The sequence below is a fragment of the Scyliorhinus torazame genome, chromosome 18, assembly GCF_047496885.1.
Source record: "Scyliorhinus torazame isolate Kashiwa2021f chromosome 18, sScyTor2.1, whole genome shotgun sequence".
Lineage (NCBI taxonomy): Eukaryota > Metazoa > Chordata > Chondrichthyes > Carcharhiniformes > Scyliorhinidae > Scyliorhinus > Scyliorhinus torazame.
Window position 1 is genome coordinate 19,880,957 of NC_092724.1, and position 136,482 is coordinate 20,017,438.

At 53.1% G+C, this 136,482-nt stretch overlaps 1 protein-coding gene and 1 long non-coding RNA gene across 3 annotated transcripts; one reads left to right on the forward strand and one right to left on the reverse strand.

The window, feature by feature from the left end:
- The first annotated feature begins 23,962 nt into the window (after positions 1 to 23,962).
- Positions 23,963 to 91,149, forward strand: LOC140395011 (uncharacterized). Of its 2 annotated transcripts, none has more exons than XM_072482322.1 (7): positions 23,963 to 24,211; positions 55,197 to 55,319; positions 63,087 to 63,212; positions 79,726 to 79,792; positions 85,553 to 85,622; positions 87,099 to 87,215; positions 89,314 to 91,149. In XM_072482322.1, exons 1-6 carry the CDS (start codon positions 23,978 to 23,980, stop codon positions 87,211 to 87,213), a joined length of 735 nt encoding a protein of 244 aa, XP_072338423.1. In that variant the 5' UTR covers positions 23,963 to 23,977; the 3' UTR covers positions 87,214 to 87,215; positions 89,314 to 91,149. The 2 variants fall into 2 exon arrangements, with proteins under 2 accessions (XP_072338423.1, XP_072338424.1); XM_072482323.1 differs by lacking the exon at positions 23,963 to 24,211 and adding an exon at positions 40,466 to 40,667.
- LOC140395013 (uncharacterized) lies at positions 81,610 to 112,584 on the reverse strand. The gene is made up of 3 exons (XR_011936094.1): positions 112,236 to 112,584; positions 85,530 to 85,557; positions 81,610 to 82,044 (listed from the first exon to the last, which is right to left on the reverse strand). It is a non-coding gene; the product is annotated as an uncharacterized lncRNA (long non-coding RNA).
- Positions 112,585 to 136,482: the final 23,898 nt, after the last annotated feature.

The window sequence follows — 136,482 nt, forward strand, 5'->3', positions numbered from 1 at the left end:
GTGACCAGCAGCCGATAAGGAGGGTAGGGTGGGGCAAACCAGACAAAAGAAGAAGAAATGAGAGTGCGGGGATAGGAGCAGAGATAAGGGAGACGCCACCCAGAGTACAGGGGATGTAGGGCAGGGGAACCGAACGGTACTGAGGGAAAGAAAACCCTTGGGGTTGGGCTTGGTAGCCTCAAACACACCCCTGGTATGTTCTTACCATGGGGCAAGATGTGGATGGTTAAACAGTACGGTTCTGGTGATCGATTATTGGGAGCCATTATTTCAGAACGCTGAGAAGAGGGCAGAATTCTCAGGTCTTTATGTTGCTGAACCTTAAAATTGCAAGTCTGTTTCTTTATCGTGTTCGGACAAGTCATTCTGGCAACTTGGACAATAGTTTTGATATCTCCTTATTCACTGGAAAATAAAAACATTCAGCAAGAGAACAGGCACCTGCCGGTGGTGGAAGCGATGGCAGAAACTCTGGGCAACCTGTTCCGCGACAGCCGCAAGGAGGCGGTGAGACACATGGCAGGATGGCGGCAGGGAGAGCAGGCACCATGTTCAAGGCAGGGTGTGTTTAACTTGAGCCCAATGTTAGAGAGAGAATAAAGAGAGAAAACCTGCTTCGCTCACCTCATTCTGCTTTAACGATCAGTTTTGACACCCCCAGAGAGGAACAGAGGGAGTGCTGTACTGTCAGAGGGTCAGTACTGAGGGAGTGCTGCACTGTCAGAGGGTGAGTGCTGAGGGAGTGCTGCACTGTCAGAGGGTCAGTACTGAGGGAGTGCTGCACTGTCAGAGGGTCAGTACTGAGGGACTGCTGCACTGTCAGAGGGTCAGTGCTGAGGGACTGCTGCACTGTCAGAGTGTCAGTGCTGAGGGGGTGCTGCACTGTCAGAGGGTCAGTACTGAGGAAGTGCTGCACTGTCAGAGGGTCAGTACTGAGGGAGTGCTGCACTGTCAGAGGGTCAGTACTGAGGGACTGCTGCACTGTCAGAGGGTCAGTACTGAGGGAGCGCTGCACTGTCAGAGGGTCAGTACTGAGGGACTGCTGCACTGTCAGAGTGTCAGTGCTGAGGGGGTGCTGCACTGTCAGAGGGTCAGTACTGAGGGAGTGCTGCACTGTCAGAGGGTCAGTACTGAGGGACTGCTGCACTGTCAGAGGGTCAGTGCTGAGGGAGTGCTGCACTGTCAGAGGGTCAGTACTGAGGGAGTGCTGCACTGTCAGAGGGTCAGTATTGAGGGAGTGCTGCACTGTCAGAGGGTCAGTGCTGAGGGAGTGCTGTACTGTCAGAGGGTCAGTACTGAGGAAGTGCTGCACTGTCAGAGGGTCAGTGCTGAGGGAGTGCTGCACTGTCAGAGGGTCAGTGCTGAGGGAGTGCTGCACTGTCAGAGGGTCAGTATTGAGGGAGCGCTGCACTGTGAGAGGGTCAGTATAGAGGGAGTGCTGTACTGTCAGAGGGTCAGTACTGAGGGAGTGCTGCACTGTCAGAGGGTCAGTACTGAGGGAGCGCTGCACTGTGACAGGGTCAGTATTGAGGGAGCGCTGCACTGTGAGAGGGTCAGTATTGAGGGAGTGCTGTACTGTCGGATGCTCAGTACTGAGGGAGTGCTGCACTGTCAGAGGGTCAGTGCTGAGGGAGTGCTGTACTGTCAGAGGGTCAGTACTGAGGGAGTGGTGCACTGTCAGAGGGTCAGTATTGAGGGAGTGCTGTACTGTCGGATGCTCAGTACTGAGGGAGTGGTGCACTGACAGAAGGTCAGTACTGAGGGAGTGCTGCACTGACAGAAGGTCAGTACTGAGGGAGTGCTGCACTGTCAGAGGGTCAGTACTGAGGGAGTGCTGCACTGACAGTGGGACAGTACTGAGGGAGCGCTGCACTAATCGAGGGTCAGTACTGAGGGAGTGCTGCACTAATCGAGGGTCAGTACTGAGGGAGTGCCGCACTGTCAGAGGGTCAGTACTGAGGGAGTGCTGCACTAATCGAGGGTCAGTACTGAGGGAGTGCTGCACTGACAGTGGGTCAGTAGTGAGGGAGTGCTGCACTGTCAGAGGGTCAGTGCTGAAGGAGTGTTGCACTGTCAGAGGATCAGTAATGAGGGAGTGCTGCACTGTCAGAGGGTCAGTACTTAGGGAGTGCTGTACTGTCGGATGGTCAGTACTGAGGGAATGCTGCACTGTCAGAGAGTCTGTACTGAGGGACTGCTGCACTGTCAGAGTGTCAGTACTGAGGGAGTGCTGCACTGTCAGAGGGTCAGTACTGAGGGAGTGCTGCACTGACAGTGGGACAGTACTGAGGGAGCGCTGCACTAATCGAGGGTCAGTACTGAGGGAGTGCTGCACTAATCGAGGGTCAGTACTGAGTGAGTGCCGCACTGTCAGAGGGTCAGTACTGAGGGAGTGCTGCACTAATCGAGGGTCAGTACTGAGGGAGTGCTGCACTGACAGTGGGTCAGTAGTGAGGGAGTGCTGCACTGTCAGAGGGTCAGTGCTGAAGGAGTGTTGCACTGTCAGAGGATCAGTAATGAGGGAGTGCTGCACTGTCAGAGGGTCAGTACTTAGGGAGTGCTGTACTGTCGGATGGTCAGTACTGAGGGAATGCTGCACTGTCAGAGAGTCTGTACTGAGGGACTGCTGCACTGTCAGAGTGTCAGTACTGAGGGAGTGCTGTACTGTCAAAGGGTCAGTGCTGAGGGAGTGCCGCGCTGTCAGAAAGCAAGTATTGAGGGAGTGCAGCACTGTTGGATGGTTCGTACCGATAAACTGCTGCACTGTCAGATGGTCAGTACTGAGGGAGTGCTAGACTGTCGGATGGTCAGTACTGTGTGAGTGCTGGACTGTCGGAGGATCAGTACTGAGGGAGTGCTGCACTGTCAGAGGGTCAGCACTGAGGGAGTGCTACACTGTCAGAGGGTCAGTACTGAGGGAGTGCTGCACTAATCGAGGGTCAGTACTGAGGGAGTGCTGCACTGTCAGAGGGTCAGTACTTCGGGAGTGCTACACAGTCAGAGGGTCAGTACTGAGAGAGTGCTGCCATGTCAGAGGGTCAGTTCTGAGAGAGCACTGCACTGTCAGGGGGTCAGTACTGAGGGAGCGCTGCACTGTCAGAGGGTCAGTACTGAGGGAGTGCTGCACTGTCAGAGGGTCAGTACTGAGGGAGTGCTGTACTGTCGGATGGTCAGTACTGAGGGAATGCTGCACTGTCAGATGGTCAGTGCTGAGGGTGTGCTGCACTGTCAGAGGGTCAGTACTCAGAGAGTGCTGCCCTGTCGGAGGATCAGTACTGAGGGAGTGCTGCACTGCCAGAGGATCAGTACTGAGGGAGTGCTGCACTGTCGGATCGTCAGTACTGAGTGAGTGCTGCACTGTCGGATGTTCAGTACTGAGGGAGTGCTGCACTGTCGGATCATCAGTACTAAGGGACCGCCATACTGTCCGAAGGTCAGTACTGAGGGAGTGCTGGACTGTCGGAGGATCAGTACTGAGGGAGTGCTGCACTGTCAGAGGGTCAGTACTGAGGGAGTGCTGTACTGTCGGATGGTCAGTACTGAGGGAATGCTGCACTGTCAGAGAGTCTGTACTGAGGGACTGCTGCACTGTCAGAGGTTCAGTACTGAGGGAGTCCTCACTGTCAGGGGGCCAGTACTGAGGGAGTGCTGGAGTGTCGGAAGTTTGGCACTGAGGGAGCAGAGGGACCATCGTTCAAACGAGACACATCCTGTAAGGGCTTCCTGTTCCACCTTATTTTTTTTAATAAACATTTTATTGAGGTTTTTTTGGTGTTACAACAACAACAAAATAAACAATGTACATGAATCTATAAATATAGCCAGCTTCCTCCCTCACAGGTCCCACCTTTCCTAACCCCCCTACTCTAAACTAAACTAAACCCCCCCCCCCCCCCGCCACTTCTGCTGACGTTTAATTTCCTGCATAGAAGCCGACGAACGGTTGCCACTTCCGGGTGAACCCTAACAGTGACCCTCTCAAGGCGACCTTGTTTTTCACCAAACAGAGAAAGCTAGCCATGTCAGACAGCCAGGTCTCCGACTTCGGGGACTTTGAGTCCCTCCAAGCTAATAGAATCCGTCTCCGGGCTACCAGGGAAGCAAAGGCCAGAACGTCTGCCTCTTTCTCCTCCTGGATTCCCGGGTCTTCCGACACCCCCCGAAAATCGCCCCCTCTGGACTCAGTGCCACCCTCGTTTTTAACCCCATGGACATGATGTCCGCAAAACCCCTGCCAAAATCCCCTAAGCTTCGGACATGCCCAAAACATATGAACATGGTTCGCTGGCCCCCGCACACCTTGCACACCTGTCCTCAACCCCAAAGACCCTGCTCATCCGGGCAGCTGTCATGTGAGCCCGGTGAACGACCTTGAATTGTATCAGGCTGAGGCTGGAGCATGTTTTTTTTAAATAAATGTTTTATTAAAGTTTTTCCAATGAGCGTTTTTACATAACAAAAATAGAAATACAGATAATAAAAAATAACAATCAACATATCCCAAAGCTTACAGTGAAACTACTTACACAACAGAAAAGTTTTTCCTTTTCTTTAAGCAGAACAAGGTGGGTTTTGTCTCAATGCCCAACTCACATTATATCAACAGTACCCCCACCTGAACCCCCCCCCCCCCCCCCCCAGGATGCTGCTGCTGCTGACACTTACTGCTCCCCTAGAAAGTCAAGGAAAGGTTGCCACTGCCGGGAGAACCCCATCAAGGATCCTCTCGAGGTGAACTTTATTCGCTCCAGGCTGAGGAACCCCGCCATATCACTAACCCAGGTCTCCACACCCGGGGGATTCGAGTCCCTCCACATTAGCAAGGTCCATCTCCGGGCTACCAGGGAGGCAAAGGCCAGCATCTCGGCCTCTTTCGCTTCCTGCACTCCCGGATCCTCCGACACCCCAAATATCGCTACTGTTGGACTCGCCTTCACCGGCGTGTCTAAAATCCTAGACATCACCCTCGCAAACCCCTGCCAGAATTCTTTAAGTGCCGGGCATGCCCAAAACATATGGGCATGGTTCGCCGGACTCCCTGCACATCTCGGGCATCTGTCCTCCACCCCAAAAAACTTACTCATTCTTGCCGCCGTTATATGCGCCCGATGCACCACCTTAAACTGAATTATACTGAGCCTGGCACATGATGAGGAGGAGTTCACCCTGCCCTGGGCGTCGGCCCACAGGCCCTCATCCAGCTCCTCACCCAGCTCCTCCTCCCACTTTCCCTTCAACTCCTCCACTGAGGCTTCCTCCACCTCCTGCAGCTCCTGATATATGTCCGACACCTTCCCCTCCCCTACCCAGATGCCAGACACCACCCTGTCCTGGATCCTACGTGGGGGCAGCAGGGGAAATGTCCCCACCTGTTTTCTAACAAAGTCCCAAACCTGTAGGTACCCGAACGCATTCCCCGGGGGTAGGCCGAACTTCTCCAGCGCCTGCATGCGAGGGAAAGTCCCATCTATTAACAGGTCCCCCATCCTCCTAATACCTGCCCTATACCAGCCTTGGTATCCCCCATCCAACCTACCCGGAGCAAATCTGTGGTTATTCCGTATCGGGGTCCACACCAAGGCCCCCTCCTCTCCCCTGTGTCTCCTCCACTGCCCCCAGATCCTCAGTGCCGCCGTCACCACCGGACTAGTGGTGTATCGCGTCGGCGAGAACGGCAGCGGAGCCATAACAAGTGCCCCTAGACTGGTGCCTCTACAAGTCGCCGCCTCCAACCGCCCCCACGCCGCCCCCTCCTCCACTATCCATTTCCTGATCATGGCCACATTGGCCGCCCAGTAATAACTGCAGAAGTTCGGCAGAGCCAGTCCTCCCCCACCCCCTCCGGCTACGCTCCAAGAATACCCTTTTGACTTGCGGGGTTTTATTCGTCCACACAAATCCCGTAACAATTCTATTCACCCGCTTAAGGAAGGACTTGGGGATGAAAATGGGGAGGCACTGAAATACGAAGATGAACCTGGGGAGAACCATCATCTTCACAGTCTGCACCCGTCCCACCAAGGAAAGCGGGAGCATATCCCACCTTTTAAACTCTCCCTCCATCTGCTCCACTAGCCGGGTTAAGTTGAGCCTGTGCAGGGCATCCCAGTTCCTGGCCACTTGTATCCCCAAGTGCCGAAAGCTCCTCTCCACTATCCTGAGCGGGAGCTCCCTCAGTCTCTCCTCCTGGCCCCTACCATGGACCACGAACAGCTCACTCTTCCCCATGTTCAACTTATACCCCGAGAACCTCCCGAAGTCCCCCAGGATCCGCATGACCTCCCCCATCCCCTCTAACGGGTCCGAAATATACAACAGCAGGTCATCCGCGTAGAGGCAGACCCGGTGCTCCTCCCCTCCGCGCACCAGTCCCCTCCAATCCCCCGAAGTCCTGAGCGCAATGGCCAACAGCTCGATTGCCAGGGCAAACAGCAACGGGGACAGGGGACACCCCTGTCTCGTCCCCGATGCAGCCTGAAATATTCCGACCTTAGTCGGTTTGTGGACACACTCGCTACAGGGGCCTGATACAGCAGCTTGACCCACCCTATAAATCCCTCCCCAAATCCAAACCTGCCTAGCGCCTCCCACAGATACACCCACTCCACCCTGTCAAAGGCCTTCTCCGCGTCCATCGCAGCCACCACCTCCACCTCCCACCCCTCCGAGGGCATCATAATAATATTCAGGAGCCTCCTTGTGGTGAATGTATAATTACTGATAATTCACCAGTGCACTGTGTTATGTTATTAACCCTGTGGGCTCTACCTATGGGCCATTGTGTGGCTTCACCCACAGGGGATATGCTGGGGCATGTACGGGCTCCGCCCATGGCTCCACCCCCCTTACAGGAAGTATGAGAACTGCTGACCTGCGGGGCCGCCTTCAGTGTTGTACCGGTCACAGGCAGGCTCAGTTCTAAGCTGATTTACTTCTCCACGTGTCTTCGAGTGAATTGATGGTCGCATCAATTTAATCAGCTTAAAATACTACGATGGAATCAGCCCTCAAACCTGACAGACTGGAACTCGATCCACAGGCCGCGGAGGCGAAAGACATTTTTTCACACTGGCTTTGATGCTTCAAGGCCTATCTCACCGCGTCGTTAACGCCATCCGTCACTGACGAACAGAAGCTGAGCCTCCTCCACGCACAGGTGAGCCATCGCATTTCTGTCCAGCTCGACGAAACCGCTTCCTATACAGAGGCCCTCGCACTACTCGAACGGCTCTATGTGCGGCCTGTGAACGAGGTCTACGCGCGACACATCTTCACCACTCGCCGCCAGCGCCCCGGGGAGTCGCTAGATGATTACCTACGCGACCTCAAAGCCCTCGCGCGCAACTGTAACTACCAGGCCGTTACGGCCACTCAGCATATGGAGCTCGCCGTCCGAGACGTTTACGTGGCGGGGGTCCGATCGAACTATGTGAGACAGCACCTGCTCGAAAAAGGGGCCCAGGACCTGGACGACACGGTAAAACTGGCTACCCCTCTGGAGGCCGCTTTTCAAAGACTTTCTGCGTTCCCGGCTGATCACGCGACCCCCCCTCGTCGGCCCCCGACCTGAGACTACCCCAGGCCTGTGCTGCGTGGCCGCCTGCCCATCTTGGGGGGCTACCCCGCTACTTTTGCGGCCCCGACTGCACTGCCCGGCCCGCAACGCGAACTGCAGCAGCTGTGTGCGAAAAGGACACTTCGCCAAGGTCTGCCCGGCCAGGTCTAATAACTCGAACTCACAGACCCGATCCACAGACTCACAGGCCCGCAGACCCCGCAAGGTGGCAGCGTGTCTGCCGACTCCGCCTCCACATACCATGTGCGACTCATGGGGGCTGCCATCTTGGCCATCCTCCCCTTCGTGGCCAGCCACGTGCGATCCATGGGGGCCGCCACCTTGGACGCATCTTCCTCACCGCCCGCCACGCTCGACCAACGGGGGCCGCCATCTTGGCCACCATCTGCTACGCCGCTCGACGCGTACGACCTACACGGACAGCCATCACAGGGCCGCCCCAGCACCTCCGTTCCGCCCCCAGTCGCAGGTCTATCCAGTGCGGGGCATGGTCCAAGACCGCAATGGCCGAGTATTCTACCCCCTCCACCCTCGGGATTAACGCCCTACTCAACACAAAGAAGTCTATTTGCGAATAGACTCGAGGACATGGGAGAAAAAGGAAAACTCCTTCGTCCTTGTGTAGCCACTTAAAATGGCCAACTCCCGATTTAAAATGGCGAATGGCAAAGACTGATGGGAAAATCAGCCAACAGGACAAAAACGAGCAGCTGCAGGTTGACTGTGTATTTACCTCTGGAAAGGCCAGACAAGATCGATACCGGCAACCATCAGCATAACAAAACACCAGGCACCTGCATATTAATGAGAAATCCCCGGGAACAACGAGCAACATTTAGACACACAAAGCCAAACCAGACTCCTCGGCGCCAGCAGAAGCCTACACAATGGGAGGTGAACGACCACCTCAAGACCGCCCATCGATCAGGGAACCGCTCCAGTATTGGAGAAAATCAAACCAAGCAATTGGGACAAAGTCCAATCACTTGGGACCAGGTACAGGGTCCGCCCCGGAAGGTGGGAAGCCCCTGGGGACTATAAGAATAGAGTCCCAAGTTCAAGGCGCTCTCTTCACCGCTTCTCCAGCTCTTCACTCTTCAACAGCCGCTCAAAACTGTAAGTCTTACTTCAACGCTCGCTACGAGATAGGCGCTCCTAGCTACCAATCTGTACCAACTTCGAATCCCGCAGGCTCAGAACCCGAACGAAAGGCCATTTGTTTCCCTGACCTGGTGGGCCAGTTCCAAGTTAAGTATTGGCCTGTTAGCTGTAGAAGTAGTTTAGACGTAGAAGTTGTACATGAGTAGTGATTACTGTGTATAATAAATGTGCTTTGATTTAAATCTTACTAAGCGGTGTATTGGATTATTGATCATTACTCGGACTTGAACCACGTGGCGGTATCATAAAGATACCTGGCGACTCAAGAGCAAAGGTGTTAAAACATAGCAATTAAACTAAGGCAAAGTTAGCAACATTTGGCCGCAGAAACCTCCAGGGGTCCACTCCCCCCATCTGGCCCATGAACTCCCACAAGGCTCTGGCCACCGCCGGCCACTTTCCCGTTCTGGACTTGGAACGATCCAAGCTCGGATCCAGGACCGTATTAATGTCCCCTCCCATAGTCAGGTGACTTATCTCCAAGTCTGGGATCCTACCCAACACTCGCCTCAAAAGTCCGCATCGTCCCAGTTCGGGGCATATACATTCACTAACACCACCCAGGCCCCCTGCAGCGTTCCACTCACCATTATATACCTGCCCCCCTTATCCGCCACGATGCTCCCCGCCTCAAATGCCACTCGTTTACTGACCAAAATAGCCAACTCCTCTGGCGTTTGAGTCTAACCCCGAGTGAAACACCTGTCCCACCCATCCTTTCCTTAGCCTCGTCTGGTCCGCGAGCTTTAAGTGCGTCTCTTGCAACATGGCCCCGTCCGCCTTCACCCCCTTTAAATGCGAGAACACGCGGGACCGCTTGACCGGCCCATTCAGGCCCCTCACGTTCCACGTGATCAGCCTGGTCGGACGGGTAACCACCCCCCCCCCCCCCCCCCCCCCCCCCCATCCCGCCGACTAGCCATCTCCCTTTTTCGGCCAACCGCGTGCCCCCGCCTCCCTCCTCCAGCTCTCCCCCCGGCGGCCCCCTTGCCCGACTCTCCATCCATAGCCCTCACCTGGCTCCCCTTCAGTCAGCAAAGCAGCACCCCCCCCCAAACCCCCCCCCCCCCCCCCCCGCCAAGCATTGGCTTAGCTCTGGTTTCCCCCCCATTGTGCTTCCGTGAGTCAGCTCACCCATGCTGACTCCGGCCGCTCCCGCCTCTATATACTAACCCTTAACTTGTTGCCTCCTTCGGGCCTCCCTCCCCCCCCTCCCCCGCAGGGTAGAGGGGCAAGCGCCATCTGGGACCTCCCCCGTGCGCCGGACAGCCCGTCCCAGGCGTTTCCCACCCCCTAGCACCGAACACCTGGAAAACAAGTAAAACAAACAACAAAACCCCCAACCAAACGAGGGCAGACATGCCCATAAACTTATGCTTTACCCGCCGTCCTACATTTCACCCCCATACAACAGTCCCTTAGTTGAGGTCCAGCTTCTCCTGCCTGATGAACGACCACGCCTCGTCTGGGGTATCAAAATAGTGGTGCCTGTCCTGGTATGTTACCCACAGTCTCGCCGGGTGCAGGAGCCCAAACTTCACCCCTTTACAGTGGAGGACCGCCTTCGCCCGGTTAAAACCTGCACGCCTCCTCGCCAGCTCAGCTCCCAGGTCCTGGTAAATTCGGATATCGCCATTCTCCCACTTACTGCTCCGCTCTTTCTTCGCCCACCGCATGACTCGCTCCCGGTCTGCCAAGCGCTGAAACCGTATCACCATCGCCCTCGGTGGCTCGCTTACCCTCGGCTTTCTGGCGAGAACCCTGTGCGCCCCATCCAGCTCCAAGGGCCGCGGGAAGGCCCCCACGCCCATCAGCGTCCCCAACATTGTGGCCACGTACGTGCTCGAGTCCGCCCCCTCCGCTCCTTCAGGAAGGCCCAGGATCCGCAGATTGTGGCTCCGAGATCTGCACTCCAGGTTATCCAGCCTCTCCTGCCATCTCTGATGGAGCGCCTCGTGCGCTTCCACTTTCACCGCCAGGCCCAGGACCTCGTCCTCGTTCTCCGCCACCTTCCTCCTCACCTCCTTGATCTCCTTCTCCTGCGCCTTCTGGGTCACCACAACTCTCTCCATGGAGGCCAGCATCTCCGTTTTCAGCTCCATGAAGCAGTTTTTCAGGAGCTCCTGCTGTTCTCTGGCCCACTGGGCCCACACATCCTGATCCTCTCCGGCCGCCATTTTGTCCTCCCGGACCTTCTCGACCTTCGTCCCCGCGGTCGCGCATCTGTCGGCTCCGCTCCTGATCCTCCCCATCCACCAGCAGGGGGGTGGGGGGGGGCTCTCCCACGACTGTTCCCACACTGGTCCCTCCTGTTAACTGCCGCCACTCCTTTTAGCGTCTCGAAACACCGATCCCGGTGGGAGCTGCCATTCGCGTGACGTAACAGGTCATGGCCACTACCGGAAGTCCGAGCCTGGCGCATATTGTGGACGCGTTGACTCTACTCAACGCCTCTGCCCAGAGACCATCGTCTATCTCTCCTCCTAACTCCTCCTCCCACTTGCGCTTCAGCTCCTCAGTCTGCGTGTCCTTTGACCCCTTGAGCTCCTTATAGATGTCGGAGACCTTCCCTTCTCCCACCCACACTCTGGCAACTACCCTATCCTGTATCTGCCTTGGGGTAGGAGCGGGAAAGTTGAGACCTTCCTGCGTAGGAAGTCCCGGGCCTGTAGGTACCTAAATTTGTTTCCCCTCGCCAATCCAAATTTCTCCTCCAGCTCCCTCAAGCTAAGAAAGCTCCCGTCCATAAACATATCCCCCATCCTCTCAATCCCTGCCCTCTGCCATCTCCGAAACCCCCCCTCCATCCTTCCCGAGGCAAACCGATGGTTGTTACAGATTGGAGACCAGACCGATGCTCCCTCCACCCCCACGTGCTTCCTCCATTGCCCCCCAGACTCTCAGGGCTGCCACCACTACAGGGCTGGTGGAGTACCGTGCCGGCAGGAACGGCAGAGGCGCCGTTATCAACGCCCCCAAGCTGGTGCCCTTACATGAAGCCGCCTCCATACGCTCCCATGCCGACCCTCCCCCACCACCCACTTCCTGATCATGGCTATGTTTGCCGCCCAATAATAGTTACTGAGTTTGGCAGTGCCAGCCCGCCCTCTCCCCGACTCCGCTCAATCATCCCCTTTTTTACTCGCGGGGTCTTGCCCGCCCATATAAAGCCCGTGATAACTTTGTTAACCTGTTTAAAAAAGGTCCGCAGAATGAAGATGGGGAGGCCCTGGAACACAAACAGGAATCTCGGAAGGACCGTCATCTTCACGGCCTGGACCCTCCCAGCTACTGACAACGGGAGCGCATCCCACCTCCGAAAATTGTCCTTCATTTGGTCCACCAGACGGGCCAGATTAAGCTTGTGCAGCCATTCCCATTCCCGCGCCACTTGGATGCCTAGATACCAAAAACTTCCCCCTACCACTCTAAACGGCAGCTCCCCCAGTTGTCTCTCCTGTACCCTTGCCTGGATCGCAAACATCTCACTTTTCCCCATATTTAGTTTGTATCCCGAAAACCGGCCAAATTCACCCAGAATCCTCATGATTTCTTCCATCCCCTCTGCTGGGTCCGATACATACAGGAGCAGGTTGTCTGCGTAAAGTGAGACTGTGTGGTCCACTCCCCCCGGACCAGTCCCCTCCAGCCCCTTGAGGCTCTCAGCGCAGTTGCCAGCGGCTCTATAGCTAGCGCGAACAACAGTGGTGAGAGGGGGCATCCCTGTCTCGTCCCCCGATGCAGCCTAAAATAGTCCGATGTCGTCCTATTCGTCCATACGCTGGCCACAGTAGCCTGATACAGCAACCTGACCCAGTCAATAAAGCCCCGCCCAAATTCGAACCGTCCCAGTACCTCCCACAGATATTCCCATTCTACTCGATCAAAAGTCTTCTCTGCGTCCATTGCGACCACTACCTCCACCTCCCTACCTTCTGGGGGCATCATGATCGCATTCAGCAACCTTCTTACATTGGACACCAACTGCCTTCCCTTAACGAACCCCGTCTGGTCCTCCCCAATCACGTCTGGAACACAGTCTTCAATCCTAGAGGACAAGGTTTTGGCCTACAGTTTGGCGGCCACATTCAATAGGGATATCGGCCTGTAGGACCCACACAGCTCCGGATCCTTATCCCGCTTCAGAATCTGCGAGATCATGGCCTGTGACATCATCGTGGGAAGCACCCCTCTCTCCCTTGCCTCATTGAATGTCCTCATCAACAGCGGCCCCAATATCCCAGCGAACCTTTTATTGAACTCCGCTGGGTACCCATCCGGCCCTGTGGCTTTACCCGACTGCATGGCCTTCAGTCCCTCCGCTATCTCTTCGATCCCGATCGGGGCCCCCAGTCCTTCTACCAGCTCCCCGTCCACCTTTGGGGAATTCAGCCCCCCGAGGAAGTGCCTCATCCCCTCTGGCCCCGGTGGAGGTTCCGACCCATACAGCCTACTATAAAACTCCTTATTCACCCCTGCTGAGTCTCCCACCAGGTTCCTGTCTCCATCCTTTACTTTCCCTATCTCCGTGGCTGCCTACCTCTTTCTAAGCTGCTGTGCAAGCATTCTGCTGGCCTTCTCTCCATGCTCATAAATCGCCTCCTCTCGCCTTTCTCAGCTGCTCCACCGCCCTCCCTGTGGTTAACAAGCCGAACTCCGCCTGTAGCCTCCACTGCTCCCTTAAAAGCCCTGCCTCTGTGGTCCCCGCATATCTCCTGTCGACCTGTAGTATCTCCTTTACCAGTCGGTCCGTCCCTGTCCTGTCTACCTTCTCCCTGTGGGCCCTGTATCGAGATCAGCTCCCCTCTAACCACCGTCTTCAGTGCATCCCAGACCACCACTGCCGAAATTTCCCCCGTGTCACTGACCTCCAGGTAATTCTGAATACATTTTCTCAACCGCCCGCACACCTCCTCGTCCGCTAAAAGCCCCATGTCTAACCGCCAGTGCGGGTGCTGGTTACTGTCTTTACTAACCTGTCGGTCAACCCAGTGCGGGGCATGGTCTGAGATTGTAATCGCCGAGTACCCCGTGTCCACCACCCCCGTCAGTAGAGCTGTGCTCAGAATAAAGAAATCAATCCGGGTGCACACTTTATGCACGTGTGAGAAGAAGGAGAACTCCTTCACCCTCGGCTGCCCAAACCTCCATGGGTCCACCCCCCTCCACCTGCTCCATGAACCCTTTTAGTTCCTTTGCCATTGCTGGCACCCTGCCCGTTTTTGAGCTTGACCGGTCTAACCCAGGGTCAATAACTGTTGAAGTCCCCTCCCATGACCAACCTGTGCGAGTCCAGGTCTGGTATCTTCCCCAGCATCCTCTTTATAAACTCCACATCATCCCAGTTTGGCACGTATACATTTACCAGTACCACCTGCACCCCCTCCAGTTTCCCACTGACCATAATGTACTGGCCTCCCCCATCCAAAACTATTCTTCCCGCCTCAAACTCCACCCGCTTGTTGATCAGGATCGCGATCCCTCCGGTCTTCGAGTCCAGTCCCGAGTGAGAAACCTGTCCGACCCAACCTTTCCTTAACATAATCTGGTCAGTTACTCTAAGGTGTGTGTCCTGCAGCATTACCACGTCCGCCTTCAGTCCTCTCAAATGCGCGAACACGCGTGCCCTCTTGACCGGCCCATTGAGCCCTCTTACATTCCAGGTGATCAGCCTAGTTCGGGGGCTCATTGCCCCACCCCCCCTTCGCTGATCAACCCCCCCGCCCCCCCTCTTGGGACAGTTGCCAGCCCGCGTCCCACACCTCCACCGGCCCGCCCCCAGGCAGCCTCCACCCCGACCTCCTCACTGTCCCTCAGCAAAAGTCCCTCCCTCGTCAGCAGAATATCATACATACATATTCAAATGAAAAACAATCCCAGCACAATTGTCTGACAGAGATAACAAAAAAAAAACAAGTTGAACACAACAAAAAAAACAAAGATCAAGCAAAAGATCCAGCATCTAACAAACTCACCTCCATCCCCCAACAGTGCAAATGCAAACTTTACCTCACTCAGCTCTGCAGCTGGCCCCAGATCCATACAGCAGGCATAACAAATAGCATCTGAAAAAGCAAAAACACAAAACCTTTTTTTATTTTTTTGAAAAACATAAACACTACAGCAAAATTCAGAGTTCAAAGCTCTCAGTCCGACACCAGTCCTTTCCTTTTCGCGAAGTCCAGCGCTTCCTCAAGCGACTCGAAATAAAAATGTTGCTCCTCATGTGTGACCCAGAGGCGGGCCGGATACAACAGCCCAAACTTCACATTTTTCTTGAAAAGGGTCGACCTGATCTGGTTAAACCCCGCTCTTCTCCTGGCCACCTCCGCACTCAGGTCTTGATAGATCCGCAGGATACTGTTGTCCCATTTGCAGTTCCATGTCTGCTTGGCCCACTGTAAAACGCACTCCTTATCCAGATATCTGTGGAATCTCACCACCATTGCCCTCGGGGGGTCTCCCATTCGCGGCTTCCTCGCGAACGCTCTGTGAGCCCTGTCCACCTCCAAGGGTCGGGGGAATGCCCCATCCCCCAGCAGCTTCTCGAACATGGCCGCTATGTATGCCCCAACGTTCGCTCATTCGGATCCCTCCGGGAGCCCAATGATCCTCAAGTTCTGCCGACGGGATCTATTCTCTAGGTCCTCCACCTTCTCCAGGGGCCTTTTCTGCTGGTCACTCAGCATCCCCACCTCCAACTCTACCGCTGTTTGATGTTCCTCCTGGTCAGCCAGCGCCTTCTCTACTTTCTGGATCGCCCAATCTTGGGCATCCAATCTAAATTCCAGCCACGAAATTGCCTCTTTAATCGTGTCCAAGCAGTCCCGCTTCTGCTTGGCGAAGCCCTCCTGGATAACTTGCATCAACTGCTCTGTTGACCGCTGGGTCGACAAGCCAGAGATCCGGTCCTCTGCCATGCTGTCTCCCCCGGCAGCTTCAGCCCAAGGCTTCTCTGTCCTTCTGTTTCTGCCTTTGCGAGCATTTCTAGTCCTTCTCTCCATGCACCAATGTGAGAATTCAGTTCGCAATTGCCTCTGTCATCAATTTTACAAATCAAGTCCGGTAAAAACTCGGGGAAAAAGGTCCAAATGTCCGACCCGAGCGGGAGCCACCAAATGTGCGACTTACTCCTTCATAGCCGCCACCGGAAGTCTCCTGTTCCCCCTTATGATCATTTTTGGACCTCAGAAATTACAGAACAAAATGAGGTGGTGCTGGAGTTCTTCAGTGTATATATGAAGATTAACACTGTGCCTTGGGATGATGTTGGCAAGGGGCAGCGTGGAGACGGATATTGGAGGGGCCAAGGATAGATTCTTGGGAGAACCCAGAGTTTACGGTGCAGGAACAGGAAGAAAAACCATTGCAAATGATTCTCTGATGACAATTAGATAAGATTGGAACGAGCTGGGCGCCTGTGGAGAGAGATTGAAGGAGGGTGGTGTGTCAAACCATGGCAAAGACTGCAGACAGGTTGTGACAGAGCGGGAGGGAATGTTTACCTTTGTCACAGTCACAGTGACTTTGACAAGAGCTGTTCTGATACTGTGGCAGGGCCAGAGACCTGGGGCTGGATTCTCCGTCTCGCCGTGCCAGATTTCTGGTGCTGGGCGCCGGCGGGATGCTCCATTACGCCGGCTGGTCAATGGGGTTTCCCATTGTGGGGCAGCCCCACGCCGTTGGGAAACCCCCGGGGGCTGCCGGCAAAACGGAGCGTCCCGATGGCGGAGGTTCCAGCCCCTGATTGGTGGGATTCAAACATGGGCCAGAATTCTCTATCCATTCATGTCGGCGGGAATCTCTGGTCCCACAGAGTGAATGCTGTCTTGGCTGCGCGCCAAATTCTCCGTTCTCATTGGCAGCGTTGGCGGGACGAACACGGATCACAGAATCCCGGCCATGGGTTTCTAGGTAAGATGGGAACAGGCGAGAACACATCCAAAGACTTTGGACAGGAAAGGGAGGACAGAGAATCATAGAATCCCTATAGTGCAGAAGGAGGCCATTTGGCCCATCAAGTCTGTAATACCCTCCTACAGAGCACCCAACTTAGACCCACTCCCCCCTCCATCCCTGTAATCCCACCTAAGCTTTCGACAATCAGGTGTTACAGATGCCTAGTCAGCTCTCAAAAATGGCTGAGAGACTGTGCCAGACATGTAATGTTTCTTTAATTTTAAGACTTTGCAGAAAGATTGATTCATTCTAGGAGTGATAATATAAGAAATAGGGCTTTGCTATCTTTTTAAAAAAACTTTATGAAAACAAAAGAACGATAAAAGACAATACTTGAACTTTTAAAACTTTAAAACTAACCAGAACAGTTTGCATGTAGTTTCTTAACCTTAACACACTAGTTCCCATTAAACCACCACACTCAAACATGATCATGTAGTTCTAATTCCACTTGTGAACGCAGGCATAGATGATACTGGCATCTAAGAATCAATTTTCTGCTGTTAGTCAAGTTCCTTTAGAACGCTTTTCAAAAGCCTGTCTCAGGAACAGCTTTTGTGGCTTTTGTCATGACCTCTTCCATGGCTGTTCACATCCTTCTGCCTAAACCTGTTAAAAATTGATTTCTTTCTCTCTCTCGTGCTGGGCTCTTCCCAGCCCCTCAAACAAATGTTCTCTGCTGTTTCCAGAGTTAAATTCATCATATGTGTTTGGCTGCTTAATTGCCCAATCCTGTTTACACAAAAAAACAGAGCCATGCTATTGATAGTAAATTAACCTCCCAGTGATGGGCAAAGAGGCCATCAGACTCTGTGATGGGCTAATGGGTGGTCAAACAAGTGTACCAAAAGACAATGGATCTCAAGTGAATCACACTGTATTTCCACTAACGTGTTGAACTCTGAATGGGACCAAGTGATTCAGCCAGGTGTGGGCGTATTGTTGCTCTCTTTGGTTGACTCTGAATATGGCGGCCAATATGGTCGCCTTCCTTAATTCTAATTACGTTTGCTCTAGAGTTGCCAGGTATCTTTTGATACCGCCACAAGGTTCAAAACCGAATACTGATCAAAGACTCGATACACCAGTTAGTTAGTTCAAAGTCAATGCTTATTTATTTACACACACAGTTAAATATACTCATGCACGAAACGCTACAGACTAAACTATCACTGCTGCTAAAGCCTATACTTAGCTTCGGGCGCCCACTCAGTCAGAGGAACAATGGCTGTTGTTCGGATTTGAGGCTGCTGGGGTCAAAGTGGTGAAGGAGAACAGCTAAGGTCGTCCGTCTGGTAGCGAGCGTTGACCTTGGACTTACTTGCTTCTGTTGCAGCTGGTGGACGGGTCTCTCCGCTTTGAGAGCCGAGTCCAAGAGAGCGATTCTCTCTCGGGGCCTTCTTCTTATACCCAAAGGGGCTTCGCGCTCTTTTGGGCGGGCCTTGAACTTGGCCCCAATCAATTGGGCCGTTACTTGATCATTCCTATTGATTTCATCCAATAAAGGGGTGGGTGCCCTGATGGCTGGGCCTGTCCTAGGTGGCCATTGGCCTGCTTTGTTTAGGTCTCCTCTGGCGCCGGGGTGTCTGCCTTAGTATCAGTTACTCAAATGTTACTCTTTTGTTCCCGGAGATGGGCCATTAGTATGCTAATGGGCCTACAGTTTTGATCTTGTCTGGGTGCTGCGGCTCCAATATACAGACAAGCTCTGAACCTGCTTGTTTTCTCAGCATTGTCCATTTTCCCTGCAATCTTTGCAAAGTGTCCATTTTGTAATCGGGAAGTGGCCATCCCAGATGGCTGCACTCCCTCCTTGTGATCCTCAATGCGAAGCGTGAAGGATCACATTACCGCGTCGTCTTCATTCTCTGACCAAGCTGGCCACCCATAAGCACTTCACAGGCTCTTCACTGCCCTGTCCTATGAATTGCAACTTTTACCTAAAATCATTTTATATACATACATCATTATAAAACTCTATGGGGCGCTATGACATTCAGGCATGCATTACAAAATAAAAAAACTGGAACCTCTAACTATCCTCAATAAACTATCCTCACTTAAACAATCAAAAATAGTCAACAACATTTTAAACTGTACAAATAGCAGCAACACAGGTCTCTCTGGCTTGGCAGTCAAGCACAGAGGTTTACATTTCTTTATTAAACGAACAAAACACACACAAAAAAAGGATGCATTTTAATTCACTTAAAGCAGCTGGGGGGGTTTGTTGGAGTCCGAAGATAGGGGATCTAAATGTGTATACCGGAGTGCGGTTGCGGGAGGCTCTCCTCCGCCATTTTCTGAGTCTATGTGTCTGCACGACACTGCAGAGTATCGCCAGTACTAAGAGTGCTTCTATGATGTAATGATGTGGAGATGCCGGCGTTGGACTGGGGTGAGCACAGTACGAAGTCTTACAACACCAGGTTAAAGTCCAACAGGCTTGTTTCGATGTCACTAGCTTTCGGAGCGCTGCTCACCTGAGGAAGGAGCAGCGCTCCGAAAGCTAGTGACATCGAAACGAACCTGTTGGACTTTAACCTGGTGTTGTAAGACTTTGTTCTATGATGTAAGATAGTGAATACCAGGTGATAAACTTGTCACACCAGGTCGGGGTGGCGGTAACTGTCTCGGGGTAACTATCTCGGGGTACAGTGTATGGCAGGGGTGGGAATCATTCACGGCCTGTGTGGTAGGGATCAGGGGGGTAGCGTCTGCGCGCAACTGAAGGGATCCCGCTAAGATCCAGGTGAAAAATATGAAGGTTGCCTTCATCTTCCCTTTTTCTGTCTTCTTCTTTTTCTTCCTCTGGGGTTCCTGAGGTTCCGGAGTTCTGTGGACACAAGCATAATATCTGTTATTATCTTGCTTAAGATCTCGTCTGTCTGTCCTTTGTTGCCAATTCCCCATTATAATTGGTCACCATCTGTGACTACCTCATTTAAAAAAAAACCCGAATATTTGGACAAGACATCCAAGAAAAATACTGACACAGTGCGCGCCGTCTCACAGCCTGTGTGATCTACCATCCTAGTGTTTGAGGATGTAAATAGCATACGGAAGCAACCTAAGGGTCGCCAGAAACAAACAAAAAAGTTTTGAACTAAAAGTGCCAAAATGGGGTGCGTATGGGCGGCGGCGGGTAAGAATGGGTAGAATCCCCGGGTAGGACGGTGATCAGTGCCGTCTGTGCTCAACCGAGCGTAGCTGACCAGAGGGGGGTCCTCAGGCAGGGTGGGGACCAATGCCGTTTCTCCACTGCCTGAGCATCCAGCAAGAATGGGTAAGAATGTGGTCGTCGTGGGGGCTGCCTCTTGTGATCAAATCAGAAGAGTAGCTGTGATCGCGTGTCTGCTGCCAAACTAGTTCCTCTGAACGGTTGTCTGTCGACAAACTTGTTCCATTAACTGCCAGTGGGCGTTAAAAGAGTGGTGGCGTGGGGCCATGAAAACTTTTAAAATCACAAACAACATTTAACATTAAACGAACAAACATATGACAAACATGGTGCAGGTTCCATCAGAAAGGACACCGTATCTCTCCATCGGTTCCTTTTTACCATCATGTGGACACCTCATTGCTCAGTAGCGAACAGGGTCACAAAGGGATTCGTTTGGTGGGAGTCAGACTCTATGTCATCATCTTATCCAGACTGCCATACTCTTGACTGGAGTAGTTTGGCTAAAGCTGCTTGGGGCGAATTAGGGTCCATCTCATCATTCTGGATGAGCCTGAACGAATTGACTCGGTGCCAGAATCGTGTGTCGAGGTTGGAGCTACTAGGTTTCAATCCGTAATTGTCGGGCGGTGGGTCTGGGTCAGGGGCTTTGATGTAAGTGATTTTGATGGGGTCACTGGAATCATGCTCGGATTCGCTGGGAGTGGGGCCTGGTGCAGGGGTGTAGTCATAACGTGGTGTGCTGTGGCTGTCGTCATTGCTATCGCTATCACTGTCGCTGCTGGTTGAAGGAAGGGAGAGGCGGAGTCGTGCCTCTGGGGGTGGAGTTGAAGATCTGTCTGAGGACGGGCTGGACTGGCTGGGGGAGGGTAGGAATGAGTCATCTGTGGGCGGGGCGTGCTCGTCTGTTGCTGCGAGCGAGATGTGGTCCGCATGGTTGTTCTGCGAGCCATAAGCTGGTTTATGTGAAACCACGCAGACTTGCCATTGGGATATGTGATCTTGTATACCGAGGGGCTGACTTTGTCTGAAATGGAGTATGGTCCGGAAAATTTGGGGGGAAGGAATGAACTGGGGTTGTATAGGGAAAGCATCACTTGCTGCCCACTACAAACCTGGTGGCATGTACCGTTTTATAGAAACAAGCTTTGCTTTGTTTCCTCCTGGTCCCAAGTCTCACAGCTGCTGCGAGCTGGGCTGCCTTTATATTCTCAATAAGCTGCTGAGGTTGGTGACTGCGGGGCTGGCCAAATCCAGTCCTAATAAATACTCTGTCCCTTTCATGGGGCGTCCGGTCATGAGGGTGTGGGGGGTGTATCCTGTGGACGTGGATACCGTGTTTCGTAAGAACATTAAATCAAATGGGAGAACTGAATCCCAGGTGCTGTTGTTCTGTTGCACCATTTTCCTGACAGTGGCTTTTAGAGTTCTGTTCATCCTCTCGACAATGCCGCTTGACTGGGGGTGGTAGGCTATGTGAAACTTCTGCCTAATTCCGAAATTGTGAGGACGTTTTTCATTACTCGTCCTGTAAAATGGGAGCCTTGATCGGACTCTATACCGCGTGGGAGGCCCCATCTTGTAAAGATGTGCTGTGTTAGTATTTTAGCTGTCGTTTTGGCCGTATCCGTTCTGGATGGAAAAGCTTCCACCCATTTTGTGAAGGTGTCGATGACCACCAACACATACTTAAAACCATTTCTGCAGGGGGGGTAGGGGTCCTATGTAATCTATTTGTAAATTTGTCCCGGGGCCATTAATGGGGCGGGTGTGACTAAGCTGAGCCTGTCTTGCATACCTGTCCAGATTGTTCTGGGCACAGATCAAGCAATTTTCGATGTAATGGGTTACATCAGCTTTTAAATCAGGCCACCAGCAGAGAGGTCTGAGGTGGGTTAGGGTGGGTTCAATGCCTTGGTGTCCATGATTGTCATGGAACTGACAAATAATCTGGTTCCTGTCCTGGCTGGGAACTACTTAAATGCCGTCTTTCAAAATCACCCCGTCATGCGTGGTTATTGCGTTCTTAAACTTATCGTACGGAGCTGGGAAGGCTCCTTTTAAAACTTCTCTGAGCTTTTCATCTTCCTTCTGGGCTTTTGCTAGATCCTGAATGTTGGTCTGTGAGACCTGAACCGTGTGTACTGGGGTGATCTCGGGGGGGGGGGTTCCAAAAGTAACCATGTCTGGAACCTGCCTTCGCTAGGGCGTCTGCTTTAATGTTACCGGGGGGGAAGAACGGTGATGATTGCGAACCTTAATGATACCATATTTCCTATCTTTAGCTGTCTCTAGGATGTGCCGGAGTAATGGGGCTGACGGTAGGGGCTTTCCGGTTGCGGAAACAAATCCTCTAGTTTCCCACAAGGGTAGGAATTCTGTTAAACTATTGCAGACATATAAACAGTCCTACTATATGTCTGCTGGGGTCGGAAACGAGTCAGGTTGATCAACAATGTAAGCTATGGCTGCCAGTTCTGCTGCCTGTGAGCCTAGATGTCCTGGCAACTTTAGTGAAATCTCTTCAAGGGTGCGTCCCTGCGCGTCCTCTACGTAAATGCCGCAACCGGTGATTCTCTTTCCATTCAAAACTGTGGAGGAGCCATCCACATAAATTTTCAGGGGTGCGCACGTGTCTTATGGGGAAGGGGCAATTTGACGATCGAGTCAATTCTCTTTTGCTCGATCTCGCGTTTACCATGAGTGATTACTGTACCCAAGTAAATCACTTTTTCCTGCAAAATCTGGGCCTTCTTGGGGTTGACTTTACATCCAATCTGTTTTTGGAGTCCTAGGAGTTCGGCGAGAAGTGAAATGTGCTCTCCCTTTGTGTCTGTCTGTAGTCGCAAGTCATCTACATACTGGACCAAACAATCGGGGCGGGAAAAATTTGCTAATCCATTTGCCAGCTGTCGGTGGAAAATGGAGGGGGAGTTGTGGAAGCCTTGTGGAAGGCATGTCCGCGTATATTGTTGTCTCTGGAATGTGAATGCGAATTTGTATTGGCACGCTTTATCCAATGGAATGGACCAACAGTCGTTGCTAATGTCCAAAACCGAAAAATATTTTGACTGTAGTCCCTGTTTGAGCATGGTCTCGGGACTCATGGCTACGGTGGGGGCTGCTACTGGGATTACTTTGTTCAGTTCCCGGTGATCAATGGTCAGTCGCCATGATCCATCGGGTTTCCTGACGGGTCAAATCGGTGCATTATTCGTGGAGGCTACAGATCGGAGTACGCCTTGATCAAGCAAACTCTGTATTACTTTTGAGATTTCTCCCTCTGCTTCTTGGGGAAAACCGTACTGCGTTTGGGGTCTGGTGTCGGGACCTGTAATATTCACTAAGTCAGCTATCTTGCCACAGTCGTGCTTGTGCTGTGCAAATGCTGCTTTGTGTTGCTGCAGGACTTCCCTAACCTGTTTGTCCTGACCAATGGCTCGAGGGTCAAACCAGAAGGCTTCTACTGCGCTGATTCTGTTTTGTTCCGGTCTCCTCTGGCGCCGGGGTGCCTGCCTTAGTATCGGTTACTCAAATGTTACTCTTTGGTTCCCGGAGATGGGCCATTAGTATGCTAATGGGCCTACAGTTTTGGTCTTGTCTGGGAGCTGCGGCTCCAATATACAGACAGGCTCTGAACCTGCTTGTTTTCTCAGCATTGTCCATTTTCCCTGCAATCTTTGCAAAGTGTCCATTTTGTAATCGGGAAGTGGCCATCCCAGATGGCTGCAATGTCCCTTTGGCTCCAAGCTAATAGTATTTTCCTTCAGTCTGTTTAACCCCTAGCGTGCCTGCTGTATCTTCGATGCAATTTCTGTACCCAAGTTCCTAATATCACCAGGTATTAGCATTTTCTGCATTTCCTGTTTTACCTGTTTATAATCCCCTGTGAGTGATCCTTGCTGAGCCAATCAGGTGCAATTCTGAACATCTTGTTGTTTCCAGAGACTTGGTGTTGACATGGTGAAACAGAAACAGCACCGTATTACATTTCCTCACAGAAAAGGAAGTGAAACTTCTCTCAAGCATCAACCTTGGGCTTGACTGGCCTCTGATCATTTCCCTGTTGCTCTCCGAACCCGAGCAGACAGAACGGCAGAATGTTTAGATCTTTATTAGCCTTCACTAGAAAAGACCCTTTCATAATCGCTTTTTTCATCATCACGGCCGAAATGATATGTTTTGTCATATGGGTATATTCCATTTCAGAGCAAGACAACAGACTTCTCCAGGAACAGAATGTTCACCAGCAGGAACCTGTGGAGAAGATGGAGGGGAATACAAAAGCTCAGGCCAATCAGCTTCAAGAGGTCCCGGAAAAGCACAAGGAGTCGGTGAGTCACAAGCAGGTTGTTGGAGGAAGTGGCGGACAGTCAGGATCAGTACTGTAGGAGTGCGGCACTGTCAGAGGGTCACTTTGTGGGAGTGCTGCACTGGCAGAGGGTCAGTACTGAGGGAGCGCTGCACTGTCAGAGGGTCAGTACTGAGGGAGTGCTGCACTGTCAGAGGGTCAGTACTGAGGGAGTGCTGCACTGTCAGAGGGTCAGTGCTGAGGGAGTGCTGCACTGTCAGAGGGTCAGTACTGAGGGAGTGCTGCACTGTCAGAGGGTCAGTACTGAGGGAGTGTTGCACTGTCAGAGCGTCAGTACTGAGGGAGCGCTGCACTATCAGAAGGTCAGTACTGAGGGAGTGCTGCACTGTCAGAGGATCAGTACTGAGGGAGTGCTGCACTGTCAGAGGATCAGTACTGAGGGAGCGCTGCTCTGTCAGAGGGCCAGTACTGAGGGAGTGCTGCACTGTCAGAGGATCAGTACTGAGGGAGTGCTGCACTGTCAGAAGGTCAGTACTGAGGGAGTGCTGCACTGTCAGAGGGTCAGTGGTGAGGGAGTGCTGCACTGTCAGAGGGTCAGTACTGAGGGAGTGCTGCACTGTCAGAGGATCAGTACTGAGGGAATACAGCACTGTCAGAGGGTCAGTACTGACGGAGTGCTGCACTGTCAGAGGGTCAGTACTGAGGGAGTGCTGCACTGTCAGAGGGTCAGGACTGAGGGAGTGCTGCACTGTCAGAGGGTCACTTTGTGGGAGTGCTGCACTGTCAGAGGGTCAGTTCTGAGGGAGTGCTGCACTGTCAGAGAGTCAGTTCTGAGGGAGTGATGCACTGTCAGAGGGTCAGTTCTGAGGGAGTGCTGCACTGTCCGAGGGTCAGTACTGAGGGAGTCATGCACTGCCAGAGGGTCAGTACTGAGGGAGTGCTGCACTGTCAGAGGGTCAGGACTGAGGGAGTGCTGCACTGTCAGAGGGTCAGTTCTGAGGGAGTGCTGCACTGTCAGAGGGTCACTTTGTGGGAGTGCTGCACTGTTAGAGGGTCAGTTCTGAGGGAGTGCTGCACTGTCAGAGGGTCAGTACTGAGGGAGTGATGCACTGTCAGAGGGTCAGTTCTGAGGGAGTGCTGCACTGTCAAAGGGTCAGTTCTGAGGGAGTGCTGCACTGTCAGAGGGTCAGTACTGAGGGAGTGATGCACTGTCAGAGGGTCAGTACTGAGGGAGTGCTGCACTGTCAGAGGGTCAGTACTGAGGGAGTGATGCACTGTCGTAGGGCCAGTACTGAGGGAGTGCCGGACTGTCAGAGTGTGTGTGAGATAGTGAGTGTGTGTGAGATAGTGAGTGTGTGTGAGATAGTGAGTGTGTGTGAGATAGTGAGTGTGTGTGACTGTGAGTGTGTGTGAGATAGTGTGTGTGAGATAGTGAGTGTGTGTGCGAGAGTGAGTGTGTGTGAGATAGTGAGTGTGTGTGAGATAGTGAGTGTGTGTGTGAGTGTGTGTGAGATAGTGAGTGTGTGTGTGTGAGTGTGTGTGTGTGAGTGTGTGTGAGATAGTGAATGTGTGAGATAGTGAGTGTGTGTGAGATAGTGAGTGTGTGTGAGAGAGTGAGTGTGTGAGACAGTGAGCGTGTGTGAGAGAGTGAGTGTGTGTGAGATAGTGAGTGTGTGTGTGTGTATGAGATAGTGTGTTTGTGTGAGATAGTGAGTGTGTGTGAGAGTGAGTGAGTGTGTGATAGTGAGTGTGAGAGAATGAGTGTGTGTGAGACAGTGAGTGTGTGTGAGATAGTGAGTGTGTATGTGTGAGAGAGTGTGTGTGTGTGAGTGTGTGTGAGATTGTGAGATAGTGTGTGAGAGCGGAAGTGTGTGAGTGAGAGAGTGAGTGTGTGTGAGAGAGTGAGTGTGTGAGAGAGTGTGTGTGTGAGTGATAGAGAGAGTGTGTGTGAGATAGTGAGTGTGTGTGAGATAGTGAGTGTGAGAGCGGTAGTGTGTGTGAGTGAGAGAGTGAGTGTGTGTGTGAGTGAGTGTGTGAGAGAGTGTGAGTGAGTGAGTGCGTGTGAGATAGTGAGTGTGTGTGAGAGAGTGAGTGTGTGTGAGATAGTTAGTATGTGTGAAATAGTGTGTGTGAGAGAGTGAGTGTGTGTGAGATAGTGAGTGTGTGTGTGAGAGAGTGTGAGTGTGTGTGAGATAGTGTGAGTGTGTGAGATAGAGAGTGTGTGTGAGATAGTGAGTGTGTGTAAGATAGTCAGTGTGTGAGAGAGTGAGTGAGTGTGTGTGTGTGAGATAGTGAGTGTGTGTGAGATAGTGAGTGTGTTTGAGATAGTGAGTGTGTGTGAGATAGTGAGTGTGTGTGAGAGAGTGAGTGTGTGTGTGTAAGATAGTGAGTGTGTGTGACAGTGAGTGTGTGTGAGATAGTGTGTGTGAGAAAGTGAGTGTGTGTGAGAAAGTGAGTGTGTGTGAGAGAGTGAATGTGTGTTTGTGTGTGAGATAGTGTGTGTGTGTGTGAGGTAGTGAGTGTGTGTGAGATAGTGAGTGTGTGTGTGTGTGTATGAGATAGTGAGTGTGTGTGAGATAGTGAGTGTGTGTGAGATAGTGAGTGTGTGTGAGAGAGTGAGTGTGTGAGGTAGTGAGTGTGTGTGAGATAGTGAGTGTGTGTGTGTGTGTGTATGAGATAGTGAGTGTGTATGAGATAGTGAGTGTGTGTGAGATAGTGAGTGTGTGTGAGAGAGTGTGTGAGATAGTGAGTGTGTGTGAGATAGTGAGTGTGTGTGTGTGAGATAGTGAGTGTGTGTGAGATAGTGAGTGTGTGTGAGATAGTGTGTGTGAGAGAGTGTGTGAGAGTGAGAGTGTGAGAGTGTGTATGTGTGAGAGATAGTGTATATGTGTGTGTGAGAGAGTGAGTGTGTGAGAGAGTGAGTGAGTGAGAGTGAGTGTGTGAGAGAGAGTGTGTGAGAGTGTGAGAGTGTGTATGTGTGTGAGAGAGAGTGTATATGTGTGTGTGAGAGAGAGTGAGTGTGTGAGAGAGTGTGCATGTGTGTGTGAGAGAGAGTGATTGTGAGAGTGAGTGTGTGAGAGAGTGAGTGTGTGATAGAGTGTGTGTGTGAGTGTGTGAGAGAGTGAGTGTGTGAGAGTGTGTATGTGTGTGTGAGAGAGTGTGAGTGTGTGAGAGAGTGTGCATGTGTGTGTGAGAGAGTGAGTTTGTGAAAGGGTGTGTATGTGTGCGTGAGAGAGAGTGAGTGTGTGAGAGTGAGTGTGTGAGAGTGAGTGTGTGAGAGAGTGTGTGAGAGAGGAAGTGTGTGTGTGAGGGTGAGTGTGTGTGAGAAAGAGAGTGTGTGAGAGTGTGTATGTGTGTGTAAGAGAGAGTGTGTGTGAGAGAGTGAGTGTGTGAGAGTGAGTGTGTGATAGAGAGAGTGTGTGTGAGAGTGTGTGAGAGAGAGTGAGTGTGTGAGAGAGTGTGCATGTGTGTGTGAGAGAGAGTGAGTGTGAGAGAGTGAGTGTGTGATAGAGAGAGTGTGTGTGTGAGAGTGTGAGAGAGAGAGTGAGTGTGTGAGAGGGTGTATGTGTGTGAGAGAGTGTGTGTGTGAGAGAGTGTGAGTGTGTGAGAGAGTGTGCATGTGTGTGTGAGAGAGAGTGAGTTTTATCAAAGAGTGTGTATGTGTGTGTGAGAGAGAGTGAGTTTGTGAGTGTGTATGTGTGTGTGAGAGAGAGTGTGTGTGAGAGTGAGAGTGTGAGAGAGGAAGTGTGTGTGAGAGAGTGAGAGTGTGTATGTGTGTGAGAGAGAGTGAGTGTGAGAGAGTGAGTGTGTGAGAGAGTGTGCATGTGTGTGAGAGAGAGTGAATGTGTGAGAGAGTGAGTGTGTGAGAGAGTGTGCATGTGTGTGAGAGAGAGTGGGTGTGTGAGAGAGTGAGTGTGTGAGAGAGTGTGCATGTGTGTGTGAGAGAGAGTGAGTGTGAGAGTGAGTGTGTCAGAGAGGAAGTGTGTGTGTGTAAGAGTGTGTGTGTGAGAGAGTGTGAGTGTGTGAGAGAGTGTGCATGTGTGTGTGAGAGAGAGTGAGTTTGTCAAAGAGTGTGTATGTGTGTGTGAGAGAGAGTGAGTTTGTGAGTGTGTATGTGTGTGTGAGAGAGAGTGTGTGTGAGAGTGAGAGTGTGAGAGAGGAAGTGTGTGTGAGAGAGTGAGAGTGTGTATGTGTGTGAGAGAGAGTGAGTGTGAGAGAGTGAGTGTGTGAGAGAGTGTGCATGTGTGTGAGAGAGAGTGAATGTGTGAGAGAGTGAGTGTGTGAGAGAGTGTGCATGTGTGTGAGAGAGAGTGGGTGTGTGAGAGAGTGAGTGTGAGAGTGAGTGTGTCAGAGAGGAAGTGTGTGTGTGTAAGAGTGAGTGTGTGTGAGAAAGTGAGTGTGTGAGAGAGTGTGTGTGAGAGACTGAGTGTGTGTGAGATAGTGAGTGTGTATGAGATAGTGGGCGTCATTCTCCGACCCCCCAGCGGGTCGGAGAATGGCCGTTGGCCGCCGTGAATCCCGCCCCCGCCCGTTGCCAAGTCTCCGAAGGGAGAAAAGTCGGCGGGGCGTTAATGTCGCCGCTGCCGTCGGAGAATAGGCTGGGCTCCGGGGGAGTGCCGGGGAGGGGGATGGGGGGGCCGTGCCGGGGAGGGGGATGGGGGGGTCCGTGCCGGGGAGGAGGATGGGGGTGGTCCGTGCAGGGGAGGGGGATGGGGGGTCCGTGCCGGGGTGGAGGTTGGGGGGGGGGGTCCGTGTCGGGGTGGAGGTTGGGGGGGGGGGTCCGTGCCGGGGAGAGGGATGGGGGGTCCGTGCCGGGGTGGAGGTTGGGGGGGGGGGTCCGTGCCGGGGTGGAGGTTGAGGGGGGGTTCCTGCAGGGGAGGGAGATGGGGGCTCCGTGCCGGGGTAGAGGTTGGGGGGGTCCGTGCCGGGGTGGAGGTTGGGGGGGGTCCGTGCCGGGGTGGCGGTTGGGGGGGAGGGGTCCGTGCCGGGGAGGGGGATGGGGGATCCGTGCCGGGGTGGAGGTTGGGGGGGGGGTCCATGCTGGGGTGGAGGTTGTGGGGGGGTGGTCCATGCCGGGGAGGGGGATGGGGGGTCCGTGCCGGTGTGGAGATTGGGGGGGGGTCCGTGCCGGAGTGGAGGTTGGGGGGGGTCCATGCCGGGGTGGAGGTTGGGGGGGGGGTCCGTGCCGGGGAGGGGGATGGGGGCTCCGTGCCGGGGTGGAGGTTGGGGGGGGTCCGTGCCGGGAAGGGGGATGGGGGGTCCGTGCCGGGGAGGGGGATGGGGGGGGTCCATGTCGGGGAGGGGGATGGGGGGGGGTCCGTGCCGGGGAGGGGGATGGGGGCTCCGTGCCGGGGTGGAGGTTGGGGGGGGGTCCGTGCCGGGGTGGAGGTTGGGGGGGGGTCTGTGCCGGGGTGGAGGTTGGGGGGGTGTCCGTGCCGGGGAGGGGGATGGGGGGTCCGTGCCGGGGTGGAGGTTGGGGGGGGTTCCGTGCCGGGGAGGGGGATGGGGGCTCCGTGCCGGGGTGGAGGTTGGGGGGGGGTCCGTGCCGGGAAGGGGGATGGGGGGTCCGTGCCGGGGAGGGGGATGGGGGGGTCCGTGTCGGGGAGGGGGATGGGGGGGGGGGGTCCGTGCCGGGGAGGGGGATGGGGGCTCCGTGCCGGGGTGGAGGTTGGGGGGGGTCCGTGCCGGGGTGGAGGTTGGGGGGGGGGGGTCTGTGCCGGGGTGGAGGTTGGGGGATGTCCGTGCCGGGGAGGGGGATGGGGGGTCCGTGCCGGGGTGGAGGTTGGGGGGGGTTCCGTGCCGGGGAGGGGGATGGGGGCTCCGTGCCGGGGTGGAGGTTGGGGGGGGTCCGTGCCGGGAAGGGGGATGGGGGGTCCGTGCCGGGGAGGGGGATGGGGGGGTCCGTGTCGGGGAGGGGGATGGGGGGGGTCCGTGCCGGGGAGGGGGGTGGGGGCTCCGTGCCGGGGTGGAGGTTGGGGGGGGTCCGTGCCGGGGTGGAGGTTGGGGGGGGGGGGTCTGTGCCGGGGTGGAGGTTGGGGGGGTGTCCATGCCGGGGAGGGGGATGGGGGGTCCGTGCCGGGGTGGAGGTTGGGGGGGGTTCCGTGCCGGGGAGGGGGATGGGGGCTCCGTGCCGGGGTGGAGGTTGGGGGGGTTCCATGCCGGGGTGGAGGTTGGGGGGGGGGGGGGTCCATGCCGGGGTGGAGGTTGGGGAGGGGGGTCCGTGCCGGGGAGGGGGATGGGGGGTCCGTGCCGGGGTGGAGGTTGTGGGGGGGTCCGTGCCGGGGAGGGGGCTGGGGGGTCCATGCCGGGGTGGAGGTTGGGGGGGGTCCGTGCAGGGGTGGAGGTTGGGGGGGGGTCCGTGCCGGGGAGGAGGATGGGGGGTCCATGCCGGGGTGGAGGTTGGGGGGGGTCCGTGCCGGGGTGGAGGTTGGGGGGGGGGTCCGTGCCAGGGAGTGGGATGGGGGGGGGTCCGTGCCGGGGAGGGGGTGGGGGGGGTCCGTGCCGGGGAGGGGGATGGGGGGGGGTCCGTGCCGGGGAGGGGGATGGGGGGTCCGTGCCGGGGTGGAGGTTGGGGGGGGGTCCGTGCCGGGGTGGAGCTTGGGGGGGGGGTCCGTGCCGGGGAGGGGGATGGGGGTCCGTGCCGGGGTGGAAGTTGGGGGTGGGTCCGTGCCGGGGTGGAGATTGGGGGGGTGTCCGTGCCGGGGTGGAGTTTGGGGGGGGGGGTCTGTGCCGGGGTGGAGGTTGGGGGGGGTCCGTGCCGGGGTGGAGGTTGGGGGGGGGTCCGTGCCGGGGAGGAGGTTGGGGGAGGGGTCCGTGCCGGGGAGGGGGATGGGGGATCCGTGCCGGGGTGGAGGTTGGGGGGGGGCCCGTGCCGGGGTGGAGGTTGGGGAGGTGTCCGTGCCGGGGATGGGGATGCGAGGGCAAGTGAGTTGGTCCACCTGGCCAGGTGCCAGCCTCCAACAGTTGGACCCATGCGGTCCATGCCACCTGGCTCGGGGGAGGAGGGGATATGGGCAATGATGACATGTCGTCGTTCCCCTCCCCCCCACCAGGCCGTCATGTTTTCCGATCATCCAGCGATGTTGGCCGCCGTGGCGGCAGCCGCTCATGTCTATGTTGCCCTGGATGAGGAGGAGGAGGAGGAGCGTGCCAGAGAGGCGGCGCAGGCTGCCGCAGAGGGGCAGGCGGCAGCCGCCCAGGCTGGAGGGACACCTGACCGACAGGACGAGGAGGGGGAGGAGGACGTCGCGGCCCCACGGCAACGGAGGCACCCGAGGGCGCCCCGTGTGTACCGGCCCCGGCAGTCATACCAGGACCTCACGGACCGGGAATGCAGGAGGAGACTCCGGATGAGGCGGGAAACCGTGGCACACATCTGCCACCTGCTGGCACACCTGTCACCGCGTGGCACTGGCGGGGGACACCCTCTCCCCGCGTCCGTCAAGGTTACGGTGGCCCTGAACCTTTATGCAACGGGGTCATTCCAGGCACCGAGTGGGGACCTGTCCGGCATATCGCAGACATCGGCGCATCGGTGCATCCGGGCAGTGACAGATGCCCTATATGCCATGGTGCACCGCTACATCCGCTTCCCCGTGGACCGGGCCGGCCAAGATGCCCGGGCCGTGGGTTTCTCTGCCGTTGCCGGGTTCCCCATGGTCCAGGGCGCGATCGATGGGATGCACGTCGCCGTGCGGCCACCTGCAGATAACAGGGCCGTGTTCAGCAATAGGAAGGGGACCTATTCGATGAACATACAGGTGGTCTGCGACCACCGCATGATGATCCTGCACGTCTGCGCCCGTTACCCAGGCAGTGTACACGACTCATACGTGTTGTCGCGGTCATCCATCCCCGGCATGTACGAGGGACGCCATCCCCGGCTGAGGGGCTGGTTGCTGGGCGACAGGGGCTACCCATTGCGATCGTGGCTGATGACGCCTATACGGAGGCCACGCAATGAGGCGGAGAACCGCTACAATGATGCCCATGTAGCGACAAGGGGAGTGATCGAGAGGTGCTTTGGCGTGCTGAAGATGCGTTTCAGGTGCCTGGACCTCTCTGGGGGCGCCCTCCAGTATCGGTCAGATAGGGTCGGCCGCATCATTGTGGTGTGCTGCGTCCTGCACAACATAGCCCAGCAGAGGGGCGATGTGCCGCAGGCAGAGGAGGGCGGAGTGGAGGAGCAGCAGGAAGAGGCGCAGTCCTCCCCAGATGAGGGGAATGGGGGTAATGGTCAGGGCAGACGGGGTAGACACAGGCGGGTGGCTGACCACCGTTACCGGCTGGCCCAGCGGGCACGGGACAGACTGATAGCCGCCTGCTTCACTGACTAGGTGGGCGTGGGAATCGGGTAGTATGGCCACAGACCGCACACCATGGCAACAGCCGACCACCCACACCCCCCACCCATCCACCCACCCAGCACCCTCACCCCCCTCCCCAACCCCACACACCCCACCCGCATGCACACCACCCCCCCCCAATGCCGATCCACCTGCGGCACAATGGGCCGGGCTCACACAGATGCGGGTGGACGCGTGTCTATTGCAGGCCATGGAAGATGATGACAACCCGCCCTGCGGTGAGCTCCTGGCTCTACATCGTTGGACTATGTCTGACCCATGGCCACAGTACCACCATCCACCCGGACCATCCCTGCATGCGGCTGTGACACTGCAGCGCACGGTCCCGTCCTCTGCCCGGGGGATGTTGATGGCGGCCCAGGGGGAAGGGGGCAGACTCACCTGGGGCTGAGGTAAGACCACCCCTCACACACACACTTGCGCTCAACGTACATGACACCCCCGCACGCTTTGGACAGAGCACAAAGGCAGCTTCTGTACGTGTAACATTGACTTTAATAACCAAAGGAGTTCATGCACGTGCCCTAGCCCCTAAAACTCATCTGTGCCCTGCACCCGTGCCAACTTACTCAGTGTCTAATTGTTTGGCCTTACGGGCCCTTTGACTACGTCTACGTGGTTCCCCAGACGGTACAGCAGAACTGGAGGTGGACTCCTGTGATTCCTGCCCTCTGACACTGGATCCCTTTGGCGGCCGTTTCCTGGGGCGTCCTGGCCTAGATGGGCCAGGCTGCGGCCCGGGCGACTGGGATGGCGAGCTGCCAGCCTGTCCTGCCCGTTGCCCACCCGATGCACCTGGGATGGAAGGGGGGGGAGTCCGAGGTGTCGCGGTGTACCGGGACCTCCCCTACAGGGGGAGCCGGGATGGACCACACCACCTCCTCCTCCCGCGGGGTGCCCGATGGCCCCCAGGCCTCTACATGGGTGGGGGATGCGAACGGACTGGCCATCCGACGCGCCCCCGACATCTGGCGCTGCCAGTCCTGGAGGCCCGTGCTGGTATCGACAGGGGTCTGCAGGTTTGCAGCCATGGAGCCCAGGGGGTTGGCAAACCCTGTCTGTGTCAGTGCGACTCCGGCTCGCACATGGCCACTGGCGCCGATGCCCTCAGCGATGGCCTGCAGAGACTGGGCCATGGCCTGCTGAGACTGGGCCATGGCCTGCTGAGACTGGGCCATGGCCTGCTGAGACTGGGCCATGGCCTGCAGAGACTGGGCTATGGCGTTGAGCGCCTCTGCCATCTGGCGCTGGCACTGGCTCATGGCCTCCTGTGTGAGGGCAGCCATTTCCTGGGCCACAGACGCCGCCTGCACGGAAAGCCCCAGGCCTCGCAAACCGTTCCCCATGTCTGACACCGTCGCACCCATTGCCTCCACCGCGGACGCCACCCGTGCGGTGTCAACTTGGGTGGCACGCATGACCGGCACCAGTCCCAGCTCCTGGACGCGGGTGGACTCCTCCACCTGCGACTGCAGCCGCCGCAAGCCGCCCGTCACCCTCTTCGCTCATCTCCGGGTCGGTGGTTGCATCGGATCTATGTGTGGGTGTGGTAACTCCAGGAACCCGGGATCCATCTGGGCGGCAGATGTTCGCTTGGGCTGGGCTGCCCTCCGACCGCCCGGCCCCTCTGCTGCTCCTACCTCCACCTGCTGTACCGGGACGGCTGTGTTGTGCGCACCAGTGAGTGTACCAGATGCCTCATCACTAAAGTGCCCAACCGAGGTGAGTGTTTCTGCGATGGTGGAGGGTGTTGGTGACAGCAGTGGCGTTGTGTCGTGCTCTTCGTCCCACTCTGAGTCCATGGCACTTTGGGGTGGGGGTTCGTCTCCACCCATCCACTCTGAGTCACTGTCCGGTATTTCGTCTTCCTGGGTAGTGCTGTCCCGGGCAGGGGTGTCCTGGGCAGTGCTGTCCCGGGTAGTGGTGTCCCGGGTAGTGGTGTCCTGGGTAGTGGTGTCTTGGCTCGGATGTGACGGGGGCCTGTGGCTGCCCCCCTCGTCGCTGGGTGGTCACTCCCGCACGTGACGGGGGTGTCGTCTCCCTGTTGCTCCAGGTCTCTCCGTCTCCCGTGGTGTGCGAGGGGCATCCTGCGGGCGTCGCATGCTGGAGGGTGCGGGTCTCTCCGTCTCCCGTGGTGTGCGAGGGGCATCCTGCAGGCGTCGCATGCTGGAGGGTGCGGGTCTCTCCGTCTCCCGTGGTCTCCGAGGGGCATCCTGCGGGCGTCGCATGCTGGAGGGTCCGGGTCTCTCCGTCTCCCGTGGTCTCCGAGGGGCATCCTGCGGGCGTCGCATGCTGGAGGGTGCGGGTCTCTCCGTCTCCCGTGGTGTGCGAGGGGCATCCTGTGGGCGTCGCATGCTGGAGGGTCCGGGTCTCTCCGTCTCCCGTGGCCTCCGAGGGGCATCCTGCGGGCGTCGCATGCTGGAGGGTCCGGGTCTCTCCGTCTCCCGTGGCCTCCGATGGGCATCCTGCGGGCGTCGCATGCTGGAGGGTCCGGGTCTCTCCGTCTCCCGTGGTCTCCGAGGGGCATCCTGCGGGCGGTCTGCATCTGCGGGGATGGGTGCCTGGACGTTTGGTCCTGCGATACACAATGAAGCATGCATGGTTAGACATCAGGCAGTGATCAGGTGATATGGGGGAGGGGGATATAGGGGAGGGGGGATATGGGGACGGGCTGTCGGTGGCTCACTTGCTACAACGCCCCCGACCTCTGCATCAGCAACCTCCCGGTCGTCAGGTCCGCCAGCCAGTTCCAGGGCCCTTTCCTCGTGTACGGTCAGTGGCCTCTCATCAGCGGGGCCTCCTCCAGTCCTCACATGCTCCCTATTGTTGTGTGCGCGCTTATCCTGTGGGGGGGGGGGTGGCAGGGGTAAAAGGCAACAGTGTTAGGCAGGTATATGAATGCACGCCATCGGTTGCGCGTGCATTGCAGAGGTTAAGGTTAGGGCTGGATTCACTTGGGGATATGGGGGATATGGGGAAGGGGGGATATGGGGGAGGGGGGGATACGGGGGATATGGGGGAGGGGGGATAGGGGGGATATGGGGAGGGGGGATATGGGGGAGGGGGGATATGGGGGAGGGGGGATATGGGGGAGGTGGGATATGGGGGTATGGGGGAGGGGGGATATGGGGGAGGGGGGATATGGGGTATGGGGGATATGGGGGAGGGGGGAATATGGGGGAGGGGGATATGGGGGAGGGAGGGATATGGGGAGGGGGGATATGGGGGAGGGGGGATATGGGGAGGGGGGATATGGGGGAGGGGGATATGGGGGAGAAGGGATATGGGGGAGGGGGGATATGGGGGAGGGGGGATATGGGGGAGGGGGGATATGGGGGAGGGGGGATATGGGGGAGGCTCACCCTGCCTGCTCTGACGAGGTCATTCACCTTCTTGTGAAGTGTGTGTGAGTGAGAGAGTGAGTGTGTGTGAGAGAGTGAGTGTGTGGAGTGAGTGTGTGATAGAGAGAGTGTGTGTGTGAGACTGTGTGAGAGAGTGAGTGTGTGAGAGAGTGTGCATGTGTGTGTGAGAGAGAGTGACTTTGTGAAAGAGTGTGTATGTGTGTGTGAGAGAGAGTGAGTGTGCGAGAGAGTGTGTGAGAGAGGAAGTGTGTGTGTGAGAGTGAGTGTGTGTGAGAAAGTGAGTGTGTGAGAGAGTGTGTATGTGTGTGTGAGAGAGTGTGTGTGAGAGAGTGAGTGTGTGAGAGTGAGTGTGTGATAGAGAGAGTGTGTGTGTGAGTGTGTGAGAGAGAGTGAGTGTGTGAGAGAGTGTGCATTTGTGTGTGAGAGAGTGAGTGTGAGAGTGAGTGTGTGAGAGAGTGAGTGTGTGATAGAGAGAGAGTGTGTGTGAGAGTGTGAGAGAGAGTGAGTGTGTGAGAGCGTGTGTGTGTGAGAGAGTGTGCGTGTGAGAGAGTGTGAGTGTGTGAGAGAGTGTGCATGTGTGTGAGAGAGAGTGAGTTTGTGAAAGAGTGTGTATGTGTGTGTGAGAGAGAGTGGGTGTGTGAGAGTGAGTGTGTGTGAGAGTGTGAGTGCGTGTGAGAAAGTGAGTGTGTGAGAGAGTCTGTATGTGTGTGTGAGAGAGAGTTAGTGTGTGAGAGTGTGTGTGAGAGAGTGTATGTGTGTGAGAGAGTGTGTGTGAGAGAGAGTGAGTGTGTGAGAGAGAGTGCATGTGTGTGTGAGAGAGAGTGAGTTTGTGAAAGAGTGTGTATGTGTGTGTGAGAGAGAGTGAGTGTGTGAGTAAGTGTGAGAGAGTGAGTGTGCGAGAGAGTGTGTGTGAGAGAGTGTGTATGTGTGTGAGATAGTGAGTGTGTGTGAGATAGTGAGTGTGTGTGTGTGTATGAGATCGTGAGTGTGTGGGAGATAGTGAGTGTGTGTGAGATAGTGTGTGTGAGAGAGTGAGTGTGTGTGAGATAGTGAGTGTGTGTGAGATAGTGTGTGTGAGAGAGTGAGTGTGTGTGAGATAGTGTGTGTGAGACTGAGTGTGTGTGAGATAGTGAGTGTGTGTGAGAGTGTGTGTGTGTGTGTGAGATAGTGACTGTGTGTGATAGTGAGTGTGTATGAGATAGTGTGTGTGAGATAGTGAGTGTGTGTAAGATAGTGGGTGTGTGTGAGAGAGTGACTGTGTGTGTGAGTGTGTGTGAGATAGTGAGTGTGTGTGAGATAGTGAGTGTGTGTGACAGTGAGTGTGTGTGCGATATTGTGTGTGAGATAGTGAGTGTGTGTGAGATAGTGAGTGTGTGTGCGAGAGTGAGTGTGTGTGTGACAGTGAGTGTGTGTGAGATAGTGAGTGTGTGTGAGGTAGTGTTTGTGTGTGAGAGTGTGTGTGAGATAGTGAGTGTGTGTGAGATAGTGAGTGTGTGTGACAGTGAGTGTGTGTGAGATATTGTGTGTGAGATAGTGAGTGTGTGTGAGATAGTGAGTGTGTGTGTGAGAGTCAGTGTGTGTGTGACAGTGAGTGTGTGTGAGATAGTGAGTGTGTGTGAGATCTGAGTGTGTGTGTGTGAGAGATAGTGAGTGTGTGTGTGTGAGTGTGTGTGAGAAAGTGAGTGTGTGAGAGAGTCTGTATGTGTGTGTGAGAGAGAGTGAGTGTATGAGAGTGTGTGTGAGAGAGTGTTTGTGTGTGAGACTGTGTGAGATAGAGTGAGTGTGTGAGAGAGAGTGCATGTGTGTGTGAGAGAGAGTGAGTTTGTGAAAGAGTGTGTATGTGTGTGTGAGAGAGAGTGAGTGTGTGAGTGAGTGTGAGAGAGTGAGTGTGCGAGAGAGTGTGTGAGAGAGTGAGTGTGCGAGAGAGTGTGTGTGAGAGTGTGTATGTGTGTGAGATAGTGAGTGTGTGTGAGATAGTGAGTGTGTGTGTGTGTATGAGATCGTGAGTGTGTGGGAGATAGTGAGTGTGTGTTAGATAGTGTGTGTGAGAGAGTGAGTGTGTGTAAGATAGTGTGTGTGTGTGAGAGAGTGAGTGTGTGTGAGATAGTGAGTGTGTTTGAGATAGTGAGTGTGTGTGAGAGAGTGAGTGTGTGTGAGATAGTGAGTGTGTTTGAGATAGTGTGTGTGTGAGTGTGTGTGAGATAGTGAGTGTGTGTGAGATAGTGTGTGTGAGTGTGTGTGAGATAATGAGTGTGTGTGAGATAGTGAGTGTGTGTGACAGTGAGTGTGTGTGAGATATTGTGTGTGAGATAGTGAGTGTGTGTGAGATAGTGAGTGTGTGTGCGAGAGTGAGTGTGTGTGTGACAGTGAGTGTGTGTGAGATAGTGAGTGTGTGTGAGATCTGAGTGCGTGTGTGTGAGTGTGTGTGTGTGAGATAGTGAATATGTGTGTGTGTGTGTGTGTGTGAGATAGTGAATATGTGTGTGTGTGTGTGAGATAGTGAGTGTATGTGAGATAGTGAGTGTGTGTGTGTGAGATTGTGAGATAGTGTGTGAGAGCGGAAGTGTGTGTGTGTGAGAGAGTGAGTGTGTGTGAGAGAGTGAGTGTGTGAGAGAGTGTGTGTGTGAGCGAGAGAGTGAGTGTGTGTGAGAGAGTGAGTGTGTGTGAGATAGTGAGTGTGTGTGAGATAGTGAGTGTGAGAGCAGAAGTGTGTGTGAGTGAGAGAGTGAGTGTGTGTGAGAGTGAGTGTGTGTGAGATAGTTAGTGTGTGTGAGATAGTGTGTGTGAGAGAGTGAGTGTGTGTGAGATAGTGAGTGTGTGTGAGAGAGTGTGTGTGTGTGTGAGTGTGTGTGAGATAGTGAGTGTGTGTGAGATAGTGAGTGTGTGGGAGAGAGTGAGTGTGTGAGATAGTGAGTGTGTGTGAGATAGTGAGGGTGTGTGAGAGAGTGAGTGTGTGTGTGTATGAGATAGTGAGTGTGTGTGAGATAGTGAGTGTGTGTGAGAGAGTGAGTGTGTGTGAGATAGTGAGTGTGTGTGAGAGAGTGTGTGTGTGAGTGTGTGTGAGATAGTGAGTGTGTGTGAGAGAGTGAGTGTGTGAGATAGTGGGTGTGTGTGAGATAGTGAGGGTGTGTGAGAGAGTGAGTGTGTGTGTGTATGTGATGGTGAGTGTGTGTGAGAGAGTGAGTGAGTGTGTGAGATAGTGAGTGTGTGTGAGATAGTGAGTGTGAGAGCAGAAGTGTGTGTGAGTGAGAGAGTGAGTGTGTGTGAGAGTGAGTGTGTGTGAGATAGTTAGTGTGTGTGAGATAGTGTGTGTGAGAGAGTGAGTGTGTGTGAGATAGTGAGTGTGTGTGAGATAGTGAGGGTGTGTGAGAGAGTGAGTGTGTGTGTGTATGAGATAGTGAGTGTGTGTGAGATAGTGAGTGTGTGTGAGAGAGTGAGTGTGTGTGAGATAGTGAGTGTGTGTGAGAGAGTGTGTGTGTGAGTGTGTGTGAGATAGTGAGTGTGTGTGAGAGAGTGAGTGTGTGAGATAGTGGGTGTGTGTGAGATAGTGAGGGTGTGTGAGAGAGTGAGTGTGTGTGTGTATGTGATGGTGAGTGTGTGTGAGATAGTGAGTCTGTGTGAGAGAGTGAGTGAGTGTGTGAGATAGTGAGTGTGTGTGAGATAGTGAGTGTGTGTGTGTTTTTGAGATAGTGAGTGTGTGTGAGAGAGTGAGTGAGTGTGTGTGAGATAATGAGTGTGTGTGAGTATGTGAGACAGTGAGTGTGTGTATGTGTGAGACAGTGAGTGTGTGTGTGTGAGATAGTGAGTGCCTGTGAGATAGCGAGTGTGTGTGTGGGTAAGTGTGTGTGTGAGAGTATGGAGAGAAAGTGAGTGTGTGAGACAGTGAGCATGTGTGAGTGAGTGTGTGTATGAGTGAGTGTTTGTGTGAGAGTGAGTGTGTGTGAGACTGAGTGTGTCTGAGAGAGAGAGTGTGCGTGTGAGAGAGAGTGTGTGTGTATGAGAGTGTGCGTGTGTGAGAGAGAGAGTGAATGTGAGTGTGTGTGTCTGAGAGTGTGCGTTTGAGAGAGTGAGTGTGTGTGTGTGAGAGTGAGTGAGTGTGTGTGTGAGAGTGAGTAGTGTGTGAGAGTGAGTGTGTGTGTGAGAAAGCAAGTGTGTGTGTTTGTGAGAGAGTGAGTGTATGTGTGAGAGAGTGTGTGTGTAAGAGAGTGAGTTTGTGTGTGTCTTTGTGAGAGAGTGGATGTGTGTGTGTGAGAGAGAGTGAGTGTGTGTGTGAGAGATACTGTGGGCGGGATTCTCTGAAAATGGGACTAATTCCCCAGGCCGGTGGGAAAACCGGCAGCAATGACTCCAGCGTCAATGGCCCCCCAAGGTGAGGAATTCTCACCCTTCTTCGGGGGCTGGGTTGCCGCTGGAGAGGTCCCCGCAGCTCCAGCCGGTGCAGAACAGCTGGCACGAGTACACACATGCACGGAACAGCCGGCGTGATCTTGTGCATGCACGGAACGGCCGGCGTATTTCCGCGCATGCGCGGAGGTTCTCTTCTCCGTGCTGGCCCGCGGGCAATATGGTGGAGCCCTACAGCAGCCCGGCGTGGTGGAAAGAGGGCCCCCACGGAAACAGCCCGCCCGCAGGATTGGTAGGCCCTGACCGCGGGCCAGGCTACCGTGGGCAACGCCCCCGGGTAGGATCCTCCCGCGTCCCCCCAGGACTGCACCCGCATACTTACCTGCCAGGTCCCGCTGTGCGTGAGGTGAGTAAATCACGCCAGCGGGACTGGCCAAAACTGGACGGCCCACTTGGTCCATCGGGGCCCAGAGAATCGCCGGGGTGAGCTGCTGTCAATGGCTTGGAGGGAATCCCGAAAAACAAAGCCGGAGAATAGGGCAGCCAGCCTCGGGGCGGTGGAACGGGATTCGCGCCTCCCCCCGGGAATTCTCCCACCCGGCAGGGGGTCGGAGAATCCCGGCCTGTGTTTGTGAGAGAGTGAGTGTGTGAGAGAGTGAGTGTGTGAGAGAGTGAGTGTGTGAGAGAGTGAGTGTGTGAGAGCAGAAGTGTGTGGGAGTGAGAGAGTAAGTGTGTGTGAGTGAGTGTGTGAGAGAGAGTGTATGTGTGTGTGAGAGAGAGTGTATGTGTGTGTGAGAGAGAGTGAGTGTGAGAGAGTGAGTGTGTGAGAGAGAGAGTGTGTGAGAGAGAGTGTATGTGTGTGTGAGAGAGTGTGTATGTGTGTGTGAGAGAGAGTGAGTGTGAGAGAGTGAGTGTGTGAGAGAGAGAGTGTGTGAGAGTGTATGTGTGTGTGAGAGAGAGTGAGTGTGAGAGAGTGAGTGTGTGAGAGAGTGTGTGAGAGAGTGAGTGTGTGAGAGAGTGTGTATGTGTGTGTGAGAGTGAGTGTGTGACAGAGTGAGTGTGTGAGAGAGAGTGTATGTGTGTGTGAGAGAGTGTGTATGTGTGTGTGAGAGAGAGTGAGTGTGAGAGAGTGAGTGTGTGAGAGAGTGAGTGTGTGAGAGAGTGTGTATGTGTGTGTGAGAGAGAGTGAGTGTGAGAGAGTGAGTGTGTGAGAGAGTGTGTGAGAGAGTAAGTGTGTGTGAGAGAGTGAGTGTGTGAGAGAGTGTGTATGTGTGTGTGAGAGAGAGAGTGAGTGAGAGAGTGAGTGTGTGAGAGAGTGAGTGTGTGAGAGCAGAGTGTGTGGGAGTGAGAGAGTGAGTGTGTGAGAGAGTGAGTGTGTGAGAGAGAGTGTATGTGTGTGTGAGAGAGTGTGTATGTGTGTGTGAGAGAGAGTGAGTGTGAAAGAGTGAGTGTGTGAGAGAGTGTGTGAGAGAGTGAATGTGTGACAGAGTGAGTGTGTGAGAGCGGAAGTGTGTGTGAGTGAGAGAGTGAGTGTGTGTGAGAGAGTGAGTGTGTGAGAGAGTGTGTACGTGTGTGAGAGAGTGTGTATGTGTGTGTGAGAGAGAGTGAGTGTGAGAGAGTGAGTGTGTGAGAGAGTGTGTGAGAGAGAGAGTGCGTGTGAGACTGAGTGTATGTGTGTGTGAGAGAGTGCGTGTGAGGGAGTGATTGTGTGAGAGTGTGCATGGGCGAAATTCTCCCCCAACGGCGGGATGCCCGCCGACTGGCGCCAAAGCCGGCGCAAATCAGACGGGCATCGCGCCGGCAAAAAGGTGCGGAAGTCTCCGCATCTTTGGCGGCCTAGCCCCAACATTGAGGGGCTAGGCCGACGCCGGAGGGATTTCCGCCCCGCCAGCTGGCGGAAATGGCGTTTGTTGCCCCGCCAGCTGGCGCGGAAATGCGGCGCATGCGCGGGAGCGTCAGCGGCCGCTGTCAGTTTCCCCGCGCATGCGCGGGAGCGTCAGCGGCCGCCGAAAGTTTCCCGCGCATGCGCAGTGGGGAGAGTCTCTTCCGCCTCCGCCATGGTGGAGGCCGTAGCGGAGGCGGAAGGGAAAGAGTGCCCCCACGGCACAGGCCCGCCCGCGGATCGGTGGGCCCCGATCGCGGGCCAGGCCACCGTGGGGGCACCCCCCGGGGTCAGATCGCCCCGCGCCCCCCCCCAGGACCCCGGAGCCCGCCCACGCCGCCTGGTCCCGCCGGTAAATACCAGGTTTGATTTACGTCGGCGGGACAGGCAATTCCTGGGCGGGACTTCGGCCCATCCGGGCCGGAGAATCCAGCGGGGGGTCCCGCCAACCGGCGCGGCTGGATTCCCGCCCCCGCCCAATCTCCGGGAGCGGAGACTTCGGCGGGGGCGGGGGCGGGATTCACGGCGGCCAACGGCCATTCTCCGACCCGGCGGGGGGTCGGAGAATGACGCCCCATGTGTGTGAGAGAGAGTGTATATGTGTGTGTGAGAGAGAGTGAGTGTGTGAGAGAGTGAGTGTGTGAGAGAGTGTGTGAGAGATTGTGCATGTGTGTGAGAGAGTGTGAGTGTGCAAGAGAGTGAGTGTGTGAGAGAGTGTGCATGTGTGTGATAGAGAGTGTGTGTGTGAGAGTGTGTGAGAGAGAGTGAGTGTGTGAGAGAGTGTGCATGTGTGTGTGAGAGAGAGTGAGTGTGAGAGAGTGAGTGTGTGAGAGAGTGTGCATGTGTGTGTGAGAGAGAGTGAGTTTGTGAAAGAGTGTGTATGTGTGTGAGAGAGAGTGAGTGTGTGAGAGTGAGTGTGTGAGAGTGAGTGTGCGAGAGAGTGTGTGAGAGAGGAAGTGTGTGTGTGAGAGTGAGTGTGTGTGAGAAAGTGAGTGTGTGAGAGAGTGTGTATGTGTGTGTGAGAGAGAGTGAGTGTGTGCGAGAGAGTGAGTGTGTGAGAGAGTGTGTATGTGTGTGTGAGAGAGAGTGAGTGTGTGAGAGAGTGTGTATGTGTGTGTGAGAGAGAGTGAGTGTGAGAGAGTGAGTGTGTGAGAGAGTGTGTGAGAGAGAGAGTGCGTGTGAGAGTATGTGTGCGTGAGAAAGTGCGTGTGAGAGTGATTGTGTGAGAGAGTGTGCATGTGTGTGTGAGAGAGAGTGAGTTTGTGAGTGTGTATGTGTGTGTGAGAGAGTGAGTGTGTGAGAGTGAGTGTGTGAGAGAGTGAGTGTGTGTGAGAGAGTGTGTGAGAGAGTGTATGTGTGTGAGAGAGTGTATGTGTGTGAGAGAGAGTGTATATGTGTGTGTGAGAGAGAGTGAGTGTGTGAGAGAGAGTGTGTGAGAGATTGTGCATGTGTGTGAGAAAGTGTGAGTGTGCAAGAGAGTGAGTGTGTGAGAGAGTGTGCATGTGTGTGATAGAGAGTGTGTGTGTGAGAGTGTGAGAGAGAGTGAGTGTGTGAGAGAGTGTGCATGTGTGTGTGAGAGAGAGTGAGTGTGCGAGAGAGTGAGTGTGTGATAGAGAGAGCGTGTGTGTGTGAGTGTGTGAGAGAGAGTGAGTGTGTGAGAGTGTGTATGTGTGTGTGAGAGAGTGTGAGTGTGTGGGAGAGTGTGCATGTGTGTGTGAGAGAGAGTGAGTTTGTGAGAGTGAGTGTGCGAGAGAGTGTGTGTGAGAGAGGAAGTGTGTGTGTGAGAGTGTGAGTGTGTGTGAGAAAGTGAGTGTGTGAGAGAGTGTATGTGTGTGTGAGAGAGTGTGTGTGAGAGAGTGAGTGTGTGAGAGAGTGTGTATGTGTGTGAGAGAGTGTGTGTGAGAGAGAGTGAGTGTGTGAGAGAGTGTGCATGTGTGTGTGAGAGAGAGTGTGTGAGAGTGAGTGTGAGAGAGTGAGTGTGCGAGAGTGTGTGTGAGAGAGGAAGTGTGTGTGTGTGAGAGTGAGTGTGTGTGAGAGTGTGTGTGAGAGAGTGAGTGTGTGAGAGAGTGTGTATGTGTGTGTGAGAGAGAGTGAGAGTGAGTGTGTGAGAGAGTGAGTGTGTGATAGAGAGAGCGTGTGTGTGAGTGTGTGAGAGAGAGTGAGTGTGTGAGAGTGTGTATGTGTGTGTGAGAGAGTGTGCGTGTGAGAGAGTGTGAGTGTGTGAGAGAGTGTGCATGTGTGTGTGAGAGAGAGTGAGTTTGTGAAAGAGTGTGTATGTGTGTGAGAGAGAGTGAATGTGTGAGAGTGAGTGTGCAAGAGAGTGTGTGTGAGAGAGGAAGTGTGTGTGTGTGAGTGTGAGTGTGTGTGAGATAGTGAGTGTGTGAGAGAATGTGTGTGTGTGTGAGAGAGAGTGTGTGTGAGAGTGAGTGTGTGAGAGAGTGTGTATGTGTGTGAGAGAGTGTGTGTGTGAGAGAGTGAGTGTGTGAGAGTGTGCATGTGTGTGTGAGAGAGTGAGTTTGTGAAAGAGTGTGTGTGTGTGTGTGAGAGAGAGTGAGTGTGTGAGAGTGAGTGTGAGAGAGTGAGTGTGCAAGTGGAAGTGTGTGTGTGAGAGAGTGAGTGTGTGAGAGAGTGTGTATGTGTGTGTGAGAGTGTGTGTGAGAGAGTGTGTATGTGTGTGAGAGAGAGAGTGTGTGAGTGAGTGTGTGATAGAGAGAGTGTGTGTGAGAGAGTGTGTGAGAGAGAGTGAGTGTGTGAGAGAGTGTGCGTGTGAGAGAGTGAGTGTGTGAGAGTGTGCATTTGTGTGTGAGAGAGTGAGTTTGTGAAAGAGCGTGCATGTGTGTGTGAGAGAGAGTGAGTGTGTGAGAGATGTGTGTGTGTGAGAGAGTGTGTGAGAGTGTGTATGTGTGTGTGAGAGAGAGTGTGTATGTGTGTATGAGAGAGTGAGTGTGTGAGTGAAAGGGAGTTAAACTCATCCTGGGATTAAATGTGACATTCAGGTTGTGAACAGGTTGACTTTGTTTTAGACTGTTTGTTTTAGACTGTTGCCAGGGAGAAGGATGGAGTCGGGAGCTCGGAACAGAATTTGGAGCAGGAACCAGTACAATGGTTTCAGATTCCCCAGTAATTAATTAGAGGAAATTTACGCTCGTCCAGTGCTGGATGTTGGATAAACAGTCAGATAAGTTAGCAACAGTGGAGGAGTCGGGAGAGGTGGTGGTGAGGGAGAGCTGGGGCTCCTCAGTGTACATGTGAAGATTAACACTGTGCCTTGGGATGGTGTTGACGAGGGGAAGAGTGGAGACGGGATATTGGAGGGGCCAAGGATAGATTCTTCGGAGATCCCAGAGTTTACGGTGGAGGAAGAGGAAGCGAAGCCATTGCAAATGAGTCACTGACTACGCTTAGATAGATGAGATTGGACCAAGCTGGGCGCCTGTTGGGAGAGGTTGAGGGAATGTGGTGTGGTCAAACCATGGCAAAGACTGCAGACAGATTGTGACGGAGCGGGAGGGAATGTTTACCTTTGTCACAATCACAGGGAATGTCATTGTGACTTTGATAAGAGCTGTTCTGATACTGTGGCAGGGTCAGAAACCTGATTGGTGGGATTCAAATACGTGCGGGAATTCTCTGTCCGTTCGCGTTGTCGGGATTCTCCGGTCCCGCGGAGGAATGGTGTTTTGGCTGTGCGCCAAATTCTCCGCTCTCATTGGCAGCTGTGGCGGGATGAACTCGGATCACAGAATCCCGCCATAGATTTCCATGGAAGGGGAGAATACATCCGAGGACTTTGGAGAGGAAAAGGACAGAGAATCATAGAATCCCGATAGTGCAGAAGGAGGCCATTTGGCCCATCGAGTCTGCACCGATCTTCCCACCCTACCTAGGGCCACTTCCCAGCCCTAGTCCCGTAACCCCACCTAACCTTTGGACACTAAGGGGCAATTTAGCATGGCCAATCCACCTAACCTGCACGTCTTTGGACTGTCGGAGGAAACTGGAGCACCCGGAGGAAACCCACGTAGACACGGGGAGAACGTGCAAACTCCACACAGTCACCCGAGGCCCGAACCGAACCCAGGTCCCTGCCGCTGTGAGGCAGCAGTGCTAACCACTGTGCCACCGTGGCTTAACAGATCTGGAAGTCGTTTCTGAGCGCACTTTGGTTAAAGTGCGATTGTTTTCAAGGAGAGGGGTGATGATGGCAGGTTTAAAGAACAGAGAAAAACACCTGAAGAGAAAGAACCATTATACGTTATCGGGGTCCAGGAGGGATAACTGAGTGGTCAGCAGTGATTCATTTAGAGAGAGTGGAGGGATTAAGAGAGAGGTGTTGATGAGGTAGAGCTGTGTTGTTCATCCTAAAATTAAATAAAACTCACTCCCTCTGCCTCAGGCATCAGCAGAGAGAAATAAAAATGTGTTTTTCGGTTTACATTCTAGAAGTTTCGCAAGAGTTCGGTAAACCAGGGGCGTCATTCTCCGACCCCCCCGCCGGGTCGGAGAATGGCCGTTGGCCGCCGTGAATCCCGCCCCCGCCCCCGCCGAAGTCTCCGAAGGGAGAAAAGTCGGCGGGGCGTTAATGGCGCCGCTGCCGCGGAGAATGTCACGGGTCTGCGCAAGGCAGCCGATTTTCGGCCTGCCGATATTCTCCCTTCCGGATGGGCCGAAGTCCCGTCGACGTGATGACCGTTCACGTCGACGTGAATTAAACCTCCTTTTCATCGGCGTGACCCGGTGCTCCAGGCTCACGCTGACCAGCGAGGAGGTGAGTGACGGCCTGGGGGGTTGGCTCTGGGCAGGAAATGGCGTGGCCGCAGACTGATTGCATGAGGAGAGGTGTGTCTCGGCTTGTGTGTGTGTGCGGCGGGGGGGGTGGGGTGGTTAGAGTAGGCTGGGCTCCGGGGGAGTGCCGGGAGGGGGTCCGTGCTGGGGTGGAGGTTGGGGGTTGGGGGGGGTCCGTGCTGGGGTGGAGGTTGGGGGTTGGGGAGGGGGTCCGTGCCGGGGTGGAGGTTGGGGGTTGGGGGGGTCCGTGCCGGGGTGGAGGTTGGGGGTTGGGGGGTCCGTGCCGGGGTGGAGGTTGGGGGGGGGGTCCGTGCTGGGGTGGAGGTTGGGGGTTGGGGAGGGGGTCCGTGCCGGGGTGGAGGTTGGGGGGGGGTCCGTGCTGGGGTGGAGGTTGGGGGTTGGGGGGGGTCCGTGCCGGGGTGGAGGTTGGGGGGGGGGTCCGTGCTGGGGTGGAGGTTGGGGGGGGGGTCCGTGCTGGGGTGGAGGTTGGGGGTTGGGGGGTCCGTGCCGGGGTGGAGGTTGGGGGGGGGGTCCGTGCTGGGGTGGAGGTTGGGGGTTGGGGAGGGGGTCCGTGCCGGGGTGGAGGTTGGGGGGGGGTCCGTGCTGGGGTGGAGGTTGGGGGTTGGGGAGGGGGTCCGTGCCGGGGTGGAGGTCGGGGGGGGGGGGGGGGGTCCGTGCTGGGGTGGAGGTTGGGGAGGGGGTCCGTGCCGGGGTGGGTGATGGGAGGGCAAATGAGTTGGTCCATCTGGCCAGGTGCCAGCCTCCAACAGTTGGACCCATGCGGTCCATGCCACCTGGCTGGGGGGAGGAGGGGATATGGGCAATGATGACATGGCGTCGTTCCCCTCCCCCCACCAGGCCGTCATGTTTTCAGATCATCCAGCGATGTTGGCCGCCGTGGTGGCAGCCGCTCATGTCTATGTTGCCCTGGATGAGGAGGAGGAGGAGGAGGAGGAGGAGGAGCGTGCCAGAGAGGCGGCGCAGGCTACCGCAGAGGGGCAGGCGGCAGCCGCCCAGGCTGGAGGGACACCTGACCGACAGGACCAGGAGGGGGAGGAAGACGTCGCGGCCCTACGGCAACGGAGGCACCCGAGGGCGCCCCGTGTGTACCGGCCCCGGCAGTCATACCAGGACCTCACGGACCGGGAATGCAGGAGGAGACTCCGGATGAGCCGGGAAACCGTGGCACACATCTGCCACCTGCTGGCACACCTGTCACCGCGTGGCACTGGCGGGGGACACCCTCTCCCCGTGTCCGTCAAGGTTACGGTGGCCCTGAACTTTTATGCAACGGGGTCATTCCAGGCACTGAGTGGGGACCTGTCCGGCATATCGCAGACATCGGTGCACCGGTGCATCCGGGCAGTGACAGATGCCCTTTATGCCATGGCGCACCGCTACATCCGCTTCCCCGTGGACCGGGCCAGCCAAGATGCCCGGGCCGTGGGCTTCTCTGCCGTTGCCGGGTTCCCCATGGTCCAGGGCGCGATCGATGGGATGCACGTCGCCGTGCGGCCACCTGCAGATAACAGGGCCGTGTTCACTAATAGGAAGGGGACCTATTCGATGAACGTACAGGTGGTCTGCGACCACCGCATGATGATCCTGCACGTCTGCGCCCGTCACCCAGGCAGTGTACACGACTCATTCGTGTTGTCGCGGTCATCCATCCCCGGCATGTACGAGGGACGCCATCCCCGGCTGAGGGGCTGGTTGCTGGGCGACAGGGGCTACCCATTGCGATCGTGGCTGATGACGCCTATACGGAGGCCACGCAATGAGGTGGAGAACCGCTACAATGATGCCCATGTAGCGACAAGGGGAGTGATCGAGAGGTGCTTTGGCGTGCTGAAGATGCGTTTCAGGTGCCTGGACCTCTCTGGGGGCGCCCTCCAGTATCGGTCAGATAGGGTCGGCCGCATCATTGTGGTGTGCTGCGTCCTGCACAACATAGCCCAGCAGAGGGGCGATGTGCCGCAGGCAGAGGAGGGTGGAGTGGAGGAGCAGCAGGAAGAGGCGCAGTCCTCCCCAAATGAGGGGGATGGGGGCAATGGTCAGGGCAGACGGGGTAGACACAGGCGGGTGGCTGTCCACCGTTACCGGCTGGCCCAGCGGGCACGGGACAGACTGAGAGACGCCCGCTTCACTGACTAGATGGGCGTGGGAATCGGGTAGTATGGCCACAGACCGCACACCATGGCAACAGCCGACCACCCACACCCCCCACCCATCCACCCACCCAGCACCCTCACCCCCCTCCCCAACCCCACACACCCCACCCGCATGCACACCACCCCCCCCCCATTGCCGATCCACCTGCGGCACAACGGGCCGGGCTCACACAGTTGCGGGTGGATGCGTGTCTATTGCAGGCCATGGAAGATGATGACAACCCGCCCTGCGGTGAGCTCCTGGCTCTACATCGTTGGACTATGTCTGACCCATGGCCACAGTACCACCATCCACCCGGACCATCCCTGCATGCGGCTGTGACACTGCAGCGCACGGTCCCGTCCTCTGCCCGGGGGATGTTGATGGCGGCCCAGGGGGAAGGGGGCAGACTCACCTGGGGCTGAGGTCTCACACACACTTGCGCTCAACGTACATGACACCCCCGCACGCTTTGGACAGAGCACAAAGGCAGCTTCTGTACGTGTAACATTGACTTTAATAACCAAAGGAGTTCATGCACGTGCCCTAGCCCCTAAAACTCATCTGTGCCCTGCACCCGTGCCAACTTACTCAGTGTCTAATTGTTTGGCCTTACGGGCCCTTTGACTACGTCTACGTGGTTCCCCAGACGGTACAGCAGAACTGGAGGTGGACTCCTGTGATTCCTGCCCTCTGACACTGGATCCCTTTGGCGGCCGTTTCCTGGGGCGTCCTGGCCTAGATGGGCCAGGCTGCGGCCCGGGCGACTGGGATGGCGAGCTGCCAGCCTGTCCTGCCCGTTGCCCACCCGATGCACCTGGGACGGAAGGGGGGGAGTCCGAGGTGTCGCGGTGTACCGGGACCTCCCCTACAGAGGGAGCCGGGACGGACCACACCACCTCCTCCTCCCTCGGGGTGCCCGATGGCCCCCAGGCCTCTACATGGGTGGGGGATGCGAACGGACTGGCCATCCGACGCGCCCCCGACATCTGGCGCTGCCAGTCCTGGAGGCCCGTGCTGGTATCGACAGGGGTCTGCAGGTTTGCAGCCATGGAGCCCAGGGGGTTGTCAAACCCTGTCTGTGACAGTGCGACGCTGGCTCGCACATGGCCACTGGCGCCGATGCCCTCAGCGATGGCCTGCTGAGACTGGGCCATGGCCTGCTGAGACTGGGCCATGGCCTGCTGAGATTGGGCCATGGCCTGCAGAGACTGGGCCATGGCCTGCAGAGACTGGGCTATGGCCTGCTGAGACTGGGCCATGGCCTGCTGCGACTGGGCTATGGCGTTGAGCGCTTCTGCCATCTGGCGCTGGCACTGGCTCATGGCCTCCTGTGAGAGGGCAGCCATTTCCTGGGCCACAGACGCCGCCTGCACGGAAGGCCCCAGGCCTCGCAAACCGTTCCCCGTGTCTGACACCGTCGCACCCATTGCCTCCACCGCGGACGCCACCCGTGCGGTGTCAGCCTGGGTGGCACGCATGACCGGGACCACTCCCAGCTCCTGGACGCGGGTGGACTCCTCCACCTGCGACCGCAGCCGCCGCAAGCCACCCGTCACCCTATTCGCTCGTCTCCGTGTCGGTGGTTGCATCGGATCTATGTGTGGGTGTGGTAACTGCAGGAACCCGGGATCCATCTGGGCGGCAGATGTTCGCTTGGCCTGGTCTGCCCTCCGACCGCCCGGTCCCTCTGCTGCTCCTACCTCCACCTGCTGTACCGGGACGGCTGTGTTGTGCGCACCAGTGAGTGTACCAGACGCCTCATCACTAAAGTGTCCAACCGAGGTGAGTGTTTCTGCGATGGTGGAGGGTGTTGGTGACAGCAGTGGCGTTGTGTCGTGCTCTTCGTCCCACTCTGACTCCATGGCACTTTGAGGTGGGGGTTCGTCTCCACCCATCCACTCTGAGTCACTGTCCGGTATTTCGTCTTCCCGGGTAGGGGTGTCCTGGGTAGTGCTGTCCCGGGTAGTGGTGTCCCGGGTAGTGCTGTCCCGGGTAGGGGTGTCCTGGGTAGTGGTGTCCCGGGTAGGGGTGTCCTGGGTAGTGGTGTCCCGGGTAGGGGTGTCCTGGGTAGTGGTGTCCCGGGTAGGGGTGTCCTGGATAGTCGTGTCCTGGGTAGTGGTGTCCTGGCTCGGATGTGACGGGGGCCTGTGGCTGCCCCCCTCATCGCTGGGTGGTCGCTCCCGCACGTGACGGGGGTGTCGTCTCCCTGTTGCTCCAGGTCTCTCCGTCTCCCGTGGTCTCCGAGGGGCATCCTGCGGGCGTCGCATGCTGGAGGGTCCGGGTCTCTCCGTCTCCCGTGGTCTCCGAGGGGCATCCTGCAGGCGTCGCATGCTGGAGGGTCCGGGTCTCTCCGTCTCCCGTGGTCTCCGAGGGGCATCCTGCGGGCGTCGCATGCTGGAGGGTCCGGGTCTCTCCGTCTCCCGTGGTCTCCAAGGCGCATCCTGCGGGCGTCGCATGCTGGAGGGTGCGGGTCTCTCCGTCTCCTGTGGTCTCCAAGGGGCATCCTGCGGGCGGTGTGCATCTGCGGGGATGGGTGCCTGGACATTTGGTCCTGCGATACACAATGAAGCATGCATGGTTAGACATCAGGCAGTGATCAGGTGATACGGGGGAGGGGGATATAGGGGAGGGGGGATATGGGGACGGGCTGTTGGTGGCTCACTTGCTCGTGGGCCCCCGACCTCTGCATCAGCAAACTCCCGGTCCTCAGGTCCGCCAGCCAGTTCCAGGGCCCTTTCCTGGTGTTCGGTCAGTGGCCTCTCATCAGCGGGGCCTCCTCCAGTCCTCACATGCTCCCTATTGTTGTGTGCGCGCTTCTCCTGTGGGGGGGGGGGGGGGGGGGGTGGTGGCAGGGGTAAAAGGCAACAGTGTTAGGCAGGTATATGAATGCACGCCATCGGTTGCGCGTGCATTGCAGAGGTTAAGGTTAGGGCTGGATTCACTTGGGGATATGGGGGAGGGGGCGATATGGGGGAGGGGGGATATGGGGGAGGGGGGGATATGGGGGAGGGGGGATATGGGGGATATGGGGGAGGGGGATATGGGGGAGGGGGGATATGGGGGATATGGGGGAGGGGGGATATGGGGGAGGGGGGATATGGGGGAGGGGGATATGGGGGAGGGGGGATACGGGGGAGGGGGGATATGGGGGAGGGGGGATATGGGGGAGGGGGGATATGGGGGAGGGGGGATATGGGGGAGGGGGGATATGGGGGAGGGGATATGGGGGAGGGGGGGATATGGGGGAGGGGGGATATGGCGGAGGGGGGATATGGGGAGGGGGGATATGGGGGAGGGGGGATATGGGGGAGGGGGGATATGGGGAGGGGGGATATGGGGGAGGGGGATATGGGGGAGGGGGGGATATGGGGGAGGGGGGGATATGGGGAGGCTCACCCTGCCTGCTCTGACGAGGTCGTTCACCTTCTTGTGGCACTGGGTGCCTGTCCGTGGTGTCAGGGCCACAGCGGTGACAGCCTCTGCCACTTCCCTCCACAGACGCCGGCTGTGGCGTGGGGCAACTCTGCGGCCGTGCCCGGGATACAGGGCGTCCCTCCTCTGCTCCACCGCGTCCAGGAGCGCCTCCACATCGCGTGACTCGAACCTCGGGGCTGAGCGACGGCCAGCCATCCAGTCGGGTGTTGCAGTCGGGTGTTCCGGTCGGGTGGGGGGGAGCTGCGCGGCCTTATGAGCCGTCACGCCGTGCGGCGCGTATGACGCTGCACGGCGTGAACCACTGCGCAAGCGCGGATCCCGTTACGTCGCTGCTAGCCCATTTCGGGCCGGAGACTATCGGCCCATTTTTATGACGTGACGCAAGTGGGATTTGCGCCCTTTTTTGCTCCGATCGGCGGACTTTCCGCCGATAACGGAGAATTTCGCCCCAGATTTGTCTCCTCCGCTGATCAGAAACTGAATGAGCAACAGAGGGAGCTGAAATCGCTTTCATTTCCTGAGCTCACAGGCTCAGTTTCAGTTTCATTTCCCGTCTCCGTGATTTCAGTCTCTGCTTTGTTTTCTGCATCATTGACAGAAGAGGCAGAACAAAACATGCTGTTTCCCCAGCAACACCAGCTGGAAAACACAGTAAGGGATCAGATTAAAACTCTCCTGCTCACTTCCCGCACCCTTTAATATCTCACCCAGTCTAATCCCCCGCCCCTCGCTCTGCGCATCTGTAATAACCCATCCACCTAATCCTTGGTCACTCCTTGCACCCTCTAATATCCCGAATATTAACTTAGTTATTTTAGCCCTTGTTCTATTTCTTCATAGGGGAGATTTGCGTCTGCCAAACTTATCAACATGTCTCTCACTGGTTTGAATATTTTGGTGATATGCTGAACACATCATCATGGGGGCAGCACGGTAGCATTGTGGATAGCACAATTGCTTCACGGCGCCAGGGTCCCAGGTTCGAATCCTGGCTTGGGTCACAGTCTGGGCGGAGTCTGCACATCCTCCCAGTGTCTGCGTGGGTTTCCTCCGGGTGCTCCGGTTTCCTCCCACAGTCCAAAGATGTGCAGGTTAGGTGGATTGGCCAGTGTCCAAAATTGCCCTTAGTGTTGGGTGGGGTTACTGGGTTATGGGGATCGGGTGGAGGCGTTGACCTTGGGTGCCCTTTCTAAGAGCCGGTGCAGTCTCGATGGGCCGAATGGCCTCCTTCTGCACTGTAAATTCTATGTTAATCCAATTCTTTAAGGCAGCATGTGGCGCAGTGGTTAGCACTGGGACTGTGGCGCTGAGGACCCGGGTTCGAATCCCGGCCCCGGGTCACTGTCCGTGTGGAGTTTGCACATTCTCCCCATGTTTGTGTGGGGAATAGCTTTACATCATAGCTTTAATGTAATAGATGATCCAAACTGATGCTTCACAAGAGCGTGCTTGGACATCATTTAATACGAAACTCACTTCAGGAAATACTTGTTAAAAGAAGTAGGCTTTGGGCAGCACGGTGCCGCAGTGGTTAGCACTGCTGCCTCACGGCACCGAGGTCCCAGGTTCGATCCCGGCTCTGGGTCACTGTCCGTGTGAAGTTTGCACATTCTCCCCGTGTCTGCGTGGGTTTCACCCGCACAACCCAAAGATGTGCAGGGTAGGTGGATTGGCCACGCTAAATTGCCCCTTAATTGGAAAAAAATAATAATTGGGTGCTCTAAATTTATTTTTAAAAATTAATCCAAGTGTTTGCTTCATTTGTACCTTCACACCACCGATGACAAAATAACTCAACTGGCTGGAAGCACTTTGTGATGTTCAGTGGATGTGGGTGGTGCGAATATAGATGCAAGACTGCATTTCCTTTTGCATGAACGTACAGAGAAATCACAGGTTCTGTCACTTCAGGATTTTCAGCATTTGCAATATTTTAAGCAGGGCTTCATACTGGGACTTCTAGTGGCGGCCACGGAGTGAGTGATCGCACATTTGGTGGCTCCCGCTCGAGGTGGAATTCAATGGCCCTGTTTGCGAAATCCTACCAACTGTCCTGGCTTGAGGTGATTCCCACCTCTTTAACCTGGGATTATCCCTCTCTCCAGTTGCTCTGTCTGGACCTGTGAAGACTTAATTACTTGCAAAGACTCCCATTCAAAGTATTGTCTAGTATCTTTGACTTTGTCTTTATATATGTTTCTGGAACCTACTTCTTCATTCACCTGAGGAAGGAGCAGTGCTCCCAAAGCTAGTGATTTGAAACAAACCTGTTGGACTTTAACCTGGTGTTGTCAGACTTCTTACTGTCCACAGACCTGACCTGCTGAGCATTTTCTGCATTTCCTGTGTCTAATCCTCTGAGTGATCCTTGTTGAGTCATTCAGTGTAATTCTGAACACTTAGTTGTTACCAGGGACATGGTGCTGACGTTGGGAAACAGAAACTAGACTGGATTAATGTTTTGTCAGGGCAAAGGGAGGGAAACTTGCTTCACACAACGATCTTGGACTCGATTGGCCTGTGATCATTTCCTGATGCTTGCTGAGCCAAAACACACAGGACAGCAGAATGTTCAGATCTTTATCAGCCTTTACAAAAAGAAATGCTGTCATAATCTTTGTTTTATTCTACATGGTCTCGATATTACTTGGTATTATATCAATACCTTCCACTCCACAGCAACGCAATAATCATCTCCAGGAACAGAATGTGCATCTTCAGGAACTTGTGAAGAATATGAAGGCAAATGCAAAAGCTCAGGACAACCAGCTACAGGAGGTCCAGGAAAAGCTCAATGAATCGGTGAGTCACCAGGTTGTTGTCAGAAGTGGCAGGCAGTCAGAGAGTCGGTACTGAGGGAGTGCTGCACTGTCAGAGGGTCAGTACTGAGGGAGAGCTGCACTGTCAGAGAGTCAGTACTGAGGGAGTGCCGCACTGTCAGAGGGTTAGTACTGAGGGAGCGCTGCACTGTCAGTGGGTCAGTACTGAGGGAGTGCTGCACTGTCAGAGGGTCAGTACTGAGGGAGTGCCGCGCTGTCAGAGGGTCAGTACTGAGGGAGTGCTGCACTGTCAGAGGGTCAGTACTGAGGGAGTGCTGCACTGTCAGAGAGTCAGTACTGAGGGAGTGCTGCACTGTCAGAGGGTCAGTACTGAGGGAGTGCCGCACTGTCGGAGGGTCAGTACTGAGGGAGTGCTGCACTGTCAGAGAGTCAGTACTGAGGCAGTACTGCACTGTCAGAGAGTCAGTACTGAGGGAGTGCTGCACTGTCAGAGAGTCAGTACTGAGGGAAGTGCCGCACTGTCAGAGGGTCAGTACTGAGGGAGTGCTGCACTGTCAGAGAGTCAGTACTGAGGGAGTGCTGCACTGTCAGAGAGTCAGTACTGAGGGAGTGCTGCACTGTCAGAGGGTCAGCACTGAGGGAGTCGTGCACAGTCAAAGGTTCACTAATGATGCAGTGGTGCACTGTCGGAGGGTCAATGCTGAGGGAGTGCTGCACTGTCGGAGGGTCAGTACTGAGGGTTTGCTGCACCATCTGAGGGTCAGTACAGAGGGTCAGTACTGAGGGAGTGCTGCACTGTCAGAGGGTCAGTACTGAGGGTGTGCTGCACTGTCGGCGGGTCAGTACTGAGGGTGTGCTGCACTGTCGGAGGGTCAGTACTGAGGGAGTGCTGCACTGTCAGAGAGTCAGGACTGAGGGAGTGCTGCACTGTCAGAGGTCAGTACTGAGGGAGTGCTGCACTGTCAGAGGGTCAGTATTGAGGGAGTGCTGCGCTAGGAGAGGGTCAGTACTGAGGGAGTGCCGCACTGTCAGAGGGTCAGTGCTGAGGGAGTCGTGCACTGTCGGAGATCAGTACTGAGGCTGCACTGTCACAGAATCAGTACTGAGGGAGTGCTGCACTGTCAGAGGTTCACTACAGACGCAGTGGTGCACTGTCAGAGGTTCAATTCTGAGGGAGTGCTGCACTGTCGGAGGGTCAGTACTGAGGGAGTGCTGCACTGTCAGAGGGTCAGTACTGAGGGAGTGCTGCACTAGCAGAGAGTCAGTACTGAGGGAGTGCTGCACTGTAAGAGGGTCAGTATTGAGGGAGTGCTGCGCTGGGAGAGGGTCAGTGCTGAGGTAGTGACGCACTGGCAGTGGGTCAGTACTGGGAGGGTGCTGGACTGTCACAGGGTCATTACTGAGGGAGTGCTGTACAGTCAGTGGGCTAATACTGAGGGAATGCTGCACTGTCAGAGGGTCAGCACTGAGGGAGTCGTGCACTGTCAGAGGTTCACTCATGACGCAGTGGTGCACTGTCGGAGGGTCAATGCTGAGGGAGTGCTGCACTGTCGGAGGGTCAGTACTGAGGGTTTGCTGCACCGTCTGAGGGTCAGTACTGAGGGAGTGCTGCACTGTCAGAGGGTCAGTACTGAGGGAGTGCTGCACTGTCAGAGGGTCAGTACTGAGGGTGTGCTGCACTGTCGGAGGGTCAGTACTGAGGGAGTGCTGCACTGTCAGAGAGTCAGGACTGAGGGAGTGCTGCACTGTCAGAGGTCAGTACTGAGGGGGTGCTGCACTGGCAGAGGGTCAGTATTGAGGGAGTGCTGCGCTGGGAGATGGTCAGTACTGAGGGAGTGCCGCACTGTCAGAGGGTCAGTGCTGAGGGAGTCGTGCACTGTCGGAGATCAGTACTGAGGCTGCACTGTCACAGGATCAGTACTGAGGAAGTTCTGCACTGTCACAGGGTCAATACTGGGAGTGCTGTACTGTCACAGGGTCTATACTGAGGGAGTGCTGCACTGTCAGAGGGTCAGTACTGAGGGAGTGCTGCACTGTCAGAGAGTCAGTACTGAGGGAGTGCTGCACTAGCAGAGAGTCAGTACTGAGGGAGTGCTGCACTGTAAGAGGGTCAGTACTGAGGGAGTGCTGCACTGTCAGTGGGCCAATACTGAGGGAGTGCTGCACTGTCAGAGGGACAGCACTGAGGGACTGCTGCACTGTCAGAGGGCCAGGACTGAGGGAGTGCTGCTCTGTCAGTGGGCCAATACTGAGGGAGTGCTGTACTGTCAGAGGGTCAGCACTGAGGGAGTGCTGCACTGTCAGAGGGTCAGCACTGAGGGAGTTGTGCACTGTCAGGGGTTCACTACTGACGCAGTGGTGCACTGTCGGAGGGTGAATGCTGAGGGAGTGCTGCACTGTCAGAGGTTCAATGCTGAGGGAGTGCTGCACTGTCGGCGGGTCAGTACTGAGGGTGTGCTGCACTGTCGGAGGGTCAGGACTGAGGGTGTGCTGCACTGTCGGAGGGTCAGTACTGAGGGTGTGCTGCACTGTCGGAGGGTCAGTACTGAGGGAGTGCTGCACTGTCAGAGAGTCAGGACTGAGGGAGTGCTGCACTGTCAGAGGTCAGTACTGAGGGGGTGCTGCACTGTCGGCGGGTCAGTACTGAGGGTGTGCTGCACTGTCGGAGGGTCAGGACTGAGGGTGTGCTGCACTGTCGGAGGGTCAGTACTGAGGGTATGCTGCACAGTCGGAGGGTCAGTACTGAGGGAGTGCTGCACTGTCAGAGAGTCAGGACTGAGGGAGTGCTGCACTGTCAGAGGTCAGTACTGAGGGGGTGCTGCACTGGCAGAGGGTCAGTACTGAGGGTGTGCTGCACTGTCGGAGGGTCAGTACTGAGGGAGTGCTGCACTGTCAGAGAGTCAGGACTGAGGGAGTGCTGCACTGTCAGAGGTCAGTACTGAGGGGGTGCTGCACTGGCAGAGGGTCAGTATTGAGGGAGTGCTGCGCTGGGAGATGGTCAGTACTGAGGGAGTGCCGCACTGTCAGAGGGTCAGTGCTGAGGGAGTCGTGCACTGTCGGAGATCAGTACTGAGGCTGCACTGTCACAGGATCAGTACTGAGGAAGTTCTGCACTGTCACAGGGTCAATACTGGGAGTGCTGTACTGTCACAGGGTCTATACTGAGGGAGTGCTGCACTGTCAGAGGGTCAGTACTGAGGGAGTGCTGCACTGTCAGAGAGTCAGTACTGAGGGAGTGCTGCACTAGCAGAGAGTCAGTACTGAGGGAGTGCTGCACTGTAAGAGGGTCAGTACTGAGGGAGTGCTGCACTGTCAGTGGGCCAATACTGAGGGAGTGCTGCACTGTCAGAGGGACAGCACTGAGGGACTGCTGCACTGTCAGAGGGCCAGGACTGAGGGAGTGCTGCTCTGTCAGTGGGCCAATACTGAGGGAGTGCTGTACTGTCAGAGGGTCAGCACTGAGGGAGTGCTGCACTGTCAGAGGGTCAGCACTGAGGGAGTTGTGCACTGTCAGGGGTTCACTACTGACGCAGTGGTGCACTGTCGGAGGGTGAATGCTGAGGGAGTGCTGCACTGTCAGAGGTTCAATGCTGAGGGAGTGCTGCACTGTCGGCGGGTCAGTACTGAGGGTGTGCTGCACTGTCGGAGGGTCAGGACTGAGGGTGTGCTGCACTGTCGGAGGGTCAGTACTGAGGGAGTGCTGCACTGTCAGAGGGTCAGTACTGAGGGAGTGCTGCACAGTCAGGGGGTCAGTACTGTCAGAGGGTCAGTTTGAGGGAGTGCTGCACTGTCAGAGGGCCAGTACTGAAGGAGTGCAGCACTGTCAGAGGGCCAGTACTGAGGGAGTGCTGCACTGTCAGAGGGCCAGTACTGAGGGAGTGCTGCACTGTCAGAGGGCCAGTACTGAGGGAGTGCTACACTGTTAGAGGGTCAGTACTAAGGGAGTGCTGCACTGTCAGAGTGTCAGTGCGGAGGGAGTGCTGCACTGTCAGAGGGTCAGCACTGAGGGAGTTCTGCACTGTCAGAGGGTCAGTACTGAGGCTGTGCTGCACTGTCAGAGGGTCAGTACTGAGGGAGTGCTGCACTGTCAGTGGGCCAATACCAAGGGAGTGCTGCATTGTCAGAGGGACAGCACTGAGGGACTGCTGCACTGTCAGAGGGCCAGGACTGAGGGAGTGCTGCTCTGTCAGTGGGCCAATACTGAGGGAGTGCTGTACTGTCAGAGGGTCAGCACTGAGGGAGTCGTGCACTGTCAGAGGTTCACTACAGACGCAGTGGTACACTGTCAGAGGTTCAATGCTGAGGGAGTGTTGCACTGTCGGAGGGTCAGTACTGAGGGTGTGATGCACTGTCGGAGGGACAGGACTGAGGGTGTGCTGCACTGTCAGAGGTTCAGTACTGAGGGAGTGCTGCACTGCCTGAGGGTCAGTACTGAAGGTGTGCTGATCTGTTTGATGGTCAGTACTGAGGAAGTGCTGCACTGTCACAGAATCAAAGAACAAAGAACAAAGAAATGTACAGCACAGGAACAGGCCCTTCGGTCCTCCAACCCCTTGCCGGCCATGCTGCCCGACTAAACTACAATCTTCTACACTTCCTGGGTCCGTATCCCTCTATTCCCATCCTATTCATGTATTTGTCAAGATGCCCCTTAAATGTCACTATCGTCCCTGCTTCCACCACCTCCTGCGGTAGCGAGTTCCAGGCACCCACTACCCTCTGTGTAAAAAACGTGCCTCATACATCTACTCTAAACCTTGCCCCTCTCACCTTAAATCTATGCCCCCTAGTAATTGACCCCTCTACCCCGGGGAAAAGCCTCTGACTATCCACTCTGTCTATGCCCCTCATAATTTTGTAAACCTCTATCAGGTCGCCCCTCAACCTCCTTCGTTCCAGTGAGAACAAACCGAGTTTATTCAACCGCTCCTCATAGCTAATGCCCTCCATACCAGGCAACATTCTGGTAAATCTCTTCTGCACCTTCTCTAAAGCCTCCACATCCTTCTGGTAGTGTGGCGACCAGAATTGAACACTATTCTCCAAGTGTGGCCTAACTAAGGTTCTATACAGCTGCAACATGACTTGCCAATTCTTATACTCAATGCCCCGGCCAATGAAGGCAAGCATGCCGTATGCCTTCTTGACCACCTTCTCCACCTGTGTTGCCCCTTTCAGTGACCTGTGGACCTGTACTCCTAGATCTCTTTGACTTTCAATACTCTTGAGGGTTCTACCATTCACTGTATATTCCCTACCTGCTTAGGCCTTCCAAAATGCATTACCTCACATTTGTCCGGATTAAACTCCATCTGCCATCTCTCCGCCCAAGCCTCCAAACAATCTAAATCCTGCTGTATCCTCTGACAGTCCTCATCGCTATCCGCAATTCCACCAACCTTTGTGTCGTCTGCAAACTTACTAATCAGATCAGTTACATTTTCCTCCAAATCATTTATATATACTACAAACAGAAAAGGTCCCAGCACTGATCCCTGTGGAACACCAAAGGTCACAGCCCTCCAATTAGAAAAGCATCCTTCCATTGCTACTCTCTGCCTTCTATGACCTAGCCAGTTCTGTATCCACCTTGCCAGTTCACCCCTGATCCCGTGTGACATCACCCAACATTCAGGGCAATTTTGGACACTAACGGCAATTTAGCATGGCCAATCCACCTAACCTGCACATCTTTGGACTGTGGGAGGAAACCGGAGCACCCGGAGGAAACCCATGCACACACGGGGAGACTGTGCAGACTCCGCCCAGACAGTGACCCAAGCCGGGAATCGAACCTGGGACCCTGGAGCTGTGAAGCAATGGTGCTAACCACTATCCGTGCTGCGTTGTTGTAGGAAGTGGCTGACAGTCAGAGGGTCAGTACTGAGTGAGTGCAGCACTGTCAGAGGGTCAGTATTGAGGGAGTGCAGCACTGTCAGAGCGACAGTGCTGAGGGAGTGCAGCACTGTCACAGGGTCAGTACTGAGGGGGTGCTGCACTGTCAGAGGGTCAGTACGGAGTCAGTGCAGCACTGTCAGAGGGTCAGTACTGAGGGAGTGCAGCACTGTCAGAGTATCAGTGCTGACGGAGTGCTCATTGCCAAGAGGGTCAGTATTGAGGGAGTGCTGCACTGTCAGAGGGTCAGTGCTGAGGGAGTGCTGCACTGTCAGAGGGTCTGTACTGAGGGAGTGCTGCACCGTCAGGGGGTCAGTACTGAGGGAGTGCAGCACTGTCACAGGGTCAGTACTGAGGGGGTGCTGCACTGTCAGAGGGTCAGTACGGAGTCAGTGCAGCACTGTCAGAGGGTCAGTACTGAGGGAGTGCAGCACTGTCAGAGTGTCAGTGCTGACTGAGTGCTCATTGCCAAGAGGTTCAGTACTGAGGGAGTGCGGCACTGTCAGAGTGTCAGTGCTGGCGGAGTGCTCATTGCCAAGAGGGTCAGTATTGAGGGAGTGCTGCACTGTCAGAGCGTCAGTGCTGACGGAGTGCTGCACTGTCAGAGGGTCAGTACTGAGGGAGTGCTGCACTGTCACAGGGTCAGTACTGAGAGATTGCAGCACTGTCAGAGTGTCAGTGCTGAAGAAGTGCTCACTGCCAAGAAGGTCAGTATTGAGGGAGTGCAGCACTGTCAGAGTGTCAGTGCTGAGGGAGTGCTGCACTGGTCAGAGGGTCAGTTTGTCGGAGTGCTGCACTGTCAGAGGGTCAGTACTGGGGGAGTGCTGCACTGTCAGAGAGTCAGTACTGGGGGAGTGCTGCACTGTCAGAGAGTCAGTACTGAGGGAGTGCTGCACTGTCAGAGGGTCAGTTTGAGGGAGTGCTGCACTGCCAGAGTCAGTACTGAGGGAGTGCTGCACTGTCAGAGGGCCAGTACTGAGGGAGTGCTGCACTGTCAGAGGGTCAGTACTGAGGGAGTGCTGCACTGTCAGAGGGTCAGTACTGAGGGAGTGCTGCACTGTCAGAGGGTCAATACTGTGGGAGTGCTGCACTGTCAGAGGGTCAGTACTGAGGGAGTGCTGCACTGTCAGAGTCAGTACTGAGGGAGTGCTGCACTGTCGTTGGGTCAGTACTGAGGGAGTGCTGCACTGTCAGAGAGTCAGTACTGAGGGAGTACTGCACTGTCAGAGGGTCAGTACTGAGGGAGTGCTGCACTGTCGGTGGGTCAGTACTGAGGGAGTGCTGCACTGTCAGAATGTCAGTACTGAGGGTGTGCTGCACTGTCGTTGGGTCAATACTGTGGGAGTGCTGCACTGTCAGAGGGTCAGTACTGAGGGAGTGTCGCACTGTCAGAGGGTCAGTACTGAGGGAGTGCTGCACTGTCGCAGGGTCAATACTGTGGGAGTGCTGCACTGTCAGAGGGTCAGTACTGAGGGAGTGTCGCACTGTCAGAGGGTCAATACTGAGGGAGTGCTGCACTGTCGCAGGGTCAATACTGTGGGAGTGCTGCACTGTCCGAGGGTCAGTACTGAGGGAGTGTCGCACTGTCAGAGGGTCAGTACTGAGGGAGTGCTGCACTGTCGTTGGGTCAGTACTGTGGGAGTGCTGCACTGTAACACGAGACTGTATTAATGTTTTGTCAGGGCAAAGGGAGGACAACTTCCTTCACTCAGCGATCTTGGACTCGATTGGCCTATGATCATTTCCTGATGCTTGCTGAACCAAAACACACAGGACGGCAGAATGTTCAGACCTTTATCAGCCTTTACAAAAATGAAACACTTCCATAATCTTGACTGTATTCTTCATAGTCTGGATATTATTTTGTATTATGTTCATACGTTCCACTCCACAGCAAAGCATCCAGGAAAGCATCCAGGAACAGAATGTGCATCTACAGGAACGTCTGGAGAATATGGAGGCGAATGCAAAAACAAAGGCGAATCTGCTGCAGGAGGTGCAGAAAAAACACAGAGAGTCGGTGAGTCACTGACCAGGTTGTTTTATTTCATAGAATTTACAGTACAGAAGGAGGCCATTCGGCCCATCGAGTCTGCACCGGCTCTTGGAAAGAGCACCATACCCAAGCCCACACCTCCACCCTATCCCCATAACCCAGTAATCCCACCCAACATTAATGGCAATTTTGGACACTAACGGCAATGTAGCATGGCCAATCCACCTAACCTGCACATCTTTGGACTGTGGGAGGAAACCGGAGCAATCGGAGAAAACCCACGCACACACGGGGAGAATGTGCAGACTCCGCCCAGACAGTGACCCAAGCCGGGAATCGAACCTGGGACCCTGGAGCTGTGAAGCAATGGTGCTAACCACTATCCGTGCTGCGTTGTTGTAGGACGTGGCTGACAGTCAGAGGGTCAGTACTGAGTGAGTGCAGCACTGTCAGAGGGTCAGTACTGAGTGAGTGCAGCACTGTCAGAGGGTCAGTACTGAGTGAGTGCAGCACTGTCAGATGGTCAGTATTGAGGAAGTGCTGAACTGTCACAGGGTCAGTACTGAGGGGGTGCTGCACTGTCAGAGTATCAGTGCTGACGGAGTGCTCATTGCCAAGAGGGTCAGTATTGAGGGAGTGCTGCACTGTCAGAGAGTCAGTGCTGAGGGAGTGCTGCACTGTCAGAGGGTCTGTACTGAGGGAGTGCTGCATCGTCAGGGGGTCAGTACTGAGGGAGTGCTGCACTGTCAGAGTGTCAGTACTGAGGGAGTGCTGCACTGTCAGAGTGTCAGTGCTGACGGAGTGCTCATTGCCAAGAGGGTCAGTATTGAGGGAGTGCTGCACTGTCAGAGGGTCAGTACTGAGGGAGTGCTGCACTGTCAGAGTGTCAGTGCTGACGGAGTGCTCATTGCCAAGAGGATCAGTATTGAGGGAGTGCTGCACTGTCAGAGGGTCAGTGCTGAGGGAGTGCTGCACTGTCAGAGTGTCAGTGCTGAGGGAGTGCAGCACTGTCAGAGTGCCAGTGCTGAGGGAGTGCTGCACTGTCAGAGGGTCAGTTTGAGGGAGTGCTGCACTGTCAGAGTGTCAGTGCTGAGGGAGTGCTGCACCGTCAGGGGGTCAGTACTGAGGGAGTGCTGCACTGTCAGAGTGTCAGTGCTGATGGAGTGCTCATTGCCAAGAGGTTCAGTACTGAGGGAGTGCTGCACTGTCTGAGTGTCAGTGCTGACGGAGTGCTCATTGCCAAGAGGGTCAGTATTGAGGGAGTGCTGCACTGTCAGAGGGTCAGTACTGAGGGAGTGCAGCACTGTCAGAGTGTCAGTGCTGAGGGAGTGCTGCACTGTCAGAGGGTCAGTTTGAGGGAGTGCTGCACTGTCAGAGGGTCAGTACTGAGGGAGTGCAGCACTGTCAGAGGGTCAGTATTGAGGGAGCGCAGCACTGTCAGAGCGACAGTGCTGAGGGAGTGCAGCACTGTCAGATGGTCAGTATTGAGGAAGTGCTGCACTGTCACAGGGTCAGTACTGAGGGGGTGCTGCACTGTCAGAGGGTCAGTACGGAGTGAGTGCAGCACTGTCAGGGGGTCAGTACTGAGGGACTGCACCACTGTCAGAGTATCAGTGCTGACGGAGTGCTCATTGCCAAGAGGGTCAGTATTGAGGGAGTGCTGCACTGTCAGAGGGTCAGTGCTGAGGGAGTGCTGCACCGTCAGGGGGTCAGTACTGAGGGAGTGCTGCACTGTCAGAGTGTCAGTGCTGAGGGAGTGCTGCACCGTCAGGGGGTCAGTACTGAGGGTGTGCTGCACTGTTAGAGTGTCAGTGCTGACGGAGTGCTCATTGCCAAGAGGTTCAGTACTGAGGGAGTGCTGCACTGTCAGAGTGTCAGTGCTGACGGAGTGCTCATTGCCAAGAGGGTGAGTATTGAGGGAGTGCTGCACTGTCAGAGAGTCAGTACTGAGGGAGTGCTGCACTGTCAGAGTGTCAGTGCTGACGGAGTGCTCATTGCCAAGAGGGTGAGTATTGAGGGAGTGCTGCACTGTCAAGAGTGTCAGTGCTGAGGGAGTGCTGCACTGTCAGAGGGTCAATACTGAGGGAGTGCTGCACAGTCAGAGGCTCAGTACTGAGGGAGCGCTGCACTGTCAGAGGGTCAGTACTGAGGGTGTGCTGCACTGTCAGAGGGTCAGTACTGAGGGAGTGCTACACTGTCAGAGGGTCAGTACTGAGGGAGTGCTGCACTGTCAGAGTGTCAGTGCTGAGGGAGTGCTGAACTGTCAGAAGGTCAGTACTGAGGGAGCGCTGCACTGTCAGAGGGTCAATACTGAGGGAGTGCTGCACAGTCAGAGGCTCAGTACTGAGGGAGCGCTGCACTGTCAGAGGGTCAGTACTGAGGGTGTGCTGCACTGTCAGAGGGTCAGTACTGAGGGAGTGCTACACTGTCAGAGGGTCAGTACCAAGGGAGTGCTGCACTGTCAGAGTGTCAGTGCTGAGGGAGTGCTGCACTGTCAGAAGGTCAGTACTGAGGGAGTGCTGCACAGTCAGGGGGTCCATACTGAGGGAGTGCTGCACTGTCAGAGGATCAGTACTGAGGGATCGCTGCACTGTCAGAGGGTCCGTACTGAGGGAGTGCTGTCAGGATATGCAGGCACACACATAATGATATACAGACAAGCAGCTAATGGACACAGAGAACAGGACATGACCAATAAGCAGGCAGGACACTCAGGGGTGGGGTCTGACTATAAAAGACACGAGGCAATCACACTCCGCCTCTTTCCACTGAGGAACATCTAGAGAGTCAGTCAAGGGTGTTGTTACAATCTCACACCTCCACCGCGTGGCTAAGAGCTAGTCTGGTTCAGTCAGACAGAGTAACCACACTTAAGTTAGCAGAGAGTCGAACTCACAGAGAACTGTGCTAACTGTGCTATTAGTTCAATAAACCTGATTGAACTAATTTCAAGGTCTGGAGTATCTTTCTTATCTAAACTGCATCCAGTTGCAGCCAGTGTTAGACCAGTGTACCTAACACAAAAAGGGAGTGCTGTACTGTCAGTGGGTCAGTACTGAGTGAGCACAGCACTGTCAGAGGGTCAGTACTGAGGGAGTGCTGCACTGTCAGAGGGTCAGTACTGAGGGAGCACTGAACTGTCAGAGGGTCAGTACTGAGGGAGTGCTGCACTGTCAGAGGGTCAGTACTGAGGGAGTGCTGCACTGTCAGAGGGTCAGTACTGAGGGAGTGCTGCACTGTCAGAGGGTCAGTACTGAGTGAGCACAGCACTGTCAGAGGGTCAGTACTGAGGGAGCGCTGTACTGTCAGTGGGTCAGTACTGAGTGAGCACAGCACTGTCAGAGGGTCAGTACTGAGGGAGTGCTGCACCGTCAGGGGGTCAGTACTGAGGGAGTGCTGCACTGTCAGAGTGTCAGTGCTGAGGGAGTGCTGCACCGTCAGGGGGTCAGTACTGAGGGTGTGCTGCACTGTTAGAGTGTCAGTGCTGACGGAGTGCTCATTGCCAAGAGGTTCAGTACTGAGGGAGTGCTGCACTGTCAGAGTGTCAGTGCTGACGGAGTGCTCATTGCCAAGAGGGTGAGTATTGAGGGAGTGCTGCACTGTCAGAGAGTCAGTACTGAGGGAGTGCTGCACTGTCAGAGTGTCAGTGCTGACGGAGTGCTCATTGCCAAGAGGGTGAGTATTGAGGGAGTGCTGCACTGTCAAGAGTGTCAGTGCTGAGGGAGTGCTGCACTGTCAGAGGGTCAATACTGAGGGAGTGCTGCACAGTCAGAGGCTCAGTACTGAGGGAGCGCTGCACTGTCAGAGGGTCAGTACTGAGGGTGTGCTGCACTGTCAGAGGGTCAGTACTGAGGGAGTGCTACACTGTCAGAGGGTCAGTACTGAGGGAGTGCTGCACTGTCAGAGTGTCAGTGCTGAGGGAGTGCTGAACTGTCAGAAGGTCAGTACTGAGGGAGCGCTGCACTGTCAGAGGGTCAATACTGAGGGAGTGCTGCACAGTCAGAGGCTCAGTACTGAGGGAGCGCTGCACTGTCAGAGGGTCAGTACTGAGGGTGTGCTGCACTGTCAGAGGGTCAGTACTGAGGGAGTGCTACACTGTCAGAGGGTCAGTACCAAGGGAGTGCTGCACTGTCAGAGTGTCAGTGCTGAGGGAGTGCTGCACTGTCAGAAGGTCAGTACTGAGGGAGTGCTGCACAGTCAGGGGGTCCATACTGAGGGAGTGCTGCACTGTCAGAGGATCAGTACTGAGGGATCGCTGCACTGTCAGAGGGTCCGTACTGAGGGAGTGCTGTCAGGATATGCAGGCACACACATAATGATATACAGACAAGCAGCTAATGGACACAGAGAACAGGACATGACCAATAAGCAGGCAGGACACTCAGGGGTGGGGTCTGACTATAAAAGACACGAGGCAATCACACTCCGCCTCTTTCCACTGAGGAACGTCTAGAGAGTCAGTCAAGGGTGTTGTTACAATCTCACACCTCCACCGCGTGGCTAAGAGCTAGTCTGGTTCAGTCAGACAGAGTAACCACACTTAAGTTAGCAGAGAGTCGAACTCACAGAGAACTGTGCTAACTGTGCTATTAGTTCAATAAACCTGATTGAACTAATTTCAAGGTCTGGAGTATCTTTCTTATCTAAACTGCATCCAGTTGCAGCCAGTGTTAGACCAGTGTACCTAACACAAAAAGGGAGTGCTGTACTGTCAGTGGGTCAGTACTGAGTGAGCACAGCACTGTCAGAGGGTCAGTACTGAGGGAGTGCTGCACTGTCAGAGGGTCAGTACTGAGGGAGCACTGAACTGTCAGAGGGTCAGTACTGAGGGAGTGCTGCACTGTCAGAGGGTCAGTACTGAGGGAGTGCTGCACTGTCAGAGGGTCAGTACTGAGGGAGTGCTGCACTGTCAGAGGGTCAGTACTGAGTGAGCACAGCACTGTCAGAGGGTCAGTACTGAGGGAGCGCTGTACTGTCAGTGGGTCAGTACTGAGTGAGCACAGCACTGTCAGAGGGTCAGTACTGAGGGAGTGCTGCACCGTCAGGGGGTCAGTACTGAGGGAGTGCTGCACTGTCAGAGTGTCAGTGCTGAGGGAGTGCTGCACCGTCAGGGGGTCAGTACTGAGGGTGTGCTGCACTGTTAGAGTGTCAGTGCTGACGGAGTGCTCATTGCCAAGAGGTTCAGTACTGAGGGAGTGCTGCACTGTCAGAGTGTCAGTGCTGACGGAGTGCTCATTGCCAAGAGGGTGAGTATTGAGGGAGTGCTGCACTGTCAGAGAGTCAGTACTGAGGGAGTGCTGCACTGTCAGAGTGTCAGTGCTGACGGAGTGCTCATTGCCAAGAGGGTGAGTATTGAGGGAGTGCTGCACTGTCAAGAGTGTCAGTGCTGAGGGAGTGCTGCACTGTCAGAGGGTCAATACTGAGGGAGTGCTGCACAGTCAGAGGCTCAGTACTGAGGGAGCGCTGCACTGTCAGAGGGTCAGTACTGAGGGTGTGCTGCACTGTCAGAGGGTCAGTACTGAGGGAGTGCTACACTGTCAGAGGGTCAGTGCTGAGGGAGTGCTGCACTGTCAGAGTGTCAGTGCTGAGGGAGTGCTGAACTGTCAGAAGGTCAGTACTGAGGGAGCGCTGCACTGTCAGAGGGTCAATACTGAGGGAGTGCTGCACAGTCAGAGGCTCAGTACTGAGGGAGCGCTGCACTGTCAGAGGGTCAGTACTGAGGGTGTGCTGCACTGTCAGAGGGTCAGTACTGAGGGAGTGCTACACTGTCAGAGGGTCAGTACCAAGGGAGTGCTGCACTGTCAGAGTGTCAGTGCTGAGGGAGTGCTGCACTGTCAGAAGGTCAGTACTGAGGGAGTGCTGCACAGTCAGGGGGTCCATACTGAGGGAGTGCTGCACTGTCAGAGGATCAGTACTGAGGGATCGCTGCACTGTCAGAGGGTCCGTACTGAGGGAGTGCTGTCAGGATATGCAGGCACACACATAATGATATACAGACAAGCAGCTAATGGACACAGAGAACAGGACATGACCAATAAGCAGGCAGGACACTCAGGGGTGGGGTCTGACTATAAAAGACACGAGGCAATCACACTCCGCCTCTTTCCACTGAGGAACATCTAGAGAGTCAGTCAAGGGTGTTGTTACAATCTCACACCTCCACCGCGTGGCTAAGAGCTAGTCTGGTTCAGTCAGACAGAGTAACCACACTTAAGTTAGCAGAGAGTCGAACTCACAGAGAACTGTGCTAACTGTGCTATTAGTTCAATAAACCTGATTGAACTAATTTCAAGGTCTGGAGTATCTTTCTTATCTAAACTGCATCCAGTTGCAGCCAGTGTTAGACCAGTGTACCTAACACAAAAAGGGAGTGCTGTACTGTCAGTGGGTCAGTACTGAGTGAGCACAGCACTGTCAGAGGGTCAGTACTGAGGGAGTGCTGCACTGTCAGAGGGTCAGTACTGAGGGAGCACTGAACTGTCAGAGGGTCAGTACTGAGGGAGTGCTGCACTGTCAGAGGGTCAGTACTGAGGGAGTGTTGCACTGTCAGAGGGTCAGTACTGAGGGAGTGCTGCACTGTCAGAGGGTCAGTACTGAGTGAGCACAGCACTGTCAGAGGGTCAGTACTGAGGGAGCGCTGTACTGTCAGTGGGTCAGTACTGAGTGAGCACAGCACTGTCAGAGGGTCAGTACTGAGGGAGTGCTGCACTGTCAGAGGGTCAGTACTGAGGGAGTGCTACACTGTCAGAGGGTCAGTACTGAGGGAGTGCTGCACTGTCAGAGTGTCAGTGCTGAGGGAGTGCTGAACTGTCAGAAGGTCAGTACTGAGGGAGCGCTGCACTGTCAGAGGGTCAATACTGAGGGAGTGCTGCACTGTCAGAGGGTCAGTACTGAGGGAGTGCTACACTGTCAGAGGGTCAGTACTAAGGGAGTGCTGCACTGTCAGAGTGTCAGTGCTGAGGGAGTGCTGAACTGTCAGAAGGTCTGTACTGAGGGAGCGCTGCACAGTCAGAGGGTCAATACTGAGGGAGTGCTGCACAGTCAGAGGCTCAGTACTGAGGGAGCGCTGCACTGTCAGAGGGTCAGTACTGAGGGTGTGCTGCACTGTCAGAGGGTCAGTACTGAGGGAGTGCTACACTGTCAGAGGGTCAGTACTAAGGGAGTGCTGAACTGTCAGAAGGTCAGTACTGAGGGAGCGCTGCACAGTCAGAGGGTCAATACTGAGGGAGTGCTGCACTGTCAGAGTGTCAGTGCTGAGGGAGCGCTGCACTGTCAGAGGGTCAGTACTGAGGGAGTGCTGCACTGTCAGAGGGTCAGTACTGAGGGAGTGCCGCACTGTCAGAGGGTCAGTACTAAGGGAGTGCTGTACTGTCAGAGTGTCAGTGCTGAGGGAGTGCTGCACTGTCAGAGTGTCAGTGCTGAGGGAGTGCTGAACTGTCAGAATGTCAGTACTGAGGGAGCGCTGCACAGTCAGAGGGTCCGTACTGAGGGAGTGCTGCACTGTCAGAGGATCAGTACTGAGGGATCGCTGCACTGTCAGAGGGTCCGTACTGAGGGAGTGCTGTCAGGATATGCAGGCACACACACACACATAATGATATACAGACAAGCAGCTAATGGACACAGAAAACAGGACATGACCAATAAGCAGGCAGGACACTCAGGGGTGGGATCTGACTATAAAAGACACGAGGCAATCGCACTCTGCCTCTTTCCACTGAGGAACATCTAGAGAGTCAGTCAAGGGTGTTGTTACAATCTCACACCTCCACCGCGTGGCTAAGAGCTAGTCTGGTTCAGTCAGACAGAGTAACCACACTTAAGTTAGCAGAGAGTCGAACTCACAGAGAACTGTGCTAACTGTGCTATTAGTTCAATAAACCTGATTGAACTAACTTCAAGGTCTGGAGTATCTTTCTGATCTAAACTGCATCCAGTTGCAGCCAGTGTTAGACCAGTGTACCCAACACAACATCATACCAGGAGACTACTAATTTAAGATGGCTTACCTCAGTCCGTTCCGTGACGACCAGCGAATGTATCCCGGCACCATGGAGAAGATTCAGGCTCCTCACCAGCTCAGGGCCTCCGGCAATCTCAGTGCCAACTGGCGGATATTCAAGCAAAAGTTTCTGCTGTACATCGAAGCCTCAGACCTCGAGGGTGGTCTGAGACAAGAAAGATTGCGTTTCTCCTCTCGACAGCGGGTGATCAAGCCATCGAACTCTTCAACTCGTTTAACTTCCCCGAGGGCCAGGCCAAGACAACGTTTCAGACCATCCTGGACAAGTTTGACAGTCATTGTGAAGTGGGCACCAATGAAATCTTTGAGCGCTAAATATATTCAAACAACGTCTTCAAGGTAAAGATGAATGTTTCAATGCCTTCTTAACTAGCCTCCGCCTGCTAGCGCTGTCCTGCAATTTTGGTGATATTGCTGTCTTAATGAGCAGAGACCAAATTGTGTTTGGAGTGCACTCTGATCCTCTGAGAGAGCCGCTCTTAAAAATCATGCATATGACCCTGCCAGTCGCGATTGAAACATGTACAGTGCATGAGCACGTAAAAAATCGGTGTGCCCAATACAAATCGGCTGATAATGAGAAACTTGCCTCCCACAAGGCAGAGAGTGTGCAGGCCATCTCCCAGATGCAGCGCCTCAGCATTGAAGACAGCGGCCATTTTGCACGCTTTTCCCGGGCCCCACACATGCCTGATCCTAACTGGATGACGAAGCTGCCGACACCCACACTGCGCAGGTGCAGACGTCTGCCGACCGCACTGCGCATGTGCGGCGACGTATACCGCGTCACGACGCCGACATCATGACGTGCCCGAACTGTGCCAACGCCCACTTAAAGGGACACTGTCCTGCAAGAGGCAGGCCATGTTTAAACTGCGGGAAGCCTGGACACTATGCAGCCTTGTGCAGGTCTGCACCACCAGTCAGGCTTCAATCACACCCATTGACTGTCGACCCCACCACCACCCCTCCGGCAGACGACCAGGATCAGACGCAAGCCACAGAGACTGGACTTATGAACATTTGTTCTGTTTGCTAGGTTCTGTGTTCTCGCATTAGACAGCTGTTTTCACATGTACATATGTTCACATCCACTGCATGTATATATGTTAATCTTGGCCTATTCTTGTAAAGACGCTCACATATGTCATCCAAACATTAAAAAAAGGGGAGATGTCATGATATGCAGGCACACACACACATAATGATATCCAGACAAGCAGCTAATGGACACAGAGAACAGGACATGACCAATAAGCAGGCAGGACACTCAGGGGTGGGATCTGACTATAAAAGACACGAGGCACTCACCTTTTTCCACTGAGGAACAACTAGAGAGTCAGTCAAGGGTGTTGTTACAATCTCACACCTCCACCGCGTGGCTAAGAGCTAGTCTGGTTCAGTCAGACAGAGTAACCACACTTAAGTTAGCAGAGAGTCGAACTCACAGAGAACTGTGCTAACTATGCTATTAGTTCAATAAACCTGATTGAACTAATTTCAAGGTCTGGAGTATCTTTCTTATCTAAACTGCATCCAGTTGCAGCCAGTGTTAGACCAGTGTACCTAACACAAAAAGGGAGTGCTGTACTGTCAGTGGGTCAGTACTGAGTGAGCACAGCACTGTCAGAGGGTCAGTACTGAGGGAGCGCTGCACTGTCAGAGGGTCAGTTTGTGGGAGTGCTGCACTGTCAGAGGGTCAGTACTGAGGGAGTGCTGCACTGTCAGAGGGTCAGTACTGAGGGAGTGCTGCACTGTCAGAGGGCCGGTACTGAAGGAGTGCTGCGCTGTAAGAGGATCAATACTGAGGGTGTGCTGCGCTGTCAGAGTGTCAGTACTCATCTGCCATGATTCCTGCTTTACAACAGTGTTTACAGTTCAGTAAGCATTTCATTGGCTGTGAATTTTCTTTTGGGACGTGCTGAGTTGGAATGTGTGCTAGCAAAATGAAAGTCTTTCTTTCTTCAATCCCTGGATTTCCTCGTGCAGGGGAATGTCCTGTCGGTGATTGTGACTATAGTAACATTGTGACTGTAGCAATATTCTCACACTTCTGCATAGTTGCCAAACACTCTGGTCTTGTTGTTGAGTTTGCCACTTACTTCGCAGGGTCTGTTTTTGAGGGCCTGCTTAACTACCCCATTAAGGATTTGCAAATAGGTTTGAAATGCTGTCTGCCACATTTAATTGTATGGCAGAACAGGCTGAATGGCTTCCTTCTGTTCCCATATTGCTCATATCGTGTGCTAATTAAATTAAGGGGATGGTAGAATTGAACATTACTGGACTAGCGATCCAGAGGCCTGGACTAATGTGACAGTGATTCGAACCCCCATGTCGGAAGGTGGGAATTGTAATTCAATTCAGTATTAAATCTGGAACTCCGCCTGATCTCCATTTGACCACAGACCCACAGTAATCTGGTTGACTCTGAAATCTAGCAAGCCACTAGGTTGGACCAAACCACAATGGAAATGTTAGAACTATGGCTGTATCTTCACGACATGGACAGCGCAGTTTAAGAATGTGGCTTACCACTCAAGGGAACATAGAGATCATAGAATCATAGAATTTACAGTGCAGAAGGAGGCCATTCGGCCCATCGAGTCTGCACCAGCTCTTGGAAAGAGCACCCTACCCAAGCCCACACCCCCACCCTACCCACATAACTCAGTAACCCCACCCAACACTAAGGGCAATTTAGGACACTAAGGGCAATTTAGCTTGGCCAATCCACCTAACCTGCACATCTTTGGACTGTGGGAGGAAACCGGAGCACCCGGAGGAAACCCACGCACACACGTGGAGAACATGCAGACTCCGCACAGACAGTGACCCAAGCCGGGAATCGAACCTGGGACCCTGGAGCTGTGAAGCAATTGTGCTAACCACCATGCTACCGTGCTGCCCCCTGGACAATAAATGGTGACCCTGCCAGCATCGTGAGTAAAACAAAGCAAACTACTGACAAGCAGAAGTTGGAAAATTCCTTGTTTCTTGGGTTGGCCGTTGCTTAGCTTGGATACTCGATAAGGATATGAAGTGGGTCCGTTTCTCGGTCACCCTTCTCCTCACCCTTTGTACAAAGCTGTGCGTTGTTGCTGTGACACCTGTCGTGTTATTCACCCTGGGGTAACACGGACTGCAACAGGATGCAGATAGACTATAAAGCATACACCTAACGTAGGCGTTGGTTCAATACGATTTATTGAACTTCTGTAACAATGCACACAGCTGGCTGTGGGTTGACTCTCTACTACTCTAAGTAAACTAACTCCAACTATCTAAACCAGGCTAGCTCTGATCCACGTGTAGAAAGTGCTAAATGATATATACACGCTGACTGTCACTACAGTTGTCACCAGTGGAAAGAGGCGGAGTGCTGATGCCTCGTGTGTTTTATAGTTGGAAGCCCCCCTCTGGTGTTCTGTCTGGTGATTGGTTGTGTTCTGTCCTGTATGTTGATTGGCTCACCTGGGTGTCTGCTTTTACCTCATGATGTGCATGGGTGCATATTATGACAACACCCTCTTTTAAAAAAATAAATTTAGAGTAACCAATTCATTTTTTCCAATTAAGGGGCAATTTAGCGTGGCCAATCCACCTGACCTGCACATCTTTGGGTTGTGGGGGTGTGACCCACGCAGACACGGGGAGAACGTGCAAACTCCACACGGACAGTGACCCAGAGCCGGGATTCGAACCCGGGACCTCGGCGCCGTGAGGCAGCAGTGCTAACCACTGCACTGCCGTGCTGCCCTCTCTGCTGTGACACAATCATGATGATGATCTCAGCCTTACCAGTCCTGGTCCACTTGACTGATGCCTGGTGACTTGACATGCCTCAGTGAATGATAACGCAGGACAAAGAAGGCATATCCTCAAAGGGAAAAAAAGATCATGACTCGTATTGTCTGGAGGCACCTTCCTCTGGAGTCGAACCCCAATCCCTGAAGTGTGTGACGAGTGGGGGGGGGAGTTGTTGATGGCATTTTAATCTGGGTCAAGTGACCACTTCCTGTGCCATAAACGATCTACAATTCTCGATATTTTTATGTCACAGAAAATGATCTGAGTCCATGCTGGGTTATCCCAATCTGTAAGCCAACTTTCTTTAAAAAAATATATATATTTATTAAAGTTTTTTAACACAATTTTTCTCCCTTACAAACAATAACCCCCCCCCCACCACCCCGCCCGTAACAAAAAAAAAACGGGAAATCGCGCAGAGCAAGATATATACATGGCAAAATGATATATTTACACAGCTATGTACACTGGCCCTCTCCCGTACGTGCCAGTTTCCCCAAGCCTTCATGTTATCTCTTGCTCATCCACCTTCCCAGGCAGTCCCCCCTCTGCCCCCCCTCCTCCCAGGACGTCCCCCCCCCCCCCCCCCCCCCCAAGGTTGCTGCTGCTGCTGACCGACCTTCCTCTAACGCTCCGCGAGATAGTCTAGGAACGGTTGCCACCGCCTGTAAAACCCCTGCGCAGACCCTCTCAAAGCGAACTTAATCCTCTCCAACTTTATGAACCCAGCCATATCATTTATCCAGGCCTCCAGGCTGGGGGGCTTCGCCTCCTTCCACATTAGCAAGATCCTTCGCCGGGCTACTAGGGACACAAAGGCCAGAATGCCGGCCTCTTTCGCCTCCTGCACTCCCAGTTCGTCCACTACTCCAAATATTGCTAGCCCCCAGCTTGGCTTGACCCGGACTTTCACCACCTGAGATATTGCTCCCGCCACTCCTCTCCAGAACTCCTCCAGTGCCGGGCATGACCAAAACATATGGACATGGTTCGCCGGGCTCCCTGAGCACCTTCCACATCTGTCCTCTACCCCAAAGAACCTACTCAACCTCGCCCCCGTCAAGTGCGCTCTGTGGACCACCTTAAATTGTATCAGGCTGAGCCTGGCACACGAGGAGGAGGAATTAACCCAACCTAGGGCATCAGCCCACAGACCTTCCTCGATCTCCTCCCCCAGCTCCTCCTCCCATTTACCCTTCAACTCTTCTACCAGCGCTTCCCCCTCTTCTTTCAACTCCTGGTGTATTTCCGACACCTTGCCCTCCCCGACCCATACACCTGAGATCACCCTATCTTGAACGTCTTGTGCGGGGAGCAACGGGAATTCCCTCACCTGTCGCCTCACAAAAGCCCTCAGCTGCATATATCTAAAGGCATTTCCCGGGGGTAACTCGAACTTCTCCTCCAGTGCCCCTAGGCTCGCAAACGTCCCGTCGATGAACAGGTCCCCCATTCTTCCAATCCCCGCCCGATGCCAGCTCTGGAACCCCCCGTCCATCTTCCCAGGGACAAACCGGTGGTTACCCCTGATCGGTGACCACACCGATGCTCCCATTGCACCCCAGTGCCGTCTCCACTGGCCCCAGATCCTTAGCGTTGCGGCCACCACCGGGCTCGTGGTATACTTTGTCGGCAAGAGCGGCAGCGGTGCCGTCACCAACGCCCCCAGGCTCGTTCCTTTACAGGACGCCATCTCCATCCTCTTCCATGCCGCCCCCGCTCCCTCCATAACCCACTTGCGGATCATCGCCACATTTGCTGCCCAGTAGTAGCTCCCCAGGATTGGCAGCGCCAACCCTCCTCGGTCCCTACTGCGTTCTAGGAACCCTCTCCTTACTCTCGGGGTCTTATTCGCCCACACAAACCCCATAATACTCCTGCCTACTCTCTGAAAAAAGGGAAGGCACTGAAACACAAACAGAAACCTCGGAAGGACCACCATTTTGACCGACTGCACTCTACCCGCCAGCGAGAGCGGTAACATGTCCCATCTTTTGGAATCCTCCTCCGTTTGCTCCACCAACCTCGTCAGATTCAGTTTATGTAGGGTCCCCCAACTCCTGGCTATCTGGATCCCCAGATACCGAAAGCTCCCCTCCGCCCTCCTCAGCGGTAGATCCCCTATCCCTCTTTCTTGGTCCCCCGCCTGTAATACAAAGAGCTCACTCTTCCCTACATTGAGCTTATAGCCCGAAAACTCCCCAAACTCCCTTAGAGTCTGCATGATCTCCACCATCCCCTCCATTGGATCCACCACGTACAGCAACAGGTCATCCGCATATAGCGACACCCGATGCTCTTCTCCCCCTCGGACCACCCCCTTCCATTTATTAGACTCCCTCAATGACATGGCCAATGGTTCGATCGTCAATGCGAACAACAGGGGGGACAGGGGGCACCCCTGCCTCGTCCCTCGGTACAGTCGAAAGTACTCCGACCTCCGCCGGTTCGTCACTACACTTGCCATCGGGGCTCTGTAAAGGAGCTTAACCCAATTGATAAACCCTACCCCGAACCCAAACCTGCGCAGCACCTCCCAGAGGTACTCCCACTCTACTCGGTCAAAGGCCTTCTCCGCGTCCATAGCTGCCACTATCTCCGCCTCTCCCTCCTCCGATGGCATCATTATCACGTTTAAGAGCCGCCGCACATTGGTGTTTAGTTGCCTGCCCTTTACAAATCCCGTCTGGTCCTCGTGGATTACCCCCGGGACACAGTCCTCGATCCTCGTGGCCAGCACTTTTGCCAGCAACTTTGCATCCACATTGAGGAGCGAGATCGGCCTGTACGATCCACATTGCAGTGGGTCCTTGTCCCGCTTTAGGATCAACAAAATTGTCACTTCCGACATTGTCGGGGGCAGGGTCCCCTCCTCTCTTGCCTCATTAAAGGTCCTCACCAGTAGCGGGGCCAACAGGTCTGCGTACTTCCTGTAGAACTCCACCGGGAATCCGTCCGGTCCCGGGGCCTTCCCCGCCTGCATGCTCCCCAAACCCTTGCTCAGCTCCTCCAACCCAATTGGTGCCCCCAAACCAGCCACCTCTTGCTCCTCCACCCTCGGGAATCTCAGCTGATCTAGGAATCGTCTCATCCCCTCTTCCACCGCTGGGGGCTGGGATCTGTACAGCTCTTCATAAAAGGCCTTGAATACCTCGTTTATTTTCGTCGCACTCCGAACCGTGGCTCCCCTTCCATCTTTGACTCCCCCTATTTCCCTCGCTGCCATCCTCTTACGGAGCTGGTTTGCCAGCATCCGACTAGCCTTTTCCCCATACTCGTAGGTCGCCCCCTGCGCTTTCCTCCACTGTGCCTCCGCCTTCCCTGTGGTCAACAGGTCAAACTCCGTCTGGAGCCGTCGTCTTTCCCCAAGTAATCTTTCCTCTGGGGCCTCTGCGTATCTCCTGTCCACTCTCAAAATCTCCCCCACTAACCTCTCCCTTTCCATACCCTCTGTCTTCTCCCTATGAGCCCTAATGGAAATGAGCTCACCCCTGATCACCGCCTTCAACGCCTCCCATACCACTCCCATCCGCACCTCCCCGTTGTCGATGGCCTCCAAGTACCTTTCGATACACCCCCTCACCTTCCCACACACCACCTCGTCCGCCAGCAGTCCCACATCCAGCCGCCACAACGGGCGTTGGTCCCTCTCCTCTCCCAGCTCCAGTTCCACCCAGTGTGGGGCATGGTCCGAAACGGCTATGGCCGAATACTCCATCCCCTCCACCCTCGGGATGAGCGCCCTACCCAGAACAAAGAAATCTATCCGGGAGTAGGCTTTGTGTACATGGGAGAAGAAAGAAAATTCCCTGGCCTGCGACCTTGCAAACCGCCATGGGTCCACTCCCCCCATGTGATCCATAAACCCCCGAAGTACCTTGGCCGCCGCCGGCCTCTTTCCAGTCCTTGATTTGGAGCGGTCTAGTGCTGGATCCAACACTGTATTGAAGTCCCCTCCCATTATCAGGCCTCCTATCTCCAGGTCCGGAATGCGCCCCAACATGCGCTTCATGAATCCTGCATCATCCCAGTTCGGGGCGTATACGTTTACCAACACCACCCACATCCCTTGCAGCCTACCGCTCACCATTACATATCGCCCTCCATTGTCCGCTACAATAGTCTTGGCCTCAAATGACACATGCTTTCCCACCAATATTGCCACCCCTCTATTCTTCGCGTCCAGTCCCGAGTGAAATACCTGTCCTACCCATCCCTTTCTTAGCCTGACCTGGTCCGACACCTTCAGGTGTGTCTCTTGGAGCATGGCCACGTCCGCCTTCAGTCCCTTTAAGTGCGCGAACACTCGAGCCCTCTTCACCGGCCCATTCAGGCCCCTCACATTCCACGTTATCAGCCAGATTGGAGGGGCTCTCACCCCCCCCCACGCCCCGCCGACTAGCCATCTTCTTTTCTGGGCCAGTCCCGTGTCCACGCCTCCCTCACCCTCCAGTTCCCCAGAGGGGGATCCCCGTCCCGACCACCTCTTCTGTGTCCCATTCCCTTTTGGCCAGTGCAGCAGCAACCCTTTCTCCCCCCCCCCCCCCCCTCCCCCCGCTAGACCCCTGTCTAGCTTTTTTGCCCCCCCCATGTCACTCCCGTAAGTCAGCTGACGCCTGCTGACCCCGGATGTAAGCCAACTTTCTCAAAGGAACCTCACTAACACTTTTCCAATGTCTCACTTTTGTTGTCCATTTTTTTTAGCTGTCCAAACAGGAATCCCTGCAATGGAAGATTGCAGGCCTGCAGAAGGACAACACTAACCTGGAAGGTCAGTACAACAACAAATTGCATTTGCATTGCAGCTTTAATGTACAGTAAGAAGTCTTACAGCACCAGGTTAAAGTCCAACAGGTGTGTTTGGAATCATTAGCTTTCGGAAGGATGAAGAAGCAGCTCTCCGAAAGCTAGTGATTCAAAACAAACCTGTTGGACTTTAACCTGCTGTTGTAAGACTTCTTACTGGGCCCACCCCAGTCCAACGCCGGCATCTCCACATCATAGCTTTAATGTAATAGCTGATCCCAACTGATGCTTCACAAGAGCGTGCTTAGACAAAATTTTATACAAACCCACTTCAGGAAATATTTGTGAAAAGAAGTAGGCTTTGGGCAGCACGGTGGCGCAGTGGTTAGCACTGCTGCCTCACGGCACCGAGGTCCCAGGTTCGATCCCGGCTCTGGGTCACTGTCCGTGTGGAGTTTGCACATTCTCCCCGTGTTTGCGTGGGTTTCGCCCCCACAACCCAAAGATGTGCAGGGTAGATGGATTGGCCGCACTAAATTGCCCCTTAATTGGAAAAAATGAATTGGGTACTCTAAATTTATTTTTAAAAAGACAAAAAAAGAAGTAGGCTTTAAGAAGAGTTTAAAAGCGAGGGGGCGGAAGGTTTAGGGCCCAGACAGATGAAGGCATGGTGCCAGTGGCGGAGCGATTAAAATCAGGCTGAAGAGGTCAGAACAAGTCGAAAACAGAGACCTCAGAGGGTATGGGATTGGTGGAGGTTACAGGGAGGGGGAGTAGTGTGGGACACGCAGAGGTTACAGAGAGTGGGGGGGGGGGGGGGGGGCGGGACTGGTGGCAGTTATAAAGTGAGGGAGGTGAAGGTGGATGGAATTGACAGATGTTACAGAGAGGGAGGGGAGGGGAAGTGTGGGACTGGTGGAGGTTACAGGGAGGGGGAGGAGTGTGAGACTGGTGGGTTTGAGGCAGTTTACAGAGAGTGATGTGGGGGTGTTGGGTGTGATAAAATAATGGCGGGCCACATGGGTCATTTTCCCGCTGGCGGGGAAGTTTCTCAATGATAGGCTGTAAAGGGATTGTTTCCTCACTCCCATCGATTTAGGAAGCAGATTTGCATAATTAAAGAGCATTTCATGGGACTGCCATTACCTCCTGGTGATGGTGGGGTGACCCTGACCACCCCCCCCCCCCCCCCTCATGGAGGCAGTCTCCCTGAAGCAGCTATGGGGTGCGGGGCTGATGGAAACCAGAGGATGCACTCCCCCAGACTGGAGGCCAGGAAAGGCAGCCCTTGCCGCCCAGTAGTTCTATTGGAGAGATCCCCCCCCCCCATCTTCTGGAGTCTACCATCCTTGGACCCCCTAACGTTGAGTATTCGCTTATCTGTCTGAGGCTGCCTCCATTTTGAGGGGCTCCTGGGGTTACCCACCTTGCTCAGCTGCGCCGAACTCTGGGTGGGGGCTGGCTTCAGAGCTGCCAGCCCTTTGATTGGGCCAGGCACATGGAGATCCCATCACTGTGCGGCGAGCCTGCAGGCAGCCAATTAGGACGCCGCTTGCAGTAACATTTCTGAGGCGGCCCTGCTGGTCAGAAACCCAGGGCCCACATTTCAGCCAGACATCGGGGGTCCCAACACCATTCAGTAGAGGGGAGGGGAGGAGCAAAAACAATACAAGGGAGCAATTGTGTTTTGAATTCAGGGTCAAACACGCAATGAAAACAGAGTTTATTGTCAGGTGTACCGAGGTACAGTGAAAAGTATTGTTCTGCGTACAGTCCAGACAGATCGTTCCATCCATGAAAAACGTAGGACACACGAAAAATACAAAATGTAAATACATCGACATAGACATCGGGTGAAGCACACACAGTGTAATTCTAGTCAGTAGAGAACATGCGTGGAGAGATCAGTTCAGTCCATAAGAGGGTCATTCAGGAGTGTAGTAACAGCGGGGAAGAAGCTGTTTGTGAATCTGATCTCAGACTTTTGCATTTCCTGCCCAATGGAAGAGATTGGAAGAGGGAATAACCCTCTTTGGGAGGGGTCTTTGATTACGCTGCCCGCTTTATCAAGGCAGCGGGAGGTGTAGACACAGTCAATGGATGGGAGATATGTTCGCATGATGGACTGGGCGGTGTTCACAACTCTCCATAGCTTCTTACGGTCTTGGGCCGCTGGATTAGTTGCTGGACGAGTAATCTAGAGACCCATGATAATGATCTGGGGACCCGGGTTCGAATCCCACCACAGCAGGATGGAATTTAAACTCAATACAATATCTGGAATTAAAAGTGTAATAATGACCATGAAACCATTGTCAATTGTCGTAGAAACCCATCTGGTACACTAATGTACTTTGGGGATGGAAATCTGCCATCCTTACCTGGTCTGGCCTACATTTGACTCCAGACCCACAGCAATGTGCTTGACTTTTAAATGCCCTCTGAAATTGCCTAGCAAGCCACTCAATTGTATTCAGCCACTACGAAAACAGAAAAAAGGAATGAAACTGGACAGACCCCCCCGGCATTGAACCAGCCACCGGAACCAGGCAAACGCAGCCCTGCCAACCCTGAAAAGTCCTCCTTACTAACGTCTGGGCAGCGGGAGGTGCAGACAGAGTTAATGGATGGGAGATATGTTCGCATTATGGACTGGGTGGTTGGGAGAGCTGTCTCACAGACTCATCAAGCAACAGCCTAACAGTCATACTCACAGAATCGTACCTTACAAACAATGTCCCAGACACCACTATTACCATTCCTGGGTATGTCCTGTCTCACTGGCAGGACAGACCCAGCAGAGGTTACGGCACAGTGATATACAGCCGGGAGTGAGTTGTCCTGGGAGTCCTCAACATCAACTCTGCACCCCATGATGTCGCATGGCTTCAGGTTGAACATGGGCAAGGACACCTCCTGCTGATTACCACATAGCGGCCACCATCACCTGACGAATCAGTACTCCTCCATGTTGAACACCACTTGGAGGAAGCATTGAGGATGGCAAGGGCGAGAATATGCACTGGGTGGGGATTTCAATGTCCATCACCAAGAGTGGCTCGGTAGTACCACCATAGACCTAGCTGGCCGGGTCCTAAAGGAGATAGCTGCTAGACTGGGATGGGCAGCAGGTGGGGAGGGAACCAACAAGAGGGAGAAACATACTTGACCTCATCCTCTTAAATCTGCCTGCTGCAGACGCATCTGTCCATGACAGTATCAGTGGAAGTGACCACCGCACAGTCCTTGTGGAGACAAAGTCCCAACTCCCCATTGAGGATACCCTCCATCATGCTGCGTGGCACTGCCACAGTGCTAAATGGGATAGACTTCGAACAGATCTAGCAACTCAAGACTGGGCATCCAGGAGGCGCTGTGGGCCAGCAGCAACACAATTGTAATCAACCACAATCTGCAATCTCAATGCCCGGCATATTCCCCACTCTACTATTACCACCAAGCCAGGGGTTCAACACTGGTTCAATGAAGAGTGCAGGAGAGCATGCCCGAAGCAACATCAGGCATACTGAAAAAGGAGTGTCAGCCTGGTGAAGCTACAACACAGGACTACCTCTGTGCCAAACAGCATAAGCAACAAGTAATAGACAGAGCTAAGCGATTCCAAAACAAACACAAGACTTCGGTGTTACTTTAAAACTATGTACCTAAAAGTTGTGTTGGACAAAATGATTAAATGAATTTGCAGAATATGTGTTTTTAATCCTTAATTTAAAACTGGGGCTTAATATTTACGCTATCAGCTTAAACAGCTATCGTTTACCTATATTAGGTGTATTAGACATACCTGGCATCTACACACATCCAGCCATGAATGATGGTGGACAATTAAACAACTCACTGGAGGAGGAGGCTCCACAAATATCCCCATCCTCAATGATGGAGGAGCCAAGCACATCTGTGCAAAAGACAAGTCTGAGCGTTTGCAACAATCTTCAGCCAGAAGAGCCGAGTGAATGACCCATCTCGATCTCTCCCGGAGGTCCCCAACATCAGATATGTCAGTCTTCAGCCAATACGATTCACTCCACGTGATATCAAGAAACAGCTGAAGGCACTGGATACTGTAAAGGCTATGGGCCCTGACAGTATGCTGTCAATGGTACTGAAGACATGTGCTCCAGAACTTGCCGCACCCCTAACCAAGCTGGTATAGTACAGCTGCAACACTGGCATCTACCCGGCCATGTGGAAAACTGCCCAGGTGTCCTATATACAAGAAACAGGAAAATTCCAACCAAGCCAATTACCGCTCTATCATTCTGTCTCCAGTGATGAAAGGAGTCATTAACACAGCTATAGAGTAGCACTTACTCATCAATAATCTGCTCATGAAAGCTCAGTTTGGGTTCTGCTAGGGTCACTCAGCTCCTGACCGCATTACAGCCTTGATTAAAACATGGATTACAGAGCTGAATGCCAGAGGTAAAGTGAGAGTGACTGCCCTTGACATCAAGGCAGCATTTGACCGAGTGCGGCATCAAGGAGCCCTAGCTAAACTGGGACCAATGGGAATCAGGGGGAAACTCTCCGCTGGTTGGAGTCATACCTGGCACAAAGGAAGATGGTTCTGGTGGTTGAAGTTCAATCATCTCAGCTGCGGTGTTCCTCAGGGTAGTGTCCTCGGCATAACCATCTTCAGCTGCTTCATCAATGACCTCCCTTCCATCATAAGGTCAGAAGTGGGGATATTTGCTGATTACTGCACCATCCAGGACAAAGCAGCCCGCTTGATTGCTCCCCCTTCCACAAACATTCAAACCCTCCTCTACCGACGAACAGTGGCAGCCGTGTGTACCATCTACAAGATGCACTACTGATTTGCTGAGTTCAGCACCATTCATAACTCCTCAGATAATGAAGCAGTCCATGTCCAAATGCAGTAAGACCCAGACAATATCCAGGCTTGAGCTGACAAGTGGCAAATTACATTTGCATCACAGAAGTGTCAGGCAATGACCATCTCCTATAAGAGAGGATCTAACCACCGCCCCTTGACATTCAATGGCATTACCATCGCTGAATCCCCCACAATCCACATCCTGGGGGTTACCATTGATCAGAAACTGAACTGGACTAGCCATATTAATACTGTGGCTACCAGGGCAGGTCAAAGGCTAGGAATTCTGCGCTAAGTAACCCACCTCCTGAACCACCCCCCCTCCCACCCCAAAGCCTGTCCACCATCTACAAGGCACAAGTCAGGAGTGTAATGGAAGACTCTCCACTTGCCTGGATGAGTGCAGCTCCAACAACACTCAAGAAGTTTGACACCATCCAGGACAAAGCAGCCCGCTTGATTGCTCCCCCTTCCACAAACATTCAAACCCTCCACTACCAACGAACAGTTGCAGCCGTGTGTACCATCTACAAGATGCGCTACAGGAACTCACCAAGGTTCTTTGTTCTTTGTTCCTGAGACAACACCTTCCAAACCCACAACCACTACTATCTAGAAGGACAAGAGCAGCAGATACCTGGGGACCCCATTACCTGGAGATTCCCCTCCATGTCACTCACCATCCTGACTTGGAAATATATCGCTGTTCCTTCACTGTCGCTGGGTCAAAATCATGGAACTGCCTATCTCACAGCACAGTGGGTGTGCCTACAACTCAGGGACTGCAGCGGTTCAATAAAGCAATTCACCACCACCTTCTGAAGGGCAACTAGGGATGGACAATAAATACTGGCCTAACCAGCGACGCCCACATCCCAGTTTTAAAAATGGGACTGACACTTACCATTTCAATTTCTCTTTTGCTAGATGATCTGCAGAAGAAACAGAGAGAGGTTGATCAGTTGGCTGATCGTAACTCATGGCTGAATTCACAACAGTAAGAGTGGGTCTTTTTATACACAATTTTATAAATGCCAAAGGCTCAGAGACGTGCAGATTTGGAAAAAATATTTGAAAAAGCAAATCGGACAGGTCACTGGGGATAAAGTAAGAGGATTGGGGAAGGAGGGGCTCTCCCTCAGAACCCGAGCACAAACACGATGGGCTGAATGGCCACCTTCTGTGCTCTATCACTCTGCTGGAAGATAAGCTACAAAGAAAGAAACATTTGTATTAATATCGGTCCTCAGGACTTCCCAAAGTGCTTTAAAGCCAATGACATCTTTTTGAAGCGCATTCACTGTCATAATGTACGCACAGCAAGATCCCACCGAGAGCATTGTGATAATGGTCATGTGATCTGTTTTCCTGATGTCAGTCAAAGGATAAAGTTTTAAAAGAAATTTAGAGTACCCAATTCATTTTTTTTCCAATTAAGGGACAATTTAGCGTGGCCGATCCACCTACTCTGCACATCTTTGGGTTTTGGGGGCGAAACCCACGCAAACACGGGGAGAATGTGCAAACTCCACACGGACAGTGACCCAGAGCCGGGATCGAACCTGGGGCCTCGGCGCTGTGAGTCGGCAATGTTAACCACTGCCACCCGTGCTGCCCTCGGTCAAAGGATAAATATCAGTCAAGGAGATGGAAAACCCCTCCTCCTTTCTTCAAAATTATGCCATGGGATCCGGACTGAGGGAGCATACGGTGCCTCGGATTAACATCGCATCCGAAAGGTTGCTGCTCCAACAGGGCGGCTCTCCCTCTGTACTGCACCTGGAGTATTAGCCTGGATCATGGGCAGGATTAGGGGTGGCACAGTGGCTAACACTGCTGCCTCACAGCGTTAGGGACCCGGATTCAATTCCGGCCTTAGGTGACTGTGTGGAGTTTGCACGTTCTTCCCGTGTAAACGTGGGTTTCCTCCGACTGCTCCGGTTTCCTGCCACAGTCCAAAGATGTGCAGGTTAGGTGAATTGGCCATGTTAAATTACCCATTAGTGTCCAAGGGTTAGGTGGGGTTACGGTGATAGGGAGTGGGAGTGGACTCTTTCAGAGGGTTGGTGCTAACTCGATGGGTCGAATGGCCTCCTTCTGCACTGCAGGTATCACATGAGTCTATGTGCTCAAGTTCTGGAGTGGGGCTGAACTCTTTCTGACCCAGAAGTGAGCTTGTTACACACAGGAATCTGAAGAAATGATTGGCGAGCCTCAGAATCAGGCTTACATAGTGAGGAGGGGTGAATATTCTGGAGATTCTTTTCATTCCCGTTGGCCAAGAGGGTCCGGTTCAGCAGAGCTCCTTCTGCAGCAAGATAAAAATGAGGATAAAATTCACGATCAGGTGGACAGTACATGGGCTATCAGTGGATTGGGTTGATGGACTAATGCCATCTTCGTTTCTGTGCTTCACATTCCTATCATTCTTAATATTGGAATTAATTCCGATTTTATCTTAATTCCCTTACAGGTACGATTGTGGTCATAAACCCTGTCCCAAACAAGAAGATTACACCTGGTTCATCATTTTGATCTGTATTTTCTGCTTTTGCTTGGGGTTGTGCATATGCTATACGTGCAGTTAATTGTAAGTTGAGTCAAAGAAGAAGTAGCGACGGATTAATACCCAATAATGTAGTGGTATTGTCACTGGATTAGTAATCCAGAGACCCAGAGTAATGCTCTGGGAACCTCATTCGAAACTCACCACGGCAGATGTTGAAACTTGAATTCAATTTAAAAATCTCGAATTGAGAGTCTAATGATGGCCATGAAACCATTGTCAACTGCAACTGTAAAAACCCATCTGGTTCACCAATGCCCTTTAGGTAAGGCCGTCCTTACCTGGTCTGGCCCACATGTGACTCTAGATCCACAGCAATGTGGTTGACTCGTAACTGCCCTTCAGTTCAAGACCAATTAGGGAGGCCAGCAAATGGGCACATCCCATGAACAAATAAAGAAAGGAATGGGGTTAGGGGAGGGGTTGTAATATAAGGGTCTGGCATATATGTGATTAATGTGGGACTGAGTACAGTACCACCCAAGGCACATGACGCAGACCCAGGATCAGTATTGGTGTCGAGTGGAGACAGGAATGGATCTAAGCAGGGGCAGCGCGGTGGCGCAGTGGTTAGCACTGCGGCCTGACGGCGACGAGGTCCCAGGTTCGCTCCCGCTCTGGGTCACTGTCCGTGTGGAGTTTGCACATTCTCCCCGCGTTGGCGTGGGTTTTGCCCCTACAACCCAAAAACGTGCAAGCTAGGTGGATTGGCCACACTAAATTGCCCCTTAATTGGAAAAAATGAATTGGGTACTCTAAATTTAAAAAAAAAAAGGAATGGACCTAAGCATGGAGGTAGCTCACAGTCTTTATAGTACATGTGTACATAGATCTAGTAGTTAATAATGACATCCAGTTAACCTACTTCTTTAGTGAGAGTGAATAACTGAGGGAGATGGTGCTGGGAAAATTGTTGGGATTGAAGGCGGATAAATCCCCAGGGCCGGATAATCTGCATCCCAGAGTGCTTAAGGAAGTGGCTCTGGAAATAGTGGATGCATTGGTGGTCATCTTCCAGGATTCTGGAACAGTCTCTGCAGATTGGAGGGTAGCTAATGTTACTCCAATATTCAAAAAGGGAGGTAGAGAGAAAGCTGGGAATTATAGACCAGTACGCCTAACATTGGTAGTGGGGAAAATTCTTGAATCTATTATCAAAGACTTTATAGTGGAACATTTAGAAAGCAGTGGCAGGATCAGTCAGTGTCAGCATGGATTTATGAAGGGGAAATCATGCTTGACAAATCTATTGGAATTCTTTGAAGATGTAACCAGTACAGATGACAAGGGGGAACCAGTTGATGTGGTATATTTGGACTTTCAGTTTGACTCAGTCCCACAGAAGAGATTACTGTGCAAGATTAAAGCGCATTGGATTGGGAGAAGTGTATTGAGGTGGATAGAAAACTGGCTGCCAGAGAGGAAACAAAGAGTAGGAATTAATGGGTCCTTTTCAAATTGGCAGGCAGTAACTAGTGGAGTACCACAGGGATCGGTGCTGGGATCCCAATTATTCACAATATATAGTAATGATTTGGATGAGGGCACAAAATGTAATGGCTCAAAGTTTGCAGATGATACCAAGCTGGGTGGGAGGGTGAACTGTGACAAGATGCAGAGATCCTACAGCATGATCTGGACAGGATGGGCGAGTGGGCAAATCAATGGCAGATGCAGCATAATTTTGATAAGTGTGAGGTTATTCACTTTGGAAGCAAAAACAGGAAGGCAGATTACTACCCGAATGATTGTAAATTTGGAGAGGGGAGTGTGCAGCGGGACCTTGGTGGCCTTGTGCACCAGTTGCTGAAGGTAAGCTTGCAGGTGTAGCAGGTGGTAAAGAAGGCTAATAGCGGGCAGCACGGTGGTGCAGTGGTTAGCACTGCTGCCTTGCGCTGCTGAGGTCCCAGGTTTGATCCCGGCCCTGGGTCACTGTCCATCCCCACAACCCAAAGATGTGCAGGGTAAGTGGATTGGTAAGTGGATTGGCCAGGCTAAATTGCCCCTTAATTGGGTGCTCTAAATTTATTTTTTAAAAGATGGGGCGAGGGCAGCAGAAGGGGTTTGGTGGGTTGAACTTGGGGAAAGGTAATAACATGTTTGAAAACTTTTCCTTGTGCAGGGTTCTTCCAAAGACCTGAGATGAAGTGCGGTCCTCAATGTGCAGAGATGAAACAAGCTCCCCTGTGCAAAGTGGCTAATGGTGATCAGAGGAAGGAACATTGGGCGCAATTCTCCGAATAAATCTCTAGGTGTGGTCTCCAGCGGGAAACGAGATGTGATTCCCGTTTGGTAGTTCGGCACAATCCAGATCACAATCCACCCGCACTGAAGCTTTTCTGGAGGTCGGGGTGGTATCTCACCAAAGCCCAGATTCTCATTTCATTGCAACTTGTCACTCCTAACTGTGTCGCTCGTGTCTTCATATTAACCAACTGAAGGCTTCCTCTGGAAGAAGTGTGGTTGGGTTTGCTGGACACTAAGACCTGTCGCCGAGTGTGGTTTCCAACCCACCTATTAAAGTAACAGTACTAAACAATTAGCCTGGCTTAGAGTTAATGTGGACACATCTGAGGCACAGAAAGTGATAAGGCTGGCCAGTACATCAGTCTTACTCCAAATCTGCCACCCTTTTCATCTCCATCTGCATTCTGTGAAACTTGTCAATGAACCAATGAATCTTCCAGTCCTCAAAACGGTGACGTTTCCTCACTTTCTGCCGTCCGGCCATCTGCTTAAGTTCCGCAGAGATTGAAAACTCCAGATTCACTCTCGCCTCAATATCTTCTTTTCTCCTACTCCTGAACCCTGAACCTTAACCCGTCATGTCCCAACAAAAGTATGGATTAATCATAGAATTTACAGTGCAGAAGGAGGCCATTTGGCCCATCGAGTCTGCACCGGCTCTTGGAAAGAGCGCCCCACTTAAGCCCACGCCTCCACCCTATCCCCGTAACTCCACCCAATCTTTTTTGGACACTAAGGGCAATTTATCATGGCCTGTCTACCTGCACACCTTTGGACTGTGGGAGGAAACCGGAGCACCCGGAGGAAACGGCACAGACACAGGGAGAACGTGCAGACTCCCTACAGACAGTGACCCAAGCCGGGAATCGAACCTGGGACCCTGGAGCTGTGAAGCAACTGTGCTAACCACTGTGCTACCGCGCCGCCCAAATGACACAGTGCAACTTATTGGTCAAAGCTTGCTGTAATGGCACGCGGGGGAATGACTGAGCTCACCTGTCTTTCGCTGTGAAGATTGGTGACCTGGATTAACAGCGAGTGTTTCAATTTGTAAATTTACATAAAGCTCCATTTCCTTGTCTCACAATTAAAGTGACAAGCAATGCCTCGTGGCGTAATTTTTCTTTTGCAAATAGGAGTCGAATAAGAGAACCAGAAAACTTCTTAGAAAAGGATTGTATTGAGTTTTGTTTCTGTAACAGCTTATATTGGATTTCCTCGTAAATTGGGTGCTGTTGTTATTCATTCCTCTCTGATGCAATATCAGATAGGACCAGGACAAGCTCACTCAGCCCATCAAGCCTGTTGCATATATTAACCGAGTGACCACATAGATTTCAGATAATTGATTAAAAAAAACAAAGGGGAAGATGAGACGAGTACTTGTTGTACAGCAAGTTGTGATCTGGATGGTGCTGCGTAAAAAGAAGCAAATTCAATAATAACTTTCAAAAGGGAATTGGATATACTTTTAAAAGGCAACACTGCGGAGATGCGGGAAAGAACCGGGGTGGGATTAATTGCACGGGCATTGAAGGGCTGAATGGCCTCTTTTTGGACTGAATGTTTCTATGATCATTTATACGACTCTGCAGACTTTCTCACATAAAATGTCAATGGGCCAATCATTGTTTTTTATATCTGTATTTTGTTTACTAAAACGGTTCTGTCCAGATTTGCAATAAAGTAAAACAATGTTTTTTTAAACTTGTATCGCGTGGATAGATATCTCCTGCTTTCACTTAACTCCACGTTAAACCGCAATCATCCTGCAAACCACAGTGATTGGAACAAAGGGCATAATGAGGACACAAGGGGCTGGCTCCACACAGGATAATATTCCAGCTCATTTATGCCAGCAAGTGATGGAAACTTGGCAGTCCATAACTCGGAGATCAATCCTTTTCCATGCTTGAGTTTCTGATTTAAACCATTAGTTGAGTGTGGGAGGGAATGAACCCTCATATAGATCATTGGGAATTCTTGTTTAGTTTCCAATCTTAACTCGCTCCGATCTATCGGTTATTCGATATCTAACCCTTTTGACTATCCCCTGATGAAATTGCATCCTGCAACTCCTTTAACAGAACGCAGTGCTGAATCCTCACTGACGTTATTGGTGAAATTGCCTTGCCTTCACGGAATAGGCCTAGCAATAGCTTGTGATGGGTGATGATAGAAAATATGGCAGCCATACACGTATTGACGGAATTCGTTTTCAGTCTGTGCATATTTCCTTTTGGCTGCAGCCAGCGACCGAGAGGCAAAACGATCGGACGGTCCCGGCCGTCACACATCCGATGGGACAGAACTGCCCCAATGCCACACAATGAAGCATCGCAGGTGGCATACAACAGATTCGAATGGGCAAAATGTGCAAACATCCCTGAAGAGGACAACCGGCATTTCACCTTTTTAAACGCTGCATCCGGGGCCTTGTCCCAAGCCCAAGGCTGGCGCATCTTCAAGAGTAAGTGGAGGGGGGAACGGTAATAAAATTTGGAATAAGTCACCCATAATAATTTACTCCTCCAAGAAATGAGCAAAGTCCTGTGGTGCCTCGAGGAGCAGGGGTCATTTTGTTTGCCCGTACTTTCTCTGCGACCGGGTGTAGGCCGCCTCGGTCCACCCAGTGTCTGCAGGGCTTGATGACAGCCGGTGGTCCTGCAGGGCGGGCTAGCTGATGGTGTCACTGGTGGGATATCCGCCCTGCGTGTGGCAGTGTGCCAGGATGGATGCGGATGGCCACGACGCATGCGTCCGTCAATCGAGGTGCGCCCCGCGGCTCGCCTGCCTCCTCTGCAGTGGGGCACCGCCTCAGATGGGTGCACGATCTTCTCCGCCCGATCGCGATTCCGGCGTTGGCCGACGGCGAATCCCGCCCCAGGTGCTGCGTCTCTCACACTTAAGGAAGATGGGACAGGAGTCGGACGTTCAGCAGCTGGGATTGTGGGATGAAAAGTGAAGCTTGGAGTTGAACCAAGTTCCTCAGCATTAACTAAATACACTGGATATAAAAGTGGAAACTTTAATTTCATATGGCTTCCCTCAAGCTCTGGTGATGCCAAGAGTCTTTGCCAATTCTCAGCTTTAATTGTTGTTTTCAGGCAAAGCCCCAATCAGTGCACGTCTGAGCAGCATGTGATTTCCAGGAACTTGGTGTTGACACTGAGAAGTTCACTGACGATGTCGAGAGACAGAAACGTGACTTTCACATTTCACTACAGGAAGAGCTGATATTCTTCAGACAGTCATATTGAACATTACTTGGTTGTTGACACTTCCCCACTGCCGTCTAAAAGTTAACACATCCAGCCCCTGGGTCACTAGGACAATGCTGACAGCTTTTGTGGCCTGGATCACAAGGCACCCATGCTCAGTCTTTATCCTGTTCTGCCTTGTCCTGGTGGCGTTCAACATGCCATCCCTGTCTCCAGACCAAGGTCACCGCGGAATGCTGAATGCGCCGTTCGACGGGGATGACCGATTGCTTTGGAGGCAAAACGCAGATCTGCACGAAGGTCTGAGGGTTTGGAAGGAAAAGGTGGAGCGTCTGGAGTCTGAGCTTTCGAAGAACAATCGCATCCACGAGGCGAAGAAGCATGAGGAGCTGGTGAGTTACCCGGCCCTTGTCAATGAGGGGCGAGGACTTGAGTTTAACTGGAGGCGCTTGGTGGATGCAGAATGAGGCATGAGGGAAGAGAAAGATTGATTTGTATTTTGACAGCACCATTGTTTCAAAGCGCGGTCACAGCCGATTAATCGGAGTCACTGTTACAACATTGGTAACAGGGCAGCCAATTTGTGCACAAAATCACACAAACAGCAGCATGACAAAGCCAAGGAGACCAGTTTTTGTGATTGACTGAACAGTCTGCCTGCTTTTATTACAAATGCTGGTCTCTGTACCCAAGAGGATCTTCAGGCCTTTGGTTTAACATAATTCCCCTCCGTAAAGCCGGTCATGGACCTCATTAGTGAACACGAAAGGTATTTATTGCTAAGAACAGTTTAGCATCCTGCAGGCGGCACCTACATGTCTAACAGAGCACCACCCCCCGGGGTTACTCTCCACTCTTGAGTCCCAGTTGGTCCGCCAGCCGGGTGAATCTTTCCTGCTGTGTTGCCCTTCAAGGGACTATCACCGCATCCTCTGACCGTTCTGCACCCCCGCGGCACTGGAGAGCCAGTCAATATTTGTTGTGTGAACGGCCGGCATTGCGGCATGAGCCTTCTGATTCAGGTGAAGAGCCTGGACAACTCCTCACATTGTCATCAGATTTAATGAGAGTCCAAGAAATTCCAGCAGACTGACCTGTTCAGTGCAATAATGAGGGAGTGCTGCACTGTCAGAGGGTCAGTACTGAGGGAGTGCTGCACTGTCAGAGGGTCAGTACTGAGGGAGTGCTGCACTGTCAGAGGGTCAGTACTGAGGGAGTGCTGCACTGTCAGAAGGTCAGTACTGAGGGAGTGCTGCACTGTCAGAGGGTCAGTACTGAGGGAGCGCTGCACTGTCAGAAGGTCAGTACTGAGGGAGTGCTGCACTGTCAGAGGGTCAGTACTGAGGGAGTGCTGCACTGTCAGAGGATCAGTACTGAGGGAACGCTACAGTGTCAGAGGGTCAGTACTGAGGGAGCGCTGCACTGTCAGAGGGTCAGTACTGAGGGAGTGTTGCACTGTCAGAGGGTCAGTACTGAGGGAGTGCTGCACTGTCAGAGGGTCAGTACTGAGGGAGTGCTGCACTGTCAGAGGGTCAGTACTGAGGGAGTGCTTCACTGTCAGAGGGTCAGTACTGAGGGAGTGCTTCACTGTCAGAGGGTCAGTACTGAGGGAGCGCTGCACTGTCAGAGGGTCAGTACTGAGGGAGTGCTGCACTGTCAGAGGGTCAGTACTGAAGGAGTGCTGCACTGTCAGATGGTCAGTACTGAGGGAGCGCTGCACTGTCAGAGGCTCAGAACTGAAGGAGTGCTGCACTGTCAGATGGTCAGTACTGAGGGAGTGCTTCACTGTCAGAAGGTCAGTACTGAGGGAGTGCTTCACTGTCAGAGGGTCAGTTCTGAGGGAGCGCTGCACTGTCAGAGGGTCAGTACTGAAGGAGTGCAGCACTGTCAGAGGGTCAGTATTGAGAGAGTGCTGCACTGTCAGAGGATCAGTATTGAGAGAGTGCTGCACTGTCAGAGGGTCAGTACTGAGGGAGTGCTGCGCTATCACAGGGTCAGTACTGAGGGAGTGCTGCACTGTCACAGGGTCAGTACTGAGGGAGTGCTGCACTGTCAGAGGGTCAGTACTGAGGGAGTGCTGCACTGTCAGAGGGTCAGTACTGAGAGGGTGCTGCACTGTCAGAAGGTCAGTACTGAGGGAGTGCTGCACTGTCAGAGGGTCAGTACTGAGAGGGTGCTGCACTGTCAGAAGGTCAGTACTGAGTGAGTGCTGCACTGTCAGAGGGTCAGTACTGAGGGAGTGCTGCACTGTCAGAGGGTCAGTACTGAGGGAGTGCTGCACTGTCAGAGGGTCAGTACTGAGGGAGTGCTTCACTGTCAGAGGGTCAGTACTGAGGGAGAGCTGCACTGTCAGAGGGTCAGTACTGAGGGAGTGCTGCACTGTCAGAGGGTCAGTACTGAGAGGGTGCTGCACTGTCAGAGGGTCAGTACTGAGGGAGTGCTGCACTGTCAGAGGGTCAGTACTGAGGGAGTGCTGCACTGTCAGAGGGTCAGTACTGAGGGAGTGCTGCACTGTCAGAGGGTCAGTACTGAGGGAGTGCTGCACTGTCAGCGGGTCAGTACTGAGGGAGTGCTGCACTGTCAGAGGGTCAGTACTGAGGGAGTGCTTCACTGTCAGAGGGTCAGTACTGAGGGAGTGCTTCACTGTCAGAGGGTCAGTACTGAGGGAGCGCTGCACTGTCAGAGGGTCAGTACTGAGGGAGTGCTGCACTGTCAGAGGGTCAGTACTGAGGGAGTGCTGCACTGTCAGAGGATCAGTACTGAGGGAGTGCTGCACTGTCAGAGGGTCAGTACTGAGAGGGTGCTGCACTGTCAGAAGGTCAGTACTGAGGGAGTGCTGCACTGTCAGAGGGTCAGTACTGAGGGAGTGCTGCACTGTCAGAGGATCAGTACTGAGGGAACGCTACAGTGTCAGAGGGTCAGTACTGAGGGAGCGCTGCACTGTCAGAGGGTCAGTACTGAGGGAGTGCTGCACTGTCAGAGGGTCAGTACTGAGGGAGTGCTGCACTGTCAGAGGGTCAGTACTGAGGGAGTGCTTCACTGTCAGAGGGTCAGTACTGAGGGAGTGCTTCACTGTCAGAGGGTCAGTACTGAGGGAGCGCTGCACTGTCAGAGGGTCAGTACTGAGGGAGTGCTGCACTGTCAGAGGGTCAGTACTGAAGGAGTGCTGCACTGTCAGATGGTCAGTACTGAGGGAGCGCTGCACTGTCAGAGGGTCAGTACTGAAGAAGTGCTGCACTGTCAGATGGTCAGTACTGAGGGAGTGCTTCACTGTCAGAAGGTCAGTACTGAGGGAGTGCTGCACTGTCAGAGGGTCAGTTCTGAGGGAGCGCTGCACTGTCAGAGGGTCAGTACTGAAGGAGTGCAGCACTGTCAGAGGGTCAGTATTGAGAGAGTGCTGCACTGTCAGAGGATCAGTATTGAGAGAGTGCTGCACTGTCAGAGGGTCAGTCCTGAGGGAGTGCTGCGCTATCACAGGGTCAGTACTGAGGGAGTGCTGCACTGTCACAGGGTCAGTACTGAGGGAGTGCTGCACTGTCAGAGGGTCAGTACTGAGGGAGTGCTGCACTGTCAGAGGGTCAGTACTGAGGGAGTGCTGCACTGTCACAGGGTCAGTACTGAGGGAGTGCTGCACTGTCACAGGGTCAGTACTGAGGGAGTGCTGCACTGTCACAGGGTCAGTACTGAGGGAGTGCTGCACTGTCACAGGGTCAGTACTGAGGGAGTGCTGCACTGTCGGAGGTGATGTGTTGGGTGCTCTGGATCCGTGGAACACATATAGGTCACCAACACTTAAAATGGTGCAACACTATTTTATTAAGTCAGAAGCTGTTTAACATACTTTCACTGTGGGTTAACACGATATTAGATTGAACTAAAGACCTATGCCTTGTCCTAACCAGTCTATGCACTCAGCACATGGCGAAGATCTGTGCTGCAGGCTGTGAGCTCTGTCCTACTAGGAAGCTGCAGCTCGAATGAGCAGGAACTCTGATGCTCCCTGTCTTTCTAGTGCATGTGCTCTAACTGGTGATTGGCTGCGGTATTGTGTGCGTTGATTGGTCCCGCTGTGTGTCCATCAGTGTGTGTGTATCTGCACCATGATATACTGCTGTATATTATGACATCCCCCCTTTTATAAGGTCAGGTTCAGGGCTCGGGCGGTCTGGAGGAACCTTTCAAGGTTCGCGTCATGGTCCTGCTGATCATGGCCGCCGATGGTGACATTGTCCGCGTACGTAGTACATTGTCCGCAAGCCGTACTGGTCCACCATTTGGTCCATCGCCCTCTGGAAGACGGAGACCCCATTTGTGACACCGAAGGGGATCCTGAGGAAGTGGAAGAGTCGGCCGGCTGCTTCGAACGCAGTATAGGGGCGGTCTTTCGGTCGGATAGGGGGCTGGTGGTAGGCGGATTCGAGATCGAAAGTGGAAAATATTGAGCGATCCGATTGACCATTTCTGCTATGCGAGGAAGGGGGTACACATCGAGCAGCGTGAAGCGGTTTATGGTCTGGCTATAGTCCACGACCATCCGTTTCTTTTCCCCGGACCGTACTACACCACTTCTGCAGGTTCCAGGGGCTGTTGCTAGCCTCGATGACCCCCTCTCCCAGTAAACTCTGGACCTCATGACTTGATAAAAGTCATGTCTTGGGCACTGTACCGCCGGCTCCTGGTGGGCTTGCAGTCGGGAGTGAGGTTCGCGAAGAGAGAGGGGGGTGCGACTTCCAGTGTCGTAAGGCTGCATACAGTGAGGGGGGGCAAGGGTCTGCCGAACTTCAGTGTCAGGCTTCGGTGGTTGCATTGGAAATTCAGCCCGAGCAGCAGAGGGGTGCAGAGGTGAGGGAGGATATAAAGTTGAAACGAGCGTATTCGGCGCCCTGGATCGAGAGGTCCGCAATACAATACCCCTTGATTTGGACCGAGTGGGACCCAGATGCGAGGGCTATGGTTTGGGATGCGGGATGAGTGCGCAAGGAGCAGCGCCTTACCGTTTCTGGGTGGATAAAGCTCTCCGTGCTCCCGGAGTCAAAGAGGCAGGGACGTGTCCGGTCGGTGCGCATCCGCGTTGTGAGGCCTGCGGGCCTGTGAGCCTGATTTTCGGGCCTGATGATCTTTTTGTTTCTGGGGCTTGGGTCTGGCCAGGCAGACCCTCGTGATATGCCCCTTCTTCCCGCAGATGGCGGAGCGGGCTTGGCAACGTGGACGTGGGTGCTGGCCCTGCCCACAGAAATAGCACGGTGTGCCCCCGGTCTGAGCGGATCGCCACGCAGCGCAGGCCCATAGCGTGGCCGAGTCTGGGGAAGTACGAAGGGGGCTCGCAGGGACCGCGGGGTACGGGCCTAGATTGTGGCGGGCTACTTCCAGCGAGATTGTGGCGAGCGTTACCGTGTCCTGGAGGTCTTTTGCTCCATTTTCGAGGAGTCGCTGCCAGATATAGGTCGAATGGATGCCGGACACGAAAGCATCTCGGATGTGCAGGTTCATATGGACTTCCCCCGTCACATCCTGATGATTGCAGTTCCTGGCGAGTCAATGAGCTATTCCACAAATTCGTCTAGCGTTTCCCCAGAGCGCTGCCGGCAGGTCGAGAGCAGATGCCGGGCATGTACCTCGTTTATGGGTTTGACGAACCGCTTGCGTAGGATCTCGACCTCCTCGTCGTAAGTAGTCGCCTTCTCGATCATGGCGGTGATTCTGTGACTCACCCGGGCATCGAGTATGCGCAGCTTGCGTGGCGCTAGGATGGGAGTCTCCGAGGAGTTCAGGTAGGCCTCGAAGCAGCGAGGCCAGTACTTTAAAATTTATTTTGCCTCCGGTGTCCGTGCTTCCAGGTTGAGCTTCTCTGGCTTGAGCCCTGCGTCCATCCTAACGTAGTTCAGCTTATTAAATTGTAGTACCCTCAATAACGACGCAAGAGAGTAGAACGGTAAAGAAGGCTTTAATAAGCTGAGAACTAGCCTGATGCCGAGACTGGTGCTAACTGGGTGCCGCCTACAGAGCGGCCCCTTATATACGACTCCCTGGTGGGCGGAGCCGGAGGCGGAGTCCCCCAGGGTTCCAAGCCCGGTCTTAAAGGGAACATCACCTTACATTATTATAAGGGTACAGTAACACAGTAAACATAAATCACACCCCCAGAAGAGATTAGACAAGTCCATCATCTGTCGACCCCTGAGCTGTCGCAGCCCCCCGAGCAGGATGCCTCAGGGCTGGGTGCGAGCGAGACCCCCGAGGGCCCGTTCCGCCCTGTGCCATTTTGCACCCCAGAGGCGTTCCTTTTTACAACGCCGGAGGGCTGTGACGGCTCCCTGACCTCAGGGTCATTGGGTGGTGGTTGCCTCCCCTCTCCATCCTAGCCTCCGACGCCGGCAGTCCCCGTCTCCACCCCGGAGCTTATTCCGGAACTGTTCCCGGGTCTATCCGGTGACCCGGCATCGCAAGAGGAGGGGGGGGGTTTCAACCGCCACCGCCCTCTGGCCTGATACAATTAGAGGAGTGTGCGAGGAACCCGTCTGTCGACGATCCGGGTGGTGGGATCGAGGCAGACCCAGGGCTGGTTGGTGGGACCGTGCCGTCTGCCACACTCAATGTGGCGGAGGACTTGGTCCCAGACTGCGACTGCCCGGAGGAGGACGGTTGCTCGGTGGGGGCACAGGGGATGAGTTTGGGTCCATCAGAAGGGTGGACTCCCTCGTAGCCGACACCAAGTCGCCCCGAGGGGAACTCCGGGATTTTCTGCGTGTAAACCGCGGTCGCCGAAACCGAGCGCAGCTAGCCGCCAATCGGTGTTCGGACTTGGCGCTGCTCATCCGGTCTTACCGTGCCTGCGTTAAAGAGACGGGAGACACAGACACCTCTGAGTAGCGCTGGCAGAAATCTTTCCTCGCCGGATTCCTGAGGGAGCGGGGCCCGCGCTCCTCTGCTCCTTCTGAGCACTGAACGGTGAAGGTAGCACTTTACCGCTGACACGGAGGTGACCATAGCCAGCCTCAACATTAACGGCAGCAGGGACGCGCTCCGCAGGTTCCAGAACTTCTCGGTCCTCCGGGACGGGAAGTATGCGCCGTGCTTCCTGCAAGAAACCCACATCGCTCCGGGAGACAAAGCCACACGGCGCCTGGAGTGGCGAGGGGGGGGGGTCTACATGAGTCACCTAACCTCATGTTTAGGTGGGGTGGCTATCTTGTTGTCCCCACATTTTCAGCCGGAGATCTTGGGGGTCAAGGAGCCAGTGCCAGGCCGGTGGCTGCACTTGACAGTGCGCGAGGGGGTCGAGGTACTTCACTTTGTGAATGTCCATGCTCCCCAGGCTGGCCAGCAGCAGACGACTTTCTTCGAACAAGTGTCCACTCATCTTGGCACCATCGCCGCGGGCGAGTGCATCGTCCTGGGGGGGGATTTTAATTGCACCCCTCCTTGAGGCTATGGTGGGACGTGGGCAAGACTCACATGCGTACCTTCTGTCAGGGGTATTCGAAGGGGTCGACAAAGAGGCGGAAATCCAAGGTCGAGGAGTTGGAAAAGGAGGTGCTCGACCTGGAGTCACGTCTCGGTCAGCCCAATGAAGACCCGGCCCTGCGGCTGGCATACAGAGAGAAGAACGGTGCACTGCGGGACCCGCAACTTGTCGGGTCCCGGGGCGCGTATGTGAGGTCGCGGATCCAGATCCTTACGGGCATGGACCGCGGCTCCCCCTTCTTCTACTTGCTGGAAAAAAGGTGCGGGGTCCGTCAGCAGCTCGTTACGCTGCTGGCCGACGGCGGGTCCCTCGTCTCGGGTCCGGAGGAGGTTCGGGCCCATAGAATTTACAGTGAAGAAGGAGGCCATTCAGCCCATCGAGTCTGCACCGGCCCTTACAAAGAGCACCCTACTCAAGCCCACCCTATCCCCGTAACCCAGTAACCTCCACTTAACCTTTCTGAACACGAAGGGCAATTTATCATGGCCAATCCACCTAACCTGCACATCTTTGGACTGTGAGAGGAAACCGGAGTACCCGGGGGAAACCCACGCACACACGGGGAGGATGTGCAGACTCCGCGCAGACAGTGACCCAGCCGGGAATCGAACCTGGGACCCTGGAGCTGTGAAGCAATTGTACTAACCACTGTGCTACCGTGCTGGCGAAGCTTCTACGGTGCTCTCTTCTCTTCGGATCCGTCCAGCGAGGATGCTTGCAGGGTTTTGGGGGAGGACCTGCTGCAGGTCGGCCTGGAGGGCGCCGGTGGACTTGATACCCCTATAAGCCTGGGGGAGCTGACCGGCGCCCTCGACAGCCAGTCCAGGGGCAAAACCCCAGGGCTGGACGGGCTGACTGTGGAGTTCTTCAGGGCGTACTGGGACGTCCTGTGGAGTGACTATGCGGGAGTCCTGGGGGGAAAGTATCGCAACCGGAGAGATGCCCCTCTCATGGCGCAGAGCCACCATTACCTTGCTGCCAAAGAGGGGGGACCTCCGCCACCTTAAAAACTGGCGTCTGGTCTCCCTCCTCCGCACGAATTACAAGATTTTTGCCAAGGCAATGAGTTTGCACCTTGGCACCGCGCTGGACCACATGATCCACCCTGACCAGTCCTACACGGTCCCGGGCCGCACAATCCATGACAACATTCACCTGGTCCGGGACCTGGTCCATCAATCCCAGAGGACTGGTGTGTCGAGCGCCTTCCTGTCCCTTGATCAGGAGAAGGCGTTTGACAGGGTGGATCACGAATATTTATTCGGGACACTGCAAGCATTCGGGTTCGGGACGCAATTTGTCGTCCGGATCCGACTTCTGTGCACTGCCGCAGAGGGTCTCGTTAAGCTTGACGGGTCTCTGACGGCGCCCCTTCACTTTGAGAGAGGAGTCCGTCAGGGCTGCCCTTTGCTGGCCAACTTTATTCTATTTGCGTGGAGCCTTTCCTGCGGAGGAGGCTGTCGGGACTGCTTCTGCGTGGGCCGGGCATTGGGGTGGTCCTTACGGCTTATGTTAATGACGTGCTCCTCGTGTTCACTGACCCCGCTAACCTGCGGAGGATGCGAGAGTGCCGGGCTGTGTACTCCGACGCGTCCTCTGCCAGGATCAACTGAGCCAAACATTACGGACTCCTGGTCAGTCCGTGGCAGACGGACCCCCTCCCAGAGGAGCTCAGGCCTTTCACCTGGAGCAGGATCAGCCTCCTCTATTTGGGAGTCCATCTTTGCCCGGCTGAGGAATCCTGGCCGGCTATCTGGCAGGAGCTGGAGACCAAGGTCGCCGCTCACTTGAGACGCTGGACAGGACTACTCCGAGTGCTGTCTTACAGGGGTCGAGTTCTCGTCATAAACCAGCTGATAGCCTCCATGTCGTGGTACCGACTAGTCACTTTGACCCCTCCCCCTGACTTTGTCAAAAAGATCCAGAGAATGCTGGTGGAGTTCTTCTGGGACTAGAGATTGCACTGGGTCGCTGCTGAAGTTCTGTGTCTCCCGCTTCGGAGAGGGCCAGGCGCTGGTGAGCCTTTGCACTCTGGTGGCGACCTTCCGCCTTCAGACCCTGCAACGATACCTTTACGTTGTGTCCCTCCACGATGGTGTGCCCTGGCGACGCATTTCTTCCGCCAGATGCATGGCCTGAATTATGACGTGCAGCTCCTGTTCATAGATCTGTGGGTCTTCGTTACCCTCTGCAGGCGCTGCCCGTCTTTTGCCAGGACCTGCTCAAAGTCTGGAACATGGTCGCTTCACGCCGCAGCTCCCCCCCCCCCCCCCCCCCCCCCCCCCGGCCAGGAGTGGTGGCTGTCGTCAGGGAGCCGCTGCTCAGGAATCCGCACCTCCCCCAATACCATTTCGAGTGGCTGGCTGTGCTAGGCAATGCAACATGTAAAAGCGCTACATTTCCTGGGCTCAGGGTGTCACCACTTATACTTTCTTTACGCAAAAGAGCCTATGGAGACCGATTTAACCCTGTAATTACCTCGCTACAATTTAATGGCCTAATTACAAAAGGTGTGATTTATGTGACTGTCCACCCAAGGCAGGTCACTGACGTCATCGAACACCTACAGTGCAGAAGGAGGTCATTCGGCCCATCAAGTCTGCATTGTCTATCTGATTGAGCACCCTACCCAGGCCCACTTCCCCGCCCTGTCCCGATAACCCCAGTTAACCTTCACATGTTTAGACACTAAGGGGCAATTTATCATTTTTCTTTTCAAAATTTAGAGTACCCAATTCATTTTTTCCAATTAAGGGGCAATTTAGCGTGGTCAATCCACCTACCCTGCACATAGAATTTCATAGAATTTATAGTGCAGAAGGAGGGCATTCGGCCCATCGAGTCTGTACCAGCTCTTGGAAAGAGCACCCCTCCCAAGCCCACACCTCCACCCTATCCCCATAACCCAGTAATCCCACCCAACACTAAGGGCAATTTTGGACACTAAGGGTAATTTATCATGGCCAATCCACCTAACCTGCACATCTTTGGACTGTGGGAGGAAACCGGAGCACCCGGAGGAAACCCACGCACACACGGGGAGAAAGTGCAGACTCCGCACAGACATCTTTGGGTTGTGGGGGCGAAACCCACGCAAACACGGGGAGAATGTGCAAACTCCAGATAGGCAGTGGCCCAGAGCTGGGATCGAACCTGGGACCTCGTCGCCGTGTGGCAGCAGTGCTAACCACTGCGCCGCGGTGCTGCCCGAGGGGCAATTTATCATGGCCAATCCACCTAAAATGCAGATCTTTGAACTGTGGGAGGAAACCTGAGCACCCGGAGGAAACGCACGCAGACACGGGGAGAACTTGCAGACTCCGCACAGTCACCCGAGGCCGGAATTGAACCCGGATCCCTGGCGCTGTAAAGCATTTGTATGCAGACTTGAGGGTATGGGAAGAAGGCAGTGAGAGGAGGCAGCGGTATTGTTACTGGCCTCGTGATCAAGAGACCCTGGGAACGATCTGGGGACCTGGGTTCAGATCCCACCAGGTCAGATAGAAATCTGGCAATAAAATTTTAATGATGACCATCACAGAATCCCTACAGGGCAGAAGCATGCCATTCGGCCCATTGAATCTGTACTGAGCCTCCCAAAGAGCACTCTACCGAAGCTCACTCCCCCCATCCCATCACCGCAACCTAACCTGCACATCTTTCTGCATACAGTAAGGGGCAATATAGCATGGCCAATCCACCCAACCTGCATATCTTTGGACTGTGAGAGGAAACCGGAGCATCCGGAGGAAACCCACGCAGACACGGGGAGAAAGTGGAAACTCCACACAGTCACCCAAGGTCAGAATCAAACCAGGATCTCTGGTGCTGTCAGGCAGCAGTGCTAACCACTGTGTCACCGTGAAAACATTGTTCATTGTCTTAAAAATCCATCTGGTTCACTCACACAAGGATGGAAATCTGCTATCCTTACCTGGCCTACTTGTGGCTCCAGTTCCACAGCAATGTAGTTGACTCTCAAAGAACCTGTGATGGGCAATAAATGCTGGCCAAGATCCCGGAAATGAATTTAACAAAAGATTGAGGGATATAGAGGAAAGGTGAGAGGTGGGATTGAGGGATTTGGGAAGTGTGGGGGATACCATTCGGTAGGTCTTAATGAAGTCTTTGCCATCTTAAGTAGTTTAACTATATATTAATCAATTACAAAAACTACTTAATAACAATAATCTTTATTAGTGTCACAAGTAGGCTTACGTTAACACTGCAATGAGGTTATTGTGAAAATCCCCTAGTCGCACTAAGCACTGTGCGACCGTGCTGGTCATTACACTAAATAATCAAAGCTAGGAGCTGCCTCAATACTCTGTCCAACAATTGTCTGGGGGTGACCAAAATCTGAGCTGGTTTGAACCATGTGACTTCCAATAAATGTGTGTGTGTGGGTGTTGGGGAGGGGGGGGGGGGGCAGGAAATGTTGAGGTATCTGATGGTGGAAATGACGCAATTGTGTGCTGAATTGAAATATTGCAACAGGAGGACTGAGATAGGTGCTGAGCTGCCAGTGCAGAGTTGGCTGCAGTAAGTGCCCGGGTACAGCAGACATAAGATGAAGTTGAGTGACTATCCAGGATCCTGCCCCTCTGCTTTAAAATGGTCGAGTTTGCTGCTGTTCTCAGTTGCGGTGACTTTTGCATGTTCAGTTATTTTAATAAAGCACTTCAATCATCCAGCGAAACAGTTGGGAGCGTGCCGGGAACAACTGACAAACAATACCCTGTTGCCGAGTGATCCAACAGAGTCCTCATTGATGGGCTGTCAGAATCAATTGGTGAGTAGCAAAAACATCAAGAATTCAGAGTGTTAAGCAACCTTTGGCACGTCTGAGACTGTGGAAGCATTTATCAAGCAGTGACACGGGGCGGCACGGTAGCATAGTGGTTAACACAGCTCCAGGGTCCCAGGTTCGATTCCCGGCTGCGGTTCCTGGCTGTGCGGAGTCTGCACATTCTCCCCGTGTCTGCGTGAGTTTCCTCCGGTTGCTCCAGTTTCCTCCCACAGTCCAAAGATGTGCAGGTTAGGTGGGGTTACTGGGTTCCCGGGATAGAGTGGAGGTGTGGGCTCGGGTAGGGTGCTCTTTCCAATGACCGGTGCAGATTCGAGGGGCTGAATGACCTCCTTGTGCACTGTAAATTCTATGATTCTATGACATATGTGACTGAAATAAAGTACTGTAGCTCTTCTTTGGAGATGCGTTATTAAGTGGTTATTTTAAACGGGACTTTCTGTGGGTTATTTGAGTTCAAAATCCAACCAGGCACTTCGAGAATTTGAGTTCCGTTTAGTTAAAAGAAATCTGAAAATAAAAAGATCAGGAAACGTGATCAGGAAGCTGTCGGACTGTGAAACCAGTTCATGTCCCTTCGGAAGTGAGGGGGGGGGGGGGGGGGGGGGGGGACTAGCCTTTATTTCCTGGTCTGGGTTTATATGGGACCTGCACTCCCCTCAGATGTCCTCTGAAGATGCTTAACGAGATACTCTGCTGTACAAATCAACATCCTGGTAATCTTTATTGGTGTCACAAGTAGGCTTACATTAACACTGCAATGAAGTTACTGGGGAAAAGGGGGTTACCATGAACCAGAAACTTAACCGAACCACCAGCCACACTATTACTGTGGCTCAGAAAGCAGGTCAGAGGCGAGAGGTTCACTTCTGACACTCCGTTGCTGGGTCAAAGCTTCCTCTCCACCAGCACTGTGTTGTTACCCCTACACCACAGGACGGCAGTGGTTCAAGGCGGCTGCACACAGCCAGATTCTCAGGGGGGCATCATCCAATAGGGAAACACATGGGCGGCATGGTAGCACAGTGGTTATGTCATGAGAATGTCGCTTTAAGAAATGTTTGGCTGCTCATGTTACTGCAGTGATGTCAGAGTGTGGGTGGAGCTGAGCTCTGGTTCTGCTTTTTAGTTTCACTTTGAGAAAAGCTTGGTTGTGTCTGTCTTTTTGGTTTAGTTTTTGAGTGAGTTGCAGCTGAAGTCAGCCAAAGCAGCTGTACTGTTGAGCTCTCTGCCATGAAGGACTATCTCTTAATCATTTGGTGAATTCAGAATTATAAATGTTTTCAGTAGTGAATGTAAACCCTGATGTGCTTCTGTTTAAAGGTTTGTTAAGTCTTCTGGGTGTTAAAAGGACAGCATACAGATTATTCAGTCTTGTATCTTTGGAGGGGTGTATTTGATTTACTGGTTGCTAAGATGATCACTGTTTGTTTTAGAAAGGTTAGCTTGAGTTCATAGAATAAACATTGTTTTACTTTAAAAAAATACTTTTCTGCTGTACCACACCTGTAGAGTGGGCCGTAGGCTCCCCACACCACAATCTATTAAAAGTTGTGGGTCAGGTGAACTCCATGATACACTTTGGGGTTCTCTAAACCCTGGCCCATAACAGTTAGCACTGTTGCTTCACAGGGCCAGGGTCCCAGGTACGATTCCTGGCATGGATCACTGTCTGTGCAGAGTCTGCACATTCTCCCTGTGCCTGCGTAGTGCTCCGGTTTCCTTCCACAAGTCCCAAAAGACGTGCTTGATCGGTGAATTGGACATTCTAAATTCGCCCTCCGTGTACACGAACAGGCGCCGGAATGTGGCGACGAGGGGATTTTCACAGTTACTTCATTGCAGGGTTAATGTAAACCTACTTGTGACAATAATAAAGATTATATAAATCTCCATGGAGGCTGTTTGACAATAGTGCCATTCTGATCAACAAAATGCTGGAAAGCCCCAGGTTTATTCCCTCAGTTAGTGCTCACTCTACTCATCTCAGCCTCCATCAAGACTAAGGCAGCACAATCATTGGACAGCACGGGGCTAGAATTTGGGGAGAGCGTGTTTTTGAAAAAAACTTGATTTTCTATGAGATTGAGAGTCCACTTTAATTACTGAGTGCCCTGTGATATCTCTGGGACCGGCGAATGTTTGGTTAATCAGTTGGAAATCAGTTAAAGCATGAGGTTTGGTGGGCAGTACGTGGCACAGTGGTTAGCACTGCTACCTCACGGCGCCGAGGCCCCAGGTTCGATCCCGGCTCTGGGTCACTGTCCGTGTGGAGTCTGCACATTCACCCTGTGTTTTTGTGGGCTCCGCCCCCACAACCCGAAGATGTGCTGGGTAGTTGGATTGGCTACACTAAAGTGCCCCTTAATTGGAAAAAATGAATTGGGCACTTGTGGTAAACCACTGTTAGTGTGGTAACCTGCTACTGTATTACATGTAATGTGGTAAACCACTGCCCGATCGCTCCGCCTCCCCTCGGGCTCGGTATAAAGGTAGCCGACCTCCAGCCCTGTCCCAGTTCGGGATCAGAGGCCAGGAGGCTTTCTGTTTAGCTTATTAAAGCCTCAGTTTCATTCACTAATCAATTTAATAAGCTAAACTTTTAAGATTAATTCATCGCTCAAGCCTGATCGCCTGGAACTGGACCCACAAGCAGCCGACGCCACTGCAACATTCGAGCACTGGCTAAGCTGCTTCGTAGTTTACCTCGGATCCTCCACCGACGACGTCACCGACCTCCAGAAGCAGCAAATACTCAACGCACGGGTGAGCCCGCAAGTTTTTCTTCTTGTCAGAGACGCCCCTTGTATTCGGAGGCAATAATGCTGCTGAAGGGACAGTACGTGAAGACAGTAAACGAGGTGTACGCCAGGCACCGCCTTGCCACGAGGCGACAACGCCCCGGAGAATCACAAGCCGAATTCCTGCGTGCCTTGTGGAAGTGTGCTTGCCAGGCGGTATCGGCTGCCCAGCACACGGAGCTGCTGATCAGGGTATTAAGTCCAATTACATCCGCCAATGCTTGCTAGAAGGGGGTCCGCTCGGCCTACCTGAGACAGTGCAGCTCTCAAACTCCCTGGAAGTGGCTTTCCAGAACATGGAGGCCTACACCTCCGACCACTCGGCACCCTTGTGGACGTCGTGAGCGCCGCCATCACGCGACTCGAGTGCAGCGCAAGCCTGTGCCGTGCAGCAGCCCGCCAACGCCGGAAGCCCCAAATGCTACTTTTGCGGCCAGGGTAAGCACCCCAGACAACGCTGCCCTGCACGGAACGCGACTTGCAACGGGTGTGGGAGGAAGGGCCACTTCGCCAAAGTCTGCCAAGCCCGACCAATCCCTAAAACTCCTAGGCCCAGCATTGCTGCCTACTGTTCTCGGGACCTCCCCCATCTGCCGCGCCACCCGCCATGTGCAACTCGTGGGGGCTGCCATCTCCGCTGCCACCCGCCATGTGCGACCCGTGGGGGCTGCCATCTCCGCTGCCACCCGCCACGTGCGACTCGTGGGGGCTGCCATCTCCGCTGCCACCCGCCATGTGCGACCCGTGGGGGCCGCCATCTTTGCCGCCATCTTGTACTCCCATCTGCCACGCACAACCCATGGGGGCCACCATCCTTGACACCACCTCCGATGCCAACAGCCACACGTGACCAATGGGGGCCGCCATCTTGGAACTGCTCCGCCGCCTCCCGGGACCCCTGATCACCCGGTTGTACCTCCGACCAGCCCACCCACCACCTTCCGAAGCTCGCCTCCATCACACTCGACCAATCTCGACCCCATCAACTCACGAGATCCACGATGACCGTCCGGATCAACGGGCACAAGACGGCCTGCCTCTTCGACTCCGGGAGCACAGACAGCTTTATCCACCCAGATACGGTAAGGCGCTGCTCCCTCCCAATTTTACCCACGACCCAGAAAATCTCCCTGGCTTCCGGATCGCATTCCGTAGCAATCCGGGGGTACTGTGTCGCGACTTTTTCAGTACAGGGCGTAGAGTACACTAACTTTAAGCTCTGCGTCCTCCCCCATCTCTGCGCCGCCCTATTACTGGGGCTCGACTTCAAGTGCCACCTCCAAAACCTTACCTTAAAATTCGGTGGACCCCTGTCCCCCCTCACCGTCTGTAGCCTCGTGACCCTTAAGGTCGCCCCACCCTCGCTCTTCGCTAACCTCATCCCGGACTGTAAGCCCATCACCACTAGGAGCAGACGATACAGTGCCCGGGACAGGGCCTTTATCTGGTCGGAGGTCCAGCGACTCCTATGAGAGGGGATCATTGAGGCCAGTACCAGCCCCTGGAGAGTCCAAGTGCTGGTCGTCAAGACTGGGGAGAAGCACCGGATGGTCATCGACGACAGTCAGACGATCAACCGGTACACGCAGCTCGATGCGTACCCCCTCCCCCGCATATCTGACACGGTCAATCAGATTGCGCAGTATTGAGTCTTCTCCACAGTCGATTTGAAGTCCGCGTACCACCAGCTCCCTATCCGCCAGGAGGACCGCCAATACACTGCCTTCGAGGCAGATGGCCGCCTCTATCACTTCCTCAGAGGCCCCTTCGGCGTCACCAATGGGGTCTCGGTCTTCCAGCGAGAAATGGACCGATTGGTTGACCAGTACGGGCTGCGGGCCACGTTCCCATACCTAGATAATGTCACCGTCTGCGGCCTTGACCAGCAGGACCATGACGCCAACCTCCAAAAATTCCTCAACAACACTAAGTTCCTTAACCTCACATACATTTTCCGCCATCCTCGGCTACGTTGTAGAAAACGGAGTCCTAGGGCCTGATCCCGACCGCATGCGCCCCCTCCTGGAACTACCCCTCCCCCACTGCCCCAAGGCCCTGAAGAGATGCATGGGGTTCTTCTCGTATTATGTCCAGTGGGTCCCCAATTATGCGGACAAGGCCCGTCCGCTTATTAAATCTATCGTTTTTCCCCTGACGGCTGAGGCCCGCCTGGTCTTCAACCGCATCAAGGCAGATATTGCCAAAGCCGCGATGCACGCTGTGGACAAGTCCATTCCGTTCCAGGTGGGGAGCGATGCGTCTGACTTTGCCCTGGCCGCTACCCTCAACCAGGTGGGCAGGCTCATGGCTTTCTTCTCCCATACCCTCCTTACCTCCGAAATTCGGCACTCCTCCATCGAAAAGGAAGCCCAAGCCATTGTAGAAGCTGTGTGAAATTGGAGGCATTATCTGGCCGGCAGGCGATTCACTCTCCTCACTGACCGACGGTCGGTTGCCTTCATGTTTAACAATACACAGCGCGGCAAAATTAAGAACGACAAGATTCTGAGGTGGAGGATCGAACTATCCATCTACAACTATGAGATCTCGTACCGACCTGCGAAACTCAAATGAGCCCCCAGATGCCCTATCCCGTGGTACATGTGCCAGTGCACAAGTAGACCGACTTCGGGCCCTCCACAATGACCTCTGTCACTCAGGGGTCACCCGTTTTTTTCATTTTATAAAGGCTCGCAACCTGCCTTACTCCATTGAGGGGGTCAGGACCATAACCAGGGACTGCCAGGTCTGCGCAGAGTGCAAACCGCACTTCTATCGGCCCGACAGAGCGTACCTGGTTAAAAACCTCCCGCCCCTTTGAACGCCTCAGCGTCGACTTCAAAGGCCCCTTCCCTCCACTGACCATAACGTGTACTTCCTCAACGTTGTTGATGAGTACTCACGCTTCCCCTTTGCCATCCCGTGCCCTGACATGACCTCTGCCACCGTCATCAAGGCCCTGCACAGTCTCTTCGCCTTGTTCGGTTTCCCCACCGACATCCATAGCGATCGGGGTTCCTCCTTCATGAGCGACAAGTTGCGTCAGCTCCTGCTTAGCAAGGGCATCGCCTCAAGCAGGACGATCAGCTACAACCCCCGGGGAAACGGACAGGTAGAGAGTCCTTCTGGCTCTATGGTCGAGGGGTCTCCCAGTGCCCCGCTGGCAGGAGGTTCTTCCCAAGGCACTCCACTCCATCCGGTCGCTCCCGTGCACTGCCACCAACGAGACCCCTCACGAACATATGTTTGCCTTCCCCAGGAATTCCACCTCAGGGGTCTCGCTCCCTTCCTGGCTGACAGTCCCAGGGCCCGTCCTCCTCCGGAAGCATGCGAGGAGTCATAAATCGGATCCCCTCGTCGAGAAGGTCCTGCTCCTCCATGCCAACCCACAATATGCCTACGTGGCACATCATGACTGGCGGCTGGGCGTTCGTGTCACATGGAGCCAATGTCTGGATGCCCGGTCGGATTTGGTCAAATGTTCGGTGGCTGACTACAGAGACTGCTGCTCCTGTACCCGACCCCATCCGTGTGGGGTGCCCGTTCACCCGAAGTCTGACATGGATCCTCGCGGTGCCACTTTGCAGTGCGACTGCTGGTACGAGTGGTTTTCCTCATCCAAATAGTGTGCTCGATCACGGGGAAGGCGGTCGAAGGAGCTGGGGTGGGCCCTCTTGGGATCATCTGTCGCCTCAGTCTCAGCGGCCTGTTGCTGGCCCGTATCCGTCGTCCGGGTCTTCTCGATCATGGGAGACTGCTCGACAGCCCTCTAGGCCTCTTCGGTGGCGATCTGCATCCCTATGGTAATCATCCCTAGGTCAGGGGCCCTTCTCTTCAGACCTTGGAAAGGGTGCCGGGCGCTCATTCGAGCAGCCTACGTTCAGGACCACCATGCCTATGAGCTCCTGGACTCCCTGTTCAGCGTTTCATGGGAGATGGCTATGTCTTTTTTTTAAAATGATACTTTAATCCAAACACACTTCAACGTGGCAACACCGCAACAACACCACACAATACACACAGATTGTACATTTTTCCCCTTTTATCCCCTGAGAGATGGCTATCTCAATCGTCTGTTGCAAATTCAAGTGAATTTCCGCTGGGAGCTTAGTTACGGTGCTGCGTCGCAGATCCCCCCCAAAACCAAATGGTCTCTCAGTGTTTTGTTCAATATCGTCCCGAACTCGCAGAACTCAGCAAGTTTTCGTAGGCGGGCCAGAAAGTCGGTAATGGATTCTTCCTGACTCTGGGGAGCTGTGTGAAATCGGGAACGGCGGACAATTATCAGTGACTTGGGGTTAAAATGTTCCCGGACTAAGGCTACTAAGGCGGCGAAAGATCAGGTATCTGGTGCATCAGGATAGGTCAGATTTGTAATGATACTGTAAGTGATGTCTTCACAAACCGTGGGCAGGGTTACCGTTTGCCGTTCACTGCCGATTATAACGTTTGTTCTAAAGCGGTATTGCATTCGCTCAATGTACTGCCCCCAATCATCGGTACCTGCATCAAATTGCTCCAATTTTCCAATGTGAAGCTGGTTGAAGAGCAGCCTCCTGAGGCCAATGGAAAGAGGTTTGAGTTCACAGCACTTGGCGCCGACAGCAGCTCGACTTGATCCTCGTCGCCAGTGTAGAACCCGCACAGAGTGATCCCAGGACAGGATGCCGTTGCCGGAGAAGTTTGCACTCTGTGGAGGTCACGGGGAACCGATGGTCCACAGGCCGTGACCCCTGGGAGGGTTGTAACACTCACCCATCACCTCCCTACCTTCCTGACACAGAGTAGCCTCAAACTCTCCAGACACCACATCCTCATTCCTCCTACTCTTCCATCCTAAACTCTTCAACTTGATCTTCATTTGATGTTCGCAGCTAAATCAGGGATTAAATACATGGTTAACAGATGCGGCCTGTTGGCAATATCATATGTATCATTGTGTTTTATTCAGTATAAGTACGAATGTTTGAGCAGCAGCAACACAGAGCAACATCATTACCATTTGGCCATTGTTAGAGGCACATTCCCCATGTTTGGATTGGATTTGTTTATTGTCACGTGTATCGAGGTGCAGCGAAAAGTATTTTTCTGCGAGCAACTCAAACAGATCATTTAGTACATGAAAATAAAAGAAAATAAAAAGAAAATACATAAAAGTGCAACACAAGGCCCACAATGCAAATAAATAGACACCGGCATCGGGTGAAGCATACAGGAGTGTAGTATTAATCAGGCCAGTTCATAAGGGGGTGTAGTTACACCCTCGTCATGCCTCAGGTACTCTGTGTTAGGCAATGCAACATATAAAAGCTCTTCATTTCCACTTATACTTTCTTTAAACAGAAGAGCCTATGGAGACCGTTTTACCCCATTTAATTTGATTGGCCTAATTACAAAAGGTGTGATTTATCTGACTGTCCACCCAGGTCACGTCACAGATGTCATAGAACCCCTACAGTGCAGAAGGAGGCCATTCAGCCCATCGGGCCTGCACCGTCTATCTGAAAAAGCACTCTATCTAGGCCCACTTTCCCGCCCTGTCCCGGTAACCCCAGTTAATCTTCACATCTTTAGACAAAGGGGCAATTTAGCATGGCCAATCCACCTAACCTGCACATCTTTGGACTGTGGGAGGAAACCGGAGCACCCAGAGGAAATCCACGCAGACACGGGGAGAATGTGCAAGCTCCACACAGTCACCCGAGGCCGGAATTGAACCCGTGTCCCTGGCGCTGTGAGGCAGCAGTGCTAACTGTGCCACCGTGCCCCCTTAGGGCTAATTAGGAAACTCCTTACCTTCCAACATTCGGACTGCTGTCAGATTGTAAACATTCCACTGGCCAAATTACAGAATTTCAGAAAGAGCCCATTTGGCCCAGTATGTCTGTACCAGTTCTACGAATGAGCAACTCACCTAGTTCCATTCCACCACCGTCTCCCCATCACCCAGCACATTCTTCCTTTTCATTTAAAAATAAATAAATTTACAGTACCCCTATTTTTTTTTTTCAATTAAGGGGCAATTTTAGCGTGGCCAATCGACCTAACCTGCACATCTTTGGGTTGTGGGGGTGAATCCCACGCAGACACGGGGAGAATGCGGAAACGCCTCGCAGACAGTGACCCAGGGCCGGGATCAAACCCTGGTCCTCAGCGCTGTAGCCAGCGGTGCTAACCACTGCTGTCCCCACATTCTTCCTTTTCAGATAAAAATCCAATTCCCTTGTGAAAGGCTTGATTGAGCCTGCCACCACCACACTCAGGCAGCGCATTCCAGATCTTAACCACTCGCTGTGTGAAAAGGGTTCTCCTCCTGTCTCCGTCACTTTCTTTTACCAAATACCTTAAATCTGTGCATTCTTGTTCTCGATCTTTCCACCAATGAGAACAGTTTCTCCCTTTCTATTCTGTCCAGGACCCTCATGATTTTGAATAGCTAATCAAGGGATTCCCAGTGGCTTCAGCACCCAGTTATTTTGGTTCAGCTCCACCTATCCCTGGGCCTCAGGGATTCTGCTGCGGTGTTTATCTTTTAGTTCTCATACTGTGGCCGGCCTGCTTTCATTCTGCTGAATTGTTTTGTTTTACCATTTCCCATCAAGCTACCGTTTAACCATCTTGAGCCAGGGTATACCACAAGCAGGATTAAAAAGTAGGCTCTAGTCATATCACAACTAATGAAACCTGTAATTTACAGCAGCTCGGGCACAGTGTTTATGTTTGTTTTCTTTAATTAGCAAATAGAACCTGTTATAGTAATTTCTCAGCATTTGTACGCAGACTTGAGGGACCGGGGAAGTAGGCGGTGAGAGGAGGCAGTGGTATTGTTACTGGCCTAGTGATCCAGAGACCCTGGGAAAGATCTGGGGACCCGGGTTCAAATCCCATCAGGGCAGATAGAAATCTGGCATTAAAATTCTAATCATAGAATTTACAGAGCAGAAGGAGGCCATTCAGCCCATCGAGTCTGCACCGGCTCTTGGAAAGAGCACCCTACCCAAGGTCAACACCGCCACCCTATCCCCATAACCCAGTAACCCCACCCAACACTAAGGGCAATTTTGGACACTTAGGGCAATTTATCATGGCCAATCCACCTAACCCGCACATCTTTGGACTGTGGGAGGAAACCGGAGCACCCGGAGGAAACCCACGCACACACGGGGAGGATGTGCAGACTCCGCACAGACAGTGACCCAAGCCAGAATCCAACCTGGGACCCTGGAGCTATGAAGCAATTGTGCTATCAAGGCTACCGTGCTGCCCAATGATGACCATCACAGAATCCCTACAGGGCAGAAACAGGCCATTCGGCCCATTGAATCTGTACTGAGCCTCCAAAGAGCACTCTACCTAAGCTCATTCCCCTATCCCATCCCCACAACCTAGCCTGTACATCTTTCTACATACAGTAAGGGGCAATATAGCATGGCCAATCCACCCAACCTGCTAATCTTCATACAGAGGGAGGCAGAAAGGCTTATATTAACACAAGTAGGCTGATACTAATTGCAATGAAGTTCCTGTGAAAAGCTCTCGGTCGCCACACCGGGCGCTTGTTCGGATACACTGAGGGAGAATTCACAATGTCCAATTCACCTAATAGCACGTCTTTGGGGACTTGTGGGAGGAAACCGGAGCACCGGGAGGAAACCCACGCAGACACGGGAAGAACGTGAAGACTCTGCACAGTGACCCAAGCCGGGAATCAAACCCGGGTCCCTGGTGCTGTGAAGCAGCAGTGCCAACCACAGTGCTACCGTGCCACCCATTACATTAAAGGGTCAAAGCTAGGAGTTGCCTCAATGCTCTGTCCGACAATTGGCTAATCCCAGGGTTAACACTCTTTGTGCCAGCCCCTTCTACAGGAATGTAGGAGGGCGGTGGAGCGAGGGATAGAGGAGGGGATGATGTGAAAGATTCGAGTACATGGGGAGGTTGAACCGATTTACCAAAACAGGTCCTTCGCTGCTCTGAAAACTCTTAAGCCCTCGAGCAAGCGACGCCGAATATTTGCAAGTCACAAAGCAGTCTGAAAGGAAACGGACAACAGGCATGAGTGCAAAACCGGGAGGGTGACCCAAAACCTGAGCTGGTTTGAAACATGTGACTTCCAGTAAATGTGTGGGTGTGTTGGGGGAGGAAATATTAAGATTTCTGATGGTGGAAATGACGCAATTGAGTGCTGAATAGAATATGTCGCAACATCAGGACAAAGATAGGTGCTGAGCTGCCAGTGCAGAGTTGGCTGCAGTGGGTGCCCGGGTACAGCAGACATAAAATGAATTTGATTGACTATCCAGGATCCTGCACCTCTGCCTTAAAATGGTTGCTTTTACCTCTCTTCTCGGTTACGATTATTATTGCATGCTCGATATTTTTAATAATGAACGCAGGCCCACTGAAGCAGTTGAGAGAGTGCCGGGAACAACAGGCAAACGATACTGAGTTGCTGAGTAAGTACACGGAGAAACTGACACAGGCAGAGTCCTCATTGACGGACTGTCAGAAGCAATCGGTGAGTAGCTAAAAACATCAAGAATTCAGGGTGCTCAGCATAACTTTGGCATGTCTGAGACTGTGGAAGCTCTGATGGAGCCAATAACATTTGTTACTGAAATAAAGCGCTGCTGCGTTATTAAGTGGTTATTTTAAACGGGACTTTCTGTGGGTTATTTGAGTTCAAAATCCAACCAGGCACTTCGAGAATTTGAGTTCCGTTTAGTTAAAAGAAATCTGAAAATAAAAAGATCAGGAAACGTGATCAGGAAGCTGTCGGACTGTGAAACCAGTTCATGTCCCTTCGGAAGTGGGGGGGGAACTAGCCTTTATTGGGTTTATATGGGACCTGCACTCCCCTCAGATGCCCTCTGAAGATGCTTAACGAGACACTCTGCTGTACAAATCAACATCCTGGTCATCTTTATTGGTGTCACAAGTAGGCTTACATTAACACTGCAGTGAAGTTACTGGGGAAAAGGGGGTTACCATGAACCAGAAACTTAACCGAACCACCAGCCACACTATTACTGTGGCTCAGAAAGCAGGTCAGAGGCGATAGGTTCCCTTCTGACACTCCGTTGCTGGGTCAAAGCTTCCTCTCCACCAGTACTGTGTTGTTACCCCTACACCACAGGACGGCAGTGGACTGCCACGTTCTCAGGGGGACATCATCCAATAGGAAACCAGATGGGTGGCACGGTAGCACAGTGGTTAGCACTGTTGCTTCACAGGGCCAGGGTCCCAGATTCTCCCCCCCCCCCCCCCCCCGTGCATGGGTTTCCTCCGGGTGCTCCGGTTTCCTCCCACAGTCCAAAGATGTGCTGTTAGGTGAATTGGACATTCTGAATTCTCCCTCTGTGTACCCAAACAGGCGCCGGAGTGCGACGACTGGGGATTTTCACAGTAATTTCACTGAAGTGTTAACACAAGCCTACTTGTGACAATAATAAAGATTATGTAAATCTCCATGGAGACTGTTTGACAATAGTGCCGTTCTGATCAACAAAATGCTGGAACACCCCAGGTTTATTCCCTCAGTTAGTGCTCAAGATACTCATCTCAGCTTCCATCAAGACTGAGGCAGCACAATCATTGGACATCAAGGGGCTAGAATTTGGGGAGAGCGTGTTTTTGGAAAAAACGTTATTTTCTATGAGATTGAGAGTCCACTTTAATTACTGAGTGCCCTGTAATATCTCTGGGACCGGCAAATGTTTGGTTAATCAGTTGGAAATAAGTTAAAGCGTGAGGTTTGCAAAGTGGTGTCGAGAATTCTGTTGAGAATAAACAGCATAGTGGAATATCGAAAGTGAGCAGGCCTGTGCCGTGGGGGCACTCTTTCCCTTCGCCTTCGCCACGGTCTCCACCATGGCGGAGGCGGAAGAGACTCCCTCCACTGCGCACGCGCGGGAATGCCGTCAGCGGCCGCTAACACTTCCGCGCATGCGCCGCCCGGAGATGTCATTTCCGCGCTAGCTGGCGGGGCACCAAAGGCCTTTTCCGCCAGCTGGCAGGGCGGACATTCGTCCGGCGCGGGCCTAGCCCCTTAAGGTTGGGGCTCGGCCCCCGAAGATGCGCAGCGGCGCGATGCCCGACTGATTTGCGCCGTTTTGGGCGCCAGTAGGCGGACATCGCGCCGATACCGGAGAATTTCGCCCGAGATACATTTAACTGTGTCCATGCTCTGCTGGTTCTGTAGATATTTAATCACTACAATTTATAGACAAAATGGTTAAGTAGCTGTGAGCAAATCCCTGCGTTGTACAGCACTCACACTCAAACTGTGAATACAATGTCTCAAGGTGGTTGGGTTTTGAACCCCAATGAATGAGTGCACAGGGACGGGATGATGGTGCAGTGGTTAGCGCTGTTGCCCCACGGGGCCGAGGACCTGGGTTCGACCCCGGCCCCGGGTCACTATCCGTGTGGAGTTTGCACATTCTCCCCGTGTCTGTGTGGGTTTCACCCCCACAACCCAAAGATGTGCAGGTTAGGTGGATTGGCCACGCCAAATTGCCACTTAATTGGATTAATTTATGAATTGGGTACTTTAAATAATAAAAAATGAATGAGTGCGCAAGCAGGCAAGGCCTAAAAATTGTACCGAAATTCTGAAGAATTTAGATTTGCCACAAGATGTTTACGTTTCTAGCTGCACAGATCATTTTCAGCATTCTCAGATTTTACTTTAGATTTTCAGCATCTGCAGATTTTTGCTTTTATTATTTTAACGAGTACCAATAACACCCACCCCACCCCCTCCACTCCACACCTGGGCCATTGTCTCAGAGGTGAGATGTGAGGGTGGTGGGGAGAGGGAGGGGATCACAGGGTTATCGTGCGCTGTGGGTAGCTGTTTAAAAATCTAAAGGTCACGTTAGAACATAGATTGAAGGGGGCCAGCTGGGATTTTCCATTCAGGATCCTGGAAGCAGCAGGTTGTGGTGGGGGGGGGGGGCAATTGAGGCAGACTCAGGGTGGGGAGGGACAGGAGGGGAGCAGTGCTCAAGGCAGGCTTAGAGGTCCATAGAATCCCTACAGTGCATAAGGAGGCCATTTAATGCCCACAAAGTGGAGTGCTGTTGTGAGCGGGTTTGGGGTGGTGTTTCTTGGTGCCTGCAGCATCGAGCACGAACCCGCTATCAAACAGGACTCTGTTGCGTTTTTGGCTGTGTGAGGAACATTCTGCTGAGGCCGCACTTACCTCACTTCCTGCACTAACAAGCTCAGCTTGCCAGTGCAGGAAGAGTATTTGCGGATAGGGGTGCCATTTTAAAACGCCGGCCCGATTTCTTGACCCCCCCCCCCCCCCCACTTGGACACCCCACCGTGGCCTCTGGACACCCCCACTGCACCTAACATACGTCTTATGGGGTCCTCGAGCCCCCTCTCACTCCATCTCCCATGGGACACCCCAGGCCCGATCCCTGACACCTGGCATCCTGGCAGTGCCTCTGATGGCTTGGGAGACCCCCATGGTGCCATTACACCAGGTCCACGTTTGTGTGGACCCGTGCTAAACGGCACCATGGCGAGGTCTTCCAGGCATGGGCGTCCGTTCCTGGGCCAGGGAAAAAACGACATAGACATGTTTAAATGAGCCTGATGGTGTTAATCTTGCTAGATCTCGCAAGGGGTTCCGAGGCGTCGCAAATCTCATGAGAGACCTCACGTGAAATTTAACAGCCTCATCGCACCACCATGCGGGCGCAGCAAGGCTGTTCGATCGTGCCCAAAGGGCATTAAAGAGAAGCTTTAACACCCAAGAAAATGATGATCGCACTGCAAATCAAGCTGACCCATGGTGGTGAGATTTCTGTCATGACTGGCATCAGATCAATCAAAGATCTGGCAGGTGATCGGAACAATCTCCTGGAACATTAGGAACAGGAAGAGGACATTTAGGAGACATTTCGCTATCCAATAATAATAATAATAATCGCTTATTGTCACAAGTAGGCTTCAATGAAGTTACTGTGAAAAGCCCCTAGTCGCCACATTCCGATGCCGTTCGGGGAGGCTGGTACGGGGATTGAACCCGCGCTGCTGGCATTGTTCTGCATTACAAGCCAGCTGTTTAACCCACTGTGCTAAACCAGCCCCATTTCAATCATGCTTGACCTGCTCCCCATCTCCAGTTGCTGCACATCCCTGAATCCCACCCCCCCCCCCCCACTCAACAGAAGTCTACCAATCCCAAACTTGAAATCTCCACATGGCACCCGGCATTGACTGCTTTTGTTGGAGAGAATCTTCCAGATTTCCTCTCCCCTTTGGACGACGGGTGATTGTCTCCTATCTCACTCCTGAACAGCATAGCTCTAATCTTTGGATTGTGTCCCCTTGTTCCGCAAACCACTGAACCAACCCCGCACACTCCACCATCAGAAAGTTTCCCTGTACCTTGTTTTTAATTCAGACCCAGTACGTGGGCAACACCACAAAGACCAGCATTCAGTACAGTCTAATTGCCCCTTGAGAAGAGGGTGGTGTGCCGTCTTCTCGAACCTCTGCAGTCCATGTGGTGTAGGTACACCCACAGTGCTGTTAGGGAGGGTACTCCAGTTTTGTTATAAATTTAGAGTATCCAATTCATTTTTTCCAATTAAGGGGCAATTTAGCGTGGCCAATCCACCTACCCTGCACGTCTTTGTGTTGTGGGGGTGAAACTCATGCAAACACGGGAGAATGTGCAAACTCCACACGGACAGGGACCCATAGCCGGGATCGAACCTGGGACCTGGGCTTTGTGAGGCAGCAGTGCTACTCACTGCGCCACCGTGCTGCCAGCGTGTTCCAGGGTTTTTAAAAATAAATTTAGGGTGCCCAATTCATTTTTTCCAATTAAGGGGCAATTTAGTGTGGCCTAAATTAGTGTGGCCTAGATGTGCACCTACCCTGCACATCTTTGGGTTGTGGGGTTGAAACCCACGCAAACACGGGGAGAATGTGCAAACTCCACACGGACAGTGACCCAGAGCCGGGATTGAACCTGGGACCCTGGCGCCGTGAGGCAGCAGTGCTATCCACTGCGTCACCATGCTGCCCCATGTTCCAAGGTTTTGACCCAGCAACAGTGATGGAACCTTGCTGTTGATGGTGACCAACCAATCTCTTAATCATTTTAAATACCTTGTTTAGATCACCCGTCAACCTTAGAAACATACGGGATGGAACATAAGTTTGCACAATTTGTCCTCATGAGGGCTGCGTGAGGTGTAATGGTGCCAACTTTGATTGATATGTTCCTGGATGTTCCCTGCCCCCACACGCACCTTGGGCACTCACCAATGGCCAACGTCGCAGATTGATACCATTGGAAAGCAATCAGACCTGATTGGATGATTCTTGAATGTCGCTCAAACAGCATCCTCTCCCATGTCCTAATACGTTTATAATCAGGACACAAAAGTGTTAAAAGAACATTTAGTGAGGGCAGCATGTGGTACACTGGTTAGCACTGCTGCCTCATGGCGCTGAGGATCTGGTTTCGAATCCCGGCCCTGGGTCACTGTCGTGTGGAGTTTGCACATTCTCCCTGTGTTTGTGTGGGTATCACCCCCACAACCCAAAGAAGTGCAGGGTGGGTGGATTGGTCACGCTAAATTGCCCCTCAATTGGAAAACAAAAATAATTGGAAACTCTAAATTTATTTTTAAAAAAGAACATTTAGTTTTGAAACTCCATTTTGTTTGTAATTCCTCTACAATGTATCTTCCTGGATATTGCTCGCCGCAGTGTCCCGGAGATTCTGACTTCTCCCTCAGTGTACCCGAACAGGCGCCGGAATGTGGCGACTCGGGGATTTTCACAGTAACTTCATTGCAGTGTTAATGTAAGCCTACTTGTGACAATAAAGGTTATTATTATATAATTCCTGAAGATTGTAGGGCAATCCTGGATTGTTGGAAACAATTGGGGTTGGGCACTCTTCTCTTGGGGGGGGTTTGACCTAATAGACGTCTGTAAAGTTATAAAGGCATTAGATGGATTAACATAGAGAAGATGTTTCCACTTGTGGGTGAGACCAGAACTAGGGGCCACAAATATAAGAGACACTAATAAATACAATCGGGGACTCCGGAGAAACTTCTTTACCCAGAGATTGATGAGAATGCGGAACTCGCTGCCACAGCGAGTGGTTGAGGTGACTATTATAGAGACATTTACGAGGAAGCTGGACAAACACGAGGGAAAAAGAACTAGAAGGATATGGTGATAGGGTGAAATGAAGAAAGTGGGAGAGGAGGCTCGTCAGTTGGGTCGAATGGCTTGTTTCCGTGCTGTAGACTTGATGTAATTCTATATACAAACAAACCTGCAAAATAGGAGCAGAAGTAGGCCATTCAGCCCCTCGAGGCTGCTCTGCTATTCGATAAGATCATGGCTCATCTGCATGTGTTTTGAATTCCACATTCCCAATAACCTTTGATTCCTTTGCCTAACGAGAACGTGTCTACCTCCACCTTCAGCCTCCAGTGCCATCTGAGGTAGAGGGTTCCTCATCTTTGTCCTAAAAGGGCGGATCCCTGATTTTAAAACAGTTCCCCCTATTTCTGGACTCGCCCACAAGAGGAATCATCCTTTCACTGTCCACCTTGTCCAGACCGTTCAGGATCTCAGTTTCTTCACTCCAACCACCCCACAGCCTTCTAAACTCCAGTGGGAAGAAGCCCGGGCTGTCCAATCTTTCCTCATACAACCTGCTCAGTCCAGTTATCAATCTAGCAAACTATTATGGTAAACACAGTGAAGAAGCAGGACAGTGCTATAATTTATATTGAATTGCATTTCCTCCTCCATCTTACACCCAGACACAACAGTGGTGGCACAGTAGCACTGTGGCTTGCACTGTCGCAGAACAGTGGTTAGCACTGTTGCTTCACAGCGCCAGGGACCTGGGTTCAACTCCCGGCCAGGGTCACAGTCTGCAAAGTCTGCACGTTCTCCCCATGTCTGCGGTTTCCTCCCACAAGTCCCGAAAGACGCGCTGTTAGGTGAATTGGACATTCTAAATTCTCCCTCCGTGTACCCGAACAGGTGCCTGAATGTGGCAACGAGGGGATTTTCACAGCGACTTCATTGCAGTGTTAATGTAAGCCTACTTGTGACACGAATAAAGATTATTAATATATGATTCTTCTTATTTTAATTCAATACGGTGGGTGCTATTGATTAAAGAAAAGAAGCTCAAACTACAAGCTCTAAAAACACAAGTCTGGTTGATACATCTGTTCAGCTTGCAGTCTGACAACAGTTTCCGTTTATGGTGATAACACTTTAACCACAATGTAACAGGATGCTACATAAAGCAAAAAAAAATTCCTCCTTCTCAGCGCCCGGAGGGGGCCCAGATCAAACTTGTTTCTATCTCAGAAACATGGATTGCTTGCAAAGTCGGACCAGCTCATTTTTTTGTCAGGGTCTAGAGGAGCGTACAGCATTTCCAGAATCCAGCAAGTATGGACAGCTGCTAGCTGTCTCCCCTCTGAGTCGGGTGGTGGAGGGTCAAAGCCCCACTGCAGAGACCCTGGGCGGGGTTCTCCCCTACCCGACGGGGCGGGGGGTTCCGGTGTAATGGAATGGCTCAAACCACTCCGGCGTCGGGCCACCCCAAAGGTGCGGAAGTCTCCGCACCTTTAGGGGCCAAGCCCTCACCTTGAGGGGCTAGACCCACGCCGGAGTGGCTGTCAGGAAAGGCCTTTGGCGCCACGCCAGCCGGGGCCAAAAGGTCTACAGCGGGTGACGCGGGTCGGCGCATGCGCGGGAGCGTCAGCAGCTGCTGATGTCATTCCCGCGCATGCGGAGGGGAGGGGGTCTCTTCCGCCTCTGCCATAGTGAAGACCATGGCAAAGGTGTAAGAAAAAGAGTGCCCCCACGGCACAGGCCCGCCCGCGGATTGGTGGGCCCCGATCGCGGGCCAGGCCACCGTGGGGGCACCCCCCGGGGCCAGATCGCCCCGCGCCCCCCCCCCCAGGACCCCGGAGCCTGCCTGCGCCGCCTTGTCCCGCCATTCAAAAGGTGGTTTAATCCACGCTGGCGGGACAGGCATTCCAGCAGCGGGACTTCGGCACATCGCGGGCCGGAGAATCGGCGGGAGTGGGCCCGCCGACCGGCGCGGTGCGATTCCCGCCCCTGCCGACCGGCGCGATTCCCGCCCCCGCCGAATCTCTGGTGGCGGAGACTTCGGGACACGGCGGGGGCGGGATTCACGCCAGCCCCCGGCGATTCTCCGACCCGGCGTGGGGTCGGAGAATCCCGCACCTGAGCACAAAAGTTAGGCCCCCCCCCCGCAGTACAGAGGGAGTACTGCACCGTCAGGCGCGCTGTGTGTCCAAACGCAATGTTAAATCAAGGCCGATCTGCCCTCTCAGGCGGAGGTAAATAATCTCACGGCACTATCGGAAGAAGAGATAGGTAGAAGAGGGAGCTTTACCCTGTACCAATTCCATATATCCTGCAACTAACGCTAACAATGTGTGTCAAAATGAGACAGCGTTATATCTCTCACCTTCATTCACAAAAACAAAACCCTGTGACATTTGTATGTTTTGTTCCAGGCCCTCAAAACTGAGAATATTCTGCAGTTGGAGAAGCTAGTGAAACAGCTCGAAATTGCCAACCACAACTTCAGCATTAAAGAAGAACAACTGGAAGGTTAGAGTCCTTCAAAATGTCAAAATTGTGTTGGTGACGGGAGTGGGGTGAGTGGGATTCTGCCTGGGGTCATTCGCTGGGAAGTGGTCAGGAAATACAATCTTCGTGACACAGGTTTACAGGAATAATGAAGTCTCCTGCTGCAGCATTAGCTCCCCACTCCCTCCCCGCACCTCGTTCACACTCCTCGTTGCTATTTAGCCACCTCGTCCACTGGAACGATACATGCTCAGTGATGTCAGCAGTCACTCAGTGGATAGAACTCTCATCTCTGAGGAAGGAAGTCATGGGAGTCATGGAAGTCAAGTCCCATGCCAAAGGTCTGAGCAGATATTCCAGGCTGACACTCCCTCTGCAGTGCCGTTGGAGGTGGTGCAGTATTGGAAGTGCTGTTTTTTGAAAAATACATGAGAGTGATGTCCTGTCTGCTCTTAGGTCAACGTAAAGGATGTCATGACACTACCCTGAACAAAAACCCAAGAGCTGTATCTGGTGTCCCAGCCAATGTCTTATCAATTACACAGATTGTTCGTCTGCCATCTCACTTCTGTTAGCATGCAAACACGGCTACACTTTAAATACCATTTCAATGGCTGTAAAGTGATTTGGGAGATGCGGAGATCAATGATGCAACAAAAATGTTAGTTATTTTAATCTTCTGTTTGGGGAAGTTTTGAAGTTCCTTCTTCAATTTGGGAAAGTTTTGAAAGTTCCTTCTTCAATTTGGCTTTCAAAACTCAAGAAATGCCTGAGTCCGCAGATCTCCACACAAAAGACTTTCCAAACCTAGCCAGTTATAATTTATATAGGGTGACGTTTGGTGATGTCTTGGCTACTGTTATCCCTTAGCACCATGCTCCGATATATCAAGTTTCTATTTCAGTCTTGTGGCTTGCACAAGAATTGGAATTTGAATGGATGGAGGCTTGTTCCATTTTTATTGTTGTCAGCAACTGAAACATTTAACTTTTTAAGTGTAGGAAATAGAAGACTTTATACACTATGACCATCAAACACTCCAGGGCAGGTTCAGCATGGGGTTACATATAGAGTAAAGCTTCCTCTAAACTGTCTCTATCAAACACTCCCAGGACAGGTGCAGCACGGGGTTAGATACAGAGTAAAGCTCTCTCTATACTGTCCCCATCAAACACTCCCAGGACAGATACAGCACGGGGTTAGATCCAGAGTAAAGCTCCCTCTACACTGTTCCCATCAAACACTCCCAGGACAGGTACAGCATAGGGTTAGATACAGAGTAAAGCTCCCTCTACACTGTTCCCATCAAACACTCCCAGGACAGGTTCAGCACGTGGTTAGATACAGAGTAAAGCTTCTTCTACACTGTCCCCATCAAACACTCCCAGGACAGGTACAGCACGGGGTTAGATACAGAGTAAAGCTCCCTCTACACTGTTCCCATCAAACACTCCCAGGACAGGTACAGCATAGGGTTAGATACAGAGTAAAGCTCCCTCTACACTGTCTCTATCAAACACTCCCAGGACAGGTGCAGCACAGGGTTAGATACAGAGTAAAGCTCCCTCTACACTGTTCCCATCAAACACTCCCATGACAGGTTCACCACGTGGTTAGATACAGAGTAAAGCTTCTTCTACACTGTCCCCATCAAACACTCCCAGGACAGGTACAGCACGGGGTTAGATACAGAGTAAAGCTCTCTCTAGACTGTCCCCATCAAACACTCCCAGGACAGATACAGCACAGGGTTAGATACAGAGTAAAGCTCCCTCTACACTGTCCCCATCAAACACTCCCAGGACAGATACAGCACGGGGTTAGATACAGAGTAAAGCTCCCTCTACACTGTCCCCATCAAACACTCCCAGGACAGATACAGCACGGGGTTAGATACAGAGTAAAGCTCCCTCTACACTGTTCCCATCAAACATTCCCAGTTCACCTGAGGAAGGAGCAGCGCTCCGAAAGCTAGTGACATCGAAACAAACCTGTTGGACTTTAACCTGGTGTTGTAAGACTTCTTACTGTGCTCACCCCAGTCCAACGCCGGCATCTCCACATCATGACTCCCAGGACAGGTACAGCACGGGCTTAGATACGGAGTAAACCTCCCTCTACACTGTCCCCATCAAACACTCCCTGGGTGGGTTCAGCATGGCTTTAGATTGAGAGTAAAGCTCCCTGTACATTGTCCTGTAAAATGCTTCAACCCCCTCAATGGAAAGTGTGCTTCCCACTGCACCAGTCCAGATTTATCCTCTGCTTTTTTTTTTAATAAACATTTTATTGAGGTATTTCTTTGGCATTGTAACAGCAACAAAATCAACAATGTATCTAAAAGGAAAATATTAACATAGTGCAAATACCGCCTCCCTCTCCCACAGGTCCTACCATTGCTTATCTCCCTAATCTACGCTAACCTAACCCCCCCCCCCCCCCCCCCCACCCCCCACCCCACCCACTTCTGCCGACGATTAATTCTCTGCAAGGACGTCGACGAATGGTTGCCACCTCCGGGTGAACCCTAACAGATACCCTCTCATGGCGAACTTAATTTTCTCCAGGCAGAGGAAGCCAGCCATGTCCGAAAGCCAGGTCTCCGATTTCGGGGGCTTTGACTCCCTCCATGCTAGTAATATGTGCCTACGGGACAACCAGGGAAGCCAAGGCCAGAACATCGGCCTCTTTCTCCTCCTGGATTCCCGGATCCTGCGACACCCCAAAGACCGCCACCTCTGGACTCATTGCCACCCTCGCATTTAATACCATGGACATGGCGTCGGCCAGCCCCTGCCAAAATCCCCTCAGTTTTGGACATGCCCAGAACATATGGACATGGTTCGCACAGCTATCCCCCACCCCAAAGAATCTGCTCATCCGGGCCACTGTCATGTGAGCCTGTTGAACGACCTTAAAATGGATCAGGCTGAGCCTGGCACATGTTGCGGTCGAGTTGACCCTACCCAACGCGTCCGCCCAAAGGCCCTCCTCTATCTCTCCCCCCAGCTCCTCCTCCCACTTTTGCTTCAGCTCCTCGGTCTGCGTCTCCTCCGAACCCATAATCTCTTTAGATATGTCCGAGATGCTCCCCTCCCTATCCATCCTCTAGAGACCACCCTAAATCTCCACGGATCCCCCCGCCCCCCCCCCCCCCCACCCCATCTGCTCCATGAACCCTTTCAGCTCCTTTGCCATTGCTGGCACCTTGCCCGTTCTCGAGTATGACCGGTCCAGGCCTGGATCAATAACCGTATTAAAATCCCCTCCCATGATCAGCTTGTGCGAGTCCAGGTCCAGAATCTTCCCTAGCACCCTCTTTCTAAATTCCCATCGTCCCAATTTGGCGCATACACATTCATCCCCTGCAGCCTGCTGCTAGAATTGTCCCATGCTGATAAGTACACTGGGAGAACGTGTCAATTTAAGACCCGTTATATCTTATGTGACCAAAGCTACGAAAGTCTAAGATAAAACAGACAAACTAATTTCACATCGCACCTTTAGAGTCGACTCATTGGCTAATTGGGATCTGATTCCTTGTCCAAGTATGAAAGATAGCAGTTTCTTTATTTGTCTTTCTTCTCATCGTTTTGAAAGAGAACTTTTATTTTCATTAGCTGAAGTACTGAAATGGGAGGAACAAACCAAGCAATGCAAAATAAACTTGGCCGTAACGAATGATCGCCTAAATACGGCAAAGCAAAACTTAAAATCGTGCAAACAGGAGAGGTGAGTAACACAAACAGAGACCTTTATTTATATAGCACCTTTAATGTAGTAAACCATTCCCGGGACTTTTGTGATATGGTACAAATTAAGTAATGGCATGGTGGGAAAACTGGTCAATGGGAAGACTGGTCAAAATGTTTGATACAATGTAAGAAAGGCTGAACTACTCATTGCAGCTCACCAGACCCCTGTAAGAAATGCTGTCCTAATCATTTCAAACTGTAAGACTGATAAGGCAACTCTGCATAACTTGAAGTCTGAAAAGATCAGCCAAGGTCGAGTCATTCCAAAACACCAGACCTCGGCAACTCCTGATAAAACTAACTCGTCATAACCCAGGGCCGTAGGTATTAAACAAGATAAGTTCAGGAGGAAATAATTCTATTCCGACCTTTCAATGTTCCCTCCAAGGACAAGATAATGGTATGAATAGTGTGACCAAAAAAGGTCTGTTCTATGCTTCCGTTTGTATTTCCGATCAAATTCTTGACTATACTGTTGTCACGCAATCTTGATAATGATAATGTATAAATATTGAGCTAATTCTCTGCAAAAGCGCGGAACTTGCAAAAGACTCAGCAGTTTTGTTGACTGCTCTCTGACTTCAAGTTTCAGCCAGGGGAGAGAAAGAGGTTTTTTTTTAATTCAGGGGCAGCACGGTGGCGCAGTGGTAGCACTGCAGTCTCATGGCGCTGAGGTCCCAGGTTCGATCCCGGCTCTGGGTCACTGTCCGTGTGGAGTTTGCACGTTCTCCCTGTGTTTGCGTGGGTTTCGCCTCCACAATCCAAAGATGTGCAGTTAGGTGGATTGAACACACTAAATTGCCCCTTAATTGGAAAAAATGAATTGGGCACTCTAAATTTTAAAAAATAACATTTAAAAATTCATATACGGGATGTGGGCATTGCTGGATTGGCCAGCATTTATTGCCCATCCCTGTGTCCCTGGGAGAAGGTGGTGAAATGAAATGAAAATCGCTTATTATCACAAGTAGGCTTCAAATTAAGTTACTGTGAAAAGCCCCTAGTCGTCACATTCCGGCGCCTGTTCGACGAACCTGGACCGCTGCAGTCCATGAAGTGTAGGTACACCCACAGTGCTGTTAGGGAGGGAATTCCAGGATTTTGACCCAGCGACAGTGAAGGAAATGGTAATATATTTCAAAGTCATGATGGTGAGTGACTTGGAGGGGAACCTCCAACTGGTGGTGTTCCTGGATATCTGCTGCTCTTGTCCTTCTAGATAGCAGTGGTCATGGGCTTGGATGGTGCTATCTAAGGATCCTTGGTGAGTTTCTGCAGTGCATCTTGTAGATCTTTGTTTTTCAAACTTTTTTCCTGGGACCCACTTTTGCCGACTTTCGGGACCCAAGCCGACCGACTTTTGCGACCCATGCGGCTGACTTACGCGACCCACAATGGCTGACCTTCATGACATACACCACATTCGCTTACCTTTAATGCGAAAGGGGAGCCGCTTGGTCCTTATGATCTAATTTGAATCAGGTTCAAAGGAGGACAGGACAATGTATAAATCAGGCGCAGACTTCAGCCAGTTCCTTGGTGCCATTTACATCTTTATGAAAACGGAAAATCCAACCTCGCACATGTAGGTCGCCGTGAAGGGCAATAGCAACAAAATGCTTGTTTTACTCAGCACTGGGTATTCCTGGGCTATGCTGCACCAAAATGCTGACAACCTCATGTGATTTCAGCATGTTTTCAATGTGGTATCACAGGTCAGCTGCAGCAGAGTAATCTTTTAATTTGGAGTCAGCTGTAGGTTAATAACTGCCTATGGTCTCAACCTCAAACAGAATGTTTCACACACCAATTCTCTTTCAAAATCTGAAACTTCTCCTCTCATTTGTCAGTGCTTCGGTGCATATAACATACATAGGCTTTGCATCCTTATTTGCATTGGCACAATTGACAAAACCATACCTCAAGAAATCATCCTTATACTGCTTTCTTCTCGAGTTAAGTTTCTACTTTGTTAGCTATTAACCAGAGGCCCTGGAGCTCTGTACAGAGCTAACACTAGCACTGCTCTGTCTTGCTTTGGGCTCTCTTGAGCAGCTATCTCTAGCAGATTCTGTTGTGAGATCCTGTCCAGTAGGTAAACTGCCTTTTTGAGTCTCTGGTCGACTCTTACTTATAGGAAAACCATTTTCTTCACAGCTCACTTGCCTTGCTTGCCAGCAGCTGGAAAATGGAAGCAACACTGCCCCGCGAATTGATGGTAAAAGCACGTAGCTGGAGGGAGCTTGATGCCAAGTGTGTATGCAGGGTGGGTGACCTTCTCACTGCTCCTGCTTCTGGCGGGAAGACTTCACACAGCCTCATGTATTTCCATCTTAAAGGCAGCAGTGGCAACCTTTCATGATGTAAAAGCTGGTACCGGCTGATGGCCGCATCTCCCGCAATCGGTACTACCTCGGAAATGGCACAACTGATCGCTCTGTGACCCTTCAGACACCCGCCCGAGACCCACCCGCGGGGCGCAACCTTCAGTTTGAAAAACACTGTTGTGCTTGGTACACACGGTCGCTAACGTTTGTCAGTGGTGGAGAGTTTGAATGTTTGTGAAAGGAGTAGCAATGAAGCGGATTGTTGTGCCTTGGATGGTGTCGAGCGTCTTCATAATCATCATAATCATAAAATTTACAGTGCAGAACACTCTTGAGTGTTGTTGGAGCTGCACTCATCCAGGCAAGTAGAGAGTAATCTATCACACTCCTGACTTGCACCTTGTAGATGGTGGACAGGCTTTAAGGAGTCATGAGCTGAGTTACTCTTCGCAGAACCCCACCCGCTGACCTGCTTTTATAGTCATAGTATTTATCTGGCTAGTCTAGTTCAGTTTCTGGCCAATGGTGACCCCCAGGATGTTGATAGTGGGGTAATGCCATTGAATGTCAAGGGGCAATGGGTAGAACTTCTTTTGTTGATGATGGCCATTGTCTGGCGTTTGTGTGACGTGAATGTTACTTGCCACTTGTCAGTCCAAACCTGGATATTGTCCAGGAGTTGCTGCATTTGGAAATGAACTGCTTCATTATCTGAGGAGTCGTGAATGGCACTGAATATTGTGCAATCATCAGCGAACATCCCCACTTCTGATCTTATCATGGGAGTCGATCGTGGATGAAGCAGCTGAAGCTGGTTGGGCCTAGGACATTACCCTGAGGAACTCCTGCAGTGATGTCCTGGTGCTGAGGTGATTGATCTCCACAATCTTTGTGCCAGGTATGACTCCACCCAGCGGAGACTTTTCCCCCTGATTCCCATTGACTCCAGTTCTTCAAGGTCACCTTGATGCTGCCTTGATGTCAAGAGCAGTCACTCTCACCTCACTTCTGGCATTCAGCTCTTCTGCCCATGTTTGAACCAGGGCTGTAATGAGGTCAGGTGCTGAGTGACCCTAGCAGAACCCAAACTGAGTGTCCGTGAGTTATTGCTGAGTAAGTGTCGCTTGACAGCACTGTTGACGACCCCTTCCATCAGTTTGCTGATGATCAAGAGTGGACTGATGGGGCGATAACTGTCGGGTCAGATTTGTCCTGTTTCTTGTGTACAGAACACACCTGGGCAATTTTCCACTTAGCTGGGTAGATGCCAGTGTTGTAGCTGTACTGGAACAGCTTGGCTAAGAGCGTGGCAATTCTGGAGCACAGGTCTTCAGGACTATTTATGAAATATTGCCATGGCCCATAGCCTTTTCAGCATCCAGTGCCTTCAGCCGTTTCTTGATGTCACATTGAGTGAATGGTATTGGCTGAAGACTGACGTCTGTGATGTGGGGACCTCCAGAGGAAGCCGAGATGTATCATCCACTCGGCACTTCTGGCTGAAGATTGTTGCGAATGCCTCAGCATTGTCTTTTTCACAGATGTGCTGGGTTCCTCCGTCATTGACGATGGGGATACTTGTGGAGCTTCCATCTCCAGTGAGTCGTTTAATTGTCCAACCACCATTCACGGTTGGGTGTGACTGCAGAGTTTAGATCTGATCCGTTGCCTAACTCTGTCTATTACTTGCTGCTTATGCTGTTTGGCACACAAGAAGGCCTGTGTTGTAGCTTCACCTAATGTTTAGGTATGCCTGGTGTTGACCCTGGCATGACCGCCTGCACAACTCATTGAACCAGTGTTGATCCCCTGGTCTGATGGCAATGGTAGAGTGGGGGATATGCCGAGTTATGAGACTGCCAGATTGTGATTTGAGTACAATTCTGCTGCTGTTGATGGCCACAGCGCCTCATGGATTCCCAGTCTTGATCTGTTCAAAGTCTATCCCATTCCACACTGTGGTACTGCCACACAACAAGATGGAGTACATTTGTAGTGTGAAGATGTTTTTTTTGCCTCCACAAGGACGATATGTGAATGGGTTTACAAAGGAAATTCCAGCTGCAAAGTGCTTTTTTACTAAACCTTGATAGCCGATGAATTAAACTTGACTTTTATAAGTGACAGACCTTATTCAGCATAAGTGAGGGGATATGTTACAATATATAAACAGTTGCTTACAATGTATAAGCAAAAGTTATATTACCCTGTGCCTCAGGTAATAGTCAAGTGACAAGTGTCTTAACCTCCTGGCCCGAACCCCAGGCTTGTGCCCAGAGTGTCTCCTGAAGTCTTCTTCCCAGATGTCCATTTGAACATCCCTTTTCATAATCTCAAACCCTGAATTTCACTAGGCTAATCATTAACTTGCAACCATCACCTCAGCGTACAATTCCAGATACGGCAGGCGGGATTCTGTGATCCTGTTTCTCGACGGCGTCAACACATCCTCAGGATCAACAATTCTGGTCCTTACAGGGGGCCAGCATGGCACTGGAGTGGTTCACGCTGCTCCAACTGCTGATCCTGGCGTGAACTGGGCGCCGTGGGGGTCCGCGCAAGCGCAGTGGCTCCCTTCACCGCGTCGGCCCCGATGCAACATGGCGTAAGGCTCGAAGGGGCGGCGCAGAAGGAGGCCCCCAGCAAGAGGCCAGACCGCCGTTCGGTGGGCCCCAATCGTGGGCCAGGCCACATAGGAGCCCCCCCGCCCCCCACCCCCCACAGGCCGCCCACGGACCCTTCAACGCCGAGGTCCCACCGGCTGAGAGCAGGTGTGAACGGCGCCGGTGGGAGTCGGGTTTTTTACGACGGCCCATCGCCAGCTGAGAATCGGCGGGGGGGGCCGCGTAGAGCGGCCCCCGACCTGCACTGCGTCAACCACACCGGAGCCAATGGCGCCAATTCTCCGCTCTGCGTCGGGGCGGCGTGGCGCAATTCGCGCCGATCACGGGGATTCTCCAGCCTGGCCCGGGGCTGATAGAATCCCACCCGGCATGTCCATGAACGCGTGATATTTCTCAGGTTTCAGTCTAATAATCCTCAACATCACTTGTTTTGGGCAGCACGGTGGCGCAGTGGGTTAGCCCTGTAGCCTCACGGCACTGAGGTCCCAGGTTCGATCCCGGCTCTGGGTCACTGTCCGTGTGGAGTTTGCACATTCTCCCCGTGTTTGCGTGGGTTTCGCCTCCACAACCCAAAGATGTGCAGGTTAGGTGGATTGGCCACGCTAAATTTCCCCTGAATTGGAAAAAATGAATTGGGTACACTAAATTTATTTTTAAAAACATCACTTGTTTTTCTCTGGCTGCAGTTGTTATCATTGCAGGGAATGCAAAGAGATATCTTTCACACTGGAGACATGCACTATGTTCTTGATGGTTCAATAATTCAAACTAGAAGACACCCCTTCATCCTGTCTCGAACAAGGCCATCAGTCCTCCCTTATCCCTTATCACATTCCAATTCAGGTTTGGCATTCCCATGGGAACAAAGCTGTTTCTATCTGCTGCACTGAGCTTCTATTTTTGTTTAATTTATTAGGCATGTTATCCACTCCCTCTATTTTAAGAGTCCTATTTCTCATGCTACCCTTCTTTCTTAATGTTAACTGTACTTGTGAGAATTAACTGTCTCTCAGGTTAATAGAAATATAAAAACAAAACATATGCATGCGACGTTCTTTTTAAAAATAAATTTAGAGTATCCAATTCATTTTTTCCAATTAAAGAGCATTTTAGCGTGGTCAATCCACCCACCCTGCACATCTTTGGGTTGTGGGGGTGAGACCCACGCAAACACGGGGAGAATGTGCAAACTCCACACGGACAGTGACCCAGAGCTGGGATCGCACCTGGGACCTCGGCGCCATGAGGCAGCTGTGCCAACCACTGTGCCACCGTGCTGTCCCTGCGTGCGACGTTCTTGAGATTACATGGCAGCTGTATTGTAACAGAAACTTTTTCTATTTCCGCATTTCTCCTGATAAACAATAAATAAATATTCTGTCAGACACCCAAACGCCCCGACAAAGTCCAGACAGTGCGGCTGCCAGTGACGGAGCCACGAGAATCGGGAATGCACGAGAGGCGTGAGTTGGAGGGGGTGTCGTGATCTCGGAGGCCGGAGGGCTGGAGGAGATTACAAAGTCAGAGCGATTTGAAAACAAGGATGAGAAGGTTAAAACCAAGGCATTGGTGGGACAGCAGCCAGTGTAGGTCAGCGAACACAGGGCAACCGGAGTCAGGGTAAGTTAGGACACGGACAGCAGAGTTTTGGATGAGCTTAAGTTTAAGGTGGGTGGAAGGGGGTAGAACATTGGAATAGTCGGCGGGACTGCATAGTCTCAAAGAGGGAAGAGGAAAAGGGAATTTTGATTTAAACCCTTTACAGACAGGTTGTGATCGAGCGGGATGGTCAGTTTATCTGATTGTAACAGCAAATTTAAGAGAAAGACCGAGAGACAGCTAACACGTCCTGAAAGATTCAGGAGTAATTTCTAAAATATTTGAAGGGAAAATATTTGCAACTCTATGTGAAAAGAGCAGGGGAGTTGGACTAACTGAGCTAGCACACACATTATGGCCACCCTCTGTGCTGTAAGATTTTATCCCGGAAAACAAATAGACAGTCATGTATTTCTTTGTGCTGATTGTATAAATCCTGATGGTCATGTATGTTACTAATATATATATATATATATATATATATACTCCTGGTCACAGTCGCATCCATCCAAGAAAAAAGGTTTCCTCTAATCTCACTTGAGATTCTTTTGCATTGCATATTCTTTAGAAACTGCATCAACTAAGCTGCTCTCACCTTGCCAAACGTTTCTAAAATAATTTCCTTTCTTACAGAGATGCATGTCGAGCCCAGCTTAACGGTACAAGTACAGTCCAGATGTCCCACACTGTGTTGATTGCTCTCTTTGTCACGTTTCTCAAATTATTGTACATTTAGAGGTAAGCGCCATCGGCAGTTGTCCACTCAAATGATAACTTTTTTAAAAATATGTTTATTAAGGCATTTATGAATAAACATGAAACAAAACTGTAGCGATCTGTACATCTGTACATACATCTGCACATACACCAGGGACTGCAGCACAGATGTGACAGCCACAGCATCACTAGAGGGAGCATCAGAGACGGGTCTAAAGGGTCAAGCCCAAGGCAGGATCCGCCTCTTTTAGAAGCACAGAGCTAGTGAGCAGCAGCACACAGGGATAGCTTAGCATAGGCAGTTTACCTTAGTTTCACTGGTGATACCTCTTGACTGTTTTACATCTAGTTGAGCTCTGGAAGCAGAACGAAGCCTTTGAATAAAGTGTTTGTGTTAACTGTAAGTTTACAGTCATTATTCAGAATTAGAGAATAACATAAAAAGCACAACCAGGATGAAAAAGATAACCAACATATAACAAACAGGAGAACACAGCATAAGTCAATAAATAGCCAACAACCGCAACCCGCCTTCCTGACCATACCCTCCCAGCCACTCTGCCTCCACTTTTTCTACTTAACCCCCCCACCCCCTCGCACTCTCTCATCCCCTGGATTCCCAGATCTTCCAACACCCAAACACTGCTAATTCTGGACTCGGGACCACCTTCACCCCCAGTACCCCCCACCAAAATCCGTCAATTCCTTATATATATCTGACACCCTGCCCTCTCCAACCCTTGTTCTCGACAGCACCCTGTCCTGCAACCCCGGGGGCGGAAGATCAGGAAAGGACGACACCTGCTTTCTCATGTAGTTCTGCACCTGTATCGGCACCCATTTCCTCTGGGCAACTCACACTCCTCCACCAGCCCTTCCAACCTCAGGAAGCTGCCCTCCATGAACAAATTTCCAAACCTCACAATCCCTGCCCGCCGCCAACCCTGAAAACCCCGTCCAATTCCTCCGGAGCGAACCAGTGATTCCCACAGATCGGGGCCCAAACCGAGGCTCCCTCAAGTGCTGTAGCCACTCTCCCCACACCCTCAGGGTTGCCACTACCACCAGGCTTGTGGAGTACCTAGCTGGC

Bases quoted from the DNA above. Each gene is read 5' to 3' on its own strand.
- LOC140395011 (XM_072482322.1), top strand. From the start codon at position 23,978: ATGTTTAGATCTTTATTAGCCTTCACTAGAAAAGACCCTTTCATAATC. The intron at 24,212-55,196 runs GTGAGTCACAAG...TCCACTCCACAG, and splicing joins CGGAAAAGCACAAGGAGTCG to CAACGCAATAATCATCTCCA. The intron at 63,213-79,725 runs GTGAGTCACTGA...CATTTTTTTTAG, and splicing joins AGAAAAAACACAGAGAGTCG to CTGTCCAAACAGGAATCCCT.